Below are 143,107 nucleotides of genomic sequence, written 5' to 3' on the forward strand. Positions count from 1 at the left end.
TTCATCCCAGAAAACCCCTATTCTCTCCCCAGAACGCCCACCTCCATGTGGGTACTACCCCACCTGCCTGTCCTCTGCCTCCCACCTCCCCATATTCATTTGCATTGAATTCGGCCAATGGCCAGCAGAGGGCAGTGGATGTTACTCGCACCTGATGTGACAGAGAATTGTTAATTGCCCCTTATGTCCTCTGGGATTCAAATTCTCAAACAGATGAGCCATGTCTCCAGTCCCCGTCCTGGACTTTTGCAATGAATTCTATTATTTACAACTTGTCTGCCAATTGTGAGTTCATTGACAGAGCATTATCTAATTTGTCATTAATAATTTTTTAAATGACCATTTACAGAAATGGTAAACATTAGTTCCCTGTGCACATTCACTAATGGGCTTATATAAAACATATTTGAAAAACTAAAAGACTATATTTAAAAAAACATAATTCAAATGGGCTATATATATAAGCATAATATTCACAGTTGAAACTTAAATGACTTAGAAACTCATAATAAATATTTATCAACCTTGGACACTACATAAATGACAATCAAAATTATTCTGAGATATTGTTTCATACCTTTAATAACTTAGTTTAGTAACACATAAGAGAATTCCCTCCTACTGGGTTATGGAGCAAGGGGAACATTGAGATTCTCCTGTAGATTTGCAATGCAAATTTCTGTAGCAACTTTGGAAATCAGAATGCAGTTTCTTCAGGAAGGTGGTAATGGGTAAACCTCAAGATACAACACCAAGGCATATATCCTAATGTTGACTCATCCTAGTATAGACACCCTTTCTCCACCATGTTCAGTGAAGCTCTCTTAGAATATTCAAAATGGAAATATTCAAGTGGTCCCTTAGATATGAGTGCATAAAGCAAGCATGGTGCATTTCCAGACTGGATTGCTGATCAATAACTACTAGAGTAAAAAGGAAAGCATGTAATTTTCAGGACAATGAATGGATCTTGTAAAATCATCCTGGATGAGGTGATCCAGATCAATGAGGACAAATGGGATCCGTATTCACTTTAATCTGAATGGTAACACTCCCAACTGTGTAACTGTATAGATCAGTTTAGTGTGAGGGTTGAGGGAAATGGGCCAGAGTGTCCCCATTTTGGGTGTTGTTTGCCTTGATCATACATTTGTATGTCTTTCTGAAAGAGAAATGTATTCATTTTTATTTATATTGGTTAATTGTTCTTTGGCTGACTTTTGTCTGTGGTCCCTCTGCATGCAGTTCCCTCAGTGGCCAGAAGAGGGCACGAGATATCCTGTTATAGATGATTGTTAAGAGCCCTATAGGTCCTCTGAGTGAGCAGCATATTTTGCATTGGGTTCTGTTGTTTATGGTCCTGAGTTTGCCTCTCCCCAACTGGTTATCTCTGATGTTAACTGTCGTGAGTGTCTCTGACTGGATCCAGCATCATTGGAGGAATGTAGAGCTCTGTGAGCTGGGTGACAGCTGGTCTCCTGGGAGTCAGGTAGTACTGTCTCTGTTTTGGGTGGGCCTCCTGGGTCTCTGGTTTGAGCAGGCCTCCAGGGTCCCTGGAAGTACAAACCAACAGGCCTCAGAGAATTTTGAGAGAGCCTGTACTGTTATTTTCTAGCTTCCCTTCCCATTTCCTACATCTTCAATAAGCACAGAGATGGCAACTATGAATTATATTTCCTAGGTGCCTCTCAAACCAAGAGTTTGCATGAGACTAAGATTTGGCCAGAAACATATGAACGGAGTCCATAGGCAAAATGTTTGCCATTTTCTTCATGATGTTTACCCTCCCTAGTACTGAGGATCAAATTTCTATATTCTTAAAGATAGTTGCTTTATTCAATATCAAGAATGTATGTGTAAAGTATCTGGTGTTCATAAATGTCTTATTTGGCTCCTAAAAAGCTGCACTTCCAGACCTGAGGGTCCGTGAGGGCTTCGAGCCGCCATTGCCAATGTTTGGACAGAAAGACAGAAGGACAGGGCAAGGGATTTGGAGAGAGGGGAGGATGAAGGGAACCACCATGATCCAGAGTTAGAAGGGTCAGAGTTAAGAGCTACAGGAGAGAAAGCAGCCTACAATGTAGGTGGAAGGGAATAGGACCCTATTGGGGGAGTGGGGTGTTTCTCAGAAGGTAACAGGCAGCAAAGATAAAACATAGATTTAAAAGGTGTTAAACCTGGGCTGCTGGGAGGAAGGGAGGTGTATGGTAGCTGTCAGGAGGATTAGAAATGTCCAGACATTGATTGTGTGTGTGCCTGTGTGTGGGTGTGTTTCATTCTCAAAATCAGAGAACTCTTGGGCAGGTGCCATGACTGCACTAAGGAGCCAAAGCTGTTTAATTAATTCACTGCTACAGTCTGGTACATTGAGGTCCCATGTTAGGGAGGTATTAACCTGGACACGGGGTACACAGCCCAGTCAGCCAATGCACAGTTTATTCAGTTTCAACTTCTTTTAAAGACAAAGCAGGATAAAAGTTTCCCACTGTTTCTAGTTCTCTCCAGAAGCTGTTTCCCTAGTCATAGCATATCTTGGATCTTAGTGACCCAAACCTCCTTGCAGACTGAGAAACATGTCAGCCGTCCAACTCTTAGACGTGTTAGAGGTGCTGCTGTCTAATTAAGCTATAAAGAAACTTACTTTCTCGTGAGAAAATGACCATGAAGTTCATGTCCTCAGGTTTGCAGCTTCCTTGGCAGACAGAGCACCAGGATCCTCTGCTTGAGGAAGTTGCCTTCTCTGTATCTCAGTGTGGTGAGAGTGAGTGAACCATCCTAGGGTGCCCTGCCGCTGGCAAGCTAGGAGCAGTCGCCTCATGACATTTCTCTACAGTACAGTAAAATAGTGTCACCCCTAATCCCTAGAGGATGGCTCAGCAGTCAGAGGGACTTGTGGCCCTGAATAGCCGGAGAAACGCTGCTCTCTGTGGATTGGCTGCCTACCTCTGGGCTATCACAGGCAAGGGAAAAGTCTCAATATTTGTACCAGATCCAGCCTTTTCCAATAGTTTGGCACCAATTAACTTAAGATCACAATAATTTTAGCATTAGTAATTTATTCCACATTTCATCTACCTAATGCAGACTGTACCTAAAACGGGGAAAATGAAAGGAAGTAAAATCTTAGTCATCTCAGATGTCAGAGTCAGGGACTTAGAGAATTATACAACCTTTGTTGTGTGACTAAACCTTCAAGAAGTTCCTCTTAAACCTTGAGTGTGACCAAGCAAGACTAAGCCAGAAAGCAACATTCTGGTTCACTTTTATACTAGACTCAAGGACAATCATACACAACACACAGTCAGTCAGACATTTTATGGCCTCTCCTGCTCACATGGGAAGCCATGGAGCCAGAAACTCAGATGATAAACTTCAGTGCAAACACAAGAAGCCAATTACAATATCAACCACAATAAAGAACCCTGGTGTGGGGCACACACCTTTGCTGGGGAGACAGAGACTCCATGTCCTCCCTAGCCAGCCAGCCCAGCTGACCTGTCCTATTCCGAGGCAATGAAAACTCCCGTTTTATAAAAATGGTGGACGGCACCTGAAGAGTAACAACCAAGGTTGTCCTCGGCCCCCACACATGCAAGCTGGATTCTGGATGGTGTTTTCTTCTCCTCTGGAAGACACAGGAAACTCTACCATTCAGCTCCTCCAAGGCTTCAGGCATCTGCATGGATGGCACAGCAAGAGGAGAGACAGTGTCAGTGCATCCACTGCTCCACCATAGTCTGCTTTCTCATTAGTAAACAAAAGGCCTCCCAGGAACTCTGAGGCCTGCAAAGAAGGAGGTAGAAACAGCTTTCGAATGACTCAAAAGGGTTTTTAAAAAAAAATCTATTGAGTGGGTTCTCATTTGAAGTTCATAGAACACTCACTTCCTAGTTTGAAAATTGATATTTGAGGAGCAAATTAAACATCGAAGCTTTTTAAAAATGTATCTTAAGGAAACCAAAAAGGTCCAAATGATGACTCTTCCACTGTATAGAAGACTGTTAATTAAGAATATGGAAAGCAAGACAGAATCAGAAAAGCCCACATTCTGTAATTCCTATTAAATTTAGCAATTTAGTTACCATGTTGAATTCTAATTAAAATGTTCAGTTGTTGGGACACACGAAAGTCACATAGGACCAAAAGTAACACTGCAGAGATTGCTTTCTTGTGGCTGGTGGTGAGAGAGGGGCTAAGGGATCAGTGACAGCTCAGACTGGACCAACAAGCTCATCAGGTAAAGGAGATTGCCAACAAGCCTGCTGACTTGAGTGTGATCCCTGGAATCAGATCCAAAGGAGAGAACTCCTCCCAAAAGTGACACTTTACTACACAGTACACAGTGGCATTCATGTGCATAAGTGCACACACACACACACACACACACACACACACACACACACACAGAGAGAGAGAGAGAGAGAGAGAGAGAGAGAGAGAGAGAGAGAGAGAGAGAGAGGTGAATAAACATAATATATCTTGTAAGGCTCAAAGGTCACAATGCCTAAGAATGAATCCTAGCATCCAGTCAGTGTTGCAGAACAGAAGGCAGAAACAGGCCATTCAGCAGGAGCGGCAGGCCAAGTCTTCAGCAAGGGAGCAAGTTTCTAAGAATGTGAGTCCTGAGACAAAAAGGTCAGGAACCAGGTTGTGTCTGAACAAATGGACCATCAAAGGATTTTTTGAGAACTCGATGCAGACATTTGCATTTGGACCACAATTATTGTTAATGCTGGCATTCATTCTACACTCCACCCAGCAGTTACCTAGCAACAGCCAGGTAGGCCTGGCTTGCTATAAAAGTGACTCTTTGGCCTCTCTTATGTTCTCTGACTCTAACCCCTTTGCTTTCCCTGACCCCTTTCCCTTTTTCTTCCCCTCCCCCATCTCTCTTCACATGTTCCCGTCCAGCTTCTTCTCCTCTCTTCTCTTTCTTTCTCTCTCTCTCCCTCTTTTCATCTTTCTCTCCTCTCCCTCTCTCTCTGTCTCCTCCTTTTCTCTGCCTCTACTCCCTTCTCAACTCCCCTCCCCATGCCCCTGAATAAACTTTATTCTATTCTAGTCCCCATGCAGGGAGGATGGCTCAGCATGGGCCCGCTGAAGTACCCTTCCCCCCACACGCTATAAAATGTATTCTTACCATTTTTTGACCAAGCCAGCTCAGTCATCCAACAGGTTATCCAAGGTGGGAGTGAGGATTAAAAAAAGAAAAAAAGACAATTAGACAATATTTAACATAACTCCAGCCAGTGCTGAGGCTGAAGCAGCTTTATTTTTCTCTGTCTGCTTTTATATCACTTTAATTACATGCAGAACGGTCAGATCCTTTCTGAGCCAAGGAACAAGCAAGGTGATAAACAAAATCTTGTAACCACCTTTCTGGGGCTGAATCCGGATGACCAAAACCAAAGGATGCCACACAGGCTTCAGCTGAGCCTCCTCTGAGCTTTGCATTAACTCAAAAGTAAATGTTCTTAATCAGGGCCTGTATCCTGAGTACTGGCCCAAAGTCACATTTCCACCTTGAGCTGAAGTCTTTTGCCCTAATAATGTCAGATTCCTGCCAAGTGTCTAGAAGCAAGTACCCCCAAAGTCTCTCTGCACTTTTTATAAAACACATCAATTCTAACAGGTGGAAGGGTGCTGTGTGGAAAGTTAAAGAAGCTTGAGTGAAGCAAGCACGTAACAAGACATTGTCATACTTCAGTGACACCTCACCCTTCAGTACTGAGGAGGAGCTGAGCTAAAGTGTCCATAGCAGTAATTTCTCAATGGTAGGGAGATGCTTTATCATTGGATTTCTCTTTATTTTAAACAACCATGATTTTTTTTCAGGATGCGCACATGATATTTATTTGATTATCAGTTATTATTCCTGTAATGTGTATGGGTATTTTGTCTACATGTATGTTGTGTCCACATGAATGCCTGATGCTCTAGAAAGCCAAAGAGGGCATCAGATCCTGTCAGTTGTGAGTTGACAGGTACTTGCTAGAATTGAACTTAGGTTCTCTGAAAAAAAAAAAGCCAAAGCTCTCAACCACTGAGCCAAGCTCCCTGGGTAAGCCATCCCCAAATAGGAGTTGGAAGTGTCATTTCCCCATCTAGCTACCAGGATAAAGAGTCCACTTATAAGTGCCCTGCCTGTGAGTTCAGAGCATTCCAGGGGCATCTGAAAAGATCTTCCCAGTACAAGCCCAACACCTCTGAGACTTTCTCATGCTCTTCCCACCCCTGCTTTAGTCTCCTTGATGGTGCCCTGGGCCCTTGAAAACGAAAGAAGTAAAAAGTTCTTGAGAAGCTGTGGCTTTTTGTTTAGCTTCTGAGTCTTAGTGTCTTTGATGAAAAGCTGGATTATAGGAAAAAGATTTTGCACATGAATTTGGGATCATAGAACTCACATCCAACAAACTGGGGAGACTGGGCTCAGAGCTGGAGAGGGGAGACTCAGGTGGAACTTGAGAACTGTGCAAAGCTGCATCCCATTACCCTTTGCCACTGCAAGAGCGGGAGAGACCCATTTCACAGTTGTGCTGAGTTGTGCTGTACTAGGCTTGGTAATGAGAAAGCACAGGGCCTCCCTTTGTAGCCTCAAACTCCAGGCTCTCCTGTCTCAGTTCCCCAAGCATCAGGAGGGCAGGTGTGGGCTGCCACAGCGCTAGCAGGAACAGGAAGATTTCTGTGTTCTGTTCTCTTCTTCATGGGCTGAGTCTGAGCCTGGAGTCTCCATGTCAGTAGCATCCTTCAAGGCTGTTCCTCTGCAGCTCTGAAACCTTTTGTTGTTTTTGTTATTGTTTTTTATGTAAACGAAGTTTATTTTTCCTTTTAAGTAGTGTTTATGTAGCACTACAGCTAGGTAAACAATGTGAATTAGTATAAGTCATCTCAAAAGCCAGAGTTTTGTTTTCGTTGTTGTCATTTTTTAATGAGTCGTTAAAAAGATGCATCCTATTCTAACAGGATAAATATTTTTAACCATTTCATTTTGAGTTAATGAACGATCAGAAATGAGCAACATTCCTCATTGAGGAAAACAAAAAGCTGTTGTGGACAAGGGACAACTCACACACACAAACAAAAAGAGCTGTGTAAAAATCACTAACTGTACCTATTAAACCTTGATCACTGGGGAGATGCCTGGGGAGGTTCACTGTCAGAATATTCAAGTCCTGGAGCTCCCTCTAGAGGAACGACTTGAAACCCTTCAAAACTTCATTTGGAAATAACAAGAAAAATCTGATTTTACCTAAGCTATAAAATTTTAAATCTCAAAGGTAGCATTTGAACTTTTTTAGTTGGAAACCTTTCCGGAAGGTGTCTTGCTCTAAAGCACCCATGAAATGGGTGCAGCCACTGTCTTTGCTGCTGTTCCAGTCCTTTCTGCACAGCAACACAGGGACAATCATCTCCAGTTTCAGACCTGCAGTCAGCTGTGAGCATTGCTCCAGTGTGGGACAGCTAGCTTTCTTCCAGTCCTTAGGGATAGCATTATTCACCTTTGAATGCCTGCAGCATTGCTCACCTTTGGCCCTTCTTCCTCCCTCCTTCCTGTCCTTCTATTTGTCTGTGCTAGACAAGGTTCTGCCGTTAGACTGTCACCCCACATCTGAGTTTCTTTTCACAGGATTAAACCACCAATCATATAAAGTGACATCCCCTGAGATGACAGCTTGTTTCCATGTCACTTCCTTGTGACTGTTCTCTTGAGAAAGGCTCTCAATGCACAGCCCAGGCTTAACACAACCTAGAGACCCTCCTGCCTCTGCTCCCAGTCCACATCGCTTTCATCTGAAATGAGATTCAAAGCTCAAATTTCAACATATCTCCCTAGTACTGGGAAATTTCTCTCTTGAAGATGGTCTGATAATTTAGTGGGCCAGCATTGATTTGAATCAGTTTGACTTTGGGTTGATAAAAATTTTCACTGACTTCATGGACTTCATTTCTTCTCTTTGAGAGTCTCTGAGAACCTGGTTCTTATTTTGTTCTTCAGGGCCCAAGAGTCCAGAGATTAGAAATATTCCAAAGGTGAAGATTCTAGTAAGAAACCTTGCCCCCGGGCTGGAGAGATGGCTCAGCAGTTAAGAGCACTGAATGCTCTTCCAGAGGTCCTGAGTTCAATTCCCAGCAACCACATGGTGGCTCACAACCATCTGTAATGGGATCTGATACCCTCTTCTGGTGTGTCTGAATTTACAGTGTACTCATATACACTGTAAAAATATATAAAGATTTATGTATTTATAAAATAAATAAATATATCTTTAAAAAAAGAAACCTTGTCCCATAAACTCAGGCTTAAAGGAAAGGCTAAGGAATTAGGAGTAAAGACAACGTATATTTACACTCTGTTCATGGGGAGAATAAAAATCAGTAAGATAGACGGAAAGAAGACACTAAAGAAAACAGAGACCTGCCCAGGAGACCTTACAGGTACCTGTTGGTTGGGGTTCTCTGTGAGCTTCTAGCACCAACATCATCTCACCTGGATGTTCTACTAACATCATGCCTGGTTGAGTTACAGTTGTTTAAGATCAGACATAGTACTAGTGTCATAGTCAATGTTCTATTGCTATGAAGAGACACCATGACCATGACAACTCTTACAAAGGAAAACTTTAAATTGGGACTGGCTTAACATTTTCAGGGGTCCAGTCTTTTATTGTCATGGGGAGCGGGGGGTGGGGCACACAGGAAGTCATGGTACTGGAGAGACAGCTGAAAATTCCACAGTCCAGTCAGCAGGCAGCAGGAAAGGAGCAAAGACATTGGGCCTAGCTTGACCATTGTCATTTTCTCTTTTTAATCATCAAGAAACAAATAGACTTAGATCTGTGGAGTTTTCCTGTTTCAGGCAAATGTGGTGGTTAGGCCCTATCATTCTAACACCCTGAAGACAGAGGATCAGTCATGGTGAAGACCAACTTCAGCCCATAGTGAGACCCTGTCTCAAAGAAACACACACACACACACACACACACACACACACACACACACACACACACACACACACACACAAGAAAAACAAAAAAACAAGAGCCTGAGGAAATGGACCACACCTTGATTATATAACCTTCTGGATACCCTGAGGGATTACTGGGGTCAGGCTAGTTGCACAATAAATCTTAACAGTGAACAGCACTGATCAATCAATAGGCCTTGACTGAATATAAAGAGAAAGGGGGTGGAGCATAAGCATTCATTGCTCTCTGAGTTCTCAGGGTGGATACCATATAGACAGCTGCTCAACCTGTCATGGTGGACTGTGGCCTCCAATTGTTGGCCAACATACACCCCTTCATTAAGTTGATTCTCCGGCATGTGTTTTAGTAATGGAGAAGAAACTCATGTGGTAGGACATGTACAAATCAGTGTGAAAAGGCAGGCATGTTAAAAGTAGGAAAAGGGGGGTTGAGGATTTAGCTCAGTGGTAGAGCACTTGCCTAGCAGGCACAAGGCCCTCGGTTCGGTCCTCAGCTCCAGAAAAAAATAGAAAGTAGGGAAAGGCTCCAGAGGAAGCTTCATAAACAAGAAAATTTCCAAATTGCAGTCCTTAAGTTTACTGTATGTACAACACCAACATTAACAAGTAAAACACATCCAAATTTCAAGGAGAGACATTCTAGTCGTGGTGGCACATATGTGTAATCCCAGCACTTGGGAAGATGAGGCAGGAAGATCTCTGTGAGTTTGGGTCAGCAAGGACTACATAGTCAGTTCAAAGCCACCCTAGATTTTGTCCAAAAAGAAGTTGTTTTTCAGTGAGATAACAAGTCCAGAATAGATAAACAGAAACGTCCAACAATAGGAATGTTACTGAGGATCCAGACTGATAGGAAGCACCCAAAATCCTGGGATGTGGTGTAAGTTGGAAAACATTTTTATACCAATAAAACTAGGTGTGCCCATCCCCTGTGATCCTGAAGTCACAGGCCTGTGTACACTGCATTAGAGGATCTGCCTTCTCCAAATCCTGCATTTTAAGATGCAGGAAGCAGAGCCACACTGACTGCAGGGTGAGTCTTCAGGGTGAGTCCGCAGCCATAAGTGCTGTGGATCCTCCTCAGTCCTGCAATTCTTGAGGGAACCAGCTACTAATGGTCCAGATTTGGCTCCTTAACCCTTAGTTAAGTTCTTAGTGCGAGCAGGCTATGTAGTCTCTGGGGCCTACAAAAACATTTGACTGTCATTCTTGGAATTAATCTGCTGTGCCTGGCTAAAAGCATCTGCACCCAGGAACTACTAGCCGGTATCTTGGTGACATTAAACATGTACCCTTTGCCTGGAGATTCCCCGGGGTGACCTTAGATTGGTCCCATTTCTAGCTGATAGAATTGGAGGTAGAGCTTAGATTGGCTATGAGCTCCCTGCTTCTGATCTTTTGGATTATCAGGGTTTAATGAGTTTCCTACAAAAAAAGACAACATAAGAAAACTACAGTTTATTGAGGTTGGAAGCCCACTCTGGCTGGCATCATTGCCATGGCACCATTCTGTGAATGGCATATAAAACTGGTCTCTAGCATTCATGTGGTAATTTGTGCCAAAACAAGTTTGCTGAGTGATCAAGACAAGCGAGATGAAGAAATAGAAAATATTTGGTAACATAACATACGATTTTATAGTTTTATGCTTGAAAAGTTGATATAATCATACAAATATTATTTTAAAATGTTTTATGTGTTCAAACACGTATGGATTAATGAAACAATTAGTGAAACATAAATCTAAATAAAATAAGAAAACTATCATTATAAGAACTGTGTCTGTTTTGTCTTTAGTGGGTTAGAGACTCTGGGGGTGACCTATATTCTGTAGCCCTGTTTAGCTGGGTGTGGTGACAGTGAGTGCTGAGGACCACAATGTATAGGCTTTCACTGTTGGTTCCAAGCTCTATGTCAGGGTCCTCTCTGTCCACATAAGGTTTCCAGTCTGGAACATTTGGTCAAGCTCAGACATGAGCAAGGGTTCAGCCTTGTGAATAGTCCTCTGGGTCTGTTGCAGGGTCTCCAAGAATGTGATGGGGGAACGGCTAGTAACGTTTACCTACTAAACATCTCAATATGGGGGGCATCTGACCCTTAGGAGGGCAAAAGGTAGAAGGTTAGCCTAATTTTCATTGGTCTCATGGACACATTTATTTTACCATTCATGAGTTTTGCAGCCTCTATGCACAACGTAATTTTAGAGGAACATTTAAGGCCTTTGCCAGATTTAGGGGAAACTTTGGTCATGAAGGTGAGGGCATTTTCAAAATTCAGAGGTAGAGGCAACCCATATACAGAATTGTTTGTCTTCTGATAACAGCAGAGTATGGGTCTCTTGTTTAACAAGAACTGCCATCCATTTGCCTCCTGTTTCTTTTTGTCACTTGGTTTCTTCCTGTCTTCTTTTTGTCAAGGTGAGGAGTCCCCTCTCTCTAAAGAGGGCCCATGGACACTGGCATTGGCAAATGCATGTCAACTGTTCATAGTGTGCATGTCTTTGCCCTTCTCCCAGTAAAATGAATGGGATGAAGCCAGAAGGTCAGCCCTTTGTGCTGAAGTCCATTGGCTGAGGGACTGGGCCTATAGCATCCTGGGTCGGTGACCCCTGCAACCTAGTCTACCTGATTCCATGTTGAAGAAAACTGCTCCATATAAACCTCTCCATGTGTGACATTGGACTGCATCAATCACTTTTAGGAAGTGCAGAGTGCAGCTGCAGTGGAGCCCAGAGTGGAAGCCAGAGGCTTCCAGCCAACCCCAGAGCAGAGCAGGATGCAGCAGCCACAACTGCAGAGGTAGCAGCAATCAGGCCTGGGTTCCCGCTTAAGACGGGAGATGAAGCTGCTCACATCCACCTTCTACCACAGCAGTGGGTGTTTCTGTATTGTCAGACCCTGCCTGCAGAATCTGAGCTTTGAGCTCCTGTTGATCAGAACTGGAGGAGCCAGAGCCAGGGCAGTTCCTGGAGTACATTTCCCTTTATGAGGGTTGGTAGGCTCCTATCCACATCCACAGCTATGTCCCTCCTCTGTTCGGGGGAGTCTGATGACCTGAACTTGGCTGCTGTCTTGGAGTGGCTCCTTTGGGTTATCATCTGGTAGTGGGCTGGCTGGGCTGACGGCTATCGTTTTATTAAGTCAGATATGGGTCTGGCCCAGAAGACCTGCCTCATAATGGGTTATTTCAATGTTATGCATCCACTTACTGCAGTTCCCCTCAGGAGGTCCATTACAATGATGGAGATGTAAGTTAATAACAGTTCCTGGCACAAAGTCAATGTATTTATTAGTGTGGTTTTAGCCCCAACTGCTCACAAAAAAGCAGGCCTAACACGATCAAGACTTTTGGGTAGAGAGGCCACTAGCCTCCTCCAGGGTCACAGTGCCGGAGACTCCATCATAGCCATCCTACTCCACAAAACTCCTTCTGGGCCTGTGTCCATCACCCACAATACTACTCAGGAGTCCTTACAGCCTGCATCACCATAGCAACAGTAGCACCGACCTGCAGCCACAGTTGATGCCAGAAGAGGGGTACAGCATGAATGGGCCAGCATGATCAGTGAGCCTATGGGAAGTTGTGTATCATCCCAGGGGCACCAGTAGCTGTTGTCCCAGGAGGGCTCACTTCCCTTCTTTTGTAGATCTTTGACTCGAATCAGTAGAAGTGACAGAAATATACAGAGAGATAAATACATAGAGAAGATTATCAGGGTCCCAACATACATTCATGCACCTGAAGAGACCATAAGGACCTCAGTCATACATCCTCACCTCCTGCATCACATTGGTCCCCTAAACAGAAGGTGCCTTCACCAGACTTAACTCCAGAGTGACAAACCAGGCAACTTTCAATTTTGTTCCTTTTGTGGAGTGGAGGTGTCACATTCTTCAGAAGTGTTGGGCAGCAAACCATCAAAGGAATTCATGAGGCTCTGGAACGTCTCAGGTTGTACAACAATCTGAGTTCTTGACCTTTACATCCTTTCCAGCTCCAGGGGACTCCCAGACCACCAGAGCTTTAAGGTCTGGAGGCAAGATGGAGGTGTGTTAGTGGGAGTGGATTTTGAGGCGTCAAAGGCCCCCACCATTCCCAGTTAGCATTTGTTTCTTCTACTTCTTCATCAACACTGGAACTCTCAGCTGTTCATCCCACATCTTCTTGCTCTAAAACTCTGAAATTGAAAGTCCCCATTTAAATATGTTGTTCTATATGTCACCTGGGTCACCTGTTTAGTCCTTCTCCGTTTTAGCATTCTGTTAATAGGAATAACAACAGAAACCAAGCTTTCTGAATTTTGTAGATTCTTTGCAGGGCATGGTAAGACATGCTACCTGCATAGTACTGATTTTCAAGACTAAAGTGATTTCTAAATCTTGCTTTTCTCAAGACTGGATTGGTCACCTTGTCAATAACAGATGGGGCCCGCTGATTCTTTTTCCTAAGTCAGGTAATTGTGAAGGGCAGGAAAAGGACGCCCCAAACACCCAACTGCAATTAGCTGTGAACTTAGCTTTGCTGCACCTGGAGGCCATTCTGGGAAGAGAAAGCATCCATTCCAGGCCGTCCAATGAGAGGAGGTGATTGGCTTCATCCAGAGAATAGACTCAGTAGAGTTAAAATTTGCATTTCTGATAATTCCCAGGTAATGAAGCTACTGGTGCTTGTCCAGGTCACAGTTTCAGAAGTGTTGGTCTAGCATGCCTGACTGGTAAGTGAGGAGGTTGTTCAGGTTTTGATATTTATGGAAATTCTACTCTCCCAAACTTCTAGGAATACATGGCAAGTAGCTTGAGTCTAAATGAAGAACTCGTCTTCATAGTTTGCATGGTGGTTAGTGTTTGTTGATCGTCAACTTGACAGCACCTGGAATCTCCCTGGAGACACAGCTCTAGGCACCCAAGTGGAAGATCATTTGATTATTAGCTCTATTTTATAAGGCATTACTAGATGTAGGTTAGCTTCTGGACATGCCTGTGCAGAACTCTTCTGATTAGACTGATTGAAGTGGGAAGACCCACCCTCTGTGGTTGACTGGGACAGTGGACTGGATAAGAGGGATGAAGTGATCTGAAGACCAGCATCTTCCTCTGCTCTCTGCCTGCAGTCAGTACAACAGCTCTCAGGCTCCTGCTGTCCTGACTTTCCACTGTGGTGCATCTTGCAAGTATAAAACAAAGTAAACTTCTCTCCCTTAACTGTTGCTTTTGTACACATATTTAATCACAGCAACAGAGAAGTGACAAAGGCAATCAACTGTCACTTAAGCTCCTGAAAATCCACAGAAATCTCAGCCAGGAGTCATAAGCTATTGTCCAGGAAAACTGGAAATTTAGGGGAAGAGACACTCTTTCACCATGCTTCTCCATTCACAGCATTTTATGGGAACACAGACACTCAGAGACAGAAAGTGGTCAACTCCAATGGAAATTAAAGGACATAGACCCCAATGACATGGTGGATCCCATGAGTCACATGATAGATCCCATGAGTCACATGGTGGTTTCCATGAGTCAGATGGTAGATCCCATTAGCTCTGCTTCCTAAGCCACTGTGTACTTATCTCCTTTTCCTCTGCTACCTGAATCCAGCTCCATCTTGCCTGAATCTTTCTGCCATGTGTCATGGTATTACCACTTTGATTTCCCATGATTCTGTGCCTTTCCCTTTGTATTCTGATGGCCATGGTGCTTGTTCAAAAACCACCAGCTGTGATGGATTTACTCCTGGTGCTATCCTACAGCCACATAGTTGAATTCAATCATTACCCTTAGTGGTTTGAATTCTGCTGTGCCTAACACTAGTTTTTGTTTACATTTAGGGGACAGAACCTTTGACTCCTTTTTATCTTTGAGGGGAGTCTTTCAACTAAGCTTCTCTGCCCCTGCACATAGAGTCTCTATGTCCCCTTGCAAGTACATAAATCATAAAATACCCCTCCCTCCGATTCGGTTGGTTTCAAGGCATGAAAAACCAGGGCCAGGCTGTTTACAGATTCATTACTTCCTTACCTTGTCCAGTACAAAGACTGCAGCACTGTATCAGGTGTGACACATGCTCTCATGATCCCTGGTGCCCCTGCCCTCCCCAGTCATAGTCCACATCCCAGTGTGAGGCCCCAACTCCATCTATCAAACTGCCCTCATTTCAAAGCCCCCAGTTATAAAAAGGCAGGGCCTGCCAGTACTCTAGCTCCTACTGCTGACCCACCCATTATTCCCCAGTGTGGAAACTGCCACTCTTGCAGCGCCTTCTCTGTGAGGTTTGGGTCATGAATCCACACTTGGGACAAGATGAAGCTCCTAAGCCTTCTGCCCTCCTTCATGCCTGCCTGCCTCTGCACATTCTGATGCCTCAGACCCAACGCTCACCCTGGTTGCCTTTTTCTCCTATTTTCTCAGTTTAGTTCTAGACACTTTTTCAAATGAACTTTCATGTAAAGGAATACTTATTCTCTCAAATCTTGGAAAACATAAAGAATTATGCACAAGAGCAACTGTGATTCATGCTTTTGATTTATTTTTGCAAGACATTATCTTTGTAGACATATTTATTATTCCCATCTGTAAGTAGTTTGTATATAAATGCGTGTTTGAATTTGTTTGTTTAGTCCTTATTCTGGTAGTATCTTTCATTTCTTTCTTTTCTTCTACTGAACATAGGGCTACAATTTTTTAAAATGTAATTTTGACAATATCTCTAGTTCTTCTTTTGGGATGGAATTTCAGGTTGGAAATGCTGGCACCCTAGGACTTTTTAGGCTCTTAGTGTATCTGTAGCAAGGCTGTTATCCAGGAAGGATGTAGAAATTGACAAACTTCCCAGAGGATTGTGAATATTTACATCTCAATAACCTCCCTGTAAGTCACAGAGTTTTGCTTGGCCGTCCATCATTTAATTCAGCGTCTGTATTTCTGTGATTAGGCTGCATGGTTTTCTACATTTCTCAAGGATATGTGTTCCTTCTTCTGTGCACTGTCTTTGAACGTGCTGTCAGTTTTCAGTTGTCCTGTGTAGCCATTCTCAGTGCTTTAAGGAAACACCTGCTCCCTGAGAAGTTCTTCAGACAGGTTTGCTCTGCTGGGGACATCTTAGCACTGCAGGAGCCCATTGCTACTGAGAATCTCCATTTACATTAAACCGTTCAGGCTTGTTTCCCTCTAGTGGACAAGGAGCAAAGTGCACCCAGCCAACTGCTGTGCATGAGGTCTGTGTCAGGGATTTAATACTTTACTGATCAACCAGTGAGGATCCCTGCCCAGTGGACTGTAACTGGACATGGCTATCATCAGAGCAGTTTGTCAGCATTTCATGTAAAACAAACAGGAACACTAAGCTCTTGGATAAGCCTAGGAAATTTTGTTTAGGTAATATTAAGACCTACTTTGGAAAATCTACACTTGCATAGCTAGAGATTGAAATATTGATGCCAATTCTTTGCTCATAGAAACAATATCAGATGCTTTTCTTTTACATAAAAAACATCATTCTTTGAAAACCTTATAAAATTACATTTATGGATTCATCTGGCACGTTATTAAATTCTCTAGCAAATATCATAGCACACCTTCTGACAGTAGGACACAAAACGTACACCTACTCAGACAAGAAGAAAGATTCTTCTTTACATTAAACATAGAAACACAAGTTAAATGAAAACCAAGAACTTTTTTCAACTGTGTCATACTCTCAATTTATTTTTCCTTCATTCCTAGTTTGGGTTTTTGAGTTTTGCCATATTTACGTACATACATACATACATACATACATACATACATACATACATACATGCATACATATACACACACATACATACATACATACATACATACATACATACATACATACACACACACATACGTTAAGTTAATACTATCTCTGAGGCTTCAGGCAAACCAGAGTCAGTGTCATCCAGGGAGGGCTTGTAGCCACAAGGGCATCACTACTGGCCATTCACCTCCTCCCACATGAGGTTGGTCCTCTTCTTGGGATGGATACCCTTAAAGCTCTGCTCACAACTGCTACCAGCAAGGGAGAGCCCTTGGCCAGGCAGTGGCTTCCTGCGGGGAAGGCCTGTGTCAGGCTCCTGCAAGCACACTACCACCGCCTCCTCCATGCCTTGGTCAGCAGCTTCCACAGCTGGTTGATGAGATGTTCTGGGTTTTCCCACTCCAGAGCACACAGCTCGGCCTCCAGCAAGGCCCTGGTCTGGCACAGCACCATCGAGGGGTTGCTGTCAGAAGCCAGCAGGTTGCCCAGGTCGATCTCCAGTTCTAGCTCCCTGTGCACCATGATGTGCTACAGCTTCTCTGCTTCCTCCTGCTCTTCCTTGGCCAGCAGCACCTCTGCATTCTGCCCCTCCATGGCTCTCGCTTCCCTCACTTTTGGGGATTTTAACTTTTAAGAATGGACAGAAAGTTTACAATTTGATGTTTGCCCTATACCTGAGCACCTATGTTCCACGGGAAAGGGAGTTTTCATTGCACAAAATGGGATTGTAAGACAGAGATTTCAGGAAAAAACATGGGTGAATATATTGAAACCATGCCCCCTCCCAAGGCACACTCCATGAAACAATATGCTCCAACTTGCATACATTTAAAGGTGTAGGAAAAAATGTTGGCCTCCTGGGAAGAGTAAAAACTGTGGGAATTGGACTATATGTCACATGCATGGACCCTGGGTTTATACATTTCAGGGAGAAGAATCTCCCTCAGTGAGGGTCTTCAGATTTTTCGGCTGTTAACAAAGATGTTCTATCCATATCAAGGCTTTAACCAACTCTCCCTCTCCTCAGCAACTGAGTTGTAATGAAGCAGTGAGAACTCTGAAGCTCTGGAAGGAGAGTGTGCGAATGGGTGTTCCCTCGCTCAAAAGTGAGTCTCTGGAGAAGCCACTGCAGAACCTGGTCAGTCTGGGTGGAGGTAGTTAGCAAGTAAGCTATGGCATTTCCCAGTGACATCACCGGTAGTGTCTTCCCTGGAAATTCTCTTGTATCCAGGAGACACTAGAATCTTCTGTGATGTCAGCAGTGTTGTGGTGACACCAACTGCCTGAGCGATTTCCCTTCATTTCCTAATGGGTTCCCGAGGAGGCATGTTCTCCAGGATCCTCAGTCTCTTTCGGAGGGACAATCATATCCATGCAGAGACCAGACCAAGGCAGAGGGAGGCCAGCCTTCTATCACGTTGGAGAATAAGACGAATGGAAAGGTCTGGGAGGAGGTCAAGTGAGTACTGGCCAGGGCAAGGGGAGCTTCCTGGAGGAGGTTGGCTTGAGCTGGTCCTTCCAGGAGTCGGACGTATGATTTAGAGCCTCAGTCTTCCTAAATGGCTGACCCAGACTCAAAAATTTCTGATCATTAGTTTGACAGAGAACCAAGAACTGTTATATGTCAAGGGCTTTCCTTGGATCTCTTCAATGTCATGGGCAGTGTCAAAGAATACCAGGATGTGCCTGTGTAAGAATAACAAAGTGTCACTCAGGATAGGCTGTGGAAGCACTTCCTCTCAGCAGTGTCCTGTAGATTACGTGGGTCATTGATGCCAAGAGGGATACTCTCCTGGTCATATATCAAGTTCTCAGTTACTTTGTCCTTGAACACACGTGACTAGGGATTCAAGATGTTAAGCAGTTTGGACTCAAGGACTTGCCTGCCGAACATCAGACATTAGCTGAGAAGGTCCTCCAATTTTTCTTCTTTAGGTCAGCTTTAGAATTTCAGTGCCAGAGGAATGGCTGTAGGAAGTGTGGTCTATATCCATGATGGCATATGTCACCATATGGCTATGATGCTGGGGAACAGGGACTGAGCTGAGTTCAGCTTAAAGATAGCTTTCTTGCTCTGTCAGGGATTCACTGTATCTGTAGAACTGTTCATCCTCAGACTTCTGTTTTAGAGTAAGCATAGTTTTTCTTGACATTATGTCCACATATATGCCTGTTCACTGGTGTTTATCTACCTACAGAGTCTGATCAGAAGGCATCATCCCAACCCTCCACGACACCTGTTGAGGAGGAGAGAATGAAGCGTTTGGAGAACCTCAAAACTGATCTCCACAAGATGCAGAAGGAGAGAGATGAACTCAGGAGAATCCTGGCGGATTACCCTGGAAAGAATTGAAATGACAGGTAGTCACAATGCAAGTTCTGTTAAATCCACATTTCCTCACATCACAGTAGGCTACAACTCCAGGGTGGGCTCATGGTCAAAATCCCTTTCCTGATTGCATCAGAATGTGAAGTTCAGATGGGAATGAGATGGTGGCACAGGCTGTTTTGATTCCTACAAACGTAAATCATAGCCTGTGGCCTGAATCACAGTCTGGGAATAAGGGTAGAAGTGTGTGAGCTCTCAGTGTGTGGTTGAAGTAGCCTGGACAGGTGTTGGCTTGTGGGAATTTCTAGGTGCTCTGATTATGACCAATCATTGTTGTAATTGACGTGGAGGTGCTTTGGGTTCAATAGGTCCTGTGAAGAGCTGGAGGGACCCAATCCCTCTTGCTGCCTCACAGTGTGTGACCGGACTGACAACAGGGTATCATTGGTGTTCTCTGATTTTATTGATTGTATTTTGAGATAATGCCACATCCTTGTATTATTTGGCATTCTAATTGTATGAGAGAGAGAGAGAGAGAGTTTTGTGTGAGTTTTTGTGTGTGTGTATGCATGTGTGAGTGCGTTTGTGTGTATCACTTAAGATCTGGGTATTCTATGTTCTGATTTGGCCTGAGAATTATCCTGTGTCAATTTCCATGGCATTATAATGATGGGGCCGAGAGCCTCGCTTTGAGCAGTACAACATTTCACATCTGCTCAGCTTGGACGCTCATGGGAATCTCCTGGTGTGTGCTATAAATTCTTTTCCCTGTAAATACTGTTCATGTTCCTTTGGGTTTTCATGTAGCATTTCTATGATTGAGAATTGTTACCTAAGTACAGGAGAATAGTCTTCATGGGTTTAAGTTGGAGCCTGGATGGTGGCACAGGGTCCTCGAATGTTCTTGGAAAGCTAGTCTATTCCTTCAAACCCTGTCAGGGAGCTCAAGCAAATCAGCTCCCTCCTTTTGTTTGCTGGCACTGCTGTCCCTGTGTCCATAATAATAAACTGAATAAATACCAAATGAACCCAGTACCAAGGAGCAAGGGCATGGCATGTCCTAGGCTGGGGTAGTTCAGGATTCAGTCTGAATTCATGTAATTCTCAAATCCTTCATTCATAATGTTATTTGATCCTTGGACCATGCCCTACCACAGGAACAACTTTGAGTCCGAGATGCTCATGAAGCAGCACGAGGAAGTGATGACCGACATGAAGAAAATGAGCGAGCAGGTCAATTATGCTTTGGTCAAATGTAAAAACCTTACACTGGAAAATGACTGGTACTGGTGAGTAACTTACAAGGTTGTGACCCCAGCACTAGGCACAGCATGTGTCAGCCCATTCTTATCTTTGAAGTAAAGTGAGGATCAGGCTTTATAGTGTTTGAAGCATTATCAGGAAGCCTGTCTCTAAGGAAGGCTGTAGGACACACAAGACACAGAAAGATTGGCCTCCAAGGGACATTCTAATAAAATGGACATATAAGCACACATAACGATTAAGTCCTCTTCTGGGAAAAACTTGAATCAATGGTATCAGGATTTGAGAAATGCCCTGAGTCTTCTGGAATGTTGCTCTTTTCTCCATTTGACCTGTCTCTAGGTTATGCTCCATGGCTACTGTGGACGTGGACTATAATCTGGGGCTCTCTTCTGATCAGGACCCTAGAAGGAGTAATGGACTTGGAGAAGTGGGAGGAAGTTGGAGACTGCCTGGGATTCACCATTTTTTCTTTGTGTCTCAGCCACAGCTTCTATCCCCTCCTGACTGAGTTTTTTGAGCTGAAGAACAATGCCCAGAGAGCAAGGAATGAGAACAGGGAGCTTCTATGGGATCAGATTGCACTGGAAGAGTCCATTAAGGAAACAACAAGGTTCTGTGGGGAAGCCAGTATGAAAATCCGCGTAACAAGCAGCCTCAGGTAGGATGAATGAAGCATCAAGGGCAGGTTTTCCTGATATCTAAGCAGAAACCAATTCAAACCAATTTATCCTTTCTCCACCTTATGCAGAACCTCTCCTCAGACTCATCCAGTTGTTCATTTCTTTGACCATTTACAAAACTTTCTGTGATGCTAGCTTCATGCAAGAAATTGGAGGATTGACAACCAAATCCTCCTGCTCAACTAGAAAATGCATTTCCTTAAGGGGGATCTGTTGATCACACATTGCACACTTACATGCCATTATGCTAGAGGGATGCCATGTGGTAGCCGTCTTTGTAGTGCACAGAACTGATTACAGTTCAGTTCAATTGCTAAAAGAATGGCTCTCATTGTCAGTTATGATGGGGCTTGTGGACTTTCTCTCCTTTTCCCTATACATTGAAAATGATCCCTTCTGCCTGTCCAAATGGTGGTTCATAGTGACAGAGCTTGAGAAGCAGTGTGTCAGTCCTGTTCTATGTCAGTGTTTTAGTGTTCTTTCCTGGGGCTTCTGTCCTGGAGCTGACTGGATGAACAGGGATGTAAGAAAGGCTTCTCTCAGGGTGAGGGTTTGTGTGAGATATGTGAGGGTTAGAGGGAAATTTTTCTCCAACTCTCTCAACCTCGTGTGCCCAAGAAGTGCATTCCCTACACAGGTTTACTCTATAAGGGATGGAGAGCAGTGTCTACGCTCTCACTTGACACATTTCCTTTGCCTAATCTGTATTCAACAACTGTGCTTCCAGAAGGATGGCCTCCTCATTCTTTTCTGCTTCTCACTTATGATTTCTGTCCTCTCTCTCTCTCTCTCTCTCTCTCTCTCTCTCTCTCTCTCTCTCTCTGTCTCTGTCTCTGTCTCTCTGTCTCTCTCTCCCTCAATCCTTCCACCCCTCCCCTCTCCATTTTTCTCTGACTCTGTGTGTGTGTCTGTGTGTGTGTGTCTGTGTGTGTGTGTGTGTGTGTGTGTGTGTGTGTGTGTGTTTCTGTCTGTGGGCACAGATGTGTACATGTTTATGGCTATGGTGCATATTTTACATTGGGAGTTGCTTGTTTTAAGTGTTTGCGGTATGGGTGCTTACATTTAGAAGTGTGTATTTGTGTGTTCATGCATATGTGTGTGTGTGTGAACTCATCAAGTTTATGAACACAGACACATATATTTATATATATTTTATTAGTCTATATGTACACATATAGAAACACGTAAAAGTATATATATATGTATATATATATATATATATAGAGAGAGAGAGAGGGAGAGAGAGAGAGATTGAGAGAGAGAGAAGAAGAGGAAACACAATTTTTCCAATTACTTTCAAACTGTTCTTAATGGGGTATTGATTACTATTTAAATTATTACAGTGGGAAAACTATTCATCAACATTGACATTACTTGGAGAAATCTCAGGAATGGGGTACAGGGATGTGAGGAGAGGCTGCTGTGTGAAATCCATGTACCTGAGTGTGGAAACTGCTGACTCAGGGCTCTTCTGCCTCCTTTGCTCCCGTTGTGCAGTAACACTGGAAGGTCACGTGCTTGTTGTGTCTTTCAACATCCTGGTTATGTTAATCGTTACCTGCCACCACTTTCTCTCCAGAGTCGCCTAAACTTGGTTGAATATACCTTGGCTTGGAGTTTGGTCTGGAATTTGTTAATTGAAAGATTAATTTGCTTAGAGTTGAATCTGCAGGCAGAAGATATCCAGGACTTATGCTGATTTGTAATCACATCTTTGCCTCAGACAGAAACTTAGGCTCAAAATAGTCCACAGCACTCACCCTGTATTGGGTCTGTGGCACTCTTAACTACTGGTATTCAAAATCATTTGTTCTGAGTGAAAATCATCTGTAAGGAGCGTTTAGAACAGTGATGACCCTCAGACATTGCTGGAGGTGTCAAATGGGTAGCCCTGTGAGAAGCCATGCACAACTCTTGTGAAAGTTCAACCTTTGACACAGCAATTCCAGAACAAGAAGTAGGTGTCAGCAGAGAAACTGTGGCACCTTAGTGTGGTAGTGGTTCACCTCAGAGCAGCCATGAAGCAAAATTATCCAGAAGTCCACCAGTCAGAAAGTGAAAAGGTACAATGTTGTCCAGCCCTTCCATGGACTGTGGCTGAGTTTGATTATACCTGCCAGCATTTGACTTTGAATCAGTCAGCCTTATCTCACTCGAATTATATCTGATAGCATCCCATTACAAGTTTTACCTTGGATTGTGGTATGGAGATTTCCTAGCTGTTTGTGCTGGTAGTTTGGCTGCCCTGTCAGGTACTGTATCCTAAAGGGACCTCATATTGATAAATGCAGCTCACTTTGCAGGCACTGGGAAACAGTGAGCAGAGGACAGAAGAGGCTCACCTGCCCCCACCCAGTGCTCTGTTGCCTGAAATCAGCCTCCTGTGCACGGCCTTGTGAACTTGCTAAGCAGGCTTGGCTAACAGGCCTAGATGTCACATTTCTAATTTCTGATTTTCAGGGGAATACACTTTATTGGCTGAGCTGTCTTTAGGCTATGCTCACTGTGTACTTACCCAATTCCAGGTTTTTCTTCTTATGCCACAATAGTAGACTGGGTGATCTCTTCTATTACCATTAACTGGGAAACTAACCACATTCTGCAAAATACTCTGCTTGTGTGTGTGAACAAACATTTTTGGGTGAGTTCAAAAGTGTGTATGTCTGAGTATCTGTCTGTCTGTCTCTGTATACATGCCTGTCTCCATGGACAATATAATCTTCTAATGACCAGGATGAGGAGAGAATGAAGGAAAGTCTGCAGGACCCCCAGAATCAGAAAAAAACTGTTCACTGAGCAAATGGCCTTGACTGGGAAGATGCAGCATCATTTCGGTGTCACTGGGATGGTTTGAAAGCACAGGATGAGAGGACCCAAGTAGATTCCCTGTACTTATGAACTGTCTTATTGGGTGTGTGACTTTCTCCATAGTTCTCAGCATCTGTCAGCTAGGAGCAGCTCAGAATATTATTCCTGTCCATTTTAAAAGAATTCCATCCATGAGGTGTATGTGATCCATAGAGATTCTGGCTCTTGTGTACTGATCCCTCCAGTCTGAGCTCTCTTGTATTATCTGAGCCCAGTGCCTTTAAGTCTCCCCACAAAGAGTTTTATGATAACCATAAACAAAGGAGTGGTATAGTTTATTTTCTGCATGAGTATTTCCTTTAGAGTTCAATGCCTACCCTTGGCAAGATTTCCATGCAGCATATTCTTGCCAAATATAATATCACTTCAGTGTGCATGTAGTTCTTGAGATATTGTTTCTCTGGGTCTTTGCAGATATTGAGGTTGTAAGTGGACCCCAGGCATATTCCTGCACTGGAGGAATAATAATAGTCTTCATTTCAGTGATGGCCAGGCCTCCAAGGCCTTCCTATTGTTTTCTAGGTTGTTCACATGTCTCCTCATCTGACATTGAGACACTGCTACATGATTTTAAAATATAATATATATAGACGGTTGGAGTTATCTGCTGTTCACTGTTCAATTTTTAGCAGTTTTAAAAGCTGGGAAAATATGCAGGCCTGTGGGATCTCTTACCCTTCTCTCTTGGGCATGAGAAAATGACCTCAGATGAAAGATCATCCTGGATTATCCTGCTGAATTTTGCTGCTGTGTATGGGAGAAGTGACATGGCAGGTCCTCACCAGGCCTTTTCCACCCCTAGGTCTGAACACTCCAGCAGACGCTTGCCCATGTCCCAGACCAAGACTACAGCTCTCAGAGACAGACCTGTCCAGCAGGAGCACTGAGGGTGCAAAGATTGACAACACCTCCCGCATCTCAGTCCTTGTAACCGTTCCAATCTTGGGCTGAATTTGAAAGACCTTGAGATGTGGCATGGAACATGCCTCACGTTTAACCCTTTGACGACTTGTCCATCCACAACCAACCACTCGGAATGAGGCAGGTCTACATTCCTCTTGAAGAGATTTTTACCATCTTCCCTGCCGTTCTGCTGTGTTTGCAAGGCCAGCAACAGGCTGGAGTTATATGTTGAAAGATCAGCAGGAATTGAATGCTGCCTAATTTACTTGTTATATTTGGTTATTAGTTTGAAGTTTGGTTGTTTTATGCATTTGGTTTTACTTGTTTAAGTTTGAAGTTTTGTTTTTCATTTGTTAACTTTAGTTTTTTTAATTAATATGCCATATTCCTAAGGCTATATACATTGAAGTCACTGACTCCACACTTTAAAATGTTCTTGAATAAATTAATGTTTACCTATAAATAAAAATGTGACCTTTAACCCTTCACTCACAAGCCGTCCTGAGTCGTGTGTGGTTCTTCCTCCTGTAACAGCACAAGTGTAAGGCAACACTGGTTTTCTGCAAGTCTCATGCAGCGTAGGCTTCATCATCAGTTCACAGCCAGCCAGAGCTGCACAGGAAACTGTGCTCTCGATGTCGACAGTGTGTCATGCTCTGTGGAACCCCCTTCATGATGAAATATATCCTCGCTTTATCCCTGTGCTCACAAATTTAGCTTCCTTTATAATGATAAAGAAGGGAGAAACACAGAAGTATTTCTCTAATACATTAGAGGACATACAAACATTGATTATGGGAATATAAAATGTTCAGGACACACAGAGTTTGATGCCTGTGGATTCCTTGAAATATAGCATCAGCTATGACTGCACATTTCATGAATTCCACCAATTTTAGAGGAATGAAAATTTTTACTATTTTTGTTGTTGGTTTGTTTGTTGTTATTGATAATGATGTTTTGCTGAGTTCATTTTGATATATATCATAGCTTCTTTTGGGCGGAGGTCTTACAGTTTTGAATTATTTCTTTTTTGCAATTTGTAGTGGATATTTTTATCTATATTTCGAATATTATGTCCCTTTCTAGTTTCATCCCAGAAAACCCCTATTCTCTCCCCAGAATGCCTACCTCTATGTGGGTGCTACCCCAAGTGCCTGTCCTCTCCCTCCCACCTCCCCATATTCGTTTTCATGCAATTCTGCCAGCGGCCAGCAGAGGGCAGTGGATTTCACTGGGATGTGATGTAACAGAGAATTGTTAATTGCCCCTTATGTCCTCTGGGATTCAAATTCTCAAACAGATGTCTCCAGTCCCTGTCCTGGACTTTTGCAATGAATTCTATTATTTACAACTTGTCTGCCAATTCTGTGAGTTCATTGAGAGAGCATTATCTAATTTGTCATTAATAATTTTTTAAATGGCCATTTACAGAAAAGATAAGCATTATTTCCCTGTGCACCTTCACTAATGGGCTTATATAAAACATATTTGAAAAACTAAATCACTATATTTAAAAAAAGTAATTCAAATGGGATATATATATGCATAATACAGCTGAAGAAAGTTAAATGACTTAGAAACTCATAAATATTTATCATCCTTGGACACTAGAGAAATGCAAAATTGTTCTGAGATATTTTTTCATACCTTTCATAACTTAGTTTAGTAACACATAAGAGAATTCACTCCTACTGGGTTATGGAGCAAGGGGAACATTGAGATTCTCCTGGTGGCAATGCAAATTTCTGTAGCTACTTTGGAAATCAGTATGCAATTTCTTCAGGAAGGTGGTAATGGGTAAACCTCAAGATACAACACCAAGGCATATATCCTAATGTTGACTCATCCTAGTATAGACACCCTTTCTCCACCATGTTCAGTGAAGCTCTCTTATAATATTCAGAATTTGGAAATACCCAAGTGGTCCCTTACGAGATGAGTGCATAAAGCAAGCATGGTGCATTTCCAGACTGGATCGCTGATCAATAACTACAAGAGGAAAAAGGAAAGCATGTAATTTTCAGGACAATGAATGGGTCTTGTAAAATCATCCTGGATGAGGTGATCCAGATCAATGAGGACAAATGGGATCCATATTCACTTTAATCTGAATGTTAATTGTTCGACCTGTGTAACTGTATGATCGGTTTAGTGTAAGGGTCAAGGGACGTGGCCCAGACTGTCCCCATTTTCGGTGTTGTTTGCCTTGTTCATACATTTGTGTGCCTTTCTGAAAGAGAAATGTATTCATTTTTATTTATATTGGTTAATTGTTCTTTGGCTGACTTTTGTCTGTGGTCCCTCTGCATGCAGTTCTCTCAGTGGCCAGAAGAGGGCACGAGATATCCTGTTATAGATGATGGGTAAGAGTCCTATAGGTCCTCTGAGTGAGCAGCAGATTTGGCATTGGGTTCTGTTGTTTATGGTTTGCCTCTCCCCAACTGGTTATCTCTGGTGTTAGTTGTCATGAGTGTCTCTGACTGGATCCAGCCTCATTGCAGGAATATAGAGCTCTGTGAGCTGGGTGACAGCTGGTCTCCTGGGAGTCAGGTAGTACTATCTCTGTTTAGGGTTGGCCCCTGGGTCCCTGGAGTACAAACCCACAGGCCCAAGAGAATTTTGAGAGAGCCTGTACTGTTATTTTCTAGCTTCCCTTCCCATTTCCTACATCTTCAATAAGCACAGAGATGGCAACTATGAATTATATTTCCTAGGTGCCTCTCAAACCAAGAGTTTGCTTGAGACTAAGATTTGGCCAGAAACATATGAACGGAGTCCATAGGCAAAATGTTTGCCATTTTCTTCATGATGTTTACCCTCCCTAGTACTGAGGATCAAATTTCTATATTCTTAAAGATAGTTGCTTTATTCAATATCAAGAATGTATGTGTAAAGTATCTGGTGTTCATAAATGTCTTATTTGGCTCCTAAAAAGCTGCACTTCCAGACCTGAGGGTCCGTGAGGGCTTCGAGCCGCCATTGCCAATGTTTGGACAGAAAGACAGAAGGACAGGGCAAGGGATTTGGAGAGAGGGGAGGATGAAGGGAACCACCATGATCCAGAGTTAGAAGGGTCAGAGTTAAGAGCTACAGGAGAGAAAGCAGCCTACAATGTAGGTGGAAGGGAATAGGACCCTATTGGGGGAGTGGGGTGTTTCCCAGAAGGTAACAGGCAGCAAAGATAAAACATAGATTTAAAAGGTGTTAATCCTGGGCTGCTGGGTGGAAGGGAGGTGTATGGTAGCTGTCAGGAGGATTAGAAATGTCCAGACATTGATTGTGTGTGTGCCTGTGTGTGTGTGTGTGTGTGTGTGTGTGTGTGTGTGTGTGTGTTTCATTCTCAAAATCAGAGAACTCTTGGGCAGGTGTCATGACTGCACTAAGGAGCCAAAGCTGTTTAATTAATTCACTGCTACAGTCTGGTACACTGAGGTCCCATGTTAGGGAGGTATTAACCTGGACACGGGGTACACAGCCCAGTCAGCAAATGCACAGTTTATTCAGTTACAACTTCTTTTTAAAGACAAAGCAGGATAAAAGTTTCCCACTGTTTCTAGTTCTCTCCAGAAGCTGTTTCCCTAGCCATAGCATATCTTGGATCTTAGTGACCCAAACCTCCTTGCAGACTAAGAAACATGTCAGCAGTCCAACTCTTAGACGTGTTAGAGGTGCTGCTGTCTAATTAAGCTATAAAGCAAGTTACTTTCTCATGAGAAAATGACCATGAAGTCCACGTCCTCAGGTTTGCAGCTTCCTTGGCATACAGAACACCAGGATCCTCTGCTTGAGGAAGTTGCCTTCTCTGTATCTCAGTGTGGTGAGAGTGAGCGAACCATCCTAGGGTGCCCTGCCGCTGACAAGCTAGGAGCAGTCGCCTCATGACACTTCTCTACAGTACAGTAAAATAGTGTCAAATCAAAATTATCCTGAGATCTGTTTTCATACCTTTCAGAATAACTTAGTTTAGTAACACATAAGAGAATTTACTTTTACTGGATTACGGAGCAAGGGGAACATTGAGATTCTCCTGGTGGCAATGCAAATTTCTGTAGCAACTTTGGAAATCAGTATGCAGTTTCTTCAGGAAGGTGGTAATGGGTAAACCTCAAGATACAACATCAAGGCATATATCCTAATGTTAACTCATCCTAGTATAGACACCCTTTCTCCACCATGTTCCGTGACGCTCTCTTATAATATTCAGAATTTGGAAATATTCAAGTGGTCCCTTACAAGATGAGTGCATAAAGAAAGCATGGTGCATTTCCAGACAGGATCGCTGATCAATAACTACAAAAGGAAAAAGGAAAGCATGTGATTTTCAGGACAATGAATGGATCTTGTAAAATCATCCTGGATGAGGTGATCCAGATCAATGAGGACAAATGGGATTCGTATTCACTGTAATCTGAATGTTAACTCTTCCACCTGTGTAACTGTGTGATCAGTTTAGTGTGAGGGTCTAGGGATGTGGGCCAGACTGTCCCCATTTAGGGAAGTACAAGTTCACTCATGGATGCTGAGGGACAGTGTCAGGACAGGAATGTTGAATGTGAAGAGACAGGGAGAGGGCGGCAGTGGAGGGAACATAGAGAGGGACAGCTGATATTGAGGGTCATTTGAGGCAGTGAATTAAAGCCTAATGGAGTAAAAATACAAATTATTTTTTCAAAATTTTTATCAAGGTAACTAAAGATTTATTATGGGTGCAAGGACAGAAGATAAAATATCGATTGGGTTCATCTATGTGAAATTTCAATAAAAGTGAGTCACAAAAATTATGGAGTTCAATCTTCAGTTAATATAAGTAACAGACAATGTATATCTGGTCCTTATGGAGACATATGTCAAAATCTCTGTTGAAAACATAAATATATTATTAATATGCAAATGTGTTCTAGGCACTGTCCAACACTCTCCCTTCTATTAGCTTCTGCAGATCTGGGTTTATGTTAATGTCCTTGATCCACTTGGACTTGAAATTTGTAGAAAGAAATGGAAATGGATCAATTTGCACTCTGCTACATGCAGACCACCACTGAAGGTAGCGTCATTTCTTAAAATGCTTTCTGTTTTCCATTCAGTTGTTTTGGAATCATCATCAAAGATCAAGTGATCATAGATAGGTGTGTGGGTTTATTTAAGGGTCTTCAATTCTAGTTCACTCCTCCACCTGTCTGTGTTACCATCACCACTAAGCTTTTTCTCACTGTTTCTCTGCAGTACATCTTCATGCCGAAATGGCGATTCGCGCCGAAGTTCTTATATTATTGAGAATTGTTTGGGCCATTCTTTCTTTCTTTTTCTTTTTCTTTTTCTTTTTTGTGAAGAATTGAGTTGCATTTTGATGGAGATTTTTTAATCTGGAGACTGCTTTTGTTTAGATGACCTTTTTTTTAACCATGCTCCTTCACGATGATCCATGAACACAGGAAACCTCCCATCCTCTGAGGTCCTCTTTCACTTCATTCCTAAGAGACTTCTATTTCTTGCCATATGGTTTTTCACTTGCTCGGTTTGAGTTATGCCAAGATTTTTTTTTTTTTTTTGGAGAAATGCAGTGACGCTTTTTATCAATCTCACTTGTGTTTTCGCAATTGACCGGGACAAAAATAAGGTCCGAAGTCTACCTTCTGACTGATGATGTCCTGAGACAGGGTCTCATGTAGCGCAGCCTCACCTCAAACTCTCTGTGTGGCCAGTGATAACCCTAACCTTCTGATTCTCCTGCCTCCACTTCCCAAGTGCAGGGATTAGGGGTGTGCCGACAAGCTGATTTCTGTAAATGGGGTTCTGGGAACTTAACCCAGGGCTCCATACGTGGTAGGCAGGCACTCTAGCCAGGGACCCACACCCTCAGGTCACTGTAGCTGATCTAGAGCCACTGAGACATCAGGATTGTCCAGCATGGCCAGAGTAGCTGCTTCATGACAAACTCTCAATAATCAGATACTATTTTAATAATTATATCTATAACCAAATACTATTATAGATAATATTATTAAACAATCAAATATTATTTAGGGAAAAACTTTAAAGTTGAGTTTCATGTAGAACATTACGTTTCTCCCTGGAACTGTCCTTTGATTAAAAACTAGAAATGATCTGAATGCTTTTTTCAGTCACAGTCGTTAAGTCCTCCTAAGTCACTAGACATCCTCCCACTAGACATTGCTGGAAATGTACACTCGCAAGTTTGTAGGACCTTGGCAAACCATATTCTTTCTTTGAGCTTTCAGAGATGGTGAGCCTGTTTGGGTCAGTCTGAGCGTTATGATGGAGGTTTGACTGTGGCATCAGCACATAAGCAAAAAGCATTCTTTCTTGTATAAATCTAGACTGTCCCACCCACTCACACCAAACGAAATCAAGACAGTATTTCTAGTGTCCATCTCATCCCCCTGAGAGAACTCTAACTTGATGACATTGAGGTATTACCAGTCGACATTTGAGGTATTACCAGTTTGTGTCAAGTATACTAAACACCCGGGAAGCTTCGTAAGTAACAAAGTAAAATATTTCCCCTTTCTGCTAATGAGAATAAAAGGCACCATGGGTAAAATGCACATCGTGCATTAAGCTTCCCAAATACCAAAGGCAGCATCTTAGGACGGCCCTTAGAAAACGGGATACTGGAAGACATTTTTAAAGTTTTCCAAATCTGTACAAATATAATTCACATTGTTGTGGAGTCCAACACATTCACAGATGACAACCACGTACTTTGTCCCTCTCACTGGGCACACAGCCCCCGGCCGCGGTGGGCTCCTTCCCTGACAAGGCCGAGCACTATGACATGCGCTCCTTGAAGCACCACCTCTGGCTGTGTCTGAGTTGCTACAGTCTCGCAAGTTCGGAGCAAAGGCAGAGTTGAACTCCTCCTCTGTGGCCTCCACACATTTCCCGCTCTGCTTGTAGACTAAGGTGCGGTCCTCCTGTAGGATGAACTCTTGATTCTCTGGAACGGTATCTTTCCAGAGACCCGGGATAAGGATCCTTCCCTTCCTCCACTGCTATGCAGACCTGGGGCTGGCGGGTGTTATACCGTATTTCTTGCCGGGATGTACACTCGAAAAACTGGTTCTGACCCATCCCGTGGCAGAGGTACAAAAGGACCTGGTGGCCTTCCACATTGTTTTCACTGGGAGGATTATAGTCCAGGCAGTACCCCCGTAGTCCTCTGTTCTCAAGCTTCCCGAAGAAACCAGGCCTGTCCTCTGGCACATGCAGTTCTGGGTACAGTGTAGCCAGGAACCGCTTTAAGTCTTCACACTGGAGCTTGGGCTGAAGCTTCTTTCTCTCTGTCAGCTCCCCAGAGGGTTCCAGGCGGGCTGGGGATTTCGGTGGTGGTAGAGTTCTTTAAGTTCATCCGTCCACACTTCTGCAGCTCGGACACTGTTGGCTAGAGCCTTGCTGCGTGAATAGGGAGCTTGCTTAGGGAAGACGTGGCCCACGTGGGAGTAAGGGTGTGTTTCCAGAGAGTCACCACATTGCCAGATCCTAAAGGAGAATTCAAGGTTTTCTCCTCCCCAGACTTCCATTCCGGTATCATAAGACCCCAGGTATTCAAAATATCTCTTACTCACAACAAACAGTCCCCCAGCCATAGTTGGAGACCTGATAATGTCAATAGGAGTCCGCATCAACTTCCGCTCCCGCCAAGGGACCACGTGCCACGTGAATACTAGGCGCCAGTCAAAGCCTCCAATCTGGGGCTCTCCGGAGTTGCCCAGGTACTCAGAGGTGTTCCAGTCAATGACATCGATAACCGGGCACACCACGGCCGACTCCTTCTCGTGGATCCTCTGCAGCAGACTCCAGCCACCCCTCATGACAGTCACAGTGACAGTCCAGAAACCTCAGCACTTCGCCCCTGGCCCCAGAGGCTCCCAGTAGCCGGCTTGCACTAGGCCCTCTCTTGCTACCAGGGATCAGGTACACCTAGGGCAGCTGTGACAGCTCTTGGCCAGGGGCTCCTTCAGGTGATCTCTGTCACTGTAGTCATCTACCAGAATGACCTCCTCCAGCAGGATATCAGGGGAAGTCTCAAGAACACTGTAAACTGTCTGAAGGAGTGTGGACCAGGCTTCATTATAAAATGCTATGACAACGGATGTCTTGGGCAGGTTATCATAATCATACCCGCAGGCCACGGAAGCGGGAACCTGGCGTCCTGGTAAAGTGCTCAGACAAGCACAGGGCTCAGGGCTGCACTCCTACCTCCAGTGGTGCCAACCAGCTATGGGCCCTCAGCGCCACTCTACAACTAACTACCTGGTGGCCGGCTATGCTGCTTAGCCCAGCTAAGATGCGCAATCGCACCACCTGCCTTGCTGCTCACGCCCTACTTACCCTCTGGGCAAGGCCCACGCCCCTGCCTGTGCCCATGCCACCCCAGTCCACGCCCTACGGCTTCCAGCCCATGGAGTTTTGCTGAAGCACAAGGGGGTGGACGAGGGCGCGGAGACCCGCTACCGCAAGTAAGGGTAGTAGCCCACCTCAGAAGATGTCCAGTGTTGGGAGAAAGCAAAGCCACCCGGGGCGACAGAGGATGGCAGCAGCGGTGCTCTCAAGGTCCCCGGCTCCCCTGCCTACAACCCGCAGCTGGAGCCCTGTGACAAGTTTGCAGAGCGTGTTCCTGCCAGGCACAGAGGCTTCCCGGAGCTGTCAGGGGAGCCCGCCAAAGGAGTGGACCCGGGGCGCTGGAGCTGGAGAGTGGCAGGATGGTGGACTGTGGGCGCCTGGTGCATTGGTTAGACATGGCGGGTCAGGGCACCCTCCGCGGATGGTGCTGTTCTTCAGGTCCCGCGGCTGATGCAAGGCGCTGCTGGGGCACTGCCTTGCCACCCAGCTTGGTGCCACTCTGCTGAGCCTATGGGAAAAGGCCTGGTGGCCTCCTGCCCTGTCAAGGGCGTGCACCTCCTGCAGGCAGCCTTTGCTGTGCTCTGAGGGAGCTGGAGCTGGCCGCTTAGTGCAGGGCACCCAGGGCTTCTTTGGGGTGAGCTGGGGCAGTTGTGTCAGCAGGCAGCAGCCCAGGCCAGCCTCTCCAGAGTGCACAGGTCCCTCTCCTACAAAGACATGGAGGCTGCTCTAGCCAAGGTGGGCCCTCGGGCTCCTCCCAAGGAGCTGTATTCATTATTTGAGTGGGACAAACTGTATGGGTCCTGACACTGAGGGTGGCAGAGGAAGTCAACTCTGCCTGGGGCGTGGGGGGACTGAGGTGGAGATGTCTTTGGCCAAAGGAGTGATGAATGTGGGGTGGGAGAAGAAAGGCTCTCCTGGTGGATTTTTTTTTTTAAATGGGAAGGAAATTGCCTGCAGATTGATGCCATAAGCGCCGGTGGACTCAAGTTTTTCCTATTTATTGTGGACGGGAGGTTCGCCATCTCTGCTGGGCAGACCAGGCACACCTGACATGAGTTGGCATCGGGGCCTAAGGAACTCTTACTCTCTCTCCTTAACCTCTGTCTCTTGTCCTCTGGGCCACACCCTCCTTTCCCATTCTACTTTCTCAGTACTGGCCTAGTTTCCTCCTCAGGGTTTTGTCACTTACCCCTTCCTTTTCAGCTCCTCCTTCCCACCCCCATCTATCACCCTCTGCTTCTGTCTCTGCCTCACCCTGTGTCTCCCTGACGCTGTGCTTTAACCCACCCTCCCTCATTGTTCTGATTAACACTGCAGAGACTCTTGGCAGAAGTTCTTTTTGCCTGGAGGCTGAGAAAGGTGGACCAGGTACCCCAGGCCTCCTCTGTACCCTACCCACCTGATATCTTGGGGTCTTAGGGGTGGGACAAGGATAAAAACTACCCAAAGAAGGCTTTTGTTTTGCTCTTTGGTTTGTTCATTTTTTTTTTAGGGGAAGTCCCAGAAATGCAGGTTGCTTAATAATTTAGGTCTCTTATTTTTGTAATATGTATTTTGTATTTGATGTGTTTTGTTTTATTTTGACAATTCAGGAAGAAACTGACCTCAGAAAGAGTGTTTGAGTTTGGCTGCTCTCCTATTACCACAAGCCCCGTCCCTGGGGAGTAGATTCTCCCAGACCAGAGAGGTTTGGGCTAATGAGGAAGACCAGACATGAGCCCCATACTGCTGTTCCAGTGATAGAAACAATGTATCTAAGAGCTTCCTCCCCAGGACTAGCTTGCAAGCAAGAGGTGAGGATGGGTCAGAGGCCCCAGAGGAAGGGGCTTGCTGCTTTCTTGCCATTCTCCACCTTGGGCCCCAGTCCTCAGCTTCCAGTGGTCTGCAAACCTTCCAGAGAGTTGGGGTACTCTTGTCCATTTCCTGCCTTAGAGATGACCCAGGCAGAAGGTTCTCAGGCTATGTGACTGAAAGTAGGTTCTGTCAGAGATGCTCAATAAAAAGCTAAGAGGATTTCCTCAGGCATGAATGTGATCTGGCCACAAGTCTGGCTGGGCAAACTATTGATTACTAGGACCCAGGCCACCTGTGACAAGGCAGAGCAGTGCCCTGGAAAGGTTTCTGTGTCTCTATGTGGGGATGTCTACTTGTCCCTGTGGAGTGCTGGGTCTGGCTAGACCTGGAGGGCCTGGAGGGAACTGGGTGTTTTCCTATGATTCTGGTCCAGAGCCCTTCTCTGCAAACCACATCCCTCCTGCTCCTTCTCTTGACAAGGCTTCACCTCCTTGGCCCCTCAGGCCATTTCACAATCTTTGGTGCAAGAAAGGACCCCCTCCCCCCATCTTTGTCCCACCTTAACCTCCCTGCTTTGCCCCTACAGCTCCTACCCGTCATTTTCTGGATGCTCAGGCTGCCATGAGAGACATGGCAGGGGCGGAGTGCTGAGGGCAGATGTGAGCAGAGGAGGGTGAACAGGGGAGTTGCTGTGTCCCCTTCATGTTTGTTCTCTGCAAGCCACTCCTTGGAGCCAGCCAACCAAGTGCAGGACTGGATACCTCAAAGTAGCCTCGAGTGATGCTGCAGATGACCCTCCATGGGGCACAGAGTAGGGGAATCTCTAAGATCTTGGGGTGGGGGTGGGGATACCAGGGCAGGGAAGTGAGGTTGGGAACCCAGCTGTCCTTTCAGGCAGCAGCATCACAAGGGGCTAGGTAAGAGATAATGGACCAGTACCTAAGGTCCCCACACTTGCTTTGCTGGGCTCTTTCTGTTTCCAGGTTTGGAAGCTTTTCACAAGAATATAGTCCCCAGCGGCAGCACCTACCCCACGAGCATGGGGCAGGATGGCAGGGCAGAATGGCAGGGCAGGTTGAGCCCTAGCAATGTTGGGGTCATAGCAAAGAATCCAGGGACAGAGCACAGGGGAGGGCACACTGGCCCTCCATCCCTCTGCTAACATTGGTTTGGGATCCTCTCTGGGTTGTAACACATTTCTACCTCATTCTGCTGTATCTTGTACATCCTGTTTATCTCCTGTCTGATGATGCTCTGTAGTTAAGGTCTGTCTGCCTCAGAAGAGACTGTATTTTAAAAGAAAATGTTATGCAGTATTAAAGATTAAGAAAAAGAAATAGAAACACAGAGAAAGATACAAAGAATCAAGAAAACCAAGAACCGGTTCTTTGAAAACCTCAGTAAGATAGAGAAACCTTTAGACAAACTAATTCAAAGTCCCAGCGATTGTATCCAAAGTAACACAATCTGTAATGAAAGGGGAAAAATACCAACAGAAAATGAGGAAACTAAAAAATCATGACTCACCAGAACTGGGAAATCTAGAAAAAATGTGAAATTATACACAGATACCATGTACAAAGTTAAGTCAAGTTCAGTTAAACTATGTAACCAGTTCCATAACATAAACTGTCCTCCTTTTAACCCTCCCAACAAAGTAGCCCTGCCCATAGGAGGCCTCTAAGTCTCTAATCTGGAGGGAGAGTGTACAAAACATTTTTGAGGCTTTACAGACAGATGATTTGGTTCCAATCATAGAACTTCTATATGTCTCCAAACATTTTCATCCATAGGATCATGAAAGAAATGTTACTGCAAAGTATGTGTAACCACTCACCGTAGTCATGCAATCCCGGTCCAAGTTAATGAACCCTGCAGCATCCGGCTGGCCCACAAGTCACCTCAGAGAAAGGAGGCTCACACATCTGCTGCATTGCAGGCTCACTGCTGGCTCTGTGAGTTATGACACAGAGTTAAGCAAAGGATAAAAGGCTAGAACTTATATGTGCAGACAGAATTTGAAAATAATCTGGATATGATAAAAGAAGAAAAAAGGCTTGTAAGTGGACAGGCCAGGTGTTACGCAACTTTAATCCTGGCACTCAGGAGACAAAAGCAGGTGGATCTCTGTGGGTCTGAGGATAGCCCAGTCTACACTGCAGATTCCAAGAAAGCTAGGGCTACCCATTGAGACCCTGCCTCAAAAATAAATAAATACATACATACATACATACATACATACATACATACATACATAATCTATAGGACTGAGGAGATGGGTCAACCAATAAAGAATGTGCTTTGCTAGCATTAGGACCGTAGGTGGATTCGCAGAACTCATGTTGAAAACAACAAAAAACAAAATCAAAAACAAAAAGACAAAACCAAGAGAGGCAGTGAGTTCCCGAGGACTTTCTGGCCAGCAGTCTAGACTATGTGGCAAGTAAATTCTAAGCCAGCAGGAGACCATGTAGATGGCATCCCTAACTTGACACTCAAGGTTGTCCTCTCTCCTGCACACGAGTGCACCTGTGTGCATGCACACACACACACACACACACACACACACACACACACACACACACCAATGAAAACAATACTAAAAAGAAGAGAAATTTTCTGAGCCTTTAACAAATGTTTCGTCTCCTGCAGCAGGCAGGAGAGAGTGTACCAATGGGGAACAGGACACAGGACTGCAGCCAGCATCAGCAGGATGAAAAGGAGGCCAACACTGGGAGCTCAGCCCATGCAGCATGAGAGATGGAGGGGGAGGGGAGGGCCAGAGCAGCTTTACCAGTGAGGGGGTGAGGGGTGTGAACCAGCAGAAGAAGACCAACCCAGGGGAGTTTAGGGAGACATCAACTGGAGCTCCCACTCCCCACGAGGACACTCATAGAGGTTTATCTCTCCTCCCAGGCACCCACCTTGGCTCCTTGGCAAACTCCACAAACTTCCTCCCAGAGAACAACAGGGTTTGATGAGCGATGTTAGGGTTACACCCTACATCATTATTTTACCATATCATCACTACTACATTTCAGAGAGTGCAGTATAATTTGTTATTGCTCAAATTAATGTAACATAGATGCTAGAGAAAATACAATGAACTGAGCAAGCCTGTGTGGTCCTCTCTGTGCTGGTACCCGGGACAGCGTTCCTCATCTGATTCCCCTATTCAGGTAACTTTACATATCTCAGACTGAGGCCATTTCTATAGAGCAAAAAACACAATGTTTTGTATAGAAACCATCAACTGCAGAAGTCATAGTGTAAGTTCTGCTTACTATTTAGAAGAATCCATGAAGAAGAGTCTCAATCACATAGGCGCTGCGGAAAATTTCCTGAACAAAACACCAATGACTTATGCTCTAAGATCAAGAATCAACAAACGGGATCTCATAAAACTGCAAAGCTTCTGTAAGGTAAAGGACACTGTCATTAGGACAAAACAGCAACCAACAGATTAGGAAAAGATTCTTTACCAATGCTTTATTTGATACAGGGCTCATATCCAAAATCTATAAAGAACTCAACTAGGTAGACTGCAGAGAGCCAAAGAACCCTATTAAAAATGGGGTACAAAGCTAAACAAAGAATTCCCAGCTGAGGAATATCGAATTCCTGAGAAGCACCTAAAGAAATGCTCAACATCTTTAGTCATCAGGGAAATGCAAATCAAAACAACCCTGAGTTCCACCTCACACCAGTCAGAATGGCTAAGACCAAAAACTCAGATGGCAACAGATGCTGGTGAGGATGTGGAGAAAGAGGACCACCCCTCCATTGTTGGTGGGATTCCAAACTGGTACAACCATTCTGAAAATCAGTTTGGAGGTTCCTCAGAAAATTGGACATTGCAGTGCCTGAGGACCCAGCTATATCACTCCTGGGCATATTCCCAAAAGATGCTCCAACATGCAAAAGGACACGTGCTCCACTATGTTCACAGCAGCCTTATTTATAATAGCCAGAAGCTGGAAAGAACCCAGATCCCCTTCAACAGAGGAATAGATAAGGGAAATGTGGTACATCTACACAATGGACTACTACTCAGCTATCAAAAACGATGACATCATGAAACTCATAGGCAAATGGATTGAACTAGAAAATATCATCCTGAGTGAGGTAACCCAATCACAGGAAAACAAACATGGTATTCACTCACTGATAAGTGGATATTAGCCCAAAAGCTTAAATTATACAAGCTACAATCCACAGACAAAATGAATCTCAAGAAGAACAACCAAAGTGCACATGCTTCACTCTTTCTTAAATGGGGGAACAAAAGCATTCACAGGAGGGGGTATGGAAGCAAAGTTTGGAGCAGAGACTGCCTCACATTGGTATACAGCCCATATATATGACCACCAAAACTAGATAAGATTGATAAAGCTAAGAAGTACATGCTGACAGGAGTCAGATGTAGCTGTCTCCTGAGAGGCACAGCCAGAGCATGTCAAATACAGAGGCCAACGCTAGCAGCAAACCACTGAGCTGAAAGCAGGATCCCCGTTGGGGAATTAGAGAAAAGATTCGAAGAGCTGAAGGGGCTTGCAACCACATAAGAACAACAATGCCAACCAAGAGCTTTCAGGGATTAAACCACTACCCAAAGACTGTACATGGACTGACCCAGGGCTCCAGCTGCATATGTAGCAGAGGATGGCCTTGTTGGGCACCAATGGAAGGAGAAGCCCTTGATCCTGCCAAGGTTGGACCTTCCAGTGTAGGAGAATATGGAGGGGAGGAAGGTGGGCAGACGGGCAGGGGAAAACCCTTATAGAAGAATGGAAGGGGGATTCAATAGGGGACTTATGTTTGGGAAACCAGGAAAGGGAATAACATTTGAAATGTAAATAAAAAATATCCAATAAAAGACAAAATGGAACAAGACATGCCTAGTGTACTGTGATTGGTGTAGCACTCTGTGAACCTACCTTTCTTTCAGCATTAACACATTTACCGTGTAAGGTGTGACACTTCAGTGAACATATGAGAAAATAATGACACACAGTGTCCCACTACTAAAATAAACCAAATACTAACCCTAACTTACTGAATACGATTTGCAGTTGATGTTTTCTGTAAAAAACTCTCTTTTTATCTTGCTATAAACACAAGTGTTGGGCCCTACCCTGGGGTGTTTCCCTTCCCCCTGGCTGAGCCTTTCAGCCTGCTGTGGCCAGAGGTTGTTGATGACCTTGACAGCTGCTCTTGGCCCCTGTTTTGGGGTGGGGACTTTCCAGGATGTTATTTCCTGGTTCCTGGTTGGGGTCTTCCACCTGGTACCTTGAGACGTGTCTAGTACTTTCCCACTGCTTTTGCCTCTTGTGTGTAAGGAAATCTCAGTAAAGCCTGGACGGCTTTCTCGCAGGCCCACGACCGGTTCTAGTGTGGTAATGATGCAGGAGTCCCAAATGGAGGTTCCACTGGGATTGGAGAGGACAACTCAATGAGATCATCCCAGGAATCCGGCCGGTGAAAAAGGAGGGATATAGTGGGGAAAATGGGCCACAAAAGGCCTCAGTAATCAAGATCCAGAAGGACCACCAGAATTGAAATCATGTGCAACGAAAAATAAAGATTTGGGCTAGTGGTGAGTAAACCTTGTAAAAAGCGACAAGGTAATGATGATAAGATGTTTTTTGTGTATGTGTTCTTTAGAGTTATGCTAAAACCTAAAGAAGTGATGTCAATTATCATAGATGCTTTTAGTCTTTTGACCCTGACTAGAGACCGTTTATACCCTAGACAAGAGAGAAAATGGGTTTAAGAGAAAAACAGTCCTTCTGGACTCTCCACAGATGCTTTGGTGAAAGAAGGAAAATGAGCTTAAGCTTTTTTGGAGCTCTCCTGGGGACAGAAGGAGGGGGGCAGACGTCCTGGCTCTTGCTGGCTCCTATTGGAGAAGTGCTTATCTCTGGTTCTGGGTCCTTTAAGTACGATATCTGGGACCTTTTGGTGGGACACCATCTAGCTCCTTCCCTCTATGTCTATTGTCTGTCCTTGGTGCACCAAGCTGTCTGGGTTTTTGCTTCTCGTTGCTTGAATGTTTTGTGTTTCATGTTTAAGAGAAAAAAATGGTGAAAATTTAAATGCTGGTTGATTCCCCCCTTGTTTTAGTTTTAAGTCCTTTCAAGAAAGAAACAAATAAATAAAATCCGTTTCAATTGACCTTTGGAGCCCTGCATCCTAGATAACTGGTTATCTCTGGTGTTAACTGTCATGCCTGTCTGTGACTGAATCCGGCCTCAATGGAGGAATGTAGCTAGGAGCATAGGTCTGTCCACTGGGGAAGCTCCCCAGGGGACTGGCTAAATGTCTACACTAGCTGGCCTTCAAGGTGCCAGCAGCTTCAAAGCTTCTATGGTAATGGATCTGATGTCTGTTTCTCTTAGAAAAATCTTAGATTGTGATTACTGGATTCAACAGGTAATAAGGTGCTTCTTTTAAAACTGACAGCTACAAAAAGTAAGATGGTGTTTGATCTAAATACTAAAGATATGTGTAATCACTTCATTTTTTTCTGTTTGGTTTTAAATGTATAATACGCTCTACATGTCTTGGCTATAGGTTACTGGCTTTTAAGTTATTGGGTATGGTTAAAAATTTGTAACATTGGTAACAGAAAGTTGGCTTAAAACTGGAGTCATTCTAGACAACACGTGGCATGAGCCAACCCAGGGGAACAGGTCTAGATTGGGATACTATTTGAATATAACTCTTATCATGGAAACCGGACTTATAAAAGAATTTAGGGCAATGTCTCTTTGTTGGGGTATTAGAGCCTGCAGCATCGTTCGTTCATATGCAAGGCTTGGCCGTCATACTTTATAGCATGAGGAATGGACTTGTTGTTTTGGAGAGACTGGATTTTGGATGATAGATGGTTTGGTGGAGGGTGAGTTTTGCTTTCCAAAGTTATGGCTGTGCTCAGGTGTTATAAGGGAAACTTAAAGATTGTGGTTAATGATTGCCAGTGTTACATTGGCTACAGTTTACTGTTCGATCACGGAGAGATGCAGGATTCTAACTTTCACATATTTGTAATTAAGGAAGAATCAAATAGGTGGAGATTGTTACGAAGGGTTGATGAGGCTATGGAACTTATAAGAGCATTGCAGCCTGGTTGCTTACTGCAACTGCTATTTCAAGAAATACATATAGAATTATTATAGGGTTAAGAGATTGTTTTTATGCTGTTTCTTGCACTCTTGGGTTGTTGTGAAATATTTCATTTCTTGTGTTTCCTTGGGTTTTGTTTGACTTGCCCATACATTTGTATGTCTTTTTGAAAGAAAAATGTATTCGTTTTTATTTATTTTGGTGAATTGTTCTTTGGATGACTTTTGTCTGTGGTTCCTCTGAATGCAGTTCCCTTGGTGGTCAGATGAGGGCACCGGATACCAAGTTATAAGTGATGGTTAAGCACCCTGTAGGTCCTCTGAGTGAAGCCAGCAGGTTGCCCAGGTCAAACTCCAGTTCTAGCTCCTGTGCACCATGATGTGCTACAGCTTCTCTGCTTCCTCCTGCTCTTCCTTGGCCAGCAGCACGTCTGCATTCTGCCCCTCCATGGCTCTCGCTTGGGTCTCAGGTCCCTCACTTTTGGGGATTTTAACTTTTAAAAATGGACAGAAAGTTTACAATTTGATGTTTGCCCTAGATGTGAGCACCTATGTTGCCAGGAAAAGCGAGGTTCCATTGCACAAAATGGGATTGTAAGACAGAGATTTCAGGAAAAAACATGGGTGAATATATTGAAACCATTCCTCCTCCCAAGGCACACTCCATGAAACAACATTCTCCAACTTGCATACATTTAAAGGTGTAGGAAAAGAAATATTGGCCTCTAGGGAACAGAAAAAATTGTGGGAATTGGATTATATGTCACACACATGGAGCCTGGACCCTGGGTTTATACATTTCAGGAAGAAGAATATTCATCATCCAAGGTCTTTAGATATTTGGCTGTTAACAAATATGTTCTATCCGTTTCAAGGCCTGATACAACTCTCCCTCTCCTCAGCAACTGAGCTGTAATGAAGCAGTGAGAACTCTGAAGCTCTGGAAGGAGAGTGTGCAAATGGGTGTTCCCTGGCTCAAAAGTGAGTCTCTGGAAAAGCCACTGCAGAACCTGGTCAGTCTGGGTGGATGTAGTTAGCAAGTGAGCTATGGCATTTCCCAGTAACATCACCGGTAGTGTCTTCCCTGGAAATTCTCTTGTATCCAGGAGACACTAGAATCTTCTGTGATGTCAGCAGTGTTGTGGTGACACCAACTGCCTGAGCCATTTCCCTTCATTTCCTCATGGGTTCCCGAGGAGGCATGTTCTCCAGGATCCTCAGTCTCTTTCGGAGGGACAATCATATCCGTGCAGAGACCAGACCAAGGCAGAGGGAGGCCAGCCTTCTATCACGTTGGAGAACAAGAGGAATGGAAAGGTCCTTGAGGAGGTCACGTGAGTACTGGGCAGGGCAAGGGGAGCTTCCTGGAGGAGGTTGGCTTGAGCTGGTCCTTCCAGGAGTAGGACGTATGATTTAGAGCCTCAGTCTTCCTAAATGGTTGACCCAGACACAACAATTTCTGATCATTAGTTTGACAGAGAACCAAGACCTGTTATATGTCAAGGGGCTTTCCTTGGATCTGTTTAATGTCATGGGCAGTGTCAAAGAATACCAGGATGTGCCTCTGTAAGAATAACAAAGTGTCTCTCTCAGGATATGCTGTGGAAGCACTCCCTCTCAGCAGTGTCCTGTAGGCTACGTGGGTAATTGATGCCAAGAGGGATACTCTCCTGGTCATATCATGGTCTCAGTTACTTTGTACTTGAACACACATGACTAGGGATTCAAGATGTTAAACAGTTTGGACTCAAGGACTTACCTGCCTCACATCATACATTAGCTGAGAAGGTCCTCCAATTCTTCTTGTTTAGGCCAGCTTTAGAATTTCAGTGCAGAAGAATGGCTATAGGAGGTGTGGTCTATATCTATGATGGCATATGTCACCATATGTCTATGATGGTGGGGAACAGGGACTGAGCTGAGTTCAGCTTAAAGATAGCTTTCTTGCTCTGTCAGGAGGTCACTGTATCTGTAGAACTGTTCATCTTCAGACTTCTGTTTTAGAGTAAGCATAGTTTTTCTTGACACTATGTCCACATATATGCCTGTTTACTGGTGTTTATCTACCTACAGAGTCTGATCAGAAGGCATCATCCCAACCCTCCACGACACCTGTTGAGGAGGAGAGAATGAAGCGTTTGGAGAACCTCAAAATTGCCCTCCACAAGATGCAAAAGGAAAGAGATGAACTCAGGAGAATCCTGGCGGATTACCCAGGAAAGAATTTAAATGACAGGTAGTCACAATGCAAGTTCTGTTAAATCCATATTTCCTCACATCGCAGTAGGCTACAACTCCAGGGTGGGCTCATGGTCAAAATCACTTTCCTGATTGCATCAGAATGTGAAGATCAGATGGGAATGAGATGGTGGCACAGGCTATTTTGATTCCTACAAACGTAAATCATAGCCTGTGGCCTGAATGACAGTCTGGGAATAAGGGTAGTAGTGTGTGAGCTCTCATTGTGTGGTTTAAGTAGCCTGGACAGTTTTTGGGTTGTGGGAATTTCTAGGTGCTCTGATTATGACCAATCATTGTTGAAATTGACCTGGAGGTGCTTTGGGTTCAATAGGTCCTGTGAAGAGCTAGAGGGGCCTAATCCCTCTTGCTGCCTCACAGTGTGTGACTGGACTGTCAACAGGGTATCATTGGTGTTCTCTGATTTTATTCATTGTATTTTGAGATAATGCCACATTCTTGTATTTATTTGGCATTCTAATTGTATGAGAGAGAGAGGGGGGGGGAGAGAGTGTGTGTGTGTTTTGTGTGAGTTTGTGTGTGTGTATGCATGTGTGAGTGCGTTTGTGTGTATAACTTAAGATCTGGGTATTCTGTGTTCTGATTTGGCCTGAGAATTATCCTATGGCAATTTCCATGGCATGATGATGATGAGGGTGAGAGCCTCACTTTGAACAGTACAACATTTCACATCTGGTCAGGTGGACACACATGGGAATCTCCTGGTGTGTGTTAAAAATTCTTTTCCCTGTAAATACTGTCCATGTTCCTTTGGGTTTTCATGTAGCAATAGATTCTATGATTGAGAATTGTTACCTAAGAACAGGAGAATAGTCTTCATGGGTTTAAGTTGGAGCCTGGATGGTGGCACAGGACCCTCGAATGTTTTTGGCAAGCTAGTCTATTTCTTCAAAGCCTGTCAGGGAGCTCAAGCAAATCAGCTCCCTGCTTTTGTTTCCTGGCACTGCTGTCCCCGTGGCCATAATAATAAACTTAATAAATACCAAATGGACCCAGTACCAAGGAACAAGGGCGTGGATGTCCTAGGCTGGGGTAGTTCAGGATTCAGTCTAAATTCATGTAATTCTTGAATCCTTCATTCATAATGTTATTTGATCCTTGAACCACGCCCTGCCACAGGAACAAGTTTGAGTCCGAGATGCTCATGATGCAGCACGAGGAAGTGATGACTGACATGAAGAAAATGAGCGAGCAGATCAATACCGCTTTGGTCAAATGTAAAAACCTCACACTGGAAAATGACTGGTACTGGTGAGTAACTTACAAGGTTGTGACCCCAGCACTAGGCAAGCATATGTCAGCCCATTCTTATCTTTGAAATAAAGTGAGGATCAGGCTTTATAGTGTTTGAAGCAGACCAGGAAGCCTGTCTCTAAGGAAGGCTCTAGGATTTTTACCTCTTGTAGATAGTTTGAACAAATGGAAAGAGACTGTGAGATTCATCAGTCATTGTCCTTCCCAAATAGGGATCCTGTACATAGAAAATGTGTGCACAATGATGGAGTCATCAATCAATCCTGATGCTCTGAGGCTCTGACAGGACACACACACACACACACACACACACACACACACATAGACACACACACACACACACACACACACACACACACACACAGAGGACACATAGAAAGATTGGCCTCCAAGGGACATTCTAATAAAAAGGACATATAAGCACACATAGGGATTAAGTCCTCTTCTGGGAAAAACTTGAATCAATGGTGTCAGGATTTTGAGAAATGCCCTGAGTCTTCTGGAATGTTGCTCTTTTCTCCATTTCACCTCTCTCTAGGTTATACTCCATGGCTACAGTGAACTTGGACTATAATCTGGGGCTCTCTTCAGATCAGGATCCTAGAAGGAGGAATGGACTTGGAGAAGTGGGAGGAAGTTGGAGACTGGCTGGGATTCACCATTTTTTCTTTGTGTCTCAGCCGCAGCTTCTGCCCTCTCCTAACTGAGTGTTTTGAGCTGAAGAACAATGCCCAGAGAGCATGGAATGAGTACAAAGGGCTTCTAAGGGATCAGATTGCACTGGAAGAATCCATTAAGGAAACAACAAGGTTCTGTGGGGAAGCCAGTAGGAAAATCCGTGTAACAAGCAGCCTCAGGTAGGATGAATGAAGCATCAAGGGCAGGTTTTCCTGATATCTAAGCATAAACCAAGTCAAACCAATTTAACCTTTCTCCAACTTATCCAGACACTCTCCTAGGACTCATCCAGTTGTTCATTTCGTTGCCCATTTACAAAACTTTCTGTGATTCTAGCTTCATGCAAGAAATTGGAGGATTGACAACCAATCCTCCTGCTCAACTAGAAAATGCATATCCTTAAGGGGGATCTGTTGATCACACATTGCACACTTACATGCCATTATGCTAGAGGGATGCCATGTGGTAGCCGTCTTTGTAGTGCACAGAACTGATTAGAGTTCAGTTCAATTGCTAAAAGAATGGCTCTCACTGTCAATTATGATGGGGCTTGTGGACTTTCTCTCCTTTTCCCCGTACATTGAAAATGGTCCCTTCTGCCTGTCCAAATGGTGGTTCATAGTGACAGAGCTTGAGAAGCAGTGTGTCAGTCCTGTTCTATGTCAGTGTTTTAGTGTTCTTTCCTGGGGCTTCTGTCCTGGAGCTGACTGGATGAACAGGGATGTAAGAAAGGCTTCTCTCAGGGTGAGGGTTTGTGTGAGATATGTGAGGGTTAGAGGGAAATTTTTCTCCACCTCTCTCAACCTCGTGTGCCCAAGAAGTGCATTCCCCACACAGGTTTACTCTATAAGGGATGGACAGCAGTGTCTACGCTCTCACTTGACACATTTCCTTTGCCTAATCTGTATTCAACAACTGTGCTTCCAGAAGGATGGCCTCCTCATTCTTTTCTGCTTCTCACTTATGATTTCTGTCCTCTCTCTCTCTCTCTCTCTCTCTCTCTCTCTCTCTCTCTCTCTCTCCCTCCCTCCCTCCCTCCCTCCCTCCCTCCTTTCCTCCCTCCCCCTCTCGATTTCTTTCTGACTCTGTGTGTGTGTGTGTGTATGTGTGTGTGTGTTTGTGTCGTTGGGCACAGATGTGTGAACATGGTTATGGCTATGGTACATATGTTACATTGGGAGTTGCTTGTTTTAAGTGTTTGCGGTATGGGTGCTTACATATAGAAGTGTGTGTATATGTGTGTTTGTGCATGTGTGTGTGTGTGTGTGTGTGTGAACACAACAAGTTTCTGAACACAGACACATATTTATATATATTGTATTAGTCTATATGTACACATATAGAAATGTAAAAGAGAGAAGAAGAGGAAACACAATGTTTCCAATTAGTTTCAAACTGTTCTTAATGGGGTATTGATTACTATTGAAATTATTACAGTGGGAAAACTATTCATCAACATTGACATTACTTGGAGAAATCTCAGGAATGGGGTACAGGGATGTGAGGAGAGGCTGCTGTGTGAAATCCATGTACCTGAGTGTGGAAACTGATGACTCAGGGCTCTTCTGCCTTCTTTGCTCTCGGTGTACAGTAACACTGGAAGGTCACGTGCTTGTTGTGTCTTCTCAACATCCTGGTTATGTTAATCGTTACCTGCCACCACTTTCTTCCCAGATTGGCCTAAACTTGGTTGAATATACCTTGGCTTTGGAGTTTGCTCTGCAATTTGTTAATTGAAAGATTAATTTGCTTAGAGTTGAATCTGCAAGCAGAAGATGTCCAGGAGTTATGCTGAGGTGGAATCACATTATTGCCTTAGACAGAAACTTAGGCTCAACATAGTCCACAGCACTCACCCTGTGTTGGGTTGTGGCACTCTTAACCATTGTTATTCAAAATCATTTGATCTGAGTGAAAACCATCTGTAAGGAGGGTTTAGAAAGTGATGACCCTCAGACATTGCTGGAGGTGTCAAATGGGTAGCCCTGTGAGAAGCCATGCACAACTCTTGTGAAAGTTCAACCTTTGACACAGTGATTCCAGAACAAGAAGTAGGTGTCAGCAGAGAAACTGTGGCACATTAGTGTTGTAGTGGTTCACCTCAGAGCAGCCATGAAGCAAAATTATCCAGAAGTCCACCAGTCAGAAAGTGGAAAGGTACAATGTTGTCCAGCATTTCCATGGACTGTGGCTGAGTTTGATTATACCTGCCAGCATTTGACTTTGAATCAGTCAGTCTTATCTCACTGGAATTATATCTGATAGCATCCCAGTCCAAGTTTTACCTTGGATTGTGGTATGGAGATTTCCTAGCTGTTTGTGCTGGTAGTTTGGCTGCCCTGTCAGGTACTGTATCCTAAAGGGACCTCATATTGAAAAAATGCAGCTCACTTTGCATGCACTGGGAAACAGTGAGCAGAGGACAGAAGAGGCTCACCTGCCCCCACCCAGTGCTCTGTTGCCTGAAATCAGCCTCCTGTGCACAGCCTTGTGAACTTGCTAAGCAGGCTTGGCTAACAGGCCTAGATGTCACATTTCTAATTTCTGATTTTCAGGGGAATACACTTTATTGGCTGAGCTGTCTTTAGCCTATGCTCACTGTGTACTTACCCCATTCCAGGTTTTTTTTCTTATGCCACAATAGTAGACTGGGTGATCTCTTCTATTATCATTAACTGGGAAACTAAGCACATTCTTCAAAATACTCTGCTTGTATGTGTGAACAAATATATTTGGGTGAGTTCAAAGGTGTGTATGTCTGAGTGTCTGTCTGTCTGTCTCTGTATACATGCATGTCTCCATGGGCAATATAATCTTCTAATGACCAGGATGAGGAGAGAATGGAGGAAAGTCTGCAGGACGCCCTGAATCAGAAAAAACTGGTCACTGAGCAAAAGGCCTTGGCTGGGAAGATGCGGCATCATTTCGGTGTCACTGAGATGATTTGAAAGCACAGGATGAGAGGACCCAAGTAGATTCCCTGTGCTTATGAACTGTCTTATTGGGTGTGTGACTTTCTCCATAGTTCTCAGCATCTGTCAGCTAGGAGCAGCTCAGAATATTATTCCTGTCCATTTTAAAGGAAATTTCATCCATGAAGTGTATGTGATCCATAGAGATTCTGGCTAGTGTGTACTGATCCCTCCAGTCTGAGCTCTCCTGTATTATCTGAGCCCAGTGCCTTTAAGTCTCCCCACAAAGAGTTTTACGATACCCATAAACAAAGGAGTGGTATAGTTTATTTTCTGCATGAGTATCTCCTTTAGAGTTCAATGCCTACCCTTGGCAAGATTTCCATGCAGCATATTCTTGCCAAATATAATATCACTTCAGTGTGCATGTAGTTCTTGAGATATTGTTTCTCTGGGTCTTTGCAGATATTGAGGTTGTAAGTGGACCCCAGGCATATTCCTGCACTGGAGGAATAATAATAGTCTTCATTTCAGTGATGGACAGGCCTCCAAGGCCTTCCTATTGTTTTCTAGGTTGTTCACATCTCTCCTCATCTGACATTGAGACATTGCTACATGATTTTAAAATATAATATACATGGAAAATTGGAATTATCTGCTTTTCACTGTTCAATTTTTAGCAGTTTTAAAAGCTGGGAAAATATGCAGGCCTGTGGGGTCTCTTACCCTTCTGTCTTGGGCATGAGAAAATGACCTCAGATGAAAGATCATCCTGGATTATCCTGCTGAATTGTGCTGCTGTGTATGGGAGAAGTGACATGGCAGGTCCTCACCAGGCCTTTTCTACCCCTAGGTCTGAACACTCCAGCAGACGCTTGCCCATGGCCCAGACCAGGACTACAGCTCTCAGAGACAGACCTGTCCACCAGGAGCACTGAGGGTGCAAAGATTGACAACACCTCCCGCATCTCAGTCCTCGTAACCATACAACAACCAACCAACCGGAATGAGGCGTCTACATTCCTCTTGACGAGATTTTTACCATCTTACCTGCCATTCTGCTGTGTTTGCAAAGCCAGCAACAGGCTGGGGTTATATGTTGAAAAATCAGCAGCAATTGAACGCTGAGTAATTTACTTGTTATATTTGGTTTTTACTTTGAAGTTTGGTTGTTTTATGCATTTGGTTTTATTTGTTTAAGTTTGAAGTTTTGTTATTCATTTGTTAACTTTAGTTTTTTTAATTAATATGCCATATTCCTAAGGCTATATGCATTGAACTGATTGACTCCCCAATTTAAAATATTCTTGAATAAATTAATGTTTGCCTATAAATAAAAACGTGACCTTTAACCCTTCACTCACAAGACCGTCCTGAGTCGTGTGTGGTTCTTCCTCCTGTAACAGCACAAGTGTAAGGCAACAGTGGTTTTCTGCAAGTCTCATGCAGCGTAGGCTTCACCATCAGTTCACAGCAGCCAGAGCTGCACAGGAAACTGTGCTCTTGATGTAGACAGTGTGTCAGGCTCCGTGGATCCCCCTTCATGAGGAAAAATATCCTTGCTTCATCCCTGTGCTCACAAATTTAGCTTCCTTTATAGTGACAAACAAAGGAGAAACACAGAAGTATTTCTCTAATACATTAGAGGAAATAAAAACATTCAGTATGGGAATATAAAGTGTTCAGGGCACACAGAGTTTGATGACTGTGGATTCCTTGAATATAGCATCAGCTATGACTGCACATTTAATGAATTCCACCAATTTTAGAGGAATGAACATTTTTACTATTTTTGTTGTTGGTTTGTTTGTGGTTATTGATAATGTTTTGCTGAGTTCATTTTGATATATATCATAGCTTCTTTGGGCAGAGGTCTTACAGTTTTGAATTATTTCTTTTTGCAATTTGTAGTGGATATTTTAATCTATATTTCAAATATTATGCCCCTTTCCAGTTTCATCCCAGAAAACCCCTATTCTCTCCCCGGAACGCCCACCTCCATGTGGGTGCTACCCCACCTGCCTGTCCTCTCCCTCCCACCTCCCCATATTCGTTTTCATGCAATTCTGCCAACGGCCAGCAGAGGGCAGTGGATTTCACTCAGACCTGAGATGACAGAGAATTGTTAATTGCCCCTTATGTCCTCTGGGATTCAAATTCTCAAACAGATGAGCCATGTCTCCAGTCCCCATCCTGGACTTTTGCAATGAATTCTATTATTTACAACTTGTCTGCCAATTGTGAGTTCATTGACAGAGCATTATCTAATTTGTCATTAATAATTTTTTAAATGACCATTTACAGAAATGGTAAACATTAGTTCCCTGTGCACATTCACTAATGGGCTTATATAAAACATATTTTAAAAACTAAAACACTATATTTAAAAAAACATAATTCAAATGGGCTATATATATAAGCATAATATTCACAGTTGAAGAAACTTAAATGACTTAGAAACTCATAATAAATATTTATCAACCTTGGACACTACATAAATGACAATCAAAATTATTCTGAGATATTGTTTCATACCTTTAATAACTTAGTTTAGTAACACATAAGAGAATTCCCTCCTACTGGGTTATGGAGCAAGGGGAACATTGAGATTCTCCTGTAGATTTGCAATGCAAATTTCTGTAGCAACTTTGGAAATCAGAATGCAGTTTCTTCAGGAAGGTGGTAATGGGTAAACCTCAAGATACAACACCAAGGCATATATCCTAATGTTGACTCATCCTAGTATAGACACCCTTTCTCCACCATGTTCAGTGAAGCACTCTTATAATATTCAAAATGGAAATATTCAAGTGGTCCCTTAGAGATGAGTGCATAAAGCAAGCATGGTGCATTTCCAGACTGGATTGCTGATCAATAACTACTAGAGTAAAAAGGAAAGCATGTAATTTTCAGGACAATGAATGGATCTTGTAAAATCATCCTGGATGAGGTGATCCAGATCAATAAGGACAAATGGGATCCGTATTCACTTTAATCTGAATGGTAACACTCCCAACTGTGTAACTGTATAGATCAGTTTAGTGTGAGGGTTGAGGGAAATGGGCCAGAGTGTCCCCATTTTGGGTGTTGTTTGCCTTGATCATACATTTGTATGTCTTTCTGAAAGAGAAATGTATTCCTTTTTTTTTTATATTGGTTAATTGTTCTTTGGCTGACTTTTGTCTGTGGTCCCTCTGCATGCAGTTCCCTCAGTGGCCAGAAGAGGGCACGAGATATCCTGTTATAGATGATTGTTAAGAGCCCTATAGGTCCTCTGAGTGAGCAGCATATTTTGCATTGGGTTCTGTTGTTTATGGTCCTGAGTTTGCCTCTCCCCAACTGGTTATCTCTGATGTTAACTGTCGTGAGTGTCTCTGACTGGATCCAGCATCATTGGAGGAATGTAGAGCTCTGTGAGCTGGGTGACAGCTGGTCTCCTGGGAGTCAGGTAGTACTGTCTCTGTTTTGGGTGGGCCTCCTGGGTCTCTGGTTTGAGCAGGCCTCCAGGGTCCCTGGAAGTACAAACCAACAGGCCTCAGAGAACTTTGAGAGAGTCTGTACTGTTACTTTCTAGCTTCCCTTCCCATTTCCTACATCTTCAATAGAGCACAGAGTTGACAATTATGAATTATATTTCCTAGGTGCCTCTCAAACCAAGAGTTTGCATGTGACTAAGTTTTGTCCAGAAACATATGAACGGAGTCCATAGGCAAAATGTCTGCCATTTTCTTCATGATGTTTACCCTCCGTAGTACTGAGGATCAAATTCCCATATTCTTAAAGATAGTTGATTTATACAATATCAAGAATGTATGTGTAAAGTATCAATATCCGGTGTTCGTAATTGTCTTATTTTGACTCCCAAAAAGCTGCACTTCCAGACCTGAGGGTCCCTGAGGGCTTCGAGTTGCCATTGCCAATGTTTGGACAGAAAGACAGAAGGACAGGGCAAGGGATTGGGAGGGAGTGGAGGATGAAGGGAATCACCATGATCCAGAGTTAGAAGGGTCAGAGTAAGAGCTACAGGAGAGAAAGCAGCCTACAATGTAGGTGGAAGGGAATAGGACCCTATTGGGGGAGTGGGGTGTTTCTCAGAAGGTAACAGGCAGCAAAGATAAAACATAGATTTAAAAGGTGTTAAACCTGGGCTGCTGGGAGGAAGGGAGGTGTATGGTAGCTGTCAGGAGGATTAGAAATGTCCAGACATTGATTGTGTGTGTGCCTGTGTGTGGGTGTGTTTCATTCTCAAAATCAGAGAACTCTTGGGCAGGTGCCATGACTGCACTAAGGAGCCAAAGCTGTTTAATTAATTCACTGCTACAGTCAGGTACATTGAGGTCCCATGTTAGGGAGGTATTAACCTGGACACGGGGTACACAGCCCAGTCAGCCAATGCACAGTTTATTCAGTTTCAACTTCTTTTAAAGACAAAGCAGGATAAAAGTTTCCCACTGTTTCTAGTTCTCTCCAGAAGCTGTTTCCCTAGTCATAGCATATCTTGGATCTTAGTGACCCAAACCTCCTTGCAGACTGAGAAACATGTCAGCCGTCCAACTCTTAGACGTGTTAGAGGTGCTGCTGTCTAATTAAGCTATAAAGAAACTTACTTTCTCATGAGAAAATGACCATGAAGTTCATGTCCTCAGGTTTGCAGCTTCCTTGGCAGACAGAGCACCAGGATCCTCTGCTTGAGGAAGTTGCCTTCTCTGTATCTCAGTGTGGTGAGAGTGAGTGAACCATCCTAGGTTGCCCTGCCGCTGGCAAGCTAGGAGCAGTCGCCTCATGACATTTCTCTACTGTACAGTAAAATAGTGTCACCCCTAATCCCTAGAGGATGGCTCAGCAGTCAGAGGGACCTGTGGCCCTGAATAGCCGGAGAAACGCTGCTCTCTGTGGATTGGCTGCCTACCTCTGGGCTATCACAGGCAAGGGAAAAGTCTCAATATTTGTACCAGATCCAGCCTTTTCCAATAGTTTGGCACCAATTAACTTAAGATCACAATAATTTTAGCATTAGTAATTTATTCCACATTTCATCTACCTAATGCAGACTGTACCTAAAACGGGGAAAATGAAAGGAAGTAAAATCTTAGTCATCTCAGATGTCAGAGTCAGGGACTTAGAGAATTATACAACCTTTGTTGTGTGACTAAACCTTCAAGAAGTTCCTCTTAAACCTTGAGTGTGACCAAGCAAGACTAAGCCAGAAAGCAACATTCTGGTTCACTTTTATACTAGACTCAAGGACAATCATACACAACACACAGTCAGTCAGACATTTTATGGCCTCTCCTGCTCACATGGGAAGCCATGGAGCCAGAAACTCAGATGATAAACTTCAGTGCAAACACAAGAAGCCAATTACAATATCAACCACAATAAAGAAACCTGGTTTGGTGGCACACACCTTTGCTGGGGAGACAGAGACTCCATGTCCTCCCTAGCCAGCCAGCCCAGCTGACCTGTCCTATTCCGAGGCAATGAAAACTCCCGTTTTATAAAAATGGTGGACGGCACCTGAAGAGTAACAACCAAGGTTGTCCTCCGGCCCCCACACATGCAAGCTGGATTCTGGATGGTGTTTTCTTCTCCTCTGGAAGACACAGGAAACTCTACCATTCAGCTCCTCCAAGGCTTCAGGCATCTGCATGGATGGCACAGCAAGAGGAGAGACAGTGTCAGTGCATCCACTGCTCCACCATAGTCTGCTTTCTCATTAGTAAACAAAAGGCCTCCCAGGAATTCTGAGGCCTGCAAAGAAGGAGGTAGAAACAGCTTTCGAATGACTCAAAAGTGTTTTTAAAAAAAATCTATTGAGTGGGTTCTCATTTGAAGTTCATAGTACACTCACTTCCTAGTTTGAAAATTGATATTTGAGGAGCAAATTAAACATCGAAGCTTTTTAAAAATGTATCTTAAGGAAACCAAAAAGGTCCAAATGATGACTCTTCCACTGTATAGAAGACTGTTAATTAAGAATATGGAAAGCAAGACAGAATCAGAAAAGCCCACATTCTGTAATTCCTATTAAATTTAGCAATTTAGTTACCATGTTGAATTCTAATTAAAATGTTCAGTTGTTGGGACACACGAAAGTCACATAGGACCAAAAGTAACACTGCAGAGATTGCTTTCTTGTGGCTGGTGGTGAGAGAGGGGCTAAGGGATCAGTGACAGCTCAGACTGGACCAACAAGCTCATCAGGTAAAGGAGATTGCCAACAAGCCTGCTGACTTGAGTGTGATCCCTGGAATCAGATCCAAAGGAGAGAACTCCTCCCAAAAGTGACACTTTACTACACAGTACACAGTGGCATTCATGTGCATAAGTGCACACACACACACACACACACACACACAGAGAGAGAGAGAGAGAGAGAGAGAGAGAGAGAGAGAGAGAGAGAGAGAGAGAGAGAGAGGTGAATAAACATAATATATCTTGTAAGGCTCAAAGGTCACAATGCCTAAGAATGAATCCTAGCATCCAGTCAGTGTTGCAGAACAGAAGGCAGAAACAGGCCATTCAGCAGGAGCGGCAGGCCAAGTCTTCAGCAAGGGAGCAAGTTTCTAAGAATGTGAGTCCTGAGACAAAAAGGTCAGGAACCAGGTTGTGTCTGAACAAATGGACCATCAAAGGATTTTTTGAGAACTCGATGCAGACATTTGCATTTGGACCACAATTATTGTTAATGCTGGCATTCATTCTACACTCCACCCAGCAGTTACCTAGCAACAGCCAGGTAGGCCTGGCTTGCTATAAAAGTGACTCTTTGGCCTCTCTTATGTTCTCTGACTCTAACCCCTTTGCTTTCCCTGACCCCTTTCCCTTTTTCTTCCCCTCCCCCATCTCTCTTCACATGTTCCCGTCCAGCTTCTTCTCCTCTCTTCTCTTTCTTTCTCTCTCTCTCCCTCTTTTCATCTTTCTCTCCTCTCCCTCTCTCTCTGTCTCCTCCTTTTCTCTGCCTCTACTCCCTTCTCAACTCCCCTCCCCATGCCCCTGAATAAACTTTATTCTATTCTAGTCCCCATGCAGGGAGGATGGCTCAGCATGGGCCCGCTGAAGTACCCTTCCCCCCACACTCTATAAAATGTATTCTTACCATTTTTTGACCAAGCCAGCTCAGTCATCCAACAGGTTATCCAAGGTGGGAGTGAGGATTAAAAAAAGAAAAAAAGACAATTAGACAATATTTAACATAACTCCAGCCAGTGCTGAGGCTGAAGCAGCTTTATTTTTCTCTGTCTGCTTTTATATCACTTTAATTACATGCAGAACGGTCAGATCCTTTCTGAGCCAAGGAACAAGCAAGGTGATAAACAAAATCTTGTAACCACCTTTCTGGGGCTGAATCCGGATGACCAAAACCAAAGGATGCCACACAGGCTTCAGCTGAGCCTCCTCTGAGCTTTGCATTAACTCAAAAGTAAATGTTCTTAATCAGGGCCTGTATCCTGAGTACTGGCCCAAAGTCACATTTCCACCTTGAGCTGAAGTCTTTTGCCCTAATAATGTCAGATTCCTGCCAAGTGTCTAGAAGCAAGTACCCCCAAAGTCTCTCTGCACTTTTTATAAAACACATCAATTCTAACAGGTGGAAGGGTGCTGTGTGGAAAGTTAAAGAAGCTTGAGTGAAGCAAGCACGTAACAAGACATTGTCATACTTCAGTGACACCTCACCCTTCAGTACTGAGGAGGAGCTGAGCTAAAGTGTCCATAGCAGTAATTTCTCAATGGTAGGGAGATGCTTTATCATTGGATTTCTCTTTATTTTAAACAACCATGATTTTTTTTCAGGATGCGCACATGATATTTATTTGATTATCAGTTATTATTCCTGTAATGTGTATGGGTATTTTGTCTACATGTATGTTGTGTCCACATGAATGCCTGATGCTCTAGAAAGCCAAAGAGGGCATCAGATCCTGTCAGTTGTGAGTTGACAGGTACTTGCTAGAATTGAACTTAGGTTCTCTGAAAAAAAAAAAGCCAAAGCTCTCAACCACTGAGCCAAGCTCCCTGGGTAAGCCATCCCCAAATAGGAGTTGGAAGTGTCATTTCCCCATCTAGCTACCAGGATAAAGAGTCCACTTATAAGTGCCCTGCCTGTGAGTTCAGAGCATTCCAGGGGCAACTGAAAAGATCTTCGCAGTACAAGCCCAACACCTCTGAGACTTTCTCATGCTCTTCCCACCCCTGCTTTAGTCTCCTTGATGGTGCCCTGGGCCCTTGAAAACGAAAGAAGTAAAAAGTTCTTGAGAAGCTGTGGCTTTTTGTTTAGCTTCTGGGTCTTAGTGTCTTTGATGAAAAGCTGGATTATAGGAAAAAGATTTTGCACATGAATTTGGGATCATAGAACTCACATCCAACAAACTGGGGAGACTGGGCTCAGAGCTGGAGAGGGGAGACTCAGGTGGAACTGAGAACTGTCCAAAGCTGCATCCCATTTCCCTTTGCCACTGCAAGAGCCGGAGAGACCCATTTCACAGTTGTGCTGAGTTGTGCTGTACTAGGCTTGGTAATGAGAAAGCACAGGGCCTCCCTTTGTAGCCTCAAACTCCAGGCTCTCCTGTCTCAGTTCCCCCAAGCATCAGGAGGGCAGGTGTGGGCTGCCACAGCGCTAGCAGGAACAGGAAGATTTCTGTGTTCTGTTCTCTTCTTCATGGGCTGAGTCTGAGCCTGGAGTCTCCATGTCAGTAGCATCCTTCAAGGCTGTTCCTCTGCAGCTCTGAAACCTTTTGTTGTTTTTGTTATTGTTTTTTATGTAAACGAAGTTTATTTTTCCTTTTAAGTAGTGTTTATGTAGCACTACAGCTAGGTAAACAATGTGAATTAGTATAAGTCATCTCAAAAGCCAGAGTTTTGTTTTCGTTGTTGTCATTTTTTAATGAGTCGTTAAAAAGATGCATCCTATTCTAACAGGATAAATATTTTTAACCATTTCATTTTGAGTTAATGAACAATCAGAAATGAGCAACATTCCTCATTGAGGAAAACAAAAAGCTGTTGTGGACAAGGGACAACTCACACACACAAACAAAAAGAGCTGTGTAAAAATCACTAACTGTTCCCATATTAAACCTTGATCACTGGGGAGATGCCTGGGGAGGTTCACTGTCAGAATATTCAAGTCCTGGGGCTCCCTCTAGAGGAACGACTTGAAACCCTTCAAAACTTCATTTGGAAATAACAAGAAAAATCTGATTTTACCTAAGCTATAAAATTTTAAATCTCAAAGGTAGCATTTGAACTTTTTTAGTTGGAAACCTTTCCGGAAGGTGTCTTGCTCTAAAGCACCCATGAAATGGGTGCAGCCACTGTCTTTGCTGCTGTTCCAGTCCTTTCTGCACAGCAACACAGGGACAATCATCTCCAGTTTCAGACCTGCAGTCAGCTGTGAGCATTGCTCCAGTGTGGGACAGCTAGCTTTCTTCCAGTCCTTAGGGATAGCATTATTCACCTTTGAATGCCTGCAGCATTGCTCACCTTTGGCCCTTCTTCCTCCCTCCTTCCTGTCCTTCTATTTGTCTGTGCTAGACAAGGTTCTGCCGTTAGACTGTCACCCCACATCTGAGTTTCTTTTCACAGGATTAAACCACCAATCATATAAAGTGACATCCCCTGAGATGACAGCTTGTTTCCATGTCACTTCCTTGTGACTGTTCTCTTGAGAAAGGCTCTCAATGCACAGCCCAGGCTTAACACAACCTAGAGACCCTCCTGCCTCTGCTCCCAGTCCACATCGCTTTCATCTGAAATGAGATTCAAAGCTCAAATTTCAACATATCTCCCTAGTACTGGGAAATTTCTCTCTTGAAGATGGTCTGATAATTTAGTGGGCCAGCATTGATTTGAATCAGTTTGACTTTGGGTTGATAAAAATTTTCACTGACTTCATGGACTTCATTTCTTCTCTTTGAGAGTCTCTGAGAACCTGGTTCTTATTTTGTTCTTCAGGGCCCAAGAGTCCAGAGATTAGAAATATTCCAAAGGTGAAGATTCTAGTAAGAAACCTTGCCCCCGGGCTGGAGAGATGGCTCAGCAGTTAAGAGCACTGAATGCTCTTCCAGAGGTCCTGAGTTCAATTCCCAGCAACCACATGGTGGCTCACAACCATCTGTAATGGGATCTGATACCCTCTTCTGGTGTGTCTGAATTTACAGTGTACTCATATACACTGTAAAAATATATAAAGATTTATGTATTTATAAAATAAATAAATATATCTTTAAAAAAAGAAACCTTGTCCCATAAACTCAGGCTTAAAGGAAAGGCTAAGGAATTAGGAGTAAAGACAACGTATTTTTACACTCTGTTCATGGGGAGGATAAAAATCAGTAAGATAGACGGAAAGAAGACACTAAAGAAAACAGAGAACTGCCCAGGAGACCTTACAGGTACCTGTTGGTTGGGGTTCTCTGTGAGCTTCTAGCACCAACATCATCTCACCTGGATGTTCTACTAACATCATGCCTGGTTGAGTTACAGTTGTTTAAGATCAGACATAGTACTAGTGTCATAGTCAATGTTCTATTGCTATGAAGAGACACCATGACCATGACAACTCTTACAAAGGAAAACTTTAAATTGGGACTGGCTTAACATTTTCAGGGGTCCAGTCTTTTATTGTCATGGGGAGCGGGGGGTGGGGCACACAGGAAGTCATGGTACTGGAGAGACAGCTGAAAATTCCACAGTCCAGTCAGCAGGCAGCAGGAAAGGAGCAAAGACATTGGGCCTAGCTTGACCATTGTCATTTTCTCTTTTTGATCATCAAGAAACAAATAGACTTAGATCTGTGGAGTTTTCCTGTTTCAGGCAAATGTGGTGGTTAGGCCCTATCATTCTAACACCCTGAAGACAGAGGATCAGTCATGGTGAAGACCAACTTCAGCCCATAGTGAGACCCTGTCTCAAAGAAACACACACACACACACACACACACACACACACACACACACACACACACACACACAAGAAAAACAAAAAAACAAGAGCCTGAGGAAATGGACCACACCTTGATTATATAACCTTCTGGATACCCTGAGGGATTACTGGGGTCAGGCTAGTTGCACAATAAATCTTAACAGTGAACAGCACTGATCAATCAATAGGCCTTGACTGAATATAAAGAGAAAGGGGGTGGAGCATAAGCATTCATTGCTCTCTGAGTTCTCAGGGTGGATACCATATAGACAGCTGCTCAACCTGTCATGGTGGACTGTGGCCTCCAATTGTTGGCCAACATACACCCCTTCATTAAGTTGATTCTCCGGCATGTGTTTTAGTAATGGAGAAGAAACTCATGTGGTAGGACATGTACAAATCAGTGTGAAAAGGCAGGCATGTTAAAAGTAGGAAAAGGGGGGTTGAGGATTTAGCTCAGTGGTAGAGCACTTGCCTAGCAGGCACAAGGCCCTCGGTTTGGTCCTCAGCTCCAGAAAAAAATAGAAAGTAGGGAAAGGCTCCAGAGGAAGCTTCATAAACAAGAAAATTTCCAAATTGCAGTCCTTAAGTTTACTGTATGTACAACACCAACATTAACAAGTAAAACACATCCAAATTTCAAGGAGAGACATTCTAGTCGTGGTGGCACATATGTGTAATCCCAGCACTTGGGAAGATGAGGCAGGAAGATCTCTGTGAGTTTGGGTCATCCAGGACTACATAGTCAGTTCAAAGCCACCCTAGATTTTGTCCAAAAAGAAGTTGTTTTTCAGTGAGATAACAAGTCCAGAATAGATAAACAGAAACGTCCAACAATAGGAATGTTACTGAGGATCCAGACTGATAGGAAGCACCCAAAATCCTGGGATGTGGTGTAAGTTGGAAAACATTTTTATACCAATAAAACTAGGTGTGCCCATCCCTTGTGATCCTGAAGTCACAGGCCTGTGTACACTGCATTAGAGGATCTGCCTTCTCCAAATCCTGCATTTTAAGATGCAGGAAGCAGAGCCACACTGACTGCAGGGTGAGTCTGCAGGGTGAGTCCGCAGCCATAAGTGCTGTGGATCCTCCTCAGTCCTGCAATTCTTGAGGGAACCAGCTACTAATGGTCCAGATTTGGCTCCTTAACCCTTAGTTAAGTTGTTAGTGCGAGCAGGCTATGTAGTCTCTGGGGCCTACAAAAACATTTGACTGTCATTCTTGGAATTAATCTGCTGTGCCTGGCTAAAAGCATCTGCACGCAGGAACTACTAGCCGGTATCTTGGTGACATTAAACATGTACCCTTTGCCTGGAGATTCCCCGGGGTGACCTTAGATTGGTCCCATTTCTAGCTGATAGAATTGGAGGTAGAGCTTAGATTGGCTATGAGCTCCCTGCTTCTGATCTTTTGGATTATCAGGGTTTAATGAGTTTCCTACAAAAAAGACAACATAAGAAAACTACAGTTTATTGAGGTTGGAAGCCCACTCTGGCTGGCATCATTGCCATGGCACCATTCTGTGAATGGCATATAAAACTGGGCTCTAGCATTCATGTGGTAATTTGTGCCAAAACAAGTTTGCTGAGTGATCAAGACAAGCGAGATGAAGAAATAGAAAATATTTGGTAACGTAACATACGATTTTATAGTTTTATGCTTGAAAAGTTGATATAATCATACAAATATTATTTTAAAATGTTTTATGTGTTCAAACACGTATGGATTAATGAAACAATTAGTGAAACATAAATCTAAATAAAATAAGAAAACTATCATTATAAGAACTGTGTCTGTTTTGTCTTTAGTGGGTTAGAGACTCTGGGGGTGACCTATATTCTGTAGCCCTGTTTAGCTGGGTGTGGTGACAGTTAGTGCTGAGGACCACAATGTATAGGCTTTCACTGTTGGTTCCAAGCTCTATGTCAGGGTCCTCTCTGTCCACATAAGGTTTCCAGTCTGGAACATTTGGTCAAGCTCAGACATGAGCAAGGGTTCAGCCTTGTGAATAGTCCTCTGGGTCTGTTGCAGGGTCTCCAAGAATGTGATGGGGGAACGGCTAGTAACGTTTACCTACTAAACATCTCAATATGGGGGGCATCTGACCCTTAGGAGGGCAAAAGGTAGAAGGTTAGCCTAATTTTCATTGGTCTCATGGACACATTTATTTTACCATTCATGAGTTTTGCAGCCTCTATGCACAACGTAATTTTAGAGGAACATTTAAGGCCTTTGCCAGATTTAGGGGAAACTTTGGTCATGAAGGTGAGGGCATTTTCAAAATTCAGAGGTAGAGGCAACCCATATACAGAATTGTTTGTCTTCTGATAACAGCAGAGTATGGGTCTCTTGTTTAACAAGAACTGCCATCCATTTGCCTCCTGTTTCTTTTTGTCACTTGGTTTCTTCCTGTCTTCTTTTTGTCAAGGTGAGGAGTCCCCTCTCTCTAAAGAGGGCCCATGGACACTGGCATTGGCAAATGCATGTCAACTGTTCATAGTGTGCATGTCTTTGCCCTTCTCCCAGTAAAATGAATGGGATGAAGCCAGAAGGTCAGCCCTTTGTGCTGAAGTCCATTGGCTGAGGGACTGGGCCTATACCATCCTGGGTCGGTGACCCCTGCAACCTAGTGTACCTGATTCCATGTTGAAGAAAACTGCTCCATATAAACCTCTCCATGTGTGACATTGGACTGCATCAATCACTTTTAGGAAGTGCAGAGTGCAGCTGCAGTGGAGCCCAGAGTGGAAGCCAGAGGCTCCAGCCAGCCCCAGAGCAGAGCAGGATGCAGCAGCCACAACTGCAGAGGTAGCAGCAATCAGGCCTGGGTTCCCGCTTAAGACGGGAGATGAAGCTGCTCACATCCACCTTCTACCACAGCTGTGGGTGTTTCTGTATTGTCAGACCCTGCCTGCACAATCTGAGCTTTGAGCTCCTGTTGATCAGAACTGGAGGAGCCAGAGCCAGGGCAGTTCCTGGAGTACATTTCCCTTTATGAGGGTTGGTAGGGTCCTATCCACATCCACAGCTATGTCCCTCCTCTGTTCGGGGGAGTCTGATGACCTGAACTTGGCTGCTGTCTTGGAGTGGCTCCTTTGGGTTATCATCTGGTAGTGGGCTGGCTGGGCTGACGGCTATCGTTTTATTAAGTCAGATATGGGTCTGGCCCAGAAGACCTGCCTCATAATGGGTTATTTCAATGTTATGCATCCACTTACTGCAGTTCCCCTCAGGAGGTCCATTACAATGATGGAGATGTAAGTTAATAACAGTTCCTGTCACAAAGTCAATGTATTTATTAGTGTGGTTTTAGCCCCAACTGCTCACAAAAAAGCAGGCCTAACAGGATCAAGTCTTTTGGGTAGAGAGGCAACTAGCCTCCTCCAGGGTCACAGTGCCGGAGACATCCATCATAGCCATCCTACTCCACAAAACTCCTTCTGGGCCTGTGTCCATCACCCACAATACTACTCAGGAGTCCTTACTGCCTGCATCACCATAGCAACAGTAGCACCGACCTACAGCCCCAGTTGCTGCCAGAAGAGGGGTACAGCATGAATGGGCCAGCATGATCAGTGAGCCTATGGGAAGTTGTGTATCATCCCAGGGGCACCAGTAGCTGTTGTCCCAGGAGGGCTCACTTCCCTTCTTTTTTAGATCTTTGACTCGAATCAGTAGAAGTGACAGAAATATACAGAGAGATAAATACATAGAGAAGATTATCAGGGTCCCAACCATACATTCATGCACCTGAAGAGACCATAAGGACCTCAGTCATACAACCTCACCTCCTGCATCACATTGGCCCCCTAAACAGAAGGTGGCTTCACCAGACTTAACTCTAGAGTGACAAACCAGGCAACTTTCAATTTTGTTCCTTTTGTGGAGTGGAGGTGTCAGATTCTTCAGAAGCATGGGCAGCAAACCATCAAAGGGAATTCATGAGGCTCTGGAACGTCTCAGGTTGTACAACAATCGCAGTTCTTGACCTTTACATCCTTTCCAGCTCCAGGGGACTCCCAGACCACCAGAGCTTTAAGGTCTGGAGGCAAGATGGAGGTGTGTTAGTGGGAGTGGATTTTGAGGCGTCAAAGGCGCCCACCATTCCCAGGTAGCATTTGTTTCTTCTACTTCTTCATCAACACTGGAACTCTCAGCTGTTCATCCCACATCTTCTTGCTCTAAAACTCTGAAATTGAAAGCCCCCATTTAAATATGTTGTTCTATATGTCACCTGGGTCACCTGTTTAGTCCTTCTCAGTTTTAGCATTCTGGTAATAGAAATAACAACAAAAACCAAGCTTTCTGAATTTTGTAGATTCTTTGCAGGGCATGGTAAGACATGCTACCTTCATAGTACTGATTTTCAAGACTAAAGTGATTTCTAAATCTTGCTTTTCTCAAGACTGGATTGGTCACCTTGTCAATAACAGATGGGGCCTACTGATTCTTTTTACTAAGTCAGGTAATTTTGAAGGGCAAGAAAAGGACGCCCCAAACACCCAACTGCAATTAGCTGTGAACTTAGCTTTGCTGCACCTGGAGGCCATTCTGGGAAGAGAAAGCATCCATTCCAGGCCGTCCAATGAGAGGAGGTGATTGGCTTCATCCAGAGAACAAACTTAGTAGGGTTAAAATGTGCATTTCTGAGAATTCCCAGGTAATGAAGCTACTGGTGCTTGTCCAGGTCACAGTTTCAGAAGTGTTGGTCTAGCATGCCTGACTGGTAAGTGAGGAGGTTGTTCAGGTTTTGATATTTATGGAATTTCTACTCTCCCAAACTTCTAGGAATACATGGCAAGAAGGCTTGAGTCTAAATGAAGAACTCGTCTTCATAGTTTGCATGGTGGTTAGTGTTTGTTGATCATCAACTTGACAGCACCTGGAATCTCCCTGGAGACACAGCTCTAGGCACCCAAGTGGAAGATCATTTGATTATTAGCTCTATTTTATAAGGCATTACTAGATGTAGGTTAGCCTCGGGACATGCTGTGCAGAACTCTTCTGATTAGACTGATTGAAGTGTGAAGACACACCCTCTGTGGTTGACTGGGACAGTGGACTGGATAAGAGAAATGAAGTGATCTGAAGACCAGCATCTTCCTCTGCTCTCTGCCTGCAGTCAGTACAACAGCTCTCAGGCTCCTGCTGTCCTGACTTTCCACTGTGGTGCATCTTGCAAGTATAAAACAAAGTAAACTTCTCTCCCTTAACTGTTGCTTTTGTACACATATTTAATCACAGCAACAGAGAAGTGACAAAGCCAATCAACTGTCACTTAAGCTCCTGAAAATCCACAGGAATCTCAGCCAGGAGTCATAAGCTATTGTCCAGGAAAATTGGAAATTTAGGGGAAGAGACACTCTTTCACCATGCTTCTCCATTCACAGCATTTTATGGGAACACAGACACTCAGAGACAGAAAGTGGTCAACTGCAATGGAACTTAAAGGACACAGACCCCAATGACACGGTGGATCCCATGAGTCACATGGTGGATCCCATGAGTCACGTGGTAGATGCCATGAGTCACATGGTAGATCCCATGAGTCACATGGTAGATCCCATGAGTCACGTGGTAGATCCCATGAGTCACATGGTGGTTCCCATAAGTCAGATGGTAGATCCCATTAGCTCTGCTTCCTAAGCCACTGTGTACTTACCTCCTTTTCCCCTGCTACCTGAATCCAGCTCTATCTTGCCTGAATCTTTCTGCCATGTGTCATGGTATTACCACTTTGATTTCCCATGATTCTGTGCTCTTCCCTTTGTATTCTGATGGCCATGGTGCTTGTTCAAAAACCACCAGCTGTAATAGATTTACTCCTGGTGCTATCCTATAGCCACATAGTTGAATTCAATCATTAACCTTAGTGGTTTGAATTCTGCTGTGCCTAACACTACTTTTTGTTCACATTTAGAGGACAGAGCCTTTGACTCCTTTTTATCTTTGAGGGGAGTCTTTCAACTAGGCCTCTCTGCCCCTGCACATAGAGTCTCTATGCCCCCTTGCAAGTACATAAATCATTAAATACCCCTCCGTCCGATTCGGTTGGTTTCAAGGCATGAAAAACCAGGGCCAGGCTCTTTACAGATTCATTACTTCCTTACCTTGTCCAGTACAAAGACTGCAGCACTGTATCAGGTGTGACACATGCTCTCATGCTCCCTGTTGCCCCTGCCCTCCCTGGTCAGAGTCCACATCCTAGGGTGAGCCCCCAACTCCATCTATCAAACTGCCCTCATTTCAAAGCCCCCAGTTATAAAAAGGCAGGGCCTGCCAGTACTCTAGCTCCTACTGCTGACCCACCCATTACTCCCCAGTGTGAAAACTGCCACTCTTGCATTGCCTTCTCTGTGAGGTTTGGGTCATGAATCCACACTTGGGACAAGATGAAGCTCCTAAGCCTGCTGCCCTCCTTCATGCCTGCCTGCCTCTGCACATTCTGATGCCTCAGACCCAAAGCTCACCCTGGTTGCCTTTTTCTCCTATTTTCTCAGTTTAGTTCTAGACACTTTTTCAAATGAACTTTCATGTAAAAAGAATACTTATTCTCTCAAATCTTGGAAAACATAAAGAATTATGGACAAGAGCAACTGTGATTCATACTTTTGATTTATTTTTGCAAGGCATTATCTTTGTAGACATATTTATTATTCCCATCTGTAAGTAGTTTGTATATAAATCTGTGTTTGATTTTGTTTGTTTAGTCCTTATCCTGGTAGTATCTTTCATTTCTTTCTTTTCTTCTACTTATCGTAAGGCTACAATTTTTTAAACTGTAATTTTGACAATATCTCTAGTTCTTCTTTTCGGATGGAATTTCAGGTTGGAAATGCTGGCACCCTAGGAATTTTTAGGCTCTTAGTGTATCTGTAGCATGGCTGTTATCAAGGAAGGATGTAGAAATTGACAAACTTCCCAGAGGATCGTGAATATTTACATCTCAATAACCTCCATGTAGGTCACAGAGTTTTGCTTGGCCATCCATCATTTAATTCAGCGTCTGTATGTCTGTGATTAGGCTGCATGGTTTTCTACATTTCTCAAGGATATGTGTTCCTTCTTCTGTGCACTGTCTTTGAACGTGCTGTCAGTTTTCAGTTGTCCTGTGTAGCCATTCTCAGTGCTTTAAGGAAACACCTGCTCCCTGAGAAGTTCTTCAGACAGGTTTGCTCTGCTGGGGACATGTTAGCACTGCAGGAGCACATTGCTACTGAGAATCTCCATTTACATTAAACCGTTCAGTCTTGTCTCCCTCTAGTGGACAAGGAGCAAAGTGCACCCAGCCAAGTGCTGTGCATGAGGTCTGTGCCAGGGGTTTAATACTTTACTGATCAACCAGTGAGGATCCCTGCCCAGTGGACTGTAACTGGACATGGCTGTCATCAGAGCAGTTTGTCAGCATTTCATGTAAAACAAACAGGAACATTAAGCTCTTGGATAAGCCTAGGGAATTTTGTTTAGGTAATATTAAGACCTACTTTGGATAATCCACACTTGCATAGCTAGAGATTGAAATATTGATGCCAATTCTTTGCTCATAGAAACAATATCAGATGCTTTTCTTTTACATAAAAAACATCATTCTTTGAAAACCTTATAAAATTACATTTATGGATTCATCTGGCGCTTTATTAAATTCTCTAACAAATACCATAGCACACCTTCTAACAGTAGAACACAAAAAATTACACCTACTTGGAAGTCTTCTTCAGCTCTGTCCACAAGTTTAAAGGTTTCATAGTGAGCACGGTACTGTTGGGGAGAAAAATCATCCCACAGATAAAGATAAAGGCTTTGAGAAGGAAGGATTTCCATTATTTTGTTTGTCTTATCCTGAAATTTTCAGCCTGTGGCTGATGGATATGGACAAGGAGCCTGTAAAGAGAAGCCTGAGGAGCATCAGGGAGACGCAGCTTATTGACTCCCTCAAGGCCTGCATTCTCAGATCAAAGATCCCAGGCTTCCCCACACACGTCTTTTGATTTTATATTTTTACTTTTGTATTAGTTACTTTATTTACATTTCTAATGTAATCTCTTATCCTGGTTTCCCCTCCAAAAGCCCCCATCCCACCCTTTAGCCCCATGCCCCTGCTCCCCCACCCACCCACCCTCTTCTACCTCACTCTCTAGCATTCTCCTAGCTTGGCCCCTCAAACCCACACAAAATCTTTAGCTAGTGTCCTCATATGCATACTTTATTCAGTTCTGTTTAGCTTCTATTCACTATTATTTGTTTGCTTAAAAGTAACTAGCAGATACATGGACACACCAGTGAATTGGGATTTTGAGTAGAAGTAAAAAGATAGGAAGCATGATTATTAAAATTTAGGAGGTGATCAGATGAGAGACCTGGCCATCTCATGTGAATTAGTCTTTTGCTTAAGGTAGATTCTATATAAGGTGGGAGTAGGAGGTACCCTAAAGATAGACCCCTACTTTCCTGTGTCAGCCTCCATCTATGCCCTCATGTCACTTGGGTTCCTGTAGTTTCCTCAGAGTTCTGTGAGGTGCCTCAAATCATGACTCTCTCTGCTGCCTTTCAGGTCGCATTGCTACCGAGATCAGAACAACCCCAGACCACCATTCTGAGACTAGATACTTTTTCTTACAGCATTAGCCCTCCCATGCCTACTAGATTCTAAATCCACAATGAAACAAATTGACCCTAATGGGACACAAACTTCAGAAATCATTATCAGTAGGAGTAACTGTGGTTAAGAGCACTGAAGGCCACCCAGGAACATCTCTCAGGAAAGACGCACATTCCTAGAAGGAATCTCCTTAGCCTCTGCCTCCAATCTCTACAGCAGTCAGTGTCTTGGTTATTTCAGTCCAGAGCATGAGGAACTTGACTTCCATTAGACTCACCTCTCACCTGTCACTGCTGTGTGGTCACCGTCTCTCTCATTTCTGCTTCACGATGCCAGCAGTAATAGTGGTGACCGTGACCACTTAGACCCTTCACTTCCCTGGCACAGTCCTGTGGCTTTTAACGTTTTCATGTTCTTCTTACAAAAGACTCAGTCATTGTCTTCATTTGACAAACCTAGGAATGGGTTAAACAGCCAAACAGCACTGTCCTTCAAGTCAGCTTAAATATCACCCTTTCTAGGAGTCTCTTTGAGATGGTGTCTAAAGGTCTCAGCATCCAGGTTAGAATCCTCTCTTCAGAGTCGTGGCTTTCAGGGAAGATGGAGACATCTACATCCAGTTTTCCTAGTTTTATGGGAAAGTCACTGCTCCTGCTTTCCATGATTCTGAAGCCGGAATGCGATGGAGTGAAGATGGCTTCAAGAACAGGTTCTGGGATATTATAAACACTTGATAATTAACTCGTGTATCATTTGCTCAGCAGGAGGTGCCCCTTTAATCTGCCAAGCTCTCCATTAGCCTTAATCATTCTTCTCCCTTACAGTCTGTGCAGATGCATAGGATGTTTTTCTCATTGTGTATCTCACTCAGCTACAGTGTGCTGGATGAGGTAGGTAGGATGAGGTCTGATGTCTACTGAATGGATAGGACTCAGACCACAACCTTAAATTGATTTAGAACCAAACATTTCACAGATGTGGGATATATTTCTTGGTTATGTCCTCAGAGAGAGGTGTGGTGAAATGTAATTCCAACCAAAATTCCAACCATGTAAGAATGATTGATAAAGGAATGGTTCTTGTATAACTAAAAGAAACAGTATACTTATAAATTAAAAATATATTTATTTATTTTATATGTTTAGGGTTAGAGGCATCACTGTACACATGTGGAAATCAGAAGTTAACTCATGGGAGTTTGTTCTCTCCTTTCTACATGTGCATTTTCAAATCATTTGTACATGTCTGTGTGTGTGTGTGTGTGTGTGTGTGTGCCCGTAAATTCATGCACACTCATATATATGCATGTAATTAATAATATTCTGAATATAAAAAGAGCATTTGTTTGAGAGAGTGCCCTATGGTGGGTTCAACACTTATTGAGTAAAAGTTTTTGTTGTCAACTTGATGATGCTTTACAAGGATGATGGGGATTCAAACTCTGGTCCTCACATTTGCATGGCAAGCGATTCACTAACTGCGCCTTCTCTCCAGTACCCTACAACTACATTTCATAAGCTTCCTATGTTTACTATATGATTAGTAGATAGAGATTCAGATTCTATCCATTTAGATTAAGTTGTATGTGTCTTAGTGATTTTTGAGAACATGAAGGGGTCCTTAGATGCCTGCAGTTTTGACTCATCTCTTCAATCCCAGCACTCGGGAGGCAGAGGCAAGTGGATCTCTGACTTTCAGGCAGCCTCGACTATGACCTTGTCTTCAAAAACAAAAGCAAAGCAAAGAAAGAAAAAAAGAAAGAGGAAAGAAAAAAGGGGTCCTCAGAAACAAGTCTGCGGACTGCTGCCTTAGGCTAGCATGAAGTCTCCTGAGGAGATCAGACTCCTGATAATTTGCTATAATCACGAGGTGCTAATAATAAACGAGAGCCACTGTTATTAACCATGCTGATATTAATTAGTGAGGCCAACACTGCGTTCTGTGGTGTACCTATACACAAGCACACAGGAATGCATATACACTCACACGCTCATAGGTGAACAAATACATATTTGCTCCAAATTGTTTGGAACTAGAAAACCTTTTATTTTTCCCCAGAATGTGGAATATGTGCATACCCAGGAGACCTGGTAGAACAGAACCCTCCTGGAAGTGTCCCAAGGAAGCTTTGGAGACCTTGGACACTTGCATGGTGCAGCCAAGCTCCCCCTTACTCTGGTGTCAGGAAGGTGCAGGCCAGCCAAGCTGGGCATCTGCATCTTGTGCATGCAGACTAGTTGCACAGATGGTTCAGCTAGTTCTTGGCCATGCATTCTTCTTGGCCTGAATCCTTTTTGGAGAACTGGTCTTCCATGGAGTTTGCACACCCAGGCACCTCAATCAGTCACTCCTCAGTGTCATCCAGGGAGGGCTTGTAGCTACAAGGGCATCACTACTGGCCATTCACCTCGTCCCACATGAGGTTGGTCCTCTTCTTGGAATGGATGCTCTTAAAGCTCACCAACTTCTACCAGCAAGGGAGAGCCCTTGGCCAGGCAGTGGCTTCCTGCGGGGAAGGCCTGTGTCAGGCTCCTGCAAGCACACTACCACTGCCTCCTCCATGCCCTTGGTCAGCAGTTTCCACAGCTGGTTGTTGAGATGTTCTGGGTTTTCCCACTCCGGGGCACACAGCTCGGCCTCCAGCAAGGCCCTGGCCTGGCACAGCACCATCGAGGGGTTGCTGTCAGAAGCCAGCAGGTTACCCAGGTGGAACTCCAGTTCTAGCTCCCTGTGCACCATGATGTGCTACAGCTTCTCTGCTTCCTCCTGCTCTTCCTTGGCCAGCAGCACCTCTGCATTCTGCCCCTCCTTGGCTCTTGCTTGGGTCTCAGTTCCCTAACTTTTGGGGATTTTAACTTTTAAGAATAGACAGAACGTTTACAACTTGATGTTTGCCCTATACCTGAGCACTTTGTTGCCTGGAAACAGGAGTTTCCATTGCACAAAATGGGATTGTAAAACAGAGATTTCAGGAAAAAACATGGGTGAATATATTGAAACCATGCCCCCTCCCAAGGCACAGTCCATGAAACAATATGCTCCAACTTGCATACATTTAAAGGTGTAGGAAAAAAAAACTATTGGCCTCCTGGGAACAGTAAAAACTGTGGGAATTGGACTATATGTCACATGCATGGACCCTGGGTTTATACATTTCAGGGAGAAGAATCTCCCTCACCAAGCATATTTAGATTTTTGGCTGTTAACAAAGATGTTCTGTCCATATCAAGGCTTTAACCAACTCTCCCTGTCCTCAGCAACTGAGTTGTAATGAAGCAGTGAGAACTCTGAAGCTCTGGAAGGAGAGTGTGCGAATGGGTGTTCCTCGCTCAAAAGTGAGTCTCTGGGAAAGTCACTGCAGAACCTGGTCAGTCTGGGTGGAGGTAGTTAGCAAGTAAGCTATGGCATTTCCCAGTAACATCACCGGTAGTGTCTTCCCTGGAAATTCTCTTGTATCCAGGAGACACTGGAATGTTCTGTGATGTCAGCAGTGTTGTGGTGACACCAACTGCCTGAGCCATTTCCCTTCATTTCCTAATGGGTTCCCGAGGAGGCATGTTCTCCAGGATCCACAGTCTCTTTCGGAGGGACAATCATATCCATGCAGAGACCAGACCAAGGCAGAGGGAGGCCAGCCTTCTATCACGTTGGAGAACAAGACGAATGGAAAGGTCCTTGAGGAGGTCAAGTGAGTACTGGGCAGGGCAAGGGGAGCTTCCTGGAGGAGGTTGGCTTGAGCTGGTCCTTCCAGGAGTAGGACGTATGATTTAGAGCCTCAGTCTTCCTAAATGGCTGACCCAGACACAACAATTTCTGATCATTAGTTTGACAGAGAACCAAGACCTGGTATATGTCAAGGGGCTTTCCTTGGATCTCTTTAATGTCATGGGCAGTGTCAAAGAATACCAGGATGTGCCTGTGTAAGAATAACAAAGTGTCTCTCTCAGGATAGGCTGTGGAACCACTTCCTCTCAGCACTGTCCTGTAGACTACATGGGTAATTGATGCCAAGAGGGATACTCTCCTGGTCATATCATGGTCTCAGTTACTTTGTAATTCAACACACGTGACTAGGGATTCAAGATATTAAACAGTTTGGACTCAAGGACTTACCTGCCTCACATCATACATTAGCTGAGAAGGTCCTCCAATTCTTCTTGTTTAGGCCAGCTTTAGAATTTCAGTGCAGAAGAATGGCTATAGGAGGTGTGGTCTATATCTATGATGGCATATGTCACCATATGTCTATGATGGTGGGGAACAGGGACTGAGCTGAGTTCAGCTTAAATATAGCTTTCTTGCTCTGTCAGGAGGTCACTGTATCTGTAGAACTGTTCATCCTCAGACTTCTGTTTTAGAGTAAGCATAGTTTTTCTTGACACTATGTCCACATATATGCCTGTTTACTGGTGTTTATCTACCTACAGAGTCTGATCAGAAGGCATCATCCCAACCCTCCACAACACCTGTTGAGGAGGAGAGAATGAAGCGTTTGGAGAACCTCAAAATTGCCCTCCACAAGATGCAAAAGGAGAGAGATGAACTCAGGAGAATCCTGGCGGATTACCCTGGAAAGAATTTAAATGACAGGTAGTCACAATGCAAGTTCTGTTAAATCCACATTTCCTCACATCACAGTAGGCTACAACTCCAGGGTGGGCTTATGGTCAAAATCACTTTCCTGATTGCATCAGAATGTGAAGATCAGATGGGAATGAGATGGTGGCACAGGCTATTTTGATTCCTACAAACGTAAATCATAGCCTGTGGCCTGAATCACAGTCTGGGAATAAGGGTAGTAGTGTGTGAGCTCTCAGTGTGTGGTTTATGTAGCCTGGACAGTTTTTGGGTTGTGGGAATTTCTAGGTGCTCTGATTATGACCAATCATTGTTGAAATTGACCTGGAGGTGCTTTGGGTTCAATAGGTCCTGTGAAGAGCTGGAGGGGCCTAATCCCTCTTGCTGCCTCACAGTGTGTGACTGGACTGTCAACAGGGTATCATTGGTGTTCTCTGATTTTATTCATTGTATTTTGAGATAATTCCACATTCTTGTATTTATTTGGCATTCTAATTGTATGAGAGAGAGAGAGAGAGAGAGAGAGAGAGAGAGAGAGAGAAGGAGAGAGAGAGAGAGTGTGTGTGTGTTTTGTGTGAGTTTGTGTGTGTGTATGCATGTGTGAGTGCGTTTGTGTGTATAACTTAAGATCTGGGTATTCTGTGTTCTGATTTGGCCTGAGAATTATCCTATGTCAATTTCCATGGCATGATGATGATGAGGGTGAGAGCCTCACTTTGAACAGTACAACATTTCACATCTGCTCAGGTGGACGCACATGGGAATCTCCTGGTGTGTGTTATAAATTCTTTTCCCTGTAAATACTGTCCATGTTCCTTTGGGTTTTCATGTAGCAATAGATTCTATGATTGAGAATTGTTACCTAAGAACAGGAGAATAGTCTTCATGGGTTTAAGTTGGAGCCTGGATGGTGGCACAGGACCCTCGAATGTTCTTGGCAAGCTAGTCTATTTCTTCAAAGCCTGTCAGGGAGCTCAAGCAAATCAGCTCCCTGCTTTTGTTTCCTGGCACTGTTGTCCCCGTGGCCATAATAATAAACTGAATAAATACCAAATGGACCCAGTACCAAGGAGCAAGGGTGTGGCATGTCCTAGGCTGGGGTAGTTCAGGATTCAGTCTAAATTCATGTAATTCTTGAATCCTTCATTCATAATGTTATTTGATCCTTGGACCACGCCCTGCCACAGGAACAAGTTTGAGTCCGAGATGCTCATGATGCAGCACGAGGAAGTGATGACCGACATGAAGAAAATGAGCGAGCAGATCAATACCGCTTTGGTCAAATGTAAAAACCTTACACTGGAAAATGACTGGTACTGGTGAGTAACTTACAAGGTTGTGACCCCATCACTAGGCAAGCATATGTCAGCCCATTCTTATCTTTGAAATAAAGTGAGGATCAGGCTTTATAGTGTTTGAAGCAGACCAGGAAGCCTGTCTCTAAGGAAGGCTCTAGGATTTTTACGTCTTGTAGATAGTTTGAACAAATGGAAAGAGACTGTGAGATTCATCAGTCATTGTCCTTCCCAAATAGGGATCCTGTACATAGAAAATGTGTGCACAATGATGGAGTCATCAATCAATCCTGATGCTCTGGGGCTCTGACAGGACACACACACACACACACACACACACACACACACACACACACACACACACACACACACACACAGGACACATAGAAAGATTGGCCTCCAAGGGACATTCTAATAAAATGGACATATAAGCACACATAGGGATTAAGTCCTCTTCTGGGAAAAACTTGAATCAATGGTGTCAGGATTTTGAGAAATGCCCTGAGTCTTCTGGAATGTTGCTCTTTTCTCCATTTGACCTCTCTCTAGGTTATGCTCCATGGCTACAGTGAACTTGGACTATAATCTGGGGCTCTCTTCAGATCAGGATCCTAGAAGGAGGAATGGACTTGGAGAAGTGGGAGGAAGTTGGAGACTGGCTAGGATTCACCATTTTTTCTTTGTGTCTCAGCCACAGCTTCTGCCCCCTCCTAACTGAGTGTTTTGAGCTGAAGAACAATGCCCAGAGAGCATGGAATGAGTACAAAGGGCTTCTAAGGGATCAGATTGCACTGGAAGAATCCATTAAGGAAACAACAAGGTTCTGTGGGGAAGCCAGTATGAAAATCCGTGTAACAAGCAGCCTCAGGTAGGATGAATGAAGCATCAAGGGCAGGTTTTCCTGATATCTAAGCAGAAACCAAGTCAAACCAATTTAACCTTTCTCCAAATTATCCAGAAACTCTCCTAGGACTCATCCAGTTGTTCATTTCTTTGCCCATTTACAAAACTTTCTGTGATTCTAGCTTCATGCAAGAAATTGGAGGATTGACAACCAAATCCTCCTGCTCAACTAGAAAATGCATATCCTTAAGGGGGATCTGTTGATCACACATTGCACACATACATGCCATTATGCTAGAGGGATGCCATGTGGTAGCCGTCTTTGTAGTGTACAGAACTGAGTAGAGTTCCGTTCAGTTGCCAAAAGAATGGCTCTCATTGTCAATTATGATGGGGCTTGTGGACTTTCTCTCCTTTTCCCTGTACATTGAAAATAGTCCCTTCTGCCTGTCCCAATCGTGGTTTACAGTGACAGAGCTTGAGAAGCAGTGTGTCAGTCCTGTTCTATGTCAGTGTTTTAGTGTTCTTTCCTGTGGCTTATGTCCTGGAGCTGACTGGATGAACAGGGATGTAAGAAAGACTTCTCTCAGGGTGAGGGTTTGTGTGAGATATGTGAGGGTTAGAGGGAAATTTTTCTCCAACTCTCTCAACCTCGTGTGCCCAAGAAGTGCATTCCCTACACAGGTTTACTCTATAACGGATGGATAGCAGTGTCTACGCTCTCACTTGACACATTTCCTTTGCCTAATCTGTATTCAACAACTGTTCTTCCAGAAGGATGGCCTCCTCATTCTTTTCTGCTTCTCACTTATGATTTCTGTCCTCTCTCTCTCTCTCTCTCTCTCTCTCTCTCTCTCTCTCTCTCTCTGTCTCTCTCTCCCTCCCTCCCTCCCTCCTTCCCTCCCTCCCCCTCTCCATTTCTCTCTGACTCTGTGTGTGTGTGTGTGTGTGTGTGTGTGTGTGTGTGTGTGTTTGTGTCGTTGGGCACAGATGTGTGAACATGGTTATGGCTATGGTACATATGTTACATTGGGAGTTGCTTGTTTTAAGTGTTTGTGGTATGGGTGCTTACATATAGAAGTGTGTGTATATGTGTGTTTGTGCATCTGTGTGTGTGTGTGAACACAACAAGTTTCTGAACACAGACACATATTTATATATATTGTATTAGTCTATATGTACACACATAGAAATGTAAAAGAGAGAAGAAGAGGAAACACAATGTTTCCAATTAGTTCTAAAGTGTTCTTAATGGGGTTTTGATTACTATTGAAATTATTACAGTGGGAAAACTATTCATCAACATTGACATTACTTGGAGAAATCTCAGGAATAGGGTACACGGATGTGAGGAGAGGCTGCTGTGTGATGTCCATGTACATGAGTGTGGAAACTGCTGACTCAGGGCTCTTCTGCCTGCTTTGCTCTCGGTGTGCAGTAACACTGGAAGGTCATGTGCTTGTTGTGTCTTCTCAACATCCTGGTTATGTTAATCGTTACCTGCCACCACTTTCTTTCCAGATTGGCCTAAACTTGGTTGAATATACCTTGGTTTTGGAGTTTGGTCTGGAATTTGTTAATTGAAAGATGAATTTGCTTAGAGTTGAATCTGCAAGCAGAAGATGTCCAGGAGTTATGCTGAGGTGGAATCACATCTTTGCCTCAGACAGAAACTTAGGCTCAAAATAGTCCACAGCACTCACCCTCTGTTGGGTTGTGGCACTCTTAACTATTGTTATTCAAAATCATTTGTTCTGAGTGAAAATCATCTGTAAGGTGGGTTTAGAAAGTGATGACCCTCAGACATTGCTGGAGGTGTCAAATGGGTAGCCCTGTGAGAAGCCATGCACAACTCTTGTGAAAGTTCAACCTTTGACACAGCGATTCCAGAACGAGAAGTAGGTGTCAGCAGAGAAACTGTGGCACATTAGTGTTGTAGTGGTTCACCTCAGAGCAGCCATGAAGCAAAATTATCCAGATGTCCACCAGTCAGAAAGTGAAAAGGTACAATGTTGTCCAGCCCTTCCATGGACTGTGGCTGAGTTTGATTATACCTGCTAGCATTTGACTTTGAATCAGTCAGCCTTATCTCACTCGAATTATATCTGATAGCATCCCAGTCCAAGTTTTACCTTGGATTGTGGTTATGGAGATTTCCTAGCTGTTTGTGCTGGTAGTTTGGCTGCCCTGTCAGGTACTGTATCCTAAAGGGACCTCATATTGAAAAATGCAGCTCACTTTGCATGCACTGGGAAACAGTGAGCAGAGGACTGAAGAGGCTCACCTGCCCCCACCCAGTGCTCTGTTGCCTGAAATCAGCCTCCTGTGCACAGCTTTGTAAACTTGCTAAGCAGGCTTGGCTAACAGGCCTAGATGTCACATTCCTAATTTCTGATTTTCAGGGGAATACACTTTATTGGCTGAGCTGTCTTTAGGCTATGCTCACTGTGTACTTACCCCATTCCAGGTTTTTTTTTCTTATGCCACAATAGTAGACTGGGTGATCTCTTCTATTACCATTAACTGGGAAACTAAGCACATTCTGCAAAATACTCTGCTTGTATGTGTGAACAATATATTTGGGTGAGTTCAAAAGTGTGTATGTCTGAGTGTCTGTCTGTCTGTGTCTGTATACATGCATGCCTCCATGGGCAATATAATCTTCTAATGACCAGGATGACGAGAGAATGGAGGAAAGTCTGCAGGACGCCCTGAATCAGAAAAAACTGGTCACTGAGCAAAAGGCCTTGGCTGGGAAGATGCGGCATCATTTCGGTGTCACTGAGCGGATTTGAAAGCACAGGATGAGAGGACCCAAGTAGATTCCCTGTGCTTATGAACTGTCTTATTGGGTGTGTGACTTTCTACATAGTTCTCAGCATCTGTCAGCTAGGAGCAGCTCAGAATATTATTCCTGTCCATTTTAAAAGGAATTCTGTCCATGAAGTGTATGTGATCCATGGAGATTCTGGCTATGGTGTACTGATCCCTCCAGTCTGAGCTCTCTTGTATTATCTGAGCCCCGTGCCTTTAAGTCTCCCCACAAATAGTTTTATGATACCCATAAACAAAGGAGTGGTATAGTTTATTTTCTTCATGAGTATCTCCTTTAGAGTTCAATGCCTACCCTTGGCAAGATTTCCATGCAGCATATTCTTGCCAAATATAATATCACTTCAGTGTGCATGTACTTCTTGAGATATTGTTTCTCTGGGTCTTTGCAGATATTGAGGTTGTAAGTGGACCCCAGGCATATTCCTGCACTGGAGGAATAATGATAGTCTTCATTTCAGTGATGGACAGGCCTCCAAGGCCTTCCTATTGTTTTCTAGGTTGTTCACATCTCTCCTCATCTGACATTGAGTCATTGCTACATGATTTTAAAATATAATATGTATAGACGTTTGGAGTTATCTGCTGTTCACTGTTCAATTTTTAGCAGTTTTAAAAGCTGGGAAAATATGCAGGCCTGTGGGATCTCTTACCCTTCTCTCTTGGGCATGAGAAAATGACCTCAGATGAAAGATCATCCTGGATTATCCTGCTGAATTGTGCGCTGTGTATGGGATAAGTGACATGGCAGGTCCTCACCAGGCCTTTTCCACCCCTAGGTCTGAACACTCCAGCAGACGCTTGCCCATGGCCCAGACCAGAACTACAGCTCTCAGAGACAGACCTATCCACCAGGAGCACTGAGGGTGCAAAGATTGACAACTCCTCCCGCATCTCAGTCCTTGTAACCTTTCCAATCTTGGGCTGAATTTGAAAGACCTTGAGATGTGACATGGAACATGCCTCACGTTTAACCCTTTGACGACTTGTCCATCAACAACCAACCACCCTGTATGAGGCAGGTCTACATTCCTCTTGAAGAGATTTTACCATCTTACCTGCCGTTCTGCTGCATTTGCAAGGCCAGCAACAGGCTGGAGTTACATGTTGAAAAATCAGCATGAATTGAATGCTGACTAATTTACTTGTTATATTTGGTTATTAGTTTGAAGTTTGGTTGTTTTATGCATTTGGTTTTATTTGTTTAAGTTTGAAGTTTTGTTATTCATTTGTTAACTTTAGTGTATTTAATTAATATTAATTAATTAATATTCCTAAGGCTATATACATTGAACTCATTGACTCCCCAATTTAAAATGTTCTTGAATAAATTAATGTTTGTCTATAAATAAAATGTGACCTTTAACCCTTCACTCACAAGGCCGTCCTGAGTCGTGTGTGGTTCTTCCTCCTGTAACAGCACAAGTGTAAGGCAACAGTGGTTTTCTGCAAGTCTCATGCAGCGTAGGCTTCATCATCAGTTCACAGCCAGCCAGAGCTGTGCAGGAAACTGTGCTCTCGATGTAGACAATGTGTCATGCTCTGTGGAACCCCCCTTCATGATGAAATATATCCTTGCTTTATCCTTGTGCTCACAAATTTAGCTTCCTTTATAATGAGAAACAAAGGAGAAACACAGAAGTATTTCTCTAATACATTAGAGGAAATACAACAATTCAGTATGGGAATGTAAAATGTTCAGGACACACAGAGTTTGATGCCTGTGGATTCCTTGAAATATAGCATCAACTATGACTGCACATTTAATGAATTCCACCAATTGTAGAGGAATGAACATTTTTACTATTTTTGTTGTTGGTTTGTTTGTTGTTATTGATAATGATGTTTTGCTGAGTTCATTTTGATATATATCATAGCTTCTTTTGGGCGGAGGTCTTACAGTTTTGAATTATTTCTTTTTTTGCAATTTGTAGTGGATATTTTTATCTATATTTCAAATATTCTGTCCCTTTCCAGTTTCATACCATAAAATCCCTATTCTCTCCCCAGAATGCCTACCTCTATGTGGGTGCTACCCCACATGCCTGTTGTCTCCCTCCCACCTCCCCATATTCGTTTTCATGCAATTCTGCCAGCGGCCAGCAGAGGGCAGTGGATTTCACTGGGATGTGATGTGACAGAGAATTGTTAATTGCCCCTTAGGTCCTCTGGGATTCAAATTCTCAAACAGATGAGCCATGTCTCCAGTCCCTGTCCTGGACTTTTGCAATGAATTCCATTATTTACAACTTGTCTGCCAATTCTGTGAGTTCATTGAGAGCATTTTCTAATTTGTCATTAATGATTTTTTTTAAATGGCCATTTACAGAAATTGTTAAACATTATTTCCCTGTGCACATTCACTAATGGGCTTATATTTGAAACAGATTTGAAAAACTAAAACACTATATTTAAAAAAACGTAATTCAAATGGGCTATATACATAAGCATAATACAGTTGAAGAAACTTAAATGACTTAGAAACTCATATTAAATATTTATTATCCTTGGACACTACAGAAATGCCAATCAAAATTATTCTGAGATATTTTTTCATACCTTTCATAACTTAGTTTAGTAACACATAAGAGAATTCCCTCCTACTGGGTATGGAGCAAGGGGAACATTGAGAGTCTCCTGTAGATTTGCAATGCAAATTTCTGTAGCAACTTTGGAGATCAGAATGCTGTTTCTTCAGGAAGGTGGTAATGGGTAAACCTTAAGATACAACACCAAGGCCTATATCCTAATGTTGACTCATCCTAGTATAGACACCCTTTCTCCACCATGTTCAGTGACGCTCTCTTATAATATTCAGAATTTGAAAATATTCAAGTTGTCCCTTCTGAGATGAGTGCATAAAGAAAGCTTGGTGCATTTCCAGACTGGATCGCTGATCAATAACTACCAAAGGAAAAAGGAAAGCATGTAATTTTCAGGTCAATGAATGGATCTTGTAAAATCATCCTGGATGAGGTGATCCAGATATATGAGGACAAATGGGATTCCTATTCACTGTAATCTGAATGTTAATTGTTCGACCTGTGTAACTGTATGATCAGTTTAGTGTAAGGGTCAAGGGACGTGGGCCAGAGTGTCCCCATTTTGGGTGTTGTTTGCCTTGATCATACATTTGTATGCCTTTCTGAAAGAGAAATGTATTCATTTTTATTTATATTGGTTAATTGTTCTTTGGCTGACTTTTGTCTGATGTCTCTCTGCATGCAGTTCTCTCAGTGGCCAGAAGAGGGCACGAGATATCCTGTTATAGATGATTGTTAAGAGCCCTATAGGTCCTCTGAGTGAGCAGCAGATTTTGCATTGGGTTCTGTTGTTTATGGTTTGCCTCTCCCCAACTGGTTATTTCTGGTGTTAACTGTCATGAGTGTCTCTGACTGGATCCAGCCTCATTGGAGGAATATAGAGCTCTGTGAGCTGGGTGACAGCTGGTCTCCTGGGAGTCAGGTAGTACTGTCTCTGTTTAGGGTGGGCCTCCTGGGTCTCTGGTTTGAGCAGGCCTCCAGGGTCCCTGGAGTACAAACCCACAGGCCTCAGAGAATTTTGAGAGAGTCTGTACTGTTATTTTCTAGCTTCCCTTCCCATTTCCTACATCTTCAATAGAGCACAGAGTTGACAACCATGAATTATATTTCCTAGGTGCCTCTCCAACCAAGAGTTTGCATGTGACTAAGTTTTGTCCAGAAACATATGAACAGAGTCCATAGGCAAAATGTCTGCCATTTTCTTCATGATGTTTACCCTCCGTAGTACTGAGGATCAAATTCCCATATTCTTAAAGATAGTTGATTTATTCTATATCAAGAATGTATGCATAAAGTATCAATATCTGGTGTTCATAATTGTCTTATTTTGGCTCCCAAAAAGCTGTACTTCCAGACCTGAGGGTCCCTGAGGGCTTCGAGTTGCCATTGCCAATGTTTGGACAGAAAGACAGAAGGACAGGGCAAGGGATTGGGAGGGAGTGGAGGATGAAGGGAATCACCATGATCCAGACTTAGAAGGGTCAGAGTTAAGAGCTACAGGAGAGAAAGCAGCCTACAATGTAGGTGGAAGGGAATAGGACCCTATTGGGGGAGTGGGGTGTTTCCCAGAAGGCAACAGGTAGCAAAGATAAAACATAGATTTAAAGGTGTTAATCCTGGGATGCTGGGTGGAATGGAGGTGTATGGTAGCTGTCAGGAGGATTAGAAATGTCCAGACATTGACCGTGTGTGTGCCTGTGTGTGTGTGTTTCATTCTCAAAATCAGAGAACTCTTGGGCAAGTTCCATGACTGCACTAAAGCTGTTTAATTAATTCACTGCTACAGTCTGGTACATTGAGGTCCCATGTTAGGGAGGTATTAACCTGGACACGGGGTACACAACCCAGTCAGCCAATGCACAGTTTATTCAGTTTCAACTACTTTTAAAGACAAAGCAGGATAAAAGTTTCCCACTGTTTCTAGCTCTCTCCAGAAGCTGTTTCCCTAGCCATAGCATATCTTGAATCTTAGTGCCCCAAACCTCCTTGCAGACTGAGAAACATGTCAGCCGTTCACTCTTAGACGTGTTAGAGGTGCTGCTGTCTAATTAAGCTATAAAGAAAGTTACTTTCTCATGAGAAAATGACCATGAAGTCCATGTCCTCAGGTTTGCAGCTTCCTTGGCAGACATAGCACCAGGATCCTTTGCTTGAGGACATTTTCCTCCTCTGTATCTCAGTGTGGTGAGAGTGAGCGAACCATCCTAGGGTGCCCTGCTGCTGGCAAGCTAGGAGCAGTCGCCTCATGACATTTCTCTACAGTACAGTAAAATAGTGTTAACCCTAAACCCTAGAGAATGGCTCAGCAGACAGAGGGACCTGTGGCCCCGAATAGCCAAAGAAATTCTGCCCTCTGTCGATTGGCTGCCTAATATTGGGCTATCACAGGCAAGGGAAAAGTCTCAATATTTGCAGCCAATCCAGTCTTTTCCAATACCTTTCCTGTGCCCTAATTAACTTAAAAACACTTAACAATTTTAGTATTAGTAATTTATTCCACATTTCAGGTACATAATTCAGACTGTGCCTAAAACAGGAAAAGTGAAAGGAGGTAAATTCTTAGTAATCTCAGATGTAAGAATCAGGGACTTATAGAATTATACAACCCTTGTTGTGTAGCTAAACCTTCAAGAAGTTCCTCTTAAACCTTGAGTGTGACCAAGCAAGACTAAGCCAAAAAGCAACATTCTGGTTCACTTTTATACTAGACTCAAGGACAATCATACACAATACACAATCAGTCAGACATTTCATGTCCTCTCCTGCTCACATGGGAAGCCATGGAGTCAGAAACTCAGATGATAAACTTCAGTCCAAACAAAAGAAACCAATTAAAATAACATCAAAAATAAACCTGGTTTGGTGGCACACACCTTTGCTGGGGAGACAGAGACTCCATGTCCTCCCTAGCCAGCCAGCCCAGCTGAGCTGTCCTATTCCAAGTCAATGAAAACTCCCGTTTTATAAAAATGGTGGACAGCACCTGTAGAGTAAACCCCAAGGTTGTCCTCTGGCCTGCACACATGCAAGCTCACACATGCAGAGCCACGGGACCACACTAGCCTGTAAAAGGCTTTTCATGAGCCAGGAAGATAGCTCAATGGGTAAAGGTTCTTATGTGGCCAAGCCTGACGTAATCAGTTCAATTCCTGGGACCTACACAGAAACCTGACTCCTACCAGATGGTCCTGACCTCCATGCTTTGGTTTGGTCTATTGCTCTGTAATGTAATGATAACTGCAGGCCTCCACAGCCTGATTGTCCCAGAGACAAGAGAGTCTACATGTTTACCCAAGTGATACTATGTAAACTTGTGTCCTCAAATTATTTCTGGTAGGTGAATAAAGATGCCAACAGTCAACAGCTGGGCACAGGCAGGGTTTAGCCTCCCAGGACTTCCCGCATCAGAGAAGAACCACAAGTGGGAAAGAAGGTGAAGGGGGGAGGAAGCCACCATGGGTCAGGTGGTTGGCTAATTGGAGTTAAGAGAAGCCCAGACAAAACACAGCAAGTTATACAGTGGGATTATTAGCTGGGAAACAGACATAACAGCCAGAGGATCCATATCTGCCCAGGTCCTTTGCTGATTAAGGCTTAATGTAAGCATAAAGCTTTTGGGTGTCTTTTACCTGGGAACTAAGTGGTCAGAGGCAGGGGAGAAACCCCAGGTTGGGATTAAATAATTTCTACAACATGTATACACACAACTACTGCCCCCCACACACAAATAATAAATGTAACTTTTGAAATGGGGATAAGGAACATGTCATCAACCATGAGGATCCAAGTTCTATCACTAAAACCCATGTGGTAGGAGGAGGACCTCCTCACTCACTGTCCTCTGACCTCCATATATGCACAGTAACACATATATACATATGTGCACAGAATACGACAATGGATTAATTAATGGATTACTTAATTAAAGGTTTTTCATATCATCTGTTCTTGGCCCCTGCTCACTTCTGTCTTTTGTTTACAAATGGACCATAAAAGTATTTTTTGAGAACTTGATGCAGATATTTGCACTTGGACCAGAATATTGTTAATGTTGGCATTCATTCTACCCTCCACTGAGCCAAGCTTCCTGGGCAAGCCATCCCCGAATAGGACTTGCCAGTGCCATTTCCACATCTAGATACCAGGATAAAGAGTCCCACTTTTAAATCCCCTGCCTGTGAGTTCAGAGCATTCCAGGACTATCTGAAAAGCTCTTCCCAGTACAGGCCCAATACCTCTGAGTCTTTCTCATGCTCTTCCCACCCCAGCTTTAGTCTCCTTGATGGTGGCCTGAGCCCTTGAAAATGAAAGAAGTAAAAAGTCCTTGAGAAGCTGTGGCTTTTTGTTTAGCTTCTGGGTCATAGTGTCTTTGATGAAAAGCTGGATTATAGGAAAAAGATTTTGCACATGAATTTGGGATCATAGAATTTACATCCAACAAACTGGGAGACTGGGCTCAGAGCTGGAGAGGGGAGACTCAGGTGGCACTCAGAACTGTGCAAAGCTGCATCCCATTTCCCTTTGCCACTGCAAGAGCAGGAGAGACCCATTTCACAGTTGTGCTGTGTTGTGCTGTACTAGGCTTGGTAATGAGAAAGCACAGGGCCTCCCTTTGTAGCCTCAAACCCCAGACTCTCCTGTCTCAGTTCCCCAAGCATCAGGAGGGCAGGTGTGGGCTGCCACAGCGCTAGCAGGAACAGGAAGATTTCTGTGTTCTGTTCTCTTCTTCATGGGCTGAGGCTGAGCCTGGAGTCTCCATGTCAGTAGCATCCTTCAAGGCTGTTCCTCTGCAGCTCTGAAACCTTTTATTGTTTTTGTTTTTTTTTTTTATGTAAACCAAGTTTATTTTTCCTTTTAAGTAGTGTTTATGTAGCACTATAGCTAGGTAAACAATGTGAATTAGTATAACTCATCTCAAAGGCCAGAGTTTTGTTTTCCTTGTTTTAATTTTTTAATGAGTCGTTAAAAAGATGCATCCTAATCTAACAGGATAAATATTTTTAAGCATTTCACTTTGAGTTAATGATGGCTCACAAATGAGCAACTCTCCTCATTGAGGAAAACAAAAAGCTGTTGTGGACAAGGGACAGCTCACTCACACAAACAAAAAGAGCTGTGTAAAAATCACTAACTGTTCCCATATTAAACCTTGACCCCTGGGGAGATGCCTGGGGAGGTTCACTGTCAGAATATTCAAGCCCTGGGGCTCCCTCTAGAGGAACAACTTGAAAACCTTCACAACTTCATTTGAAAATAACAAGAAAAATCTGACTCTACCTAAGCTATAAAATTTTAAGGCTCAGAGGTAGCATTTGAACTTTTTCAGTTGGAAACCTCTCCGGAAGGTGTCTTGCTCTAAAGCACCCATGAAATGGGCGCAGCCACTGTCTTTGCTACTGTTCCAGTCCTTCCTGCACAGCAACAGAGGGACAATCATCTCCAGTTTCTGAACTGCAGTCAGCTGTGAGCATTGCTCCAGTGTGGGACAGCTAGCTCTCCTCCAGTCCTTAGGGAGAGCATTCTTAACATTTGAATGCCTGTAGCATAGCTCACCTTTTGCTCTTCTTTGTTCCTTTTGTGGAGTGGAGGTGTCAGATTCTTCAGAAGTGTTGGGCAGCAAACCATCAAAGGGAATTCATGAGGCTGTGGAACATCTCAGGTTGTACAACAATCAGAGTTCTTGACCTTTACATCCTTTCCAGCTCCAGGGGACTCCCAGACCACCAGAGCTTTAAGGTCTGGAGGCAAGATGGAGGTGTGTTAGTGGGAGTGGATTTTGAGGCATCAAAGGCCCCCACCATTCCCAGGTAGCATTTGTTTCTTCTACTTCTTCATCAACACTGGAACTCTCAGCTGTTCATCCCACATCTTCTTGCTCTAAAACTCTGAAATTGAAAGTCCCCAATTAAATATGTTGTTCTATATGTCACCTGGGTCACCTGTTTAGTCCTTCTCAGTTTTAGCATTCTGGTAATAGAAATAACAACAAAAACCAAGCTTTCTGAATTTTGTAGATTCTTTGCAGGGCATGGTAAGACATGCTACCTTCATAGTACTGATTTTCAAGACTAAAGTGATTTCTAAATCTTGCTTTTCTCAAGACTGGATTGGTCACCTTGTCAATAACAGATGGCGCCTACTGATTCTTTTTCCTAAGTCAGGTAATTGTGAAGGGCAAGAAAAGGACGCCCCAAAGACCCAACTGCAATTAGCTGTGAACTTAGCTTTGCTGCACCTGGAGGCCATTCTGGGAAGAGAAAGCATCCATTCCACGCCGTCCAATGAGAGGAAGTGATTGGCTTCATCCAGAGAACAGACTTAGTAGGGTTAAAATTTGCATTTCTGAGAATTCTCAGGTAATGAAGCTACTAGTGCTTGTCCAGGTCACAGTTTCAGAAGTGTTGGTCTAGCATGCCTGACTGGTAAGAGAGGAGGTTATTCAGGTTTTGATATTTATGGAATTTCTACTTTCCCGAACTTCTAGGAATACATGGCAAGAAGGCTTGAGTCTAAATGAAGAACTTGTCTTCATAGTTTGCATGGTGGTTAGTGTTTGTTGATCGTCAACTTTACAACACCTGGAATCTCCCTGGAGACACAGCTCTAGGCACCCAAGTGGAAGCTCATTTGATTATTAGCTCTATTATATAAGGCATTACTAGATGTAGGTTAGCCTCTGGACATGCTGTGCAGAACTCTTCTGATTAGACTAATTGAAGTGGGAAGACCCATCCTCTGTGGTTGACTGGGACAGTGGACTGGATAAGAGAAATGAAGTGATCTGAAGACCAGCATCTTCCTCTGCTCTCTGCCTGCAGTCAGTACAACAGCTCTCAGGCTCCTGCTGGCTTGACTTTCCACTGTGGTGCATCTTGCAACTATAAAACAAAGTAAACTTCTCTCCCTTAACTGTTGCTTTTGTACACATATTTAATCAGAGCAACAGAGAAGTGACAAAGCCAATCAACTGTCACTTAAGATCCTGAAAATCCACAGGAATCTCAGCCAGGAATCATAACATTTTGTCCAGGAAAACTGGAAATTTAGGGGAAGAGACACTCTTTCACAGTGCTTCTCCATTCACAAGCATTTTATGGGAACACAGACACTCAGAGACAAAATGTGGTCAAATGCAATGGAACTTAAAGGACAGAGACCCCAATGACATGGTGGATCCCATGAGTCACGTGGTAGATCCCATGAGTCACATGATAGATCCCATGAGTCACATGGTAGATCCCATGAATCACATGGTGGTTTCCATGAGTCAGATGGTAGATCCCATTAGCTCTGCTTCCTAAGCCACTGTGTACTTATCTCCTTTTCCCCTGCTACCTGAATCTAGCTCTATCTTGCCTGAATCTTTCTGCCATGTGTCATGGTATTACCACTTTGATTTCCCATGATTCTGTGCTTTACCCTTTGTATTCTGATGGCCATGGTGCTTGTTCAAAAACCACCAGCTATGATGGATTTCCTCCTGGTGCTATCCTATAGCCACATAGTTGAATTCAACCATTAACCTTAGTGATTTGAATTCTGCTGTGCCTAACACTAGTTTTTGTTCACCTTCAGAGGACAAAGCCTTTGACTCCTTTTTATCTTTGAGGGGAGTCTTTCAACTAGGCCTCTCTGTCCCTGCACATACAGTATCTATGTCCCCTTTCAAGTACATTAATTAAAAATAACCCTCCCTCCAATTCGGTTGGTTTCATAGCATGAAAAACCAGGGCCAGGCTCTTTAGAGATTCATTACTTCCTTACCTTGTCCAGTACAAAGACTGCAGCACTGTATCAGGTGTGACACATGCTATCATGCACCCTGGTGCCCCTGCCCTCCCCAGTCATAGTCCACATCCTAGGGTGAGCCCCCAAGTCCATCTATCAGACTGCCCTCATTTCAAAGCCCCCAGTTATAAACTGCCAGAACTCTAGCTCCTACTGCTGACCCACCCATTACTCCCCAGTGTGAAAACTGCCACTCTTGCAGCGCCTTCTCTGTGAGGTTTGGGTCATGAATTCACACTTGGGACAAGATGAAGCTCCTAAGCCTGCTGCCCTCCTTCATGCCTGCCTGCCTCTGCACATTCTGATGCTTCAGACCCAAAGCTCACCCTGAGTGCCTTTTCCTCCTATTTTCTCAGTTTAGTTCTCAAGACTTTTTCAAATACACTTTCATGTAGAAGGAATACTTATCCTCTCAAATCTTGGAAAACATAAAGTATTATGGTCAAGAGCAACTGTGATTCATGCTTTCGATTTATTTTTGCAAGATATCTTCTTGTAGACATATTTATTATTCCCTTCTGTAAATAGTTTGTATATAAATGTGTGTTTGTATTTATTTGTTTAGTCCTTATCCTGGTACTATCTTTCATTTCTTTCTTTTCTTCTACTTATCGTAAGGCTACAATTTTTTAAACTGTAATTTTGACAATATCTCTAGTCCTTCTTTGGAATGGAATTTCAGGTTGAAAATGCTGGCACCCTAGGTCTTTTAAGGCTCTTAGTGTATCTGTAGCAAGGCTGTTATCAAGGAAGGATGTAGAAATTGACAAACTTCCCAGAGGATCATGAATATTTACATCTCAATAACCTCCCTGTAAGTCACAGAGTTTTGCTTGGCCGTCCATCATTTAATTCAGTGTCTGTATTTCTGTGATTAGGCTGCATGGTTTTCTACATTTCTCAAGGATATGTGTTCCTTCTTCTAGCACTGTCTTTGAACGTGCTGTCAGTTTTCAGGTGTCCTCTGCACCTCCTTTCAGTGCTTTAAGGAAACACTTGCTCCCTGAGAAGTTCTTCAGACAGGTTTGCTCTGCTGGGGACATCTTAGCACTGCAGGAGCCCATTGCTACTGAGAGTCTCCATTTACATTAAACCGTTCAGGCTTGTCTCCCTCTAGTGGACAAGGAGCAAAGTGCACCCAGCCAACTGCTGTGCATGAGGTCTGACTGTGTCAGGGATTTAATACTTTACTGATCAACCAGTGAGGATCCCTGCCCAGTGGGCTGTAACTGGACATGGCTGTCATCAGAGCAGTTTATCAGCATTTCAGGTAAAACAAACAGGAACACTAAGCTCTTGGATAAGCCTAGGGAATTTTGTTGAGGTAGTATTAAGACCTACTTTGGAAAATCCACACTTACATAGCTAGAGATTGAAATATTGATGCCAATTCTTTGCTCATAGAAACAATATCAGATGCTTTTCTTTTACATAAAAAACATCATTCTTTGAAAACCTTATAAAATTACATTTATGGATTCATCTGGCGCTTTATTAAATTCTCTAGCAAATACTATAGCGCACCTTCTAACAGTAGAACACAAAAAATTACACCTACTTGGAGGTCTTCTTCAGCTCTGTCCACAAGTTTAAAGGTTTCATAGTAAGCACGGTACTGTTGGGGAGAAAAATCATCCCACAGATAAAGATAAAGGCTTTCAGAAGGAAGGAATCCCATTATTTTGTTTGTCTCATCCTGAAATTTTCACCCTGTGGCTGATGGATATGGACAAGGAGCCTGTAAAGAGAAGCCTGAGGAACATCAGGGAGACGCAGCTTACTGACTCCCTCGAGGCCTGCATTCTCAGATCAAAGATCCCAGGCTTCCCCACACACATCTTTTGATTTTATATTTTTACTTTTGTATTAGTTACTTTATTTACATTTCTAATGTAATCTCTTATCCTGGTTTCCCCTCCACAAACCTACATCCCACCCTTTAGCCCCATGCCCCTGCTCCCCCACCCACCCACCCTCTTCTGCCTCACGCTCTAGCATTCTCCTAGCTTGGCCCCTCAAACCCACACAAAATCTTTAGCTAGTGTCCTCATATGCATACTTTATTCAGTCCTGTTTAGCTTCTATCCACTATTATATGTTTGCTTAAAAGTAACTAGCAGAGACATGGACACACCAGTGAATTGGGATTTTGAGTAAAAGAAAAAAGATAGGAAGCATGATTATTAAAATTTAGGAGGTGATCAGATGAAAGACCTGGCCATCTCATGTGAATTAGTCTTTTGCTTAAGGTAGATTCTATATAAGGTGGGAGTAGGAGGTACCCTAAAGATAGACCCCTACTTTCCTGTGTCAGCCTCCATCTATGCCCACATGTCACTTGTGTCCCTGTAGTTTCCTCAGAGCTCTGTGAGGTGCCTCAAATCATGACTCTCTCTGCTGCCTTTCAGGTCATATTGCTACCTAGATCAGAACAACCCCAGACCACCATTCTGAGACTAGGTACTTTTCCTTATGGCATTAGACCTCCATGCCTACTGGATTCTAAATCCACAATGAAACACATTGACCCTAATGGGACACAAACCTCAGAAATCATTATCAGTAGGAGTAACTGTGGTTAAGATCACTGAAGGCCACCCAGGAACATCTCTCAGGAAAGACACACATTCCTAGAAGGAATCTCCTTAGCCTCTGCCTCCAATCTCTACAGCAGTCAGTGTCTTGGTTATTTCAGTCCAGAGCATGAGGAACTTGACTTCCATTAGACTCACCTCTCACCTGTCACTGCTGGGTGGACACCGTCTCTCTCATTCCTGCTTCACGATGCCAACAGTAATGGTGGTGACCGTGACCACTTAGACCCTTCACTTCCCTGGCACAGTCCTGTGGCTTTTAACGTTTTCATGTTCTTATACAAAAGACTTGTGGGTAAACAGTCATTGTCTTCATTTTACAAACCTAGAAATGCATTAAACAGCCAAACAGCACTGTCCTTCAAGTCAGCTTAAATATCACCCTTTTTAGGAGTCTCTTTGAGATGGTGCCTAAAGGTCTCAGCATCCAGGTTAGAATCCTCTCTTCAGAGTCGTGGCTTTCAGGGAAGATGGAGACATCTACATCTAGTTTTCCTAGTTTTATGGAAAGTCACTGCTCCTGCTTCCCATGATTCTGAAGCCGGAATGCGATGGAGTGAAGATGGCTTCAAGAACAGGTTCTGGGATATTATAAACACTTGATAATTAACTCGTGTATCATTTGCTCAGCAGGAGGTGCCCCTTTAATCTGCCAAGCTCTCCATTAGCCTTAATCATTCTTCTCCCTTACAGTCTGTGCAGATGCATAGGATGTTTTTCTCATTGTGTATCTCACTCAGCTACAGGGTGCTGGATGAGGTAGGTAGGATGAGGTCTGATGTCTACTGAATGGATAGGACTCAGACCACAACCTTAAATTGATTTAGAACCAAACATTTCACAGATGTGGGATATATTTCTTGGTTATGTCCTCAGAGAGAGGTGTGGTGAAATGTAATTCCAACCAAAATTCCAACCATGTACGAATGGTTGATAAAGGAATGGTTCTTGTATAACTAAAAGAAACAGTATACTTTTAAATTAAAAATATATTTATTTATTTTATATGTTTAGGGTTAGAGGCATCACTGTACACATGTGGAAATCAGAAGTTAACTCATGTGAGTTTGTTCTCTCCTTTCTACATGTGCATTTTCAAATCATTTGTACATGTCTGTGTGTGTGTGTGTGCCCGTAAATTCATGTACACTCATATATATGCATGTAATTAATACTATTCTGAATATAAAAAGAGCATTTATTTGAGAGAGTGCCCTATGGTGGGTTCAGCACTTATTGAGTAAAAGTTTTTGTTGTCAACTTGATGATGCTTTACAAGGATGATGGGGATTCAAACTCTGGTCCTCACATTTGCATGGCAAGCGATTCCCTAACTGCGCCTTCTCCCCAATACCCTACAACTACATTTCATAAGCTTCCTATGTTTACTATATGATTAGTAGATAGAGATTTAGATTCTATCCATTTAGATTAAGTTGTATGTGTCTTAGTGATTTTTGAGAATGTTAAGAGGTCCTTAGATGCCTGCAGTTGTGGCTCATCTCTTCAATCCCAGCACTCGGGAGGCAGAGGCAAGTGGATCTCTGACTTTCAGGCAGCCTGGTCTATGACCTTGTCTTCAAAACAAAACAAAAGAAAGAAAGAGAGAAAAAAAGGAAAGAAAAAAGAGGTCGTCAGAAACAAGTCTGCAGACTGCTGCCTTAGGCTAGCATGAAGTCTCCTGAGGAGATCAGACTCCTGATAATTTGCTATAATCACGAGGTACTAATAATAAACGAGAGCCACTGTTAGTAACCATGCTGATATTAATTAGTGAGGCCAACACTGCATTCTGTGGTGTACATATACACAAGCACACAGGCATGCACAAACACTCACACGCTCATAGGTGAACAAATACATATTTACTCCAAATTGTTTGCAACTAGAAAACCTTTTATTTTTCCCCAGAATGTGGAATATGTGCATACCCAGGAGACCTGGTAGAACAGAACCCTCCTGGAAGTGTCCCAAGGAAGCTTTGGAGACCTTGGACACTTGCATGGTGCAGCCCAGCTCCCCCTTACTCTGGTGTCAGGAAGGTGCAGGCCAGCTAAGCTGGGCATCTGCATCTTGTGCATGCAGGCCAGTTCCACAGATGGTTCAGCTAGTTCTTGGCCATGCATTCTTCTTGGCCTGAATCCTTTTTGGAGAACTGGTCTTCCATGGAGTTAGCGCTCCCAGGGACCTCCATCAGCCACTCCTCAGAATCATCCCGGTAAGGCTTGTAGCCACAAGGGCATCACTACTGGCCATTCACCTCGTCCTACATGAGGTTGGTCCTCTTCTTGGGATGGATGCCCTTAAAGCTCAACAACTGCTACCAGCAAGTGAGAGCCCTTGGCCAGGCAGTGGCTTCCTGCGGGGAAGGCCTGTGTCAGGCTCCTGCAAGCACACTACCACCGCCTCCTCCATGCCTTGATCAGCAGCTTCCACACCTGGCTGATGAGATGCTTTGGGTTTTCCCACTCCATGGCACGCAGCTCGGCCTCCAGCAAGGCCGTGGTCTGGCACAGCACCATCGGGGGTTGCTGTCAGAAGTCAGCAGGTTGCCCAGGTCGAACTCCAGTTCTAGCTCCTTGTGCACCATGATGTGCTACAGCTTCTCTGCTTCCTCCTGCTCTTCCTTGGCCAGCAGCACCTCTGCATTCTGCCCCTCCATGGCTCTCGCTTGGGTCTCAGGTCCCTCACTTTTGGGGATTTTAACTTTTAAAAATGGACAGAAAGTTTACAATTTGATGTTTGCCCTAGATGTGAGCACCTATGTTGCCAGGAAAAGTGAGGTTCCATTGCACAAAATGGGGTTGTAAGACAGAGATTTCAGGAAAAAACATGGGTGAATATATTGAAACCATTCCTCCTCCAAGGCACACTCCATGAAACAACATTCTCCAACTTGCATACATTTAAAGGTGTAGGAAAAGAAATATTGGCCTCTAGGGAACAGAAAAAATTGTGGGAATTGGATTATATGTCACATGCATGGACCCTGGACCCTGGGTTTATACATTTCAGGAAGAAGAATATTCATCATCCAAGGTCTTTAGATCTTTGGCTGTTAACAAATATGTTCTATCCGTTTCAAGGCCTGATACAACTCTCCCTCTCCTCAGCAACTGAGTTGTAATGAAGCAGTGAGAACTCTGAAGCTCTGGAAGGAGAGTGTGCGAATGGGTGTTCCCTCGCTCAAAAGTGAGTCTCTGGAAAAGCCACTGCAGAACCTGGTCAGTCTGGGTGGATGTAGTTAGCAAGTAAGCTATGGCATTTCCCAGTAACATCACCGGTAGTGTCTTCCCTGGAAATTCTCTTGTATCCAGGAGACACTAGAATCTTCTGTGATGTCAGCAGTGTTGTGGTGACACCAACTGCCTGAGCGATTTCCCTTCATTTCCTAATGGGTTCCCGAGGAGGCATGTTCTCCAGGATCCTCAGTCTCTTTCGGAGGGACAATCATATCCATGTAGAGACCAGACCAAGGCAGAGGGAGGCCAGCCTTCTATCACGTTGGAGAACAAGACGAATGGAAAGGTCCTTGAGGAGGTCAAGTGAGTACTGGGCAGTGAAAGGGGAGCTTCCTAGAGGAGGTTGGCTTGAGCTGGTCCTTCCAGGAGTAGGACGTATGATTTAGAGCCTCAGTCTTCCTAAATGGCTGACCCAGACACAACAATTTCTGATCATTAGTTTGACAGAGAACCAAGAACTGTTATATGTCAAGGGGCTTTCCTTGGATCTCTTTAGTGTCATGGGCAGTGTCAAAGAATACCAGGATGTGCCTGTGTAAGAATAACAAAGTGTCTCTCTCAGGATAGGCTGTTGAAGCACTTCATTCTCAGCTGTGTCCTGTAGACTACGTGGGTAATTGATGCCACGAGGGATACTCTCCTGGTCATATATCATGGTCACAGTTACTTTGTACTTGAACACACGTGACTAGGGATTCAAGATGTTAAACAGTTTGGACTCAAGGACTTACCTGCCTCACATCAGACATTAGCTTAGAAGGTCCTCGAATTCTTCTTGTTTAGGCCAGCTTTAGAATTTCAGTGCAGAAGGATGGCTATAGGAGGTGTGGTCTATATCTATGATGGCATATGTCACCATATGTCTATGATGGTGGGGAACAGGGACTGAGCTGAGTTCAGCTTAAAGATAGCTTTCTTGTTCTGTCAGGGAGTCACTGTATCTGTAGAACTGTTCATCCTCAGACTTCTGTTTTAGAGTAAGCATAGTTTTTCTTGACATTATGTCCCCATATATGCCTGTTTACTGGTGTTTATCTACCTACAGAGTCTGATCAGAAGGCATCATCCCAACCCTCCACGACACCTGTTGAGGAGGAGAGAATGAAGCGTTTGGAGAACCTCAAAATTGCCCTCCACAAGATGCAAAAGGAGAGAGATGAACTCAGGAGAATCCTGGCGGATTACCCTGGAAAGAATTTAAATGACAGGTAGTCACAGTGCAAGTGCTGTTTAAATCCACATTTCCTCACATCACAGTAGGCTACAACTCCAGGATGGGCTCATGGTCAAAATCACTTTCCTGATTGCATCAGAATGTGAAGATCAGATGGGAATGAGATGGTGGCACAGGCTGTTTTGATTCCTACAAACGTAAATCATAGCCTATGGCCTGAATTACAGTCTGGGAATAAGGGTAGTAGAGTGTGTGCTCTCATTGTGTTGTTTAAGTAGCCTGGACAGTTGTTGGGTTGTGGGAATTTCTAGGTGCTCTGATTATGAGCAATCATTGTTGTAATTGACGTGGAGGTGCTTTGGGTTCAATAGGTCTTGTGAAGAGCTGGAGGGGCCCAATCCCTCTTGCTGCCTCACAGTGTGTGACTGCACTGTCAACAGGGTATCATTGCTTTTCTCTGATTTTATTGATTGTATTTTGAGATAATGCCACATTCTTGTATTTATTTGGCATTCTAATTGTATAAGAGAGAGAGACAGAGAGAGAGAGAGAGAGAGAGAGAGAGAGACAGAGAGAGAGAGTGAGTGTTTTGTGTGAGTTTGTGTGTGTGTATGCATGTGTGAGTGCGTTTGTGTGTATAACTTAAGATCTGGGTATTCTGTGTTCTGATTTGGCCTGAGAATTATCCTATGTCAATTTCCATGGCATCATAATGATGTGGCTGAGAGCCTCACTTTGAACAGTACAACATTTCACATCTGCTCAGGTGGACACACATGGCAATCTCCTGGTGTGTGTTATAATTTCTTTTCCCTGTAAATACTGTCCATGTTCCTTTGGGTTTTCATGTAGCAATAGATTCTATGATTGAGAATTGTTATCTAAGAACAGGAGAATAGGCTTCATGGGTTTAAGATGGAGCCTGGATGGTGGCACAGGACCCTCGAATGTTTTTGGCAAGCTAGTCTATTTCTTCAAAGCCTGTCAGGGAGCTCAAGCAAATCAGCTCCCTGCTTTTGTTTCCTGGCACTGCTGTCCCCGCGGCCATAATAATAAACTTAATAAATACCAAATGGACCCAAAACCAAGGAGCAAGGGTGTGGCATGTCCTAGGCTGGGGTAGTTCAGGATTCAGTCTAAATTCATATAATTCTTGTATCCTTCATTCATAATGTTATTTGATCCTTGGACCACGCCCTGCCACAGGAACAAGTTTGAGTCCGAGATGCTCATGATGCAGCACGAGGAAGTGATGACCGACATGAAGAAAATGAGCGAGCAGATCAATACCGCTTTGGTCAAATGTAAAAACCTTACACTGGAAAATGACTGGTACTGGTGAGTAACTTACAAGGTTGTGACCCCAGCACTAGGCAAGCATATGTCAGCCCATTCTTATCTTTGAAATAAAGTGAGGATCAGGCTTTATAGTGTTTGAAGCATGCCAGGAAGCCTGTCTCTAAGGAAGGCTCTAGGATTTTTACCTCTTGTAGATAGTTTGAACAAATGGAAAGAGACTGTGAGATTCATCAGTCATTGTCCTTCCCAAATAGGGATCCTGTACATAGAAAATGTGTGAACAATGATGGAGTCATCAATCAATCCTGATGCTCTGGGGCTCTGACAGGACACACACAGCACACACACACACACACACACACACACACACACACACAGGACACATAGAAAGATTGGCCTCCAAGGGACATTCTAATAAAAAGGACATATAAGTACACACAGGGATTAAGTCCTCTTCTAGGAAAAACTTGAATCAATGGTGTCAGGTTTTTGAGAAGTGCCCTGAGTCTTCTGGAATGTTGCTCTTTTCTCCATTTGACCTGTCTCTAGGTTATGCTCCATGGCTACTGTGGACTTGGACTATAATCTGGGGTTCTCTTCTGATCAGGACCCTAGAAGGAGTAATGGACTTGGAGAAGTGGGAGGAAGTTGGAGACTGGCTGGGATTCACCATTTTTTCTTTGTGTCTCAGCCGCAGCTTCTGCCCCCTCCTAACTGAGTGTTTTGAGCTGAAGAACAATGCCCAGAGAGCATGGAATGAGTACAAGAGGCTTCTAAGGGATCAGATTGCACTGGAAGAATCCATTAAGGAAACAACAAGGTTCTGTGGGGAAGCCAGTATGAAAATCCGAGTAACAAGCAGCCTCAGGTAGGATGAATGAAGCATCAAGGGCAGGTTTTCCTGATATCTAAGCATAAAGCAAGTCAAACCAATTTAACCTTTCTCCAAATTATCCAGAAACTCTCCTAGGTCTCATCCAGTTGTTCATTTCTTTGCCCATTTACAAAACTTTCTGTGATTCTAGCTTCATGCAAGAAACTGGAGGATTGACAACCAAATCCTCCTGCTCAACTAGAAAATGCATTTCCTTAAGGGGGATCTGTTGATCACACATTGCACACTTACATGCCATAATGGTAGAGGGATGCCATGTGGTAGCCGTCTTTGTAGTGCACAGAACTGATTAGAGTTCAGTTCAATTGCTAAAAGAATGTCTCTCATTGTCAATCATGATGGGGCTTGTGGACTTTCTCTCCTTTCCCCCGTACATTGAAAATGGTCCCTTCTGCCTGTCCAAATCGTGGTTCATAGTGACAGAGCTTGAGAAGCAGTGTGTCAGTCCTGTTCTATGTCAGTGTTTTAGTGTTCTTTCCTGGGGCTTCTGTCCTGGAGCTGACTGGATGAACAGGGATGTAAGAAAGGCTTCTCTCAGGGTGAGGGTTTGTGTGAGATATGTGAGGGTTAGAGGGAAATTTTTCTCCAACTCTCTCAACCTCGTGTGCCCAAGAAGTGCATTCCCTACACAGGTTTACTCTATAAGGGATGGATAGCAGTGTCTACGCTCTCACTTGACACATTTCCTTTGCCTAATCTGTATTCAACAACTGTGCTTCCAGAAGGATGGCCTCCTCATTCTTTTCTGCTTCTCACTTGTGATTTCTGTTCTCTCTCTCTCTCTCTCTCTCTCTCTCTCTCTCTCTCTCTCTCTCCGCACCCCTCCCTCCTTCCCTCCCTCCCCCTCTCCATTTCTCTCTGACTCTGTGTGTGTGTGTGTATGTGTGTGTGTGTGTGTTTGTGTCGTTGGGCACAGATGTGTGAACATGGTTATGGCTATGGTACACATGTTACATTGGGAGTTGCTTGTTTTAAGTGTTTGCGGTATGGGTGCTTACATATAGAAGTGTGTGTATATGTTAGTTTGTGCATATGTGTGTGTGTGTGTGTGAACACAACAAGTTTCTGAACACAGACACATATTTATATATATATTGTATTAGTCTATATGTACACATATAGAAATGTAAAAGAGAGAAGAAGAGGAAACACAATGTTTCCAATTAGTTTTAAACTGTTCTTAATGGGGTTTTGATTACTATTGAAATTATTACAGTGGGAAAACTATTCATCAACATTGACATTACTTGGAGAAAAACTCAGGAATAGGGTACAGGGATTTGAGGAGAGTCTGCTGTGTGAAATCCATGTACCTGAGTGTGGAAACTGCTGACTCAGGGCTCTTCTGCCTTCTTTGCTCTGGGTGTAAAGTAACACTGGAAGGTCATGTGCTTGTTGTGTCTTCTCAACATCCTGGTTATGTTAATCGTTACCTGCCACCACTTTCTTTCCAGATTGGCCTAAACTTGGTTGAATATACATTGGCTTTGGAGTTTGCTCTGGAATTTGTTAATTGAAAGATTAATTTGCTTAGAGTTGAATCTGCAAGCAGAAGATGTCCAGGAGTTATGCTGAGGTGGAATCACATCTTTGCTACAGACAGAAACTTAGGCTCAAAATAGTCCACAGCACTCACCCTGTGTTGGGTCTGTAGCACTCTTAACTATTGTTATTCAAAATCATTTGTTCTGAGTGAAAATCTTCTGTAAGGAGGGTTTAGAAAGTGATGACCCTCAGACATTGCTGGAGGTGTCAAATGGGTAGCCCTGTGAGAAGCCATGCACAACTCTTGTGAAAGTTCAACCTTTGACACAGCGATTCCAGAACAAGAAGTAGGTGTCAGCAGAGAAACTGTGGCACATTAGTGTTGTAGTGGTTCACCTCAGAGCAGCCATGAAGCAAAATTATCCAGAAGTCCACCAGTCAGAAAGTGAAAAGGTACAATGTTGTCCAGCCCTTCCATGGACTGTGGCTGAGTTTGATTATACCTGCTAGCATTTGACTTTGAATCAGTCAGCCTTATCTCACTCGAATTATATCTGATAGCATCCCAGTCCAAGTTTTACGTTGGATTGTGGTTAGGGAGATTTCCTAGCTGTTTGTGCTGGTAGTTTGGCTCCCCTGTCAGGTACTGTATCCTAAAGGGACCTCATATTGAAAAATGCAGCTCACTTTGCATGCACTGGGAAACAGTGAGCAGAGGACAGAAGAGGCTCACCTGCCCCCACCCAGTGCTCTCTTGCCTGAAATCAGCCTCCTGTGCACAGCCTTGTGACCTTGCTAAGGAGGCTTGGCTAACAGGCCTATATGTCACATTTCTAATTTCTGATTTTCATGGGAATATACTTTATTGGCTAAGCTGTCTTTAGCCTATGCTCACTGTGTACTTACCCCATTCCAGGTTTTTTTTTTTCTTATGCCACAATAGTAGACTGGGTGATCTCTTCTATTACCATTAACTGGGAAACTAAGCACATTCTGCAAAATACTCTGCTTGTATGTGTGAACAAATATATTTGGGTGAGTTCAAAGGTGTGTATGTCTGTCTGTCTGTCTGTCTGTCTGTCTGTCTGTCTCTGTATACATGCCTGTCTCCATGGACAATATAATCTTCTAATGACCAGGATGAGGAGAGAATGTAGGAAAGTCTGTAGGACGCCCTGAATCAGAACAAACTCTTCACTGAGCAAAAGGCCTTGTCTGAGAAGATGCGGCATCATTTCGGTGTCACTGAGATGATTTCAAAGCACAGGATGAGATGACCCAAGTAGATTACCTGTACTTATAAACTGTCTTATTGGGTGTGTGACTTTCATCATAGTTATCAGCATCTGTCAGCTAGGAGCAGCTCAGAATATTATTCCTGTCCATTTTAAAAGAAATTCCATCCATGAAGTGTATGTGATCCATAGAGATTCTGGCTATTGTGTACTGATCCCTCCAGTCTGAGCTCTCTTGTATTATCTGAGCCCAGTGCCTTTAAGTCTCCCCACAAATAGTTTTATGATAACCATAAACAAAGGAGTGGTATAGATTATTTTCTGCATGTGTATCTCCTTTAGAGTTCAATGCCTACCCTTGGCAAGATTTCCATGCAGTATATTCTTGCCAAATATAATATCACTTCAGTGTGCATGTACTTCTTTAGATATTGTTTCTCTGGGTCTTTGCAGATATCGAGGTTGTATTTGGACCCCAGGCATATTCCTGCAGTGGAGGAATAATGATAGTCTTCATTTCAGTGATGGACAGGCCTCCAAGGCCTTCCTATTGTTTTCTAGGTTGTTCACATCTCTCCTCAACTGACGTTGAGACATTGCTGCATGATTTTAAAATATAATATATATGGACGATTGGAATTATCTGCTGTTCACTGTTCAATTTTTAGCAGTTTTAAAAGCTGGGAAAATATGCAGGCCTGTGGGATCTCTTACCCTTCTGTCCTGGCCATGAGAAAATGACCTCAGATGAAAGATCATCCTGGATTATCCTGCTGAATTGTGCTCTGTGTATGGGAGAAGTGACATGGCAGGTCCTCACCAGGCCTTTTCCACCCCTAGGAGTGAACACTCCAGCAGATGCTTGCCCATGGCCCAGACCAGGACCACAGCTCTCAGAGACAGACCTGTCCACCAGGAGCACTGAGGGTGCAAAGATTGACAACACCTCCCGCATCTCAGTCCTTGTAAACTTTCCAATCTTGGGCTGAATTTGAAAGACCTTGAGATGTGGCATGGAACACGCCTCACGTTTAACCCTTTGACGACTTGTCCATCAACAACCAACCACCCTGTATGAGGCAGGTCTACATTCCTCTTGAAGAGATTTTACCACCTTACCTGCCGTTCTGCTGTGTTTGCAAGGCCAGCAACAGGCTGGAGTTACATGTTGAAAAATCAGCATGAATTGAATGCTGACTAATTTACTTGTTATATTTGGTTTTTAGTTTGAAGTTTGGTTGTTTTATGCATTTGTTTTTATTTGTTTAAGTTTGAAGTTTTTTATCCATTTGTTAACTTTAGTGTATGTAATTAATATTAATTAATTGATATTCCTAAGGCTATATACATTGAACTCATTGACTCCCCAATTTAAAATGTTCTTGAATAAATTAATGTTTGTCTATAAATAAAAATGTGACCTTTAACCCTTCACTCACAAGGCCGTCCTGAGTCGTGTGTGGTTCTTCCTCCTGTAACAGCACAAGTGTAAGGCAACAGTGGTTTTTTGCAAGTCTCATGCAGCGTAGGCTTCATCATCAGTTCACAGCCAACCAGAGCTATGCAGGAAACTGTGCTCTTGATGTAGACAGTGTGTCATGCTCTGTGGAACCCCCCTTCATGATGAAATATATCCTTGCTTTATCCCTGTGCTCACAAATTTAGCTTCATTTATAATGACAAACAAAGGAGAAACACAGAAGTATTTCTCTAATACATCTAATTGGAAATAAAACAATTCAGTATGGGAATGTAAAATGTTCAGGACACACAGACTTTGATGCCTGTGGATTCCTTGAAATATAGCATCAACTATGACTGCACATTTAATGAATTCCACCAATTGTAGAGGAATGAACATTTTTACTATTTTTGTTGTTGGTTTGTTTGTTGTTATTGATAATGATGTTTTGCTGAGTTCATTTTGATATATATCATAGCTTCTTTTGGTCGGAGGTCTTACAGTTTTGAATTATTTCTTTTTTTGCAATTTGTAGTGGATATTTTTATCTATATTTCAAATATTCTGTCCCTTTCCAGTTTCATCCCATAAAATCCCTATTCTCTCCCCAGAGTGCCTACCTCTATGTGGGTGCTACCCCACATGCCTGTTGTCTCCCTCCCACCTCCCCATATTCGTTTTCATGCAATTCTGCCAGCGGCCAGCAGAGGGCAGTGGATTTCACTGGGATGTGATGTGACAGAGAATTGTTAATTGCCCCTTAGGTCCTCTGCGATTCAAATTCTCAAACAGATGAGCCATGTCTCCAGTCCCTGTCCTGGACTTTTGCAATGAATTCCATTATTTACAACTTGTCTGCCAATTCTGTGAGTTCATTGAGAGAGCATTATCTAATTTGTCATTAATGATTTTTTTTAATGACCATTTACAGAAATTGTTAAACATTATTTCCCTGTGCACATTCACTAATGGGCTTATATTTGAAACAGATTTGAAAAACTAAAACACTATATTTAAAAAAACGTAATTCAAATGGGCTATATACATAAGCATAATACAGTTGAAGAAACTTAAATGACTTAGAAACTCATTAAATATTTATTATCCTTGGACACCACATAAATGCCAATCAAAATTATTCTGAGATATTTTTTCAGACCTTTCAGGATAACTTAGTTTAGTAACACATAAGAGAATTCACTCCTCCTGGGTATGGAGCAAGGGGAACATTGAGAGTCTCCTGTAGATTTGCAATGCAAATTTCTGTAGCAACTTTGGAAACCAGTATGCTGTTTCTTCAGGAAGGTGGTAATGGGTAAACCTCAAGATACAACACCAAGGCATATATCCTAATGTTGACTCATCCTAGTATAGACACCCTTTCTCCACCATGTTCAGTGACGCTCTCTTATAATATTCAGAATTTGGAAATATTCAAGTGGTCCCTTACGAGATGAGTGCATAAAGAAAGCATGGTGCATGTTCAGACAGGATTGCTGATCAATAACTACAAAAGGCAAAAGGAAAGCATGTAATTTTAAGGACAATGAATGGATCTTGTAAAATCATCCTGGATGTGGTGATCCATTTCAATGAGGACAAATGGGATACATATTCACTGTAATCTGAATGTTAATTGTTGGACCTGTGTAATTGTATGATCAGTTTAGTGTAAGGGTCAAGTGACGTGGGCCAGACTGTCCCCATTTTGGGTGTTGTTTGCCTTGATCATACATTTGTATGCCTTTCTGAAAGAGAAATGTATTCATTTTTATTTATATTGGTGAATTGTTCTTTGGCTGACTTTTTGTCTGTGGTCCCCCTGCATGCAGTTCTCTCAGTGGCCAGAAGAGGGCACGAGATATTCTGTTATAGATGATTGTTAAGAGCCCTATAGGTCCTCTGAGTGAGCAGCAGATTTTGCATTGGGTTCTGTTGTTTATGGTTTGCCTCTCCCCAACTGGTTATCTCTGGTGTTAACTGTCATGAGTGTCTCTGACTGGATCCAGCCTCATTGGAGGAATATAGAGCTCTGTGAGCTGGGTGACAGCTGATCTCCTGGGAGTCAGGTAGTACTGTCTCTGTTTAGGGTGGGCCTCCTGGGTCTCTGGTTTGAGCAGGCCTCCAGGGTCCCTGGAAGTACAAACCCACAGGCCTCAGAGAATTTTGAGAGAGTCTGTACTGTTATTTTCTAGCTTCCCTTCCCATTTCCTACATCTTCAATAGAGCACAGAGTTGGCAACTATGAATTATATTTCCTAGGTGCCTCTCAAACCAAGAGTTTGCATGTGACTAAGTTTTGTTGAGAAACATATGAACAGAGTCCATAGGCAAAATGTCTGCCATTTTCTTCATGATGTTTACCCTCCGTAGTACTGAGGATCAAATTCCCATATTCTTAAAGTTAGTTGATTTATTCAATATCAAGAATGTATGTGTATGGTATCAATATCCGGTGTTCATAATTGTCTTATTTTGGCTCCCAAAAAGCTGCACTTCCAGACCTGAGGGTCCCTGAGGGCTTCGAGTTGCCATTGCCAATGTTTGGACAGAAAGACAGAAGGACAGGGCAAGGGATTGGGAGGGAGTGGAGGATGAAGGGAATCACCATGATCCAGAGTTAGAAGGATCAGAGTTAAGAGCTACAGGAGAGAAAGCAGCCTACAATGTAGGTTGAAGGGAATAGGACCCTATTGGGGGAGTGGGTTGTTTCCCAGAAGGCAACAGGCAGCAAAGATAAAACATAGATTTAAAAGGTGTTAATCCTGGGATGCTGGGTGGAATGGAGGTGTATGGTAGCTGTCAGGAAGATTAGAAATGTCCAGACATTGACCGTGTGTGTGCCTGTGTGTGTGTGTTTCATTCTCAAAATCAGAGAACTCTTTGGCAGGTGCCATGACTGCACTAAGGAGCCAAAGCTGTTTAATTAATTCACTGTTACAGTCTGGTACATTGAGGTACCAGGTGAGGGTCATATTAAACTGGACACGGGGTACACAGCCCAGTCAGCCAATGCACAGTTTATTCAGTTTCATTTCTGTTAAAGACAAAGCAGGATAAAAGTTTCCCACTGTTTCTAGTCTCTCCAGAAGCTGTTTCCCTAGCCATAGCATATCTTGGATCTTAGTGACCCAAACCACCTTGCAGAATGAGAAACATGTCAGCTATCCAACTCTTAGACGTGTTAGAGGTGCTTCTGTCTAATTAAGCTATAAAGAAAGTTACTTTCTCGTGAGAAAATGACCATGAAGTCCACGTCCTCAGGTTTGCAGCTTCCTTGGCAGACAGAGCACCAGGATCCTCTGCTTGAGGACGTTCACCTCCTCTGTATCTCAGTGTGGTGAGAGTGAGCGAACCATCCTAGGGTGCCCTGCCTCTGGAAAACTAGGAACAGTTGCCTCACGGCATTTCTCTACAGTACAGTAAAATAGTGTCACCCCTAATCCCTAGAGAATGGCTCAGCAGACAGAGGGACCTGTGGCCCTCAATAGCTGGAGAAATGCTGCCCTCTGTGTATTGGCTGCCTAATTTTGGGCTATCACAGGCAAGGAAAAGTCTCAATATTTGCACCAGATCCAGCCTTTTCCAATAGTTTGGCCCTAATGAATTTAAGGACACAATCATTTTACTATTAGTAATTTATTCCACATTTCATCTACCTAATCCAGACTGTACCTAAATCGGGGAAAATGAAAGGAAGTAAATTCTTAGTCATCTCAGATGTCAGAGTCAGGGACTTAGAGTATTATACAACCTTTGTTGTGTGACTAAACCTTCAAGAAGTTCCTCTTAAGCCTTGAGTGTGACCAAGCAAGACTAAGCCAGAAAGCAACATTCTGGTTCACTTTTATACCAGACTCAAGGACAATCATACACAACACACAGTCAGTCAGACATTTTATGGCCTCTCCTGCTCACATGGAAACCATGGAGCAAGAAACCCAGACAATAAACTTCAGTCCAAACAAAAGGAGCCAATTAAAAGAACAACAATAAAGAAACCTGGTTTGGTGGCACACACCTTTGCAGGGGAGACAGAGACTCCATGTCCTCCCTAGCCAGCCAGCCCAGCTGACCTGTCCTATTCCGAGGCAATGAAAACTCCCGGTTTATAAAAATGGTGGACGGCACCTGTAGCGTAACAACCAAGGTTGTCCTCAGGCCCCCACCCATGCAAGCTGGATTCTGGATGGTGTTTTCTTCTCCTCTGGAAGACACAGGAAAGTCTACCATTTAGCTCCTCCAAGGCTTCAGGCATCTGCATGGATGGCACAGCAAGAGGAGAGACAGTGTCAGTGCATCCACTGCTCCACCACAGTCTGCTTTCTCATTAGTAAACAAAAGGCCTCCTAGGAATTCTGAGGCCTGCAAAGAAGGAGGTAGAAACAGCTTTTGAATGACTCAAAAGCGTTTTTAAAAATCTATTGAGTGGGTTCTCATTTGAAGTTCATAGAACACTCACTTCCTAGTTTGAAAATTGGTATTTGAGGAGCAAATTAAACATCAAAGCTTTTTAAAAATGTATCTTAAGGAAACCAAAAAGGTCCAAATGATGACTGTTCTACTGTATAGAAGACTGTTAGTTAAGAATATGGAAAGCAAGACAGAATCAGAAAAGCCCACATTCTGTAATTCCTATTAAATTCAGCAATTTAGTTACTATGTTGAATTCTAATTAAAATGTTTAGTTGTTGGGACATAAGAAAGTCACATAGGACCAAAAGTAACACTGCAGAGATTGCTTTCTTGTGATTGGTGGTGAGAGAGAGGCTAAGGGAAAAGTGAAAGCTCAGACTGGACCAACAAGCTCATCAGGTAAAGGAGATTGCCACCAAGCCTGGTGACTTGAGTGTGAACCCTGGAATCAGGTCCAAAGAAGAGAACTCTTCCCAAAAGTTACACTTTACTACATAGTACACAGTGGCAATCATGTACACAATTGCACACACACACACACACACACACACACACACACAGAGAGAGAGAGAGAGAGAGAGAGAGAGGTGAATAAAAATAATATATTTTGTAAAGGTTCAAACGTCACAATGCCTAAGAATGAATCTTAGCATCCAATCAGTGTTGCAGAACAGAAGGGAGAAGCAGGCCATTCAGCAGGAGCAGTAGACCAAGTCTTCAGCAAGAGAGCAAGTTTCTAAGAAGGTGGGTCCTGAGGCAAAAACGATTGGGAACCAGGCTGTGTCCCAACAAATAGACCATCAAAGGATTTTTTGAGAACTCGATGCAGACATTTGCATTTGTACCAGAATTATTGTTAATGTTGGCATTCATTCTACACTCCACCCAGCAGTTACCTAGCAACAGCCAGGTAGGCCTGGCTTGCTATAAAAGAGACTCTTTAGCCTCTCATGTTCCCTGACTCTCTAACCCCTTTGCTTTCCCTGACCCCTTCCCCCTTTTCTTCCCCTGCCCCATTGCTCTTCACATGCCTGATGCTCTAGAAAGCCAAAGAGGGCATCAGATCCTGTCAGTTGTGAGTTGACAGGTTCTTGCTAGAATTGAACTTGGATTCTCTGAAAAAAGTCCAATGCTCTCAACCACTGAGTCAAGCTCCCTGGGTAAGCCACCCCCAAATAGGAGTTGAAGTGTCATTTCCACATCTAGATACCAGGATAAAGAGTCCCACCTCTAAATCCCATCTGTGAGTTCAGAGCATTCCAGGGGGATCTGAAAAGATCTTCCCAGTACAGGTCCAACACCTCTGAGACTTTCTCATGCTCTTCCCACCCCAGCTTTAGTCTCCTTGATGGTGGCCTGGGCCCTTGAAAACGAAAGAAGTAAAAAGTTCTTGAGAAGCTGTGGCTTTTTGTTTAGCTTCTGATTCTTGGTGGCTTTGAGGAAAAGCTGGATTATAGGAAAAAGATTTTGCACATGAATTTGGGGTCTTAGAATTCACATCCAACAAACTGGGGAGACTGGGCTCAGAGCTGGAGAGGGGAGACTCAGAGGGAACTTGAGAACTGTGCAAAGCTACATCCCATTTCCCTTTGCAACTGCAAGAGCAGGAGAGACCCATTTCACAGTTGTGCTGTGTTGTGCTATACTAGGCTTGGTAATGAGGAAGCACAGGGCCTCCCTTTGTAGCCTCAGACTCCAGGCTCTGCTGTCTCAGTTCCCCAAGCATCAGGAGGGCAGGTGTGGGCTGCCACAGCGCTAGCAGGAACAGGAAGATTTCTGTGTTCTGTTCTCTTCTTCATGGGCTGAGGCTGAGCCTGGAGTCTCCATGTCAGTAGCACCCTTCAAGGCTGTTCCTCTGCAGCTCTGAAACCTTTTTTTTTTTTTTCAATGTAAACAAAGTTTTTTTTTTCCTTTGAAATAGTGTTCATATAGCACTACAGCTAGGTAAACAATGTGACATAGTATAAGTCTTCTCAAAAGACAGAGTTTTGTTTTCTTTGCTGTTTTTTAGTGAGCTTTTTAAAAGATGCAGCCTATTGTAACAGGATAAATATTTTTAACCATTCCACTTTGAGTTAATGATGGCTCACAAATGAGCAACACTCCTCATTGAGGAAAACAAAGAGCTGTTGTGGACAAGGGACAGCTCACTCACACAAACAAAAAGAGCTGTGAAAAAATCACTAACTGTTCCCCTATTAAACCTTGACCCCTGGGGAGATGCCTGGGGAGGTTCACTGTCAGAATATTCAAGTCCTGGGGCTCCCTCTAGAGGAACAACTTGAAAACCTTCAAAACTTCATTTGGAAATAACAAGAAAAATCTGATTTTACCTAAGCTATAAAATTTTAAAGCTCAGAGGTAGCATTTGAACATTTTTAGTTGGAAACCTCTCCAGAAGGTGTCTTGCTCTAAAGCATCCATGAAATGGGCGCAGCCACTGTCTTTGCTGCTCTTACAGTCCTTTCTGCACAGCAACACAGGGACAATCATCTCCAGTTTCTGAAGTGCATCAGCTGTGAGCAATGCTCCAGTGTGGGACAGCTAGCTCTCCTCCAGTCCTTAGGGATAGCATTATTCACATTTGAATGTCTGAAGGATCGCTCACCTTTGGCCCTTCTTCCTCCCTCCTTCCTGTCCTTCTATTTGTCTGTGCTAGACAAGCTTCTGCCATTAGACTGTCACCCCATATCTGAGTTTTTCACAGGATTAAACCACCAAATCATATAAAGTGACATCCCCTGAGATAACAGCTTGTTTCCATGTCACTTCCTTGTGACTGTTCTCTTGAGAAAGGCTCTCAATGCACAGCCCAGGCTTAACACAACCAAGAGACCCTCCTGCCTCTGCTCCCAGTCCACATGGCTTTCATCTGAAATGAGATTCAAAGCTCAAATTTCAACATATCTCCCTAGTACTGGGAACTTTCTCTCTTGAAGATGGTCTGATAATTTAGTGGGCCAGCATTGATTTGAATCAGTTTGACTTTGGGTTGGTAAAAATTTTCACTGACTTCATGGACTTCATTTCTTCTCTTTGAGAGTCTCTGAGAACCTGGTTCTTATTTTGTTCTTCAGGGCCCAAGAGTCCAGAGATTAGAAATATTGCAAAGGTGAAGATTCTAGTAAGAAACCTTGCCCCCGGGCTGGACAGATGGCTCAGCAGTTAAGAGCAGTGAATGCTCTTCCACAGGTCCTGAGTTCAATTCCCAGCAACCACATGGTGGCTCACAACCATCTGTAATGGGATCTGATACCCTCTTCTGGTGTGTCTGAATTTACAGTGTACTCATATACACTGTAAAAATATATAAAGATTTATTTATTTATAAAATAAATAAATATATCTTTAAAAAAAGAAACCTTGTCCCATAAACTCAGGCTTAAAGGAAAGGCTAAGGAATTAGGAGTAAAGACAACGTATTTTTACACTCTGTTCATGGGGAGAATAAAAATCAGCAAGATAGACAGAAAGAGGACACTAAAGAAAACAGAGCCCTGCCCATGAGACCTTACAGGTACCTGTTGGTTGGGGTTCTCTGTGAGCTTCTAGCCCCAACATCATCTCACCTGGATGTTCTACTAACATCATGCCTGGTTGAGTTACAGTTGTTTAAGATCAGACATAGTACCAGTGTCGTAGCCAATGTTCTATTGCTATGAAGAGACACCATGACCACGACAACTCTTACAAAGGAAAAATTTAAATTGGGACTGGCTTAACATTTTCAGGGGTCTAGTCTTTTATTGTCATGGGGAGCCGGGGAGGGGGGCACGCAGGAAGTCATGGTACTGGAGAGACAGCTGAGAATTCTACAGTCCAGTCAGCAGGCAGCAGGAAGGCAGCAAAGACATTGGGCCTAGCTTGTCATTGTCATTTTCTCTTTTTGATCAGCAAGAAACAAATACATTTAGATCTGCGGAGTTTTCCTGTTTCAGGCAAATGTGGTGGTTAGGCCCTGTAATTCTAACACCCTGGAGACAGAGGATCAGTCATGTTGAAGACCAACTTCAGCCCATAGTGAGACCCTGTCTCAAAGAAACACACACACACACACACACACACACACACACACACACACACACACACACAAGAAAAACAAAAAAAGAAGAGCCTGAGGAAATGGACCACACCTTGATTATATAACCTTCTGGATACCCTGAGAGATTACTGGGGTCAGGCTAGTTGCACAATAAATCTTAACAGTGAACAGCACTGATCAATCAATAGGCCTTGACTGAATATGAAGAGAAAGGGAGTGGAGCATAAGCATTCATTGCCCTCTGTGTTCTCAGGGTGGATACCATATAGACAGCTGCTCAACCTGTCATGGTGAACTGTGGCCTCCAATTGCTTGCGAACATACACCCCTTCATTAAGTTGATTCTCAGGCATGTGTTTTAGGAATGGGGAAGGAATTCATGTGGTAGGACATGTACAAATCAGCATGAAATGGCAGGCATGTTAAAAGTAGGGAAAGGATCCAGAGGAAGCTTCATAAACAAAAAAAATCTCCAAATTGCAGTCCTTAAGTATACTGTATGTACAACACCAACATTCACAAGTAAAACACATCCATATTTCAAGGAGAGACATTCTAGGCATGTTGGCACATGTGTGTAATCCGGCACATGGGAATATGAAGCAGGAGGATCCCTGTGAGTTTGGATCAGCCAGGACTACATAGTAAGTTCAAAGCCAGCTTAGAGTTTGTCTAAAAAGAAATTTTTTTCAGTGAGATAACAAGTCCAGAATAGATAAACAGAAACGTCCAGCAATAGAAGTGTTACTGAGGACGCAGACTGATAGGAAGCACCCAAAATCCTGGGATGTGGTGTAAGTTGGAAAACATTTTTATGCCAATAAAACTAGGTGTGCCCATCCCCTGTGATCCTGAAGTCACAGGCCTGTGTACACTGCATTAGAGGATCTGCCTTCTCAGACCCAAAACCTGCATTTCAAGATGCAGGAAGCAGAGCCACACTGGCTGCAGGGTGAGTCTGCAGGGTGAGTCCGCAGCCATAAGTGTTGTGGATACCCCTCAGTCCTGCAATTCTTGAGGGAACCAGCTACTAATGGTCCAGATTTGGCTCCTCAACCCTTGGTTAAGTTGTTAGAGTGAGCAGGCTATGTAGTCTCTGGGGCCTGGAAAACATTTGACTGTCATTTTTGGAATTAATCTGCTGTGCTTGGCTAAAACATCTTCACCCAGTAACTACTAGCCGATATCTTGGTGACATTAAACATGTACCCTTTGCCTGGAGATTCCCCGGGGTGACCTTAGATTGGTCCCATTTCTAGCTGATAGAATTGGAGGTAGAGCTTAGATTGGCTATGAGCTCCCTGCTTCTGATCTTTTGGATTATCAGGGTTTAATGTCTGTCCTACAAACTGAGACAACATAAGAAAACTACAGTTTATTGAGGTTGGAAGCCCACTCTGGCTGGCATCATTGCCATGGCAGCATTCTGTGAATGGCATATAAAACTGGGCTCTAGCATTCATGTGGTAATTTGTGCTAAACCAAGTTTGCTGAGTGATCAAGACAAGAGAGATGAAGAAGTAGAAAATATTTGGTAACTTAACATACGATTTTATAGTTTTAAGCTTGGAAAGTTGTTATAATCATACCAATACTATTTTAAAATGTTTTATGTGTTCAAACATGTATGAATTAATTAAACGATTAGTGAAACATAAATCTAAAGAAAATAAGAAGACTATCATTATAAGAACTGTGTCTGTGTTGTCTTTAGTGTGTTTGAGACTCTGGTGGTGACCTATATTCTGAGCCCCGTTTAGCTGGGTGTGGTGACAGTGGGTGCTGAGGACCACAATGTATGGGCTTTCACTGTTGGTTTCAAGCTCTGTGTCAGGATCCTCTCTGTCCACATAAGGTTTCCAGTCTGGAACATTTGGTCAAGCTCAGACATGAGCAAGGGTTCAGCCTTGTGAATAGTCCTCTGGGTCTGTTGCAGGGTCTCCAAGAATGTGATGGGGGAACGGCTAGTAACGTTTATCTAGTGAACATCTCAATATGGGGGGCATCTGACCCTTAGGAGGTTAGCATAATTTTCATTGGTCTCATGGACACATTTATTTTACTGATCCTGAGTTTTGCAGCTTCTAGGCACAATGTAATTTTAGATAAACATTTAGGGCCTTTGCCAGATTTAGGGGAAACTTTGGTCATGAAGGTGAGGGCATTGTCAAATCTCAGAGGTAGAGGCAACCCATATACAGAATTTTTTGTCTTCTGACTATGTGTCTCTTGTTCAACAAGAACTGCCATCCATTTGCCTCCTGTTTCTTTTTGTCACTTGGTTTCCTCCTGTCTTCTTTCTGTCAAGGTGAGGAGTCCCTTCTCTCTAAAAGGGGCCCATGGACACTGGCATTGGCAAATGCATGTCAACTGTTTGCAGTATGCATGTCTTTGCCCTTCTCCCAGCAAAATGAATGGGATGAAGCCAGAAGGTCAGCCCTTTGTGCTGAAGTCCATTGGCTGAGGGACTGGGCCTGTACCATCCTGGGTCGGTGACCACTGCAACCTAGTGTACCTGATTCCATGTTGAAAAAACTGCTCCATATAAACCTCTCCATGTGTGACATTGGACCGCATCAGTCAGTTTTAGGAAGGGCAGAGTGCAGTGCAGTGGAGCCCAGAGTGGAAGCCAGAGGCTCCAGCCAGCCCCAGAGCAGAGCAGGATGCAGCAGCCACAACTGCAGAGGTAGCAGCAATCAGACCTGGGTTCCTGCTTAAGACGGGAGATGAAACTGCTCATATCCACCTTCTACCACAGCTATGGTTGTTTCTGTATTGTCAGACCCTGCCTGAAGGATCTGAACTTTGAGCTCCTGTTGATCAGAACTGGAGGGGCCAGAGCCAGAGCAGTTCCTGGAGTTCATTTCCCCTCATGAGGGTTGTTATTGGGCCTCTCCACATCCACGGCTATGTCCCTCCTCTGTTCGGTGGAGTCTGATGAACTGAACTTGGCTGCTGTCTTGGAGTGGCTCCATTGGGTTATCATGTGGTAATGGGCTGGCTGGGCTGACGGCTGTCGTTTTTTTTAAGTAAGATATGGGTCTGGCCCAGAAGACGTGCCTCATAATGGGTTATTTCAATGTCATGCATCCACTTCCTGCAGTTCCCCTCAGGAGGATGATGAAGGTGTAAGTTAATAACAGTTCCTGGCACAAAGTCAATGTATTTATTAGTGTGGTTGTAGCCACAACTGCTCACAAAAAAGCAGGCCAAACAGGATCAAGTCTTTTGGATAGAGAGGCTATCACTAGCCTCCTCCAGGATCACAGTGCCTGAGACATCCATCATAGCCATCCTACTCCATAAAACCCCTTCTGGGCCTGTGTCCATCACCCACAATACTACTCAGGAGCTCCTACTGCTAGCATCATCATAGCAACAGTAGCACCGGCTTGCAGCCACAGTTGCTGCCAGAAGAGGGGTACAGCATGGATGGGCCAGCATGACCTATGAGCCTATGGGAAGTTGTGAATCATCCCAGGGGCAGCAGTAGCTGTTGTCCTAGGAGGGCTCACTTCCCTTCTTTTTTAGATCTTTGTCTCCAATCCATAGAAGTGACAGAAATATACAGAGAGATAGATACATAGAGAAAATTATCATGGTCTCATTCATACATTCATGCACCTGAAGAGACCATATGGATCCCAGTCATAGATTCTCACCACCTGAATCTCATTGGCCTCCTAAACAGAAGGTGCCTTAACCAGACTTAACTCTAGAGGTGACTAACCAGACAACGTTCAATTTTGATCCTTTTTTGGACTGGAGGTTTCAGATTCTTTTAAAGCATTGGCCATCAAAGAGATTTCATGAGCAACATCTCAGGTTGTACAACTCTTGGAGTTCTTTCTTTCTAGCTCCAGAGGACTCCAAGACAACCAGTGTTTCAGGGTCTGGACCAGAGATGGCAGTGTGTTACTGGGAGTGGATTTTGAGGTTGCAAAGGCCCCCACCATTCTCAGTTGGCATTTGTTTCTTCTACTTCTTCATCAATACTGGAAGTCTCAGCTGTTCATGCCACATTTTCTTGCTCTAAAACTCTGAAATTGCAAGTCCCCAATTAAATATGTCGTTCTATATGTCGCCTGAGTCACCTGTTTAGTCCTTCTTAGTTTTAGCATTCTGTTAATAGAAATAACAACAAAAATCAAGCTTTCTGAATTTTTTAGATTCTTTGCCAGGGCATGGTAAAACCTAGCTACCTTCATTGTGATGATTTTCAAGACTATAGTGATTTCTAAATCTTGCTTTTCTCAAGACTGGATTGGTCACCTTGTCAATAACAGATGGGGCCTGCTGATTCTTTTTACTAAGTCAGGTAATTGTGAAGGGCAGGAAAAGGAAGCCCCAAACACCCAACTGTAATTAGCTGTGAAATTAGCTTTGCTGCACCTGGAGGCCATTCTGGGAAGGGAAAGCCATCCATTCCAGGCCGTCCAATGAGAGGAGGTGATTGGCTTCATCCAGAGAATAGGTTGAGTAGAGTTAAAATTTGCATTTCTGATAATTCCCAGGCAATGAAGCTACTGGTGCTTGTCCAGGTCACAGTTTCAGACGTGTTGGTCTAGCATGCCTGACTGGTAAGTGAGGAGGTTGTTCAGGTTTTGATATTTATGGAATTTCTACTCTCCTGAACGTCTAGGAATACATGGCAAGTAGGCTTGAGTCTAAATGAAGAACTTGTCCTCATAGTTTCCATGGTGGTTAGTGTTTCTTGATCATCAACTTGACAGCACCTAGAATCTCCCTGGAGACACACCTCTAGACACCCAAGTGGAAGATCATTTGATTATTAGCTCTATTATATAAGGCATTACTAGATGTAGGTTAGCCTCGGGACATGCCTGTGCAGAACTATTTTGATTAGACTAATTGAAGTGTGAAGACCCACCCTCTGTGGTTGACTGTGACAGTGGACTGGATAAGAGGGATGAAGTGATCTGAAGACCAGCGTATTCCTCTGCTCTCTGCCTGCAGTCAGTACAACAGCTCTCAAGCTCCTGCTGGCTTGACTTTCCACTGTGGTGCATCTTGCAACTATAAAACAAAGTAAACTTCTCTCCCTTAACTGTTGCTTTTGTACACATATTTAATCACAGCGACAGAGGAGTGACAAAGCCAATCAACTGTTACTTAAGGTCCTGAAAATCCACAGGAATCTCAGCCAGGAGTTATAACATTTTGTCCAGGAAAACTGGAAATTTAGGGGGAAGAGACACTCTTTCACACTGCTTCTCCATTCACAAGCATTTTATGGGAACACAGACACTCAGAGACAAAAAGTGGTCAACTGCAATGGAACTTAAAAGACACAGACTCCAATGACATGGTGGATTCCATGAGTCACATGGTAGGTCCCATGAGTCACATGGTGGTTCCAATATGTCAGATGGTAGATCTCATTAGCTCTGCTTCCTAAGCCACTGTGTACTTATCTCCTTTTCCCCTGCTACCTGAATCTAGCTCTATCTTGCCTGAATCTTTCTGCCATGTGTCATGGTATTACCACTTTGATTTCCCATGATTCTGTGCTTTTCCCTTTGTATTCTGATGGCCATGGTGCTTGCTCAAAAACCACCAGCTGTAATAGATTTACTCCTGGTGCTATCCTATAGCCACATAGTTGAATTCAATCATTAACCTTAGTGATTTGAATTCTGCTGTGCCTAACATTAGCTTTTGTTCACATTCAGAGGACAGAGCCTTTGACTCCTTTCTATTTTTGAGGGGAGCCTTTCAACTAGGCTTCTCTGCCCCTGCACATAGAGTCTCTATGTCCCCTTTCAAGTACATAAATTCTATAATAACCCTCCCTCCAATTCGGTTGGTTTCATAGCATGAAAAACCAGGGCCAGGCTCTTTACAGATTCATTACTTCCTTACCTTGTCCAGTACAAAGATTGCAGCACTGTATCAGGTGGGACACATGCTATCGTGCTCCCTGGTGCCCCTGCCTTCCCCAGTCATAATCCACATCCCAGTGTGAGCCCCCAAGTCCATCTATCAGACTGCCCTTATTTCAAAGCCCCCAGTTATAAACTGCCAGAACTCTAGCTCCTACTGCTGACCCACCCATCACTCCCCAGTGTGGAAACTGCCACTCTTGCAGCGTCTTCTCTGTGAGGTTTGGGTCATGAATCCCACACTTGGGACAAGATGAAGCTCCTAAGCCTGCTGCCCTCCTTCATGCCTGCCTGCCTCTGCTCATTCTGATGCCTCAGACCCAAAGCTCACCCTGGGTGCCTTTTCCTCCTATTTTCTCAGTTTAGCTCTCAAGACTTTTTCAAATACACTTTCATGTAAAAGGAATACTTCTCATCTCAAATCTTGGAAAACATAAAGTATTATGGACAAGAGCAACTGTGATTCATGCTTTTGATTTATTTTTGCAAGATATTTTCTTGTAGACATATTTATTATTCCCATCTGTAAGTAGTTTTTATACAAATGTGTGTTTGAATTTGTTTGTTTAGTCCTTATCCTGGTAGTACCTTTCGTTTCTCTCTTTTCTTCTACGTATCGTAAGGCTACAATTTTTTAAACTGTAATTTTGACAATATCTCTAGTTCTTCTTTGGAATGGAATTTCAGGTTGAAAATGCTGGCACCCTAGGTCTTTTTAGGCTCTTAGTGTATCTGTAGCACGGCTGTTATCCAGGAAGGATGTAGAAATTGACAAACTTCCCAGAGGATCATGAATATTTACATCTCAATAACCTCCATGTAGGTCACAGAGTTTTGCTTGGCCGTCCATCATTTAATTCAGCGTCTGTATTTCTGTGATTAGGCTGCATGGTTTTCTACATTTCTCAAGGATATGTGTTCCTTCTTCTGTGAACTGTCTTTGAACGTGCTGTCAGTTTTCAGTTGTCCTGTGTAGCCATTCTCAGTGCTTTAAGGAAACACCTGCTCCCTGAGAAGTTCTTCAGACAGGTTTGCTCTGCTGGGGACATCTTAGCACTGCAGGAGCCCATTGCTACTGAGAGTCTCCATTTACATTAAACCGTTCAGGCTTGTCTCCCTCTAGTGGACAAGGAGCAAAGTGCACCCAGCCAACTGCTGTGCATGAGGTCTGACTGTGTCAGGGATTTAATACTTTACTGATCAACCAGTGAGGATCCCTGCCCAGTGGACTGTAACTGGACATGGCTGTCATCAGACCAGTTTGTCAGCATTTCAGGTAAAACAAACAGGAACACTAAGCTCTTGGATAAGCCTAGGAAATTTTGTTGAGGTAGTATTAAGACCTACTTTGGAAAATCCACACTTGCATAGCTAGAGATTGAAATATTGATGCCAATTCTTTGCTCATAGAAACAATATCAGATGCTTTTCTTTTACATAAAAAACATCATTCTTTGAAAACTTTATAAAATTACATTTATGGATTCATCTGGCGCTTTATTAAATTCTCTAGCAAATACCATAGCGCACCTTCTAACAGTAGAACACAAAAAATTACACCTACTTGGAAGTCTTCTTCAGCTCTGTCCACAAGTTTAAAGGTTTCATAGTAAGCGCGGTACTGTTGGGGAGAAAAATCATCCCACAGATAAAGATAATGGCTTTCAGAAGGAAGGAATTACATTATTTTGTTTGTCTTATCCTGAAATTTTCAGCCTGTGGCTGATGGATATGGACAAGGAGCCTGTAAAGAGAAGCCTTAGGAGCATCAGGGAGATGCAGCTTACTGACTCCCTCAAGGCCTGCATTCTCAGATCAAAGATCCCAGGCTTCCCCACACACATCTTTTGATTTTATATTTTTGCTTTTGTATTGGTTACTTTATTTACATTTCTAATGTTATCTCCCATCCAGGTTTCCCCTCCACAAACCCCATCCCACCCTTTTGCAACATGCCCCTGCTTTGAGGAGGATGCTCCCCCCCACCACATTCTTCTGCCTCACGCTCTAGCATTCTCCTACCTTGGCCCCTCAAACCCACACAAAATCTTTAGCTAGTGTCCTCATATGCATACTTTATTCAGTCCTGTTTAGCTTCTATCCACTATTATATGTTTGCTTAAAAGTAACTAGCAGAGACATGGACACACCAGTGAATTGGGATTTTGAGTAGAAGTAAAAAGATAGAAAGCATGATTATTAAAATTTAGGAGGTGATCAGATGAAAGACCTGGCCATCTCATGTGAATTAGTCTTTTGCTTAAGGTAGATTCTATATAAGGTGGGAGTAGGAGGTACCCTAAATAGACCCCTACTTTCCTGTGTCCAGCCTCCATCTATGCCCTCATGTCACTTGTGTCCCTGTAGTCTCCTCAGAGCTCTGTGAGGTGCCTCAAATCATGACTCTCTCTGCTGCCTTTCAGGTCACATTGCTACCTAGATCAGAACAACCCCAGACCACCATTCTGAGACTAGGTACTTTTCCTTATGGCATTAGACCTCCATGCCTACTGGATTCTAAATCCACAATGAAACACATTGACCCTAATGGGACACAAACCTCAGAAATCATTATCAGTAGGAGTAACTGTGGTTAAGATCACTGAAGGCCACCCAGGAACATCTCTCAGGAAAGACACACATTCCTAGAAGGAATCTCCTTAGCCTCTGCCTCCAATCTCTACAGCAGTCAGTGTCTTGGTTATTTCAGTCCAGAGCATGAGGAACTTGACTTCCATTAGACTCACCTCTCACCTGTCACTGCTGGGTGGACACCGTCTCTCTCATTCCTGCTTCACGATGCCAACAGTAATGGTGGTGACCGTGACCACTTAGACCCTTCACTTCCCTGGCACAGTCCTGTGGCTTTTAACGTTTTCATGTTCTTATACAAAAGACTTGTGGGTAAACAGTCATTGTCTTCATTTTACAAACCTAGAAATGCATTAAACAGCCAAACAGCACTGTCCTTCAAGTCAGCTTAAATATCACCCTTTTTAGGAGTCTCTTTGAGATGGTGTCTAAAGGTCTAAGTGTCCAGGTTAGAATCCTCTCTTCAGAGTCGTGGCTTTCAGGGAAGATGGAGACATCTACATCTTGTTTTCCTAGTTTTATGGAAAGTCACTGCTCCTGCTTCCCATGATTCTGAAGCCGGAATGCGATGGAGTGAAGATGGCTTCAAGAACAGGTTCTGGGATATTATAAACACTTGATAATTAACTCGTGTATCATTTGCTCAGGAGGAGGTGCCCCTTTAATCTGCCAAGCTCTCCATTAGCCTTAATCATTCTTCTCCCTTACAGTCTGTGCAGATGCATAGGATGTTTTTCTCATTGTGTTTCTCACTCAGCTACAGTGTGCTGGATGAGGTAGGTAGGATGAGGTCTGATGTCTACTGAATGGATAGGACTCAGACCACAACCTTAAATTGATTTAGAACCAAACATTTCACAGATGTGGGATATATTTCTTGGTTATGTCCTCAGAGAGAGGTGTGGTGAAATGTAATTCCAACCAAAATTCCAACCATGTAAGAATGGTTGATAAAGGAATGGTTCTTGTATAACTAAAAGAAACAGTATACTTTTAAATTAAAAATATATTTATTTATTTTATATGTTTAGGGTTAGAGGTATCACTGTACACATGTGGAAATCAGAAGTTAACTCATGGGAGTTCGTTCTCTCCTTTCTACATGTGCATTTTCAAATCATTTGTACATGTCTGTGTGTGTGTGTGTGCCCGTAAATTCATGCACACTCATATATATGCATGTAATTAATAATATTCTGAATATAAACAGAGCATTTATTTGAGAGAGTGCCCTATGGTGGGTTCAACACTTATTGAGTAAAAGTTTTTGTTGTCAACTTGATGATGCTTTACAAGGATGATGGGGATTCAAACTCTGGTCCTCACTTTTGCATGGCAAGAGATTCCCTAACTGCGCCTTCTCCCCAATACCCTACAAGTACATTTCATAAGCTTCCTATGTTTACTATATGATTAGTAGATAGAGATTCAGATTCTATCCATTTAGATTAAGTTGTATGTGTCTTAGTGATTTTTGAGAACATGAAGAGGTCCTTAGATGCCTGCAGTTGTGGCTCATCTCTTCAATCCCAGCACTCGGGAGGCAGAGGCAAGTGGATCTCTGAGTTTCAGGCCAGCCTCGACTATGACCTTGTCTTCAAAACAAAACAAAAGAAAGAAAGAGAGAAAAAAAAGGAAAGAAAAAAGAGGTCGTCAGAAACAAGTCTGCAGACTACTGCCTTAGGCTAGCATGAAGTCTCCTGAGGAGATCAGACTCCTGATAATTTGCTATAATCACGAGGTACTAATAATAAACGAGAGCCACTGTTAGTAACCATGCTGATATTAATTAGTGAGGCCAAGCACTGGGTTCTGTGGTGTACATATACACAAGCACACAGGCATGCACATACACTCACACGCTCATAGGTGAACAAATACATATTTACTCCTAATTGTTTGGAACTAGAAAACCTTTTATCTTTCCCCAGAATGTGGAATATGTGCATACCCAGGAGACCTGGTAGAACAGAACCCTCCTGGAAGTGTCCCAAGGAAGCTTTGGAGACCTTGGACACTTGCATGGTGCAGCCCAGCTCCCGCTTACTCTGGTGTCAGGAAGGTGCAAGCCAGCTAAGCTGGGCATCTGCATCTTGTGCATGCAGGCCAGTTCCACAGATGGTTCAGCTAGTTCTTGTCCATGCATTCTTCTTGGCCTGAATCCTTTTTGGAGAACTGGTCTTCCATGGAGTTAGCGCTCCCAGGGACCTCCATCAGCCACTCCTCAGAATCATCCCGGTAAGGCTTGTAGCCACAAGGGCATCACTACTGGCCATTCACCTCGTCCTACATGAGGTTGGTCCTCTTCTTGGGATGGATGCCCTTAAAGCTCAACAACTGCTACCAGCAAGTGAGAGCCCTTGGCCAGGCAGTGGCTTCCTGCGGGGAAGGCCTGTGACAGGGTCCTGCAAGCACACTACCACCGCCTCCTCCATGCCTTGATCAGCAGCTTCCACACCTGGTTGATGAGATGCTTTGGGTTTTCCCACTCCAGGGCACGCAGCTCGGCCTCCAGCAAGGCCGTGGTCTGGCACAGCACCATCGGGGGTTGCTGTCAGAAGTCAGCAGGTTGCCCAGGTCGAACTCCAGTTCTAGCTCCTTGTGCACCATGATGTGCTACAGCTTCTCTGCTTCCTCCTGCTCTTCCTTGGCCAGCAGCACCTCTGCATTCTGCCCCTCCATGGCTCTCGCTTGGGTCTCAGGTCCCTCACTTTTGGGGATTTTAACTTTTAAAAATGGACAGAAAGTTTACAATTTGATGTTTGCCCTATACCTGAGCACCTATGTTGCCAGGAAAAGTGAGGTTCCATTGCACAAAATGGGGTTGTAAGACAGAGATTTCAGGAAAAAACATGGGTGAATATATTGAAACCATTCCTCCTCCAAGGCACACTCCATGAAACAACATTCTCCAACTTGCATACATTTAAAGGTGTAGGAAAAGAAATATTGGCCTCTAGGGAACAGAAAAAATTGTGGGAATTGGATTATATGTCACATGCATGGACCCTGGATCCTGGGTTTATACATTTCAGGAAGAAGAATATTCATCATCCAAGGTCTTTAGATCTTTGGCTGTTAACAAATATGTTCTATCCGTTTCAAGGCCTGATACAACTCTCCCTCTCCTCAGCAACTGAGTTGTAATGAAGCAGTGAGAACTCTGAAGCTCTGGAAGGAGAGTGTGCGAATGGGTGTTCCCTCGCTCAAAAGTGAGTCTCTGGAAAAGCCACTGCAGAAACTGGTCAGTCTGGGTAGAGGTAGTTAGCAAGTAAGCTATGGCATTTCCCAGTAACATCACCGCTAGTGTCTTCCCTGGAAATTCTCTTGTATCCAGGAGACAATAGAATCTTCTGTGATGTCAGCAGTGTTGTGGTGACACCAACTGCCTGAGCGATTTCCCTTCATTTCCTAATGGGTTCCCGAGGAGGCATGTTCTCCAGGATCCTCAGTCTATTTTGGAGGGACAATCATATCCATGTAGAGACCAGACCAAGGCAGAGGGAGGCCAGCCTTCTATCACGTTGGAGAACAAGACGAATGGAAAGGTCCTTGAGGAGGTCAAGTGAGTACTGGGCAGTGAAAGGGGAGCTTCCTGGAGGAGGTTGGCTTGAGCTGGTCCTTCCAGGAGTAGGAAGTATGATTTAGAGCCTCAGTCTTCCTAAATGGCTGAACCAGACACAACAATTTCTGATCATTAGTTTGACAGAGAACCAAGACCTGTTATATGTCAAGGGGCTTTCCTTGGATCTCTTTAGTGTCATGGGCAGTGTCAAAGAATACCAGGATGTGCCTGTGTAAGAATAACAAAGTGTCTCTCTCAGGATAGGCTGTTGAAGCACTTCATTCTCAGCTGTGTCCTGTAGACTACGTGGGTAATTGATGCCACGAGGGATACTCTCCTGGTCATATATCATGGTCACAGTTACTTTGTACTTGAACACACGTGAATAGGGATTCAAGATGTTAAACAGTTTGGACTCAAGGACTTACCTGCCTCACATCAGACATTAGCTTAGAAGGTCCTCGAATTCTTCTTGTTTAGGCCAGCTTTAGAATTTCAGTGCAGAAGAATGGCTGTAGGAGGTGTGGTCTATATCTATGATGGCATATGTCACCATATGTCTATGATGGTGGGGAACAGGGACTGAGCTGAGTTCAGCTTAAAGATAGCTTTCTTGTTCTGTCAGGGAGTCACTGTATCTGTAGAACTGTTCATCCTCAGACTTCTGTTTTAGAGTAAGCATAGTTTTTCTTGACATTATGTCCCCATATATGCCTGTTTAAGGGTGTTTATCTACCTACAGAGTCTGATCAGAAGGCATCATCCCAACCCTCCACGACACCTGTTGAGGAGGAGAGAATGAAGCGTTTGGAGAACCTCAAAACTGATCTCCACAAGATGCAGAAGGAGAGAGATGAACTCAGGAGAATCCTGGCGGATTACCCTGGAAAGAATTTAAATGACAGGTAGTCACAGTGCAAGTGCTGTTTAAATCCACATTTCCTCACATCACAGTAGGCTACAACTCCAGGATGGGCTCATGGTCAAAATCACTTTCCTGATTGCATCAGAATGTGAAGATCAGATGGGAATGAGAGGGTGGCACAGGCTATTTTGATTCCTACAAACGTAAATCATAGCCTATGGCCTGAATTACAGTCTGGGAATAAGGGTAGTAGAGTGTGTGCTCTCATTGTGTTGTTTAAGTAGCCTGGACAGGTGTTGCGTTGTGGGAATTTCTAGGTGCTCTGATTATGACCAATCATTGTTGTAATTGACGTGGAGGTGCTTTGGGTTCAATAGGTCCTGTGAAGAGCTGGAGGGGCCTAATCCCTCTTGCTGCCTCACAGTGTGTGACTGCACTGTCAACAGGGTATCATTGCTTTTCTCTGATTTTATTGATTGTATTTTGAGATAATGCCACATTCTTGTATTTATTTGGCATTCTAATTGTATGAGAGAGAGAGAGAGAGAGAGAGAGAGAGAGAGAGAGAGAGGGAGAGAGAGAGTGTGTTTTGTGTGAGTTTGTGTGTGTGTATGCATGTGTGAGTGCGTTTGTGTGTATAACTTAAGATCTGGGTATTCTGTGTTCTGATTTGGCCTGAGAATTATCCTATGTCAATTTCCATGGAATGATAATGATGTGGCTGAGAGCCTCACTTTGAACAGTACAACATTTCACATCTGCTCAGGTGGACACACATGGCAATCTCCTGGTGTGTGTTATAATTTCTTTTCCCTGTAAATACTGTCCATGTTCCTTTGGGTTTTCATGTAGTAATAGATTCTATGATTGAGAATTGTTACCTAAGAACAGGAGAATAGGCTTCATGGGTTTAAGTTGGAGCCTGGATGGTGGCACAGGACCCTCGAATGTTCTTGGCAAGCTAGTCTATTCCTTCAAACCCTGTCAGGGAGCTCAATCAAATCAGCTCCCTGCTTTTGTTTCCTGGCACTGCTGTCCCCGCGGCCATAATAATAAACTTAATAAATACCAAATGGACCCAAAACCAAGGAGCAAGGGTGTGGCATGTCCTAGGCTGGGGTAGTTCAGGATTCAGTCTAAATTCATATAATTCTTGTATCCTTCATTCATAATGTTATTTGATCCTTGGACCACGCCCTGCCACAGGAACAAGTTTGAGTCCGAGATGCTCATGATGCAGCACGAGGAAGTGATGACCGACATGAAGAAAATGAGCGAGCAGATCAATACCGCTTTGGTCAAATGTAAAAACCTTACACTGGAAAATGACTGGTACTGGTGAGTAACTTACAAGGTTGTGACCCCAGCACTAGGCAAGCATATGTCAGCCCATTCTTATCTTTGAAATAAAGTGAGGATCAGGCTTTATAGTGTTTGAAGCATACCAGGAAGCCTGTCTCAAAGGAAGGCTCTAGGATTTTTACCTCTTGTAGATAGTTTGAACAAATGGAAAGAGACTGTGAGATTCATCAGTCATTGTCCTTCCCAAATAGGGATCCTGTACATAGAAAATGTGTGAACAATGATGGAGTCATCAATCAATCCTGATGCTCTGGGGCTCTGACAGGACACACACAGCACACACACACACACACACACACACACACACACACACACACACACACACAGGACACATAGAAAGATTGGCCTCCAAGGGACATTCTAATAAAAAGGACATATAAGTACACACAGGGATTATGTCCTCTTCTAGGAAAAACTTGAATCAATGGTGTCAGGTTTTTGAGAAGTGCCCTGAGTCTTCTGGAATGTTGCTCTTTTCTCCATTTGACCTGTCTCTAGGTTATGCTCCATGGCTACTGTGGACTTGGACTATAATCTGGGGCTCTCTTCTGATCAGGACCCTAGAACGAGGAATGGACTTGGAGGAAGTTGGAGCCTGGCTGGGATTCACCATTTTTTCTTTGTGTCTCAGCCGCAGCTTCTGCCCCCTCCTAACTGAGTGTTTTGAGCTGAAGAACAATGCCCAGAGAGCATGGAATGAGTACAAGAGGCTTCTAAGGGATCAGATTGCACTGGAAGAATCCATTAAGGAAACAACAAGGTTCTGTGGGGAAGCCAGTATGAAAATCCGAGTAACAAGCAGCCTCAGGTAGGATGAATGAAGCATCAAGGGCAGGTTTTCCTGATATCTAAGCAGAAACCAAGTCAAACCAATTTAACCTTTCTCCAAATTATCCAGAAACTCTCCTAGGTCTCATCCAGTTGTTCATTTCTTTGCCCATTTACAAAACTTTCTGTGATTCTAGCTTCATGCAAGAAACTGGAGGATTGACAACCAAATCCTCCTGCTCAACTAGAAAATGCATTTCCTTAAGGGGGATCTGTTGATCACACATTGCACACTTACATGCCATTATGCTAGAGGGATGCCATGTGGTAGCCGTCTTTGTAGTGCACAGAACTGATTAGAGTTCAGTTCAATTGCTAAAAGAATGTCTCTCATTGTCAATCATGATGGGGCTTGTGGACTTTCTCTCCTTTTCCCCGTACATTGAAAATGGTCCCTTCTGCCTGTCCAAATCGTGGTTCATAGTGACGGAGCTTGAGAAGCAGTGTGTCAGTCCTGTTCTATGTCAGTGTTTTAGTGTTCTTTCCTGGGGCTTCTGTCCTGGAGCTGACTGGATGAACAGGGATGTAAGAAAGGCTTCTCTCAGGGTGAGGGTTTGTGTGAGATATGTGAGGGTTAGAGGGAAATTTTTCTCCAACTCTCTCAACCTCGTGTGCCCAAGAAGTGCATTCCCCATACAGGTTTACTCTATAAGGGATGGAGAGCAGTGTCTACGCTCTCACTTGACACATTTCCTTTGCCTAATCTGTATTCAACAACTGTGCTTCCAGAAGGATGGCCTCCCCATTCTTTTCTGCTTCTCACTTATGATTTCTCTCTCTCTCTCTCTCTCCGCACCCCTCCCTCCTTCCCTCCCTCCCCCTCTCCATTTCTCTCTGACTCTGTGTGTGTGTGTGTATGTGTGTGTGTGTGTGTGTTTGTGTCGTTGGGCACAGATGTGTGAACATGGTTATGGCTATGGTACATATGTTACATTGGGAGTTGCTTGTTTTAAGTGTTTGCGGTATGGGTGCTTACATATAGAAGTGTGTGTATATGTGTGTTTGTGCATATGTGTGTGTGTGTGAACACAACAAGTTTCTGAACACAGACACATATTTATATATATTGTATTAGTCTATATGTACACATATAGAAATGTAAAAGAGAGAAGAAGAGGAAACACAATGTTTCCAATTAGTTTTAAACTGTTCTTAATGGGGTTTTGATTACTATTGAAATTATTACAGTGGGAAAACTATTCATCAACATTGACATTACTTGGAGAAATCTGAGGAATAGGGTACAGGGATGTGAGGAGAGGCTGCTGTGTGATGTCCATGTACCTGAGTGTGGAAAGTGCTGACTCAGGGCTCTTCTGCCTCCTTTGCTCTCGGTGTACAGTAACACTGGAAGGTCATGTGCTTGTTGTCTCTTCTCAACATCCTGGTTATGTTAATCATTACCTGCCACCACTTTCTTTCCAGATTGGCCTAAACTTGGTTGAATATACATTGGCTTTGGAGTTTGCTCTGGAATTTGTTAATTGAAAGATTAATTTGCTTAGAGTTGAATCTGCAGGCAGAAGATGTCCAGGAGTTATGCTGAGGTGGAATCACATCTTTGCCTCAGACAGAAACTTAGGCTCAGAATAGTCCACAGCACTCACCCTGTGTTGGGTCTGTGGCACTCTTAACCATTGTTATTCAAAATCATTTGTTCTGAGTGAAAATCATCTGTAAGGAGGGTTTAGAAAAGTGATGACCCTCAGACATTGCTGGAGGTGTCAAATGGGTAGCCCTGTGAGAAGCCATGTACAACTCTTGTGAAAGTTCAACCTTTGACACAGCGATTCCAGAACAAGAAGTAGGTGTCAGCAGAGAAACTGTGGCACATTAGTGTGGTAGTGGTTCACCTCAGAGCAGCCATGAAGCAAAATTATCCAGAAGTCTACCAGTCAGAAAGTGAAAAGGTACAATGTTGTCCAGCATTTCCATGGACTGTGGCTGAGTTTGATTATACCTGCCAGCATTTGACTTTGAATCAGTCAGCCTTATCTCACTCGAAATATATCTGATAGCATCCCAGTCCAAGTTTTACCTTGGATTGTGGTTATGGAGATTTCCTAGCTGTTTGTGCTGGTAGTTTGGCTCCCCGGTCAGGTACTGTATCCTAAAGGGTCCTCATATTGAAAAATGCAGCTCACTTTGCATGCACTGGGAAACAGTGAGCAGAGGACAGAAGAGGCTCACCTGCCCCCACCCAGTGCTCTGTTGCCTGAAATCAGCCTCCTGTGCACAGCCTTGTGACCTTGCTAAGGAGGCTAGGCTAACAGGCCTAAATGTCACATTTCTAATTTCTGATTTTAAGGGGAATACACTTTATTGGCTGAGCTGTCTTTAGCCTATGCTCACTGTGTACTTACCCCATTCCAGGTTTTTTTTTTTCTTATGCCACAATAGTAGACTGGGTGATCTCTTCTATTACCATTAACTGGGAAACTAAGCACATTCTGCAAAATACTCTGCTTGTATGTGTGAACAAATATATTTGGGTGAGTTCAAAGGTGTGTATGTCTGTCTGTCTGTCTGTCTGTCTGTCTGTCTGTCTGTCTCTGTATACATGCCTGTCTCCATGGACAATATAATCTTCTAATGACCAGGATGAAGAGAGAATGTAGGAAAGTCTGTAGGACGCCCTGAATCAGAACAAACTGTTCACTGAGCAAAAGGCCTTGTCTGAGAAGATGCGGCATCATTTCGGTGTCACTGAGATGATTTGAAAGCACAGGATGAGAGGACCCAAGTAGATTACCTGTACTTATAAACTGTCTTATTGGGTGTGTGACTTTCATCATAGTTATCAGCATCTGTCAGCTAGGAGCAGCTCAGAATATTATTCCTGTCCATTTTAAAAGAAATTCCATCCATGAAGTGTATGTGATCCATAGAGATTCTGGCTATTGTGTACTGATCCCTCCAGTCGAGCTCTCTTGTATTATCTGAGCCCAGTGCCTTTAAGTCTCCCCACAAATAGTTTTATGATAACCATAAACAAAGGAGTGGTATAGATTATTTTCTGCATGTGTATCTCCTTTAGAGTTCAATGCCTACCCTTGGCAAGATTTCCATGCAGTATATTTTTGCCAAATATAATATCACTTCAGTGTGCATGTACTTCTTTAGATATTGTTTCTCTGGGTCTTTGCAGATATCGAGGTTGTATTTGGACCCCAGGCATATTCCTGCAGTGGAGGAATAATGATAGTCTTCATTTCAGTGATGGACAGGCCTCCAAGGCCTTCCTATTGTTTTCTAGGTTGTTCACATCTCTCCTCAACTGACGTTGAGACATTGCTACATGATTTTAAAATATAATATATATGGATGATTGGAATTATCTGCTGTTCACTGTTCAATTTTTAGCAGTTTTAAAAGCTGGGAAAATATGCAGGCCTGTGGGATCTCTTACCCTTGTGTCCTGGCCATGAGAAAATGACCTCAGATGAAAGATCATCCTGGATTATCCTGCTGAATTGTGCGCTGTGTATGGGAGAAGTGACATGGCAGGTCCTCACCAGGCCTTTTCCCCCCCTAGGTCTGAACACTCCAGCAGACGCTTGCCCATGGCCCAGACCAGGACCACAGCTCTCAGAGACAGACCTGTCCAGCAGGAGCACTGAGGGTGCAAAGATTGACAACACCTCCCGCATCTCAGTCCTTGTAACCTTTCCAATCTTGGGCTGAATTTGAAAGACCTTGAGATGTGGCATGGAACACGCCTCACGTTTAACCCTTTGACGACTTGTCCATCAACAACCAACCACCCTGTATGAGGCAGGTCTACATTCCTCTTGAAGAGATTTTACCATCTTACCTGCCGTTCTGCTGTGTTTGCAAGGCCAGCAACAGGCTGGAGTTACATGTTGAAAAATCAGCATGAATTGAATGCTGACTAATTTACTTGTTATATTTGGTTTTTAGTTTGAAGTTTGGTTCTTTTATGCATTTGTTTTTATTTGTTTAAGTTTGAAGTTTTTTATTCATTTGTTAACTTTAGTGTATGTAATTAATATTAATTAATTAATATTCCTAAGGCTATATACATTGAACTCATTGACTCCCCAATTTAAAATGTTCTTGAATAAATTCATGTTTGTCTATAAATAAAAATGTGACCTTTAACCCTTCACTCACAAGGCCGTCCTGAGTCGTGTGTGGTTCTTCCTCCTGTAACAGCACAAGTGTAAGGCAACAGTGGTTTTCTGCAAGTCTAATGCAGCGTAGGCTTCATCATCAGTTCACAGCCAGCCAGAGCTATGCAGGAAACTGTGCTCTTGATGTAGACAGTGTGTCATGCTCTGTGGAACCCCCCTTCATGATGAAATATATCCTTGCTTTATCCCTGTGCTGACAAATTTAGCTTCCTTTATAATGACAAACAAAGGAGAAACACAGAAGTATTTCTCTAATACATCTAATTGGAAATAAAACAATTCAGTATGGGAATGTAAAATGTTCAGGACACACAGACTTTGATGCTTGTGGATTCCTTGAAATATAGCATCAACTATGACTGCATATTTAATGAATTCCACCAATTGTAGAGGAATGAACATTTTTACTATTTTTGTTGTTGGTTTGTTTGTTGTTATTGATAATGATGTTTTGCTGAGTTCATTTTGATATATATCATAGCTTCTTTTGGGCGGAGGTCTTACAGTTTTGAATTATTTCTTTTTTTGCAATTTGTAGTGGATATTTTTATCTATATTTCAAATATTCTGTCCCTTTCCAGTTTCATCCCATAAAATCCCTATTCTCTCCCCAGAATGCCTACCTCTATGTGGGTGCTACCCCACATGCCTGTTGTCTCCGTCCCACCTCCCCATATTCGTTTTCATGCAATTCTGCCAGCGGCCAGCAGAGGGCAGTGGATTTCACTGGGATGTGATGTGACAAGAGAATTGTTAATTGCCCCTTAGGTCCTCTGGGATTCAAATTCTCAAACAGATGAGCCATGTCTCCAGTCCCTGTCCTGGACTTTTGCAATGAATTCCATTATTTACAACTTGTCTGCCAATTCTGTGAGTTCATTGAGAGAGCATTTTCTAATTTGTCATTAATGATTTTTTTTAATGACCATTTACAGAAATTGTTAAACATTATTTCCCTGTGCACATTCACTAATGGGCTTATATTTGACAAGATTTGTAAAACTAAAACGTAATTTAAATGGGCTATATACATAAGCATAATACAGTTGAAGAAACTTAAATGACTTAGAAACTCATATTAAATATTTATTATCCTTGGACACTACAGAAATGCCAATCAAAATTATTCTGAGATATTTTTTCATACCTTTCATAACTTAGTTTAGTAACACATAAGAGAATTCACTCCTACTGGGTATGGAGCAAGGGGAACATTGAGAGTCTCCTGTAGATTTGCAATGCAAATTTCTGTAGCAACTTTGGAGATCAGAATGCAGTTTCTTCAGGAAGGTGGTAATGGGTAAACCTCAAGATACAACACCAAGGCATATATCCTAATGTTGACTCATCCTAGTATACACACCCTTTCTCCACCATGTTCAGTGAAGCTCTCTTATAATATTCAGAATTTGGAAATATTCAAGTGGTCCCTTACGAGATGAGTGCATAAAGAAAGCATGGTACATTTCCAGACTGGATTGCTGATTAATAACTACAAAAGTAAAAAGGAAAGCATGCAATTTTCAGGACAATGAATGGATCTTGTAAAATCATCCTGGATGTGGTGATCCATTTCAATGAGGACAAATGGGATACATATTCACTGTAATCTGAATGTTAATTGTTCGACCTGTGTAACTGTATGATCACTTTAGTGTAAGGGTCAAGGGACGTGGGCCAGACTGTCCCCATTTTCGGTGTTGTTTGCCTTGATCATACATTTGTATGCCTTTCTGAAAGAGAAATGTATTCATTTTTATTTATATTGGTGAATTGTTCTTTGGCTGACTTTTTGTCTGTGGTCCCCCTGCATGCAGTTCTCTCAGTGGCCAGAAGAGGGCAGGAGATACCCTGTTATAGATGATGGGTAAGAGCCCTATAGGTCCTCTGAGTGAGCAGCAGATTTTGCATTGGGTTCTGTTGTTTATGGTCCTGAGTTTGCCTCTCCCCAACTGGTTATCTCTGATGTTAACTGTCGTGAGTGTCTCTGACTGGATCCAGCCTCATTGGAGGAATATAGAGCTCTGTGAGCTGGGCAACAGCTGGTCTCCTGGGAGTCAGGTAGTACTGTCTCTGTTTCGGGTGGGCCTCCTGGGTCTCTGGTTTGAGCAGGCCTCCAGGGTCCCTGGAGTACAAACCCACAGGCCTCAGAGAATTTTGAGAGAGTCTGTACTGTTATTTTCTAGCTTCCCTTCCCATTTCCTACATCTTCAATAGAGCACAGAGTTGACAACTATGAATTATATTTCCTAGGTGCCTCTCAAACCAAGAGTTTGCATGTGACTAAGTTTTGTCCAGAAACATATGAACGGAGTCCATAGGCAAAATGTCTGCCATTTTCTTCATGATGTTTACCCTCCGTAGTACTGAGGATCAAATTCCCATATTCTTAAAGATAGTTGATTTATTCAATATCAAGAATGTATGTGTAAAGTATCAATATCCGGTGTTCATAATTGTCTTATTTTGACTCCCAAAAAGCTGTACTTCCAGACCTGAGGGTCCCTGAGGGCTTCGAGTTGCCATTGCCAATGTTTGGACAGAAAGACAGAAGGACAGGGCAAGGGATTGGGAGGGAGTGGAGGATGAAGGGAATCACCATGATCCAGACTTAGAAGGATCAGAGTTAAGAGCTACAGGAGAGAAAGCAGCCTACAATGTAGGTGGAAGGGAATAGGACCCTATTGGGGGAGTGGGTTGTTTCCCAGAAGGCAACAGGCAGCAAAGATAAAACATAGATTTAAAAGGTGTTAATCCTGGGATGCTGGGTGGAAGGGAGGTGTATGGTAGCTGTCAGGAAGATTAGAAATGTCCAGACATTGACCGTGTGTGTGCCTGTGTGTGTGTGTTTCATTCGCAAAATCAGATAACTCTTGGGCAGGTGCCATGACTGCACTAAGGAGCCAAAGCTGTTTAATTAATTCACTGCTACAGTCTGGTACATTGAGGTACCAGGTGAGGGTCATATTAAACTGGACACGGGGTACACAGCCCAGTCAGCCAATGCACAGTTTATTCAGTTTCATTTCTGTTAAAGACAAAGCAGGATAAAAGTTTCCCACTGTTTCTAGTCTCTCCAGAAGCTGTTTCCCTAGCCATAGCATATCTTGGATCTTAGTGACCCAAACCACCTTGCAGAATGAGAAACATGTCAGCTATCCAACTCTTAGACGTGTTAGAGGTGCTTCTGTCTAATTAAGCTATAAAGAAAGTTACTTTCTCGTGAGAAAATGACCATGAAGTCCACGTCCTCAGGTTTGCAGCTTCCTTGGCAGACAGAGCACCAGGATCCTCTGCTTGAGGACGTTCACCTCCTCTGTATCTCAGTGTGGTGAGAGTGAGCGAACCATCCCAGGGTGCCCTGCCTCTGGAAAACTAGGAACAGTCGCCTCACGGCATTTCTCTACAGTACAGTAAAATAGTGTCACCCCTAATCCCTAGAGAATGGCTCAGCAGACAGAGGGACCTGTGGCCCTCAATAGCCGGAGAAATGCTGCCCTCTGTGTATTGGCTGCCTAATTTTGGGCTATCACAGGCAAGGAAAAGTCTCAATATTTGCACCACATCCAGCCTTTTCCAATAGTTTGGCCCTAATAAATTTAAGGACACAATCATTTTAGTATTAGTAATTTATTCCACATTTCATCTACCTAATCCAGACTGTACCTAAATCGGGGAAAATGAAAGGAAGTAAATTCTTAGTCATCTCAGATGTCAGAGTCAGGGACTTAGAGAATTATACAACGTTTGTTGTGTGACTAAACCTTCAAGAAGTTCCTCTTAAGCCTTGAGTGTGACCAAGGAAGACTAAGCCAGAAAGCAACATTCTGGTTCACTTTTATACCAGACTCAAGGACAATCATACACAACACACAGTCAGTCAGACATTTTATGGCCTCTCCTGCTCACATGGAAACCATGGAGCCAGAAACCCAGACGATAAACTTCAGTCCAAACAAAAGAAGCCAATTAAAACAACAACAATAAAGAAACCTGGTTTGGTGGCACACACCTTTGCTGGGGAGACAGAGACTCCATGTCCTCCCTAGCCAGCCAGCCCAGCTGACCTGTCCTATTCCGAGGCAATGAAAACTCCCGTTTTATAAAAATGGTGGACGGCACCTGAAGTGTAACACCCAAGGTTGTCCTCGGCCCCCACACATGCAAGCTGGATTCTGGATGGTGTTTCCTTCTCCTCTGGAAGACACAGGAAACTCTACCATTCAGCTCCTCCAAGGCTTCAGGCATCTGCATGGAAGGCACAGCAAGAGGAGAGACAGTGTCAGTGCATCCACTGCTCCACCACAGTCTGCTTTCTCATTAGTAAACAAAAGGCCTCCCAGGAATTCTGAGGCCTGCAAAGAAGGAGGTAGAAACAGCTTTTGAATGACTCCAAAGTGTTTTTAAAAAATCTATTGAGTGGGTTCTCATTTGAAGTTCATAGAACACTCACTTCCTAGTTTGAAAATTGGTATTTGAGGAGCAAATTAAACATCGAAGCTTTTTAAAAATGTATCTTAAGGAAACCAAAAAGGTCCAAATGATGACTGTTCTACTGTATAGAAGACTGTTAGTTAAGAATATGGAAAGCAAGACAGAATCAGAAAAGCCCACATTCTGTAATTCCTATTAAATTCAGCAATTTAGTTACTATGTTGAATTCTAATTAAAATGTTTAGTTGTTGGGACATAAGAAAGTCACATAGGACCAAAAGTAACACTGCAGAGATTGCTTTCTTGTGGTTGGTGGTGAGAGAGGGGCTAAGGGATCAGTGACAGCTCAGACTGGACCAACAAGCTCATCAGGTAAAGGAGATTGCCACCAAGCCTGGTGACTTGAGTGTGATCCCTGGAATCAGGTCCAAAGGAGAGAACTCCTCCCAAAAGTTACACTTTACTACATAGTACACAGTGGCAATCATGTACACAAGTGCACACACACACACACACACACACACACACACACAGAGAGAGAGAGAGAGAGAGAGAGAGAGAGAGAGAGAGAGGTGAATAAACATAATATATTTTGTAAAGGTTCGAACGTCACAATGCCTAAGAACGAATCTTAGCATCCAATCAGTGTTGCAGAACAGAAGAGAGAAGCAGGCCATTCAGCAGGAGCTGCAGGCCAAGTCTTCAGCAAGTGAGCAAGTTTCTAAGAAGGTGGGTCCTGAGGCAAAAACGATTGGGAACCAGGCTGTGTCCCAACAAATGGACCATCAAAGGATTTTTTGAGAACTCGATGCAGACATTTGCATTTGTACCAGAATTATTGTTAATGTTGGCATTCGTTCTACACTCCACCCAGCAGTTACCTAGCAACAGCCAAGTAGGCCTGGCTTGCTATAAAAGAGACTCTTTAGCCTCTCTTATGTTCCCTGACTCTCTAACCCCTTTGCTTTCCCTGACCCCATTCCCCTTTTCTTCCCCTGCCCCATTGCTCTTCACGTGCCTGATGCTCTAGAAAGCCAAAGAGGGCATCAGATCCTGTCAGTTGTGAGTTGGCAGGTTCTTGCTAGAATTGAACTTGGATTCTCTGAAAAAAGTCCAATGCTCTCAACCACTGAGTCAAGCTCCCTGGGTAAGCCATCCCCAAATAGGAGTTGAAGTGTCATTTCCACATCTAGATACCAGGATAAAGAGTCCCACCTCTAAATCCCATCTGTGAGTTCAGAGCATTCCAGGGGTATCTGAAAAGATCTTCCCAGTACAGGCCCAACACCTCTGAGACTTTCTCATGCTCTCCCACCCCAGCTTTAGTCTCCTTGATGTTGGCCTGGGCCCTTGAAAACGAAAGAAGTAAAAAGTTCTTGAGAAACTGTGGCTTTTTGTTTAGCTTCTGGTTCTTGGTGGCTTTTAGGAAAAGCTGGATTATACGAAAAAGATTTTGCCCATGAATTTGGGATCCTAGAATTCACATCCAACAAACTGGCGAGACTGGGCTCAGAGCTGGAGAGGGGAGACTCAGGTGGAATTTGAGAACTGTGCAAAGCTGCATCCCATTACCCTTTGCCACTGCAAGAGCGGGAGAGACCGATTTCACCGTTGTGCTGAGTTGTGCTGTACTAGGCTTGGTAATGAGAAAGCACAGGGCCTCCCTTTGTAGCCTCAGACTCCAGCCTCTGCTGTCTCAGTTCCCCAAGCATCAGGAGGGCAGGTGTGGTCTGCCACAGCGCTAGCAGGAACAGGAAGATTTCTGTGTTCTGTTCTCTTCTTCATGGGCTGAGGCTGAGCCTGGAGTCTCCATGTCAGTAGCATCCTTCAAGGCTGTTCCTCTGCAGCTCTGAAACCTTTTTTTTTTTTCAATGTAAAGCAAGTTTATTTTTCCTTTGAAATAGTGTTCATATAGCACTACAGCTAGGTAAACAATGTGACATAGTATAAGTCTTCTCAAAAGACAGAGTTTTGTTTTCTTTGCTGTTTTTTAGTGAGCTTTTTAAAAGATGCAGCCTATTGTAACAGGATAAATATTTTTAACCATTTCACTTTGAGTTAATGATGGCTCACAAATGAGCAACACTCCTCATTGAGGAAAACAAAAAGCTGTTGTCCACAAGGGACAGCTCACTCACCCAAACAAAAAGAGTTGTGTAAAAATCACTAACTGTTCCCATATTAAACCTTGACCCCTGGGGAGATGCCTGGGGAGGTTCACTGTCAGAATATTCAAGTCCTGGGGCTCCCTCTAGAGGAACAACTTGAAAACCTTCAAAACTTCATTTGGAAAGAACAAGAAAAATCTGATTTTACCTAAGCTATAAAATTTTAAAGCTCAGAGGTAGCATTTGAACATTTTTAGTTGGAAACCTCTCCAGAAGGTGTCTTGCTCTAAAGCATCCATGAAATGGGCGCAGCCACTGTCTTTGCTGCTCTTACAGTCCTTTCTGCACAGCAACACAGGGACAATCATCTCCAGTTTCTGAACTGCAGTCAGCTGTGAGCATTGCTCCAGTGTGGGACAGCTAGCTTTCCTCCACTCCTTAGGGATAGCATTATTCACATTTGAATGCCTGCAGCATCTCTCACCTTTGGCCCTTCTTCCTCCCTCCTTCCTGTCCTTCTATTTGTCTGTGCTAGACAAGGTTCTGCCATTAGACTGTCACCCCACATCTGAGTTTTTCACAGGATTAAACCACCAAATCATATAAAGTGACATCCCCTGAGATGACAGCTTGTTTCCTTGTCACTTCCTTGTGACTGTTCTCTTGAGAAAGGCTCTCAATGCACAGCCCAGGCTTAACACACCCAAGAGACCCTCCTGCCTCTGCTCCCAGTCCACATCGCTTTCTTCTTAAATGAGATTCAAAGCTCAAATTTCAACATATCTCCCTAGTACTGGGAACTTTCTCTCTTGAAGATGGTCTGATAATTTAGTGGGCCAGCATTGATTTGAATCAGTTTGGCTTTGGGTTGGTAAAAATTTTCACTGACTTCATGGACTTCATTTCTTCTCTTTGAGAGTCTCTGAGAACCTGGTTCTTATTTTGTTCTTCAGGGCCCAAGAGTCCAGAGATTAGAAATATTCCAAAGGTGAAGATTCTAGTAAGAAACCTTGCCCCCGGGCTGGAGAGATGCCTCAGCAGTTAAGAGCACTGAATGCTCTTCCAGAGGTCCTGAGTTCAATTCCCAGCAACCACATGGTGGCTCACAACCATCTGTAATGGAATCTGATACCCTCTTCTGGTGTGTCTGAATTTACAGTGTACTCATATACACTGTAAAAATATATAAAGATTTATTTATTTATAAAATAAATAAATATATCTTTAAAAAAAGAAACCTTGTCCCATAAACTCAGGCTTAAAGGAAAGGCTAAGGAATTAGGAGTAAAGACAACGTATTTTTACACTCTGTTCATGGGGAGAATAAAAATCAGTAAGATAGACGGAAAGAAGACAGTAAAGAAAACAGAGACCTGCCCAGGAGACCTTACAGGTACCTGTTGGTTGGGGTTCTCTGTGAGCTTCTAGCACCAACATCATCTCACCTGGATGTTCTACTAACATCATGCCTGGTTGAGTTACAGTTGTTTAAGATCAGACATAGTACCAGTGTCGTATTCAATGTTCTATTGCTATGAAGAGACACCATGACCATGACAACTCTTACGAAGGAAAACTTTAAATTGGGACTGGCTTAACATTTTCAGGGGTCCAGTCTTTTATTGTCATGGGGAGCGGGGGGTGGGGCACGCAGGAAGCCATGGTACTGGAGAGACAGCTGAGAATTCTACAGTCCAGTCAGCAGGCAGCAGAAAGGGAGCAAAGACATTGGGCCTAGCTTGTCATTGTCATTTTCTCTTTTTGATCAGCAAGAAACAAATAGATTTAGATCTGTGGAGTTTTCCTGTTTCAGGCAAATGTGGTGGTTAGGCCCTATCATTCTAACACCCTGGAGACGGAGGATCAGTCATGGTGAAGACCAACTTCAGCCCATAGTGAGACCCTGTCTCAAAGAAACACACACACACATACACGCACACACACACACACACACACACACACACACACACACACACACACACGAAAAACAAAAAAACAAGAGCCTGAGCAAATGGATCACACCTTGATTATATAACCTTCTGGATACCCTGAGGGATTACTGGGGTCAGGCTAGTTGCACAATAAATCTTAACAGTGAACAGCACTGATCAATCAATAGGCCTTGACTGAATATAAAGAGAATGGGGATGGACCATAAGCATTCATTGCTCTCTGAGTTCTCAGGGTGGATACCATATAGACAGCTGCTCAACCTGTCATGGTGGACTGTGGCCTCCAATTGTTGGCCAACATACACCCCTTCATTAAGTTGATTCTCCGGCATGTGTTTTAGTAATGGAGAAGAAACTCATGTGGTAAGACATGTACAAATCAGTGTGAAAAGGCAGGCATGTTAAAAGTAGGAAAAGGGGGGGTTGAGGATTTAGCTCAGTGGTAGAGCACTTGCCTAGCAAGCACAAGGCCCTGGGTTCGGTCCTCAGCTCCGGAAAAAAAAAAGTAGGGAAAGGCTCCAGAGGAAGCTTCATAAACAAGAAAATTTCCAAATTGCAGTCCTTAAGTATACTGTATGTACAACACCAACATTAACAAGTAAAACACATCCAAATTTCAAGGAGAGATATTCTAGTCGTGGTGGCACATGTGTGTAATCCCAGCACTTGGGAAGATGAGGCAGGAGGATCTCTGTGAGTTTGGGTCAGCAAGGACTACATAGTCAGTTCAAAGCCACCCTAGAGTTTGTCCAGAAAGAAGTTGTTTTTCAGTGAGATAACAAGTCCAGAAGAGATAAACAGAAACATACAACAATAGGAGTGTTACTGAGGACGCAGACTGATAGGAAGCACCCAAAATCCTGGGATGTGGTGTAAGTTGGAAAACATTTTTATACCAATAAAACTAGGTGTGCCCATTCCTTGTGATCCTGAAGTCACAGGCCTGTGTACACTGCATTAGAGGATCTGCCTTCTCAGACCCAAAACCTGCATTTTAAGATGCAGGAAACACAGCCACACTGGCTGCAGGGTGAGCCTGCAGGGTGAGTCCGCAGCCATAAGTGCTGTGGATCCCCCTCAGTCCTGCAATTCTTGAGGGAACCAGCTACTAATGGTCCAGATTTGGCTCCTTAACCCTTAGTTAAGTTCTTAGTGCGAGCAGGCTATGTAGTCTCTGGGGCCTGGAAAACATTTGACTTTCATTCTTGGAATTAATCTGCTGTGCTTGGCTAAAAGCATCTGCACCCAGGAACTACTAGCCGGTATCTTGGTGACATTAAACATGTACCCTTTGCCTGGAGATTCCCCAGGGTGACCTTAGATTGGTCCCATTTCTAGCTGATAGAATTGGAGGTAGAGCTTAGATTGGCTATGAGCTCCCTGCTTCTGATCTTTTGGATTATCAGGGTTTAATGAGTTTCCTACAAAAAAAGACAACATAAGAAAACTACAGTTTATTGAGGTTTGAAGCCCACTCTGGCTGGCATCATTGCCATGGCACCATTCTGTGAATGGCATATAAAACTGGGCTCTAGCATTCATGTGGTAATTTGTGCCAAAACAAGTTTGCTGAGTGATCAAGACAAGCGAGATGAAGAAATAGAAAATATTTGGTAACTTAACATACGATTTTATAGTTTTATGCTTGGAAAGTTGATATAATCATACAAATAATATTTTAAAATGTTTTATGTGTTCAAACACGTATGGATTAATGAAACAATTAGTGAAACATAAATCTAAATAAAATAAGAAAACTTTCATTATAAGAACTGTGTCTATTTTGTCTTCAGTGGGTTAGAGACTCTGGGGGTGACCTATATTCTGTAGCCCCGTTTAGCTGGGTGTGGTGACAGTGGGTGCTGAAGACCACAATGTATGGGCTTTCACTGTTGGTTCCAAGCTCTGTGTCAGGATCCTCTCTGTCCACATAAGGTTTCCAGTCTGGAACATTTGGTCAAGCTCAGACATGAGCAAGGGTTCAGCCTTGTGAATAGTCCTCTGGGTCTGTTGCAGGGTCTCCAAGAATGTGATGGGGGAATGGCTAGTGACGTTTACCTAGTAAACATCTCAATATGGGGAGCATCTGACCCTTAGGAGGGCAAAAGGTAGGAGGTTAGCCTAATTTTCATTGGTCTCATGGACACATTTATTTTACCGTTCCTGAGTTTTGCAGCCCCTATGCACAACGTAATTTTAGATGAACATTTAGGGCCTTTGCCAGATTTAGGGGAAACTTTGGTCATGAAGGTGAGGGCTTTTTCAAATCTCAGAGGTAGAGGCAACCCATATACAGAATTTTTTGTCTTCTGATAACAGCAGAGTATGGGTCTCTTGTTCAACAAGAACTGCGATCCATTTGCCTCCTGTTTCTTTTTGTCACTTCATTTCTTCCTGTGTTCTTCTGTGAAGGTGAGGGGTCCCCTCTCTCTAAAGAGGGCCCATGGACACTGGCATTGGCAAATGCATGTCAACTGTTCATAGTGTGCATGTCTTTGCCCTTCTCCCAGTAAAATGAATGGGATGAAGCCAGAAGGTCAGCCCTTTGTGCTGAAGTCCATTGGCTGAGGGACTGGGCCTATACCATCCTGGGTCGGTGACCCCTGCAACCTAGTGTACCTGATTCCATGTTGAAGAAAACTGCTCCATATAAACCTCTCCATGTGTGACATTGGACTGCATCAATCACTTTTAGGAAGGGCAGAGTGCAGCTACAGTGGAGCCCAGAGTGGAGCCAGAGCCTCCAGCCAGCCCCAGAGCAGAGCAGGATGCAGCAGCCACAATTGCAGAGGTAGCAGCAATCAGGGCTGGGTTCCTGCTTAAGACGGGAGTTGAAGCTGCTCACATCCACCTTCTACCACAGCTGTGGGTGTTTCTGTATTGTCAGACCCTGCCTGCAGGATCTGAGCTTTGACCTCCTGTTGATCAGAACTGGAGGAGCCAGAGCCAGGGCAGTTCCTGGAGTACATTTCACCTTATGAGGGTTGGTAGGGTCCTATCCACATCCACGGCTATGTCCCTCCTCTGTTCGGGGGAGTCTGATGACCTGAACTTGGCTGCTGTCTTGGAGTGGCTCCTTTGGGTTATCATCTGGTAGTGGGCTGGCTGGGCTGACGGCTATCATTTTATTAAGTCAGATATAGGTCTGGCCCAGAAGACCTGCCTCATAATGGGTTATTTCAATGTCATGCATCCACTTACTGCAGTTCCCCTCAGGAGGTCCATTACAATGATGGAGATGTAAGTTAAAAACAGTTCCTGTCACAAAGTCAATGTATTTATTAGTGTGGTTGTAGCCCCAACTGCTCACAAAAAAGCAGGCCTAACACGATCAAGACTTTTGGGTAGAGAGGCCACTAGCCTCCTCCAGGGTCACAGTGCCGGAGACTCCATCATAGCCATCCTACTCCACAAAACTCCTTCTGGGCCTGTGTCCATCACCCACAATACTACTCAGGAGTCCTTACTGCCTGCATCACCATAGCAACAGTAGCACCGACCTGCAGCCACAGTTGATGCCAGAAGAGGGGTACAGCATGAATGGGCCAGCATGATCAGTGAGCCTATGGGAAGTTGTGTATCATCCCAGGGGCAGCAGTAGCTGTTGTCCCAGGAGGGCTCACTTCCCTTCTTTTTTAGATCTTTGACTCGAATCAGTAGAAGTGACAGAAATATACAGAGAGATAAATACATAGAGAAGATTATCAGGGTCCCAACATACATTCATGCACCTGAAGAGACCATAAGGACCTCAGTCATACATCCTCACCTCCTGCATCACATTGGTCCCCTAAACAGAAGGTGCCTTCACCAGACTTAACTCCAGAGTGACAAACCAGGCAACTTTCAATTTTGTTCCTTTTGTGGAGTGGAGGTGTCACATTCTTCAGAAGTGTTGGGCAGCAAACCATCAAAGGGAATTCATGAGGCTCTGGAACGTCTCAGGTTGTACAACAATCGGAGTTCTTGACCTTTACATCCTTTCCAGCTCCAGGGGACTCCCAGACCACCAGAGCTTTAAGGTCTGGAGGCAAGATGGAGGTGTGTTAGTGGGAGTGGATTTTGAGGCGTCAAAGGCGCCCACCATTCCCAGGTAGCATTTGTTTCTTCTACTTCTTCATCAACACTGGAACTCTCAGCTGTTCATCCCACATCTTCTTGCTCTAAAACTCTGAAATTGAAAGTCCCCATTTAAATATGTTGTTCTATATGTCACCTGGGTCACCTGTTTAGTCCTTCTCCGTTTTAGCATTCTGGTAATAGAAATAACAACAAAAACCAAGCTTTCTGAATTTTGTAGATTCTTTGCAGGGCATGGTAAGACATGCTACCTGCATAGTACTGATTTTCAAGACTAAAGTGATTTCTAAATCTTGCTTTTCTCAAGACTGGATTGGTCACCTTGTCAATAACAGATGGGGCCCGCTGATTCTTTTTCCTAAGTCAGGTAATTGTGAAGGGCGGAAAAGGACGCCCCAAACACCCAACTGCAATTAGCTGTGAACTTAGCTTTGCTGCACCTGGAGGCCATTCTGGGAAGAGAAAGCATCCATTCCAGGCCGTCCAATGAGAGGAGGTGATTGGTTTCATCCTGAGAATAGGTTGAGTAGAGTTAAAATTTGCATTTCTGATAATTTCCAGGTAATGAAGCTACTAGTACTTGTCCAGGTCACAGTTTCAGAAGTGTTGGTCTAGCATGCCTGACTGGTAAGTGAGGAGGTTATTCAGATTTTGATATTTGTGGAATTTCTACTTTCCTGAACTTCTAGGAATACATGGCAAGAAGGCTTGAGTCTAAATGAAGAACTTGTCTTCATAGTTTGCATGGTGGTTAGTGTTTGTTGATCGTCAACTTGACAGCACCTGGAATCTCCCTGGAGACTCAGCTCTAGGCACCCAAGTGGAA

The 143,107-nt window shown here is 43.5% G+C and overlaps 5 protein-coding genes and 2 pseudogenes across 9 annotated transcripts; 5 read left to right on the forward strand and 2 right to left on the reverse strand.

The window, feature by feature from the left end:
- The first annotated feature begins 18,537 nt into the window (after positions 1–18,537).
- Positions 18,538–25,295, forward strand: LOC148000871 (uncharacterized). 2 transcript variants are annotated; one of them, XM_087587172.1, is made up of 5 exons: positions 18,538–18,691; positions 18,955–19,117; positions 20,243–20,374; positions 20,833–21,009; positions 24,702–25,281. In XM_087587172.1, exons 3-5 carry the CDS (start codon positions 20,262–20,264, stop codon positions 24,784–24,786), a joined length of 375 nt encoding a protein of 124 aa, XP_087443298.1. In that variant the 5' UTR covers positions 18,538–18,691; positions 18,955–19,117; positions 20,243–20,261; the 3' UTR covers positions 24,787–25,281. The 2 variants fall into 2 exon arrangements, with proteins under 2 accessions (XP_087443298.1, XP_087443299.1); XM_087587173.1 differs by having other exon boundaries at positions 18,623–18,668; positions 24,702–25,295.
- A 6,299-nt stretch (positions 25,296–31,594) lies between these two features.
- On the reverse strand, positions 31,595–42,537 carry LOC134482256 (polypeptide N-acetylgalactosaminyltransferase 12-like; annotated as a pseudogene).
- On the forward strand, positions 40,354–79,647 carry LOC148000872 (disks large homolog 5-like). 2 transcript variants are annotated; one of them, XM_087586840.1, is made up of 7 exons: positions 40,354–40,559; positions 42,990–43,068; positions 72,176–72,403; positions 73,143–73,305; positions 74,481–74,612; positions 75,280–75,456; positions 79,043–79,647. In XM_087586840.1, the coding sequence occupies exons 3-7, from the start codon at positions 72,253–72,255 to the stop codon at positions 79,125–79,127; spliced, it is 708 nt and encodes a 235-aa protein (XP_087442966.1). In that variant the 5' UTR covers positions 40,354–40,559; positions 42,990–43,068; positions 72,176–72,252; the 3' UTR covers positions 79,128–79,647. The 2 variants fall into 2 exon arrangements, with proteins under 2 accessions (XP_087442966.1, XP_087442967.1); XM_087586841.1 differs by lacking the exons at positions 40,354–40,559; positions 42,990–43,068 and adding an exon at positions 41,747–42,658 and having other exon boundaries at positions 71,644–72,403; positions 79,043–79,641.
- Positions 43,223–50,554, forward strand: LOC148000873 (disks large homolog 5-like). The gene is made up of 5 exons (XM_087587175.1): positions 43,223–43,421; positions 44,161–44,323; positions 45,466–45,597; positions 46,281–46,457; positions 50,044–50,554. Exons 1-5 carry the CDS (start codon positions 43,271–43,273, stop codon positions 50,126–50,128), a joined length of 708 nt encoding a protein of 235 aa, XP_087443301.1. The 5' UTR covers positions 43,223–43,270; the 3' UTR covers positions 50,129–50,554.
- Positions 62,953–72,136, reverse strand: LOC148000874 (ribosome biogenesis regulatory protein homolog; annotated as a pseudogene).
- A 14,922-nt stretch (positions 79,648–94,569) lies between the features above and the next one.
- On the forward strand, positions 94,570–101,957 carry LOC134481952 (disks large homolog 5-like). Of its 2 annotated transcripts, XM_087587176.1 has the most exons (5): positions 94,570–94,733; positions 95,476–95,638; positions 96,811–96,942; positions 97,595–97,771; positions 101,359–101,957. In XM_087587176.1, the coding sequence occupies exons 1-5, from the start codon at positions 94,583–94,585 to the stop codon at positions 101,441–101,443; spliced, it is 708 nt and encodes a 235-aa protein (XP_087443302.1). In that variant the 5' UTR covers positions 94,570–94,582; the 3' UTR covers positions 101,444–101,957. The 2 variants fall into 2 exon arrangements, with proteins under 2 accessions (XP_087443302.1, XP_087443303.1); XM_087587177.1 differs by lacking the exon at positions 97,595–97,771 and having other exon boundaries at positions 94,583–94,733; positions 101,359–101,443.
- A 20,390-nt stretch (positions 101,958–122,347) lies between these two features.
- On the forward strand, positions 122,348–129,173 carry LOC148000875 (uncharacterized). Of its 2 annotated transcripts, XM_087587178.1 has the most exons (5): positions 122,348–122,498; positions 123,241–123,403; positions 124,570–124,701; positions 125,357–125,533; positions 129,089–129,173. In XM_087587178.1, the coding sequence occupies exons 1-5, from the start codon at positions 122,348–122,350 to the stop codon at positions 129,171–129,173; spliced, it is 708 nt and encodes a 235-aa protein (XP_087443304.1). The 2 variants fall into 2 exon arrangements, with proteins under 2 accessions (XP_087443304.1, XP_087443305.1); XM_087587179.1 differs by lacking the exon at positions 125,357–125,533.
- Positions 129,174–143,107: the final 13,934 nt, after the last annotated feature.

This window comes from Rattus norvegicus, chromosome 15 (assembly GCF_021556685.1).
Source record: "Rattus norvegicus strain SHRSP/BbbUtx chromosome 15, alternate assembly SHRSP_T2T, whole genome shotgun sequence".
NCBI lineage: Eukaryota > Metazoa > Chordata > Mammalia > Rodentia > Muridae > Rattus > Rattus norvegicus.

Bases quoted from the DNA above. Each gene is read 5' to 3' on its own strand.
- LOC148000871 (XM_087587172.1), top strand. From the start codon at position 20,262: ATGCTCATGAAGCAGCACGAGGAAGTGATGACCGACATGAAGAAAATG. The intron at 20,375-20,832 runs GTGAGTAACTTA...TTTGTGTCTCAG, and splicing joins CTGGAAAATGACTGGTACTG to CCACAGCTTCTATCCCCTCC. The intron at 21,010-24,701 runs GTAGGATGAATG...TTCCACCCCTAG, and splicing joins CGCGTAACAAGCAGCCTCAG to GTCTGAACACTCCAGCAGAC.
- LOC148000873 (XM_087587175.1), top strand. From the start codon at position 43,271: ATGGGTTCCCGAGGAGGCATGTTCTCCAGGATCCTCAGTCTCTTTCGG. The intron at 45,598-46,280 runs GTGAGTAACTTA...TTTGTGTCTCAG, and splicing joins CTGGAAAATGACTGGTACTG to CCGCAGCTTCTGCCCTCTCC. The intron at 46,458-50,043 runs GTAGGATGAATG...TTCTACCCCTAG, and splicing joins CGTGTAACAAGCAGCCTCAG to GTCTGAACACTCCAGCAGAC.
- LOC148000872 (XM_087586840.1), top strand. From the start codon at position 72,253: ATGGGTTCCCGAGGAGGCATGTTCTCCAGGATCCACAGTCTCTTTCGG. The intron at 72,404-73,142 runs GTGAGTACTGGG...ATCTACCTACAG, and splicing joins AAGGTCCTTGAGGAGGTCAA to AGTCTGATCAGAAGGCATCA. The intron at 75,457-79,042 runs GTAGGATGAATG...TTCCACCCCTAG, and splicing joins CGTGTAACAAGCAGCCTCAG to GTCTGAACACTCCAGCAGAC.
- LOC134481952 (XM_087587176.1), top strand. From the start codon at position 94,583: ATGGGTTCCCGAGGAGGCATGTTCTCCAGGATCCTCAGTCTCTTTCGG. The intron at 95,639-96,810 runs GTAGTCACAGTG...GCCCTGCCACAG, and splicing joins GGAAAGAATTTAAATGACAG to GAACAAGTTTGAGTCCGAGA. The intron at 97,772-101,358 runs GTAGGATGAATG...TTCCACCCCTAG, and splicing joins CGAGTAACAAGCAGCCTCAG to GAGTGAACACTCCAGCAGAT.
- LOC148000875 (XM_087587178.1), top strand. From the start codon at position 122,348: ATGGGTTCCCGAGGAGGCATGTTCTCCAGGATCCTCAGTCTATTTTGG. The intron at 122,499-123,240 runs GTGAGTACTGGG...ATCTACCTACAG, and splicing joins AAGGTCCTTGAGGAGGTCAA to AGTCTGATCAGAAGGCATCA. The intron at 125,534-129,088 runs GTAGGATGAATG...TTCCCCCCCTAG, and splicing joins CGAGTAACAAGCAGCCTCAG to GTCTGAACACTCCAGCAGAC.